Below are 144,179 nucleotides of genomic sequence, written 5' to 3'. Positions count from 1 at the left end.
TGTTCATATCTGTTTTTTGCTAAGAAATTATAAAAGCAGTCAATGTTCATCGCAGGGCTTTCTCCCTTTTGCAATACTGAGTTACTATTCAAACCGTAATAGCTAATGATAATTTACAAATTGACAAAAGAAACAGAGGCTGGATCAAAAAAATATTCACATATCAGATGGGCCGGATCGTCTCGTCAGGCTGTCTGTGATTGGTCAATTTTCTATGCGTCCCCATTCGACCAACATTGCAGAGAATTTGTATCACAGGAGCGTAAATCTTTGAACCCGTGACATCACATCTTTTAACGCGCTGCAGATCAGCATAGTCCAATCTTAGAGGAAAGATTGTCATATACGTGCAAGTGAAAATTTTTGTCTTGAAAACGAGAATGTTAACATAGATTGATTCAGGTACTGCCTCTTCATCAAAGACAGGTGCGTTTCTGGACATCTTGATTCATGTGAGACAGTACACAACGATTGAAATGCGTGAGAACTGAAAAAAAAATGAACGTATCTTGAAAGTTTTGGCCAAATATTATCCTATCCAACATTAGAAATACTAACTAATCGATGAACAATTCCGGTCGCTCGATTTGACGGGCAACTTTTTGCATTCAGTGTCTAAAATTATTGAATTGTTTCCGAATAGCGAATCGGGTACAGAATAGCCCAAGTTCCAGACTTCCTAAGTTGACAATCAACAACAGATAACCTTCCGAGCCACTGCACGTTGCCTATTAAAAGGTCAGCTGGGGCGGTAAGTCTTATTTGGCTGTCTGTGATTGGTCAAATTACCATTCCGGTCCATACATACATTAAAAATGCACCTTACTGGCTACGAATTGTATCAAGATGCAATTTTCGGCGCCCCTTCGGCCGCCTAATTTTAATAGCAGATAGTAGATAGCAGAGAGAGAGAGAGAGAGAGAGAGAGAGAGAGAGAGAGAGAGAGAGAGAGAGAGAGAGAGAGAGAGAGTGTGTGTGTGTGTGTGTGTGTGTGTGTGTGTGCTCCCCAGGGCTAAGGCTGCGTTCACAAATAACAGGGGGGGGGGTGCTGGAGGAATCAGGATTGAAATCTTTTTTTTCAGATCCTTCTAAGTGGCCTCAAAAATTTTCAAGTCCCCCTAAAAAATTATCATATAGCCGCATATTTATTAGGGATGCACGCAAAGAAAAAGTAAATGTGTATTGGGCAATTCTGCTAGCAGATGTCCTACAGGAGCTGTTATTAGCAGTTTGTAGAATCATATTCCTCATTTTTAAACGCATCCGTAGACTTTTTGGATTTATCAGTCAAAGCCGACTTGAGTTAATCCAACTCTAGCCGGGTCAGTGGCACCTACTGAAGAGCACATAAAATGACGATCATGACAGAGTATGCAAATTGTGAATTCATGGCTACATTTTGCCAAAATTGTGAGAAAGTGAGCATAGTGACCTACCAAAAATATCATTCCAAAAGTACAACACATATATGACTTAGATATGCTACTTATATGCTCTCTGAAATTTTGAGTGTAATAATGGCAAATTTGGTAAAATTAAAATATTCCACTTAGTCGCACATTTTTTCCCCTTTAAATTAGAGTCTCTACAGTTCTAAATTTTACTATTGTGTTATTTTACAATGAGAATGTGAAAATCAAGCATTGTGACCCCATCTTTTTTATTATAATTCTCATATACCAGGATTCAAAAATCCCTGATAACTGTCAATTTTCCTGGTCTTCCTTGTGTTGTTCTCTGGCCTGATCTTGTGTACAAGTATGTTTCACTCTCATGAGCGTCACATGACCCGAACTCTTCTCCAGCTTCTTCATAGTCAGAGCTATCTCTGTTATTGCCGGTGTGCAGTGACAGTAACCTGCGTAGCAGAGCATAATGATAGTGACACTACCATAGGCAGTAGCAGGGCAGTACCTGTATCAACTTTGATGATTTTGACAATGTTTTTGTTCGATTTTATACAACTGCATTGTTGTTCTAGCATGTTGAAATGTCCAGTATTCAGTTTGCCAAGACAGCCAGTGTATGTGTACCGTGCATTTGTGTCATTGACAAATGACTGTCAGTCTGGACTCTTATTCAATTATCATATAAGCAGGCTTTTGTCGACAAACTGAGTATTGTGTGTTTCAGCGTGCTGTCGGGAGACGGCAAGAAACTCTATTTGATATATTGCATAGAAACATTGAAAAAAAATTATCAACAGTTGCAGCTTCTGCCCCCTTACCAGGTTATACGCAAATCCATACATTTCTAGATTTTTTTGAGATGAAAGTTGTAAAATATGACAAAATGTATCCAGATCTTCTTTAGTTATTACTAAATTAGAACAATTAGATGACATTAGAATGTTATTCAATTTCATTGAATTACCCACCAAACCTTGGAATCGTGAAAAGTAAAAGGGAACCGACAAATTTCAGGTACCCCATAGACAGAGCAAAACTTTCAAGTCCCCCCTCTACTACCCCCAACATTTTCGAATCCCCCTGAATTCCTCCAGCCCCCCAAACCTACCGCTATTTGTGAACGCAGTCAAAAGACGACAAGCTAAAAAACACCCCAAAAATTTTCTTGGTTTCTTTCCGAGTTTGTTGTAAGCGCAGGATTTCTCGGCTCACTTTCGAAAGTATGTTGGATTTACATCTGGTAAATTGCCTTGTCAACATACTGTATACATTCTTGCGAGGTGTGTCGTTATTGTAATTTGACAGAGTGTCATCGAATTCAAATTCGAACAGAGAAACTACTGTCTAAAACAATGAATCAATGAAGTGCACGCAGCGATTCAAGAAACTTTTGTCATCATATAGAACAAAAAATTTGGAGAATGGGAAATATTGACCAAGAAGCATAACATATATTCTTCCACAAAACTTCCATTCCAGAGGCAAGCACGAGTTACGGGAGGGACATGATTTCCAATTATATCAAAGACAAGCAAGTGCATCGAATGGTCAAGTATGGAGCGCTGTGCACTATCATGTTCGGAATAATCGTTATCCATATGTACACGTCCAGCACTTCTCTTGCGCATCTGGGAAAGCCGATTATCCGATCCCTGGCGACTTCAAAATACGAAGAGCCAAGAACGCCGTCCGGCGCCCCCTCAGGTGAACCAACTGACCTCCTGAAAGCGCTCGATCGCGCACGATTTGGGAAGATAGTGGACAGGATCAAATATTTCAGACAGCAATCCCAGATAGAGGACATCGAATGGAAAGACTTTGGTTTAATGGAAGATACCTATTCTAAAGCCGTTTCTCAAAATGTGTCGTTTGAGAGGCTGAGACAGACGTTCAGAGAGGTGCTTTTGACTGGACGCAAGTTAAAAATTGGTCTGTCTGGAGGGTCTATCTCAACAGGGCTCTGCGTTGGACCTGAAAACTTGTATATAGAGAGACTGAAAAACAACCTCCAGTTTATACTTGGTAGCCCAGTCGTTGTAGAAAACGGTGCACTAGGCTCAACAGGTAGTTTGATCCATGTTTATTGCATGGGTTCGTTCTTGAACTTGGAGGACATCGACCTGCTTTTCTGGGAGTTCGCCGCCAACGACCACGCCCTCAATCAAACTTGCTTCGCGCAGGAACTCTTCACAACTAAAGTCTTGAAGTTTCCGAGTAAGCCTCAGCTTGTTTTCATAAATTTACTGTTAATCCATCCGTGGCTTCCGAAGCGGTGCGGCAATAATGGGTGGTACGCAGATATCTGCAGTAAACCGCTGATGCGCCACTATCGCGTCCCGTCGATGGACTTCCGAAGCGTGGCGTGCAGTATCGCCAGAAAGGGCAGGATAGAAGAATTCATGTGCCCAATGGGTCCAAATGCCCACCCGGACATAAAATTCCACACCATTGTCGGTTCGTATCTCTCGCGGCTCATTGTGAACGTCTTGGATGAAGTTGTCGCCACAATCCAAAGAGAGATGGAAACGACATCTTTGAGAGTTGCCAAGACAACCGGCGTGCGAGATCTTCCTAGCCCGCTGTTCACAACCAAGCGAATCGAGCATTGCCAATGTTGGTCAGCTTCAGTACCACCGTCTGGAAATAACTCTCCTCTGCTTCCGACGGCACGTGGAACCTGGGAGCCTCTGCTGCCAGAAATGGGCCGGGGGCGCATGGACAAGAAGAATAAGTGGATTTCTACCGAAGCCAACAGCACAATAGAGTTTTCACTTACCATCGACCGTTTCAGAAAAGGAACGCTGAAAGTATACCTCGTCACCGTGTTATGCAGAGACTGTGGCCACGGAAAGCTTTGGATAGATAACCTTCAGCCAGTTGAATTTGATCCCAGTGGAAAGTATGCCATAGGTACCACATTCCAAGTTCAGGGAAAAGTTTCGCCAGGACATCACTTTGTATACGTGCAGGCGTCGACGCCCGGGGTGTCTGTGATGGCGCTATTGAGTGGATATGAAAGAGACGAGTAAGTCGAATTCAATCCAGCATCACCTGGCAGAGTGCCTATGTGACATCGGTCACACGTGACGTTGCTGGAGCCACCGTGACTTTTAGTCCAACAAAAATTGCCAGTCACGAACTTCAGCGAAGTGACGTGAAATTTTCACTTTCAAATATCCCCGGGTATATGATGAACTCAGTGAACTTTCAAGCAGTTAGTAGACGAGTTGTCCAAACTGAGTATGGTTTACGTGATGGAATTTGTAATTTACCCTCGCCATCCAACAACAAGTGCAACACGAGTCTAGTCGAAACTGCTGTACGGTCACTGAATTTGGCAGATTATTAAATTTTGACGGATAATCATTTATATATTTATATAAATATATAAAAAGAAAAATATGTATTTTATATAATACATTCTAGATCAAATTAATTGGTCAAAATAGACTATATATGATCTTATGAAAGGTATAAAAGTAAGTTTATATTTGGTCATAACATTTTATATACTCCTCATATATAAAACATTTCCTCCATCCTAGATATGAAGATTTAGTGTGCACTGTAAACATTTGCACCCATATTGAAATGTCAAATTGGTGAATATTATTTGTTTTAAATCGAGGGTAGGGGTTTCTGAGAAAGGGTCTCTGAACCCTTTCACTACCATGGTTTGGCCCCAGCCCACCGTTTTTCAATGGCGATCATGGGCCCGTTCACAAGATGCTGGGGTGAACAGGTTCAAGGATGGACAATCAGAGCATGCAATAGCAAGAATGAGAACGTATTTCAAATTATGAGATATATTCTGCAGATTTAACGGAACATGCCTATTTCTTCATCCCGTCACATAAAACCCACATTATTTTCTCTTTCAAGTTTTATGAATATATTTTGAGGCAGATGCAGATCTTGTACTTCCCTGTTTTTGAACACTCCTCCCAAGATCTTATGGACGGTCAATAAAATGTACATAGCATTGCCCTCTTTCAAGGTTTTAGTTGGATTTTTTGACAATATATTATGCCACTTGTTCCAGTACAGTCACTGTTTGGTCATTTAACAATTGGTTATTCAGTGACCCCCTAACCTTATCCTTAAGCCTAGCCCAAACTGACGAGTTGGCGGGGGGGGGGGGGGGTGCCTGGATGGTATAAGACAGTGACGTTTCCGTCTTTTCTTTTCCTTTGCTGTTCTCGTTAGCTCCTGGTTGCCTCACAATTGCCTCAGAAGACTACGTTCAAATCTTGCACTTTTAGGGAGCCAATCAGGTTGTGCTTCTGAGAGCAATGCTCCAATCCATACCAAATGGTGGTTGTCGATCTTTTTCCCGTTGGTCGGCTGTTCGTGCCGATGTGCGAGATTTTGAACGTGGGTTTCTGTTTTAAACAGATTGAGTGCGCTGGTAGGAAATACTCACAAGTCTTGTTGATAAGACAGACATCGACATATATTTATAACATTATTATACACTTTGAATGCCAATACAATGGTTAAATTTTCTTCTGCAGTTTTTTTTTTTGCATTCTAACTCCTGAAGCGAATTGGCGTTATTTTAGATCCCTCAAATTTACTAACAATGACGTAACTGAAGTGATGATCCAGAGAGGGGCAAGAGTACTTATTTAATTTTCATCAATTCTTCTCATCGTAGTGTACGTTTTTATCAATGTAACCCTGCTACCCACGCACATTGTTACGTTATTTCGTCGTATTGTGTTCAATAAATTCTCTTCAATATCCAAATGCATTTCGTATCATGTTTTCTCTATTGCGTGCAGTTTTTTTTTAGTTTTTTTCAAGAATGAGACTAATGCTGGCTCGTCTTTACAATTGCGACGTGACCCACTGACCTACTGTGACCATTCCCGTTCGGGTTTGTTTGTTCGTTGTATCCTAATCTCGACCTTGACCAGGTGTGACAGTTGCCCTAGGATTCGTTTCCGTCAGCTTCTTGTAAAGATTGCGAAATCGGATGATAAGAAATATTTCTCTATGGACAAGACTGACAGATGCAAACTAAAGAAATAAAATGTTCCCTAGCTGTGGAGAGAAGTTGGTTTAATTTGTCATCAGCGTATGATATACGAGAAGTGTTTGAATTTGACTTTCTCTCATATGTTAGATTCACAAATCAAACAAAAAAGTGCACTGTCTGTGATAACGATGGTCGTGTTTGCCATGCTGCCACCCCCGGTTATTCTAACGATGGTAGGGCCATGAAATAGTCGTTCCTTTATCACACATACAAACATGCCTGCAAGGTTGAAATCAATCTGTTTTCTTATTGAATCCATAGTAGAAAAAAATCACATGCGTGATGCACCACGCTGTGTATTCCCATGGCATTCAAAGTTCCAGTTTCTAGCCTGCGAGAATTATACCGTTATATGTTCAGTCAAATGCGCCCTAGCTTTGTATGATCATTGGCTCCTTCATCGTCTGCAAGGGTTTAAATACAAGAGTGACAGCAGCGCTTGAGAAAGTATGAAACTTCATTCTGGAGTCGGGCGACTCTTTTAACGAAGATTTCCAACTTCATTCCGCTGCTAAGGGAGCCGTCATTATTTATGGCCTGGGGGTCGGAGGAATCTGAGGGGGGTCACTCAAAAAATCGAAAGCTACAAGGGGGGTTGCTCAAAAGTGGAGAACAAGAAGGGGGCTACTCAATTTTGTTGATATGTACTGAAGCATTTAGTGAAGTTATGAATTAATACAACAATAATAGTAAAGAACAGCAATATGTATGCTTGAGATATGTATGTTCATACCCGGTATATGTGCACACACACACACACACACACACACACACACACACACACACACACATAATATATATATATATATATATATATATATATATATATATATATATAAACACACACACACACACACATATATATATATATATATATATATATATATATATATATATATATATATATATATCATAATACAGGTGGTTTCAAGTAGAAACTAAAATCTCATTACACTATGTGTTTCACGTTATTGTGATCTTCAGACGAGAATGATCAGCTATTCGACATTGCAAGCCTTTAATGTTAGAGGCTAGTACTGACCACATTTTTCAGTATTTCCTGATTAAAGATTGATATACTTGCCTGATCATTCATGAGAAACGTCTGCTTTCTATATTCTACATTGTGTAGGTTACCGATAGGGGAAAATGTGTAAAGCAAGCTAATTCTGATTCTATAAAGTTTAAAACCAGTGGAATGCCTTGACAACAAACCCATCTTTTATTGCAGGAAAATAATAATAAATAATAAATGTGAATAAATGTATGTCTGTCGCTATTTTTTTCGTTTTCAAAAAATGTAATCTTCATTGAAATCAGTGAACTGGAATATAAGTTTTGGAATACTGTCTCAGATTTCTGTTCCTTTGAGTTTTTTATACGAAAAAAATCTGAAAAAATACTCCCCAAGTGCCACCAAATAACACCATTTTAATCTCTATTTTTCAAAAGCTCCAACGGCAGGAGGGGGGACACCCCCTCCTGACCTCCCCCCGCGACCGCTTGCGCGGTCGCTTGTGGTGCTTTCGCACCATATCTTCGCCCTCTTGTAAAAAAATCCTACGGAGAACACTGCATGCCATCTTAGCACTAGATTCAGACCTGTACATCAGCCCCTGTCACAGCAATGGAACATTTTTCCGACACAGACCTGTACCACAACGTTTAATCAGCGTACGTGCAGGGCCTGTCGCAGCAGCAATCCATTTTACTGTATAGATATTTAACTTTCCCAATTTTTTTTTTTTTGGGGGGGGGGGAGGTCACTCAAAATTTCTGTAGCAGAGAGGGGGGGTTTAACTCAAACATGTCATTGTTGGCAGGTAGGGTTACTCGAAATTTGGAGTTTCTAAAGCAATTCCTCCGACCCAACCAGGCCGTAAATAATGACGGCTCCCTAATGGTCCACCGTGCGAGTTTGAATTCATATTGAAACTCCTATAGTGATCGTGTTTTCCAGTGTTCGCGAAAGGTCGTGAAGAAACGTCCTTTTTTTTCTTTTCCATACTATTTCATAACCAAAAGATATCCAAGTTTATCAAGTTCGTCATAGATTAATTGCATTCGGTCGCATTTTATAGGGCTCATGAAATGGTATATACACTTGCACATGCGCTATGGAATCACTCCTATTGGCCTCGGACACGGTATCTTCATTTCTGCGGCCATTTATTGCGCGCACTTACAATAAAAGTGTGAAATTGGCATATATATTCTAGATTTTCAACCGAAGATTGTCCGATCTTTGTCTTTTTAGCAAGCATCCCCTTCTAGCTAATTCAGTCAAATTAGTCCAATCATCGCTAATTTAAAGTACCGCTAATTACTGTAACACTTACTGTGGTTCAGACCTCTTTTTAGCTAAATCAAAAGCCCACTGATTGTAATGAAAACCCCAAAATGCTGAAAAAAGCATGCAGCTACATCAATGAGTTTTACAGTATTTCTAAAATGTTTACATACAAATAATGAATTTCACCCCCTAGAGTTACGATGAAACAGGGCTTCCGTTTATGATACTGGGCTGAACCATTTCAGTTTTGTTCACAGCCCGTTATTCCTGCTTTCAATATTAACAGTGTATGCTGTGTGGTCAACTACGGTTCATTGTCACTTATTTTCAATCCTCATTTTCACAAAGAAGACGTGGTCACACACCCGACATGTGGTACTTTTTCTATCTGCTCGGTCACCGAAGAGTTCAGAAAATTTGTTAGTTTTTTTAAAAACAGTGCGCATACGGCTACGTTTTACTCAAAAACACGTGTTTTTTAGTTTTTTTACTCAAAAAAGTGTAAGTACAAATCTCCAATCGGCCTTGGTGATCTGTTTACGGCAATCGACGGCTGGGTATACTGGGCAAAAAACCGTGTCCCGGATTTTTGAAATTCGCTTTTGTTTTCGCACAATGCACCTTCAAAGTGTCAACTTGACGTTTTTTGCATAAATTATCGGCCTTTGTTCACGTTTGTCAGGACATCTTCAGTTCCAGGCCCTTTATCGGAAATCTGAGACACGGTCTTTCAGATATATTCACTCACTGTATACAGGTGAAAAATCAGGCTAGTCTGTCCAGGCGCCGCCGACTTATACTTATTTGAATAATGTACGCACTGCCAAAAACGGAACTGAGGAAATCGACGATTTGTGTAAACGACCTATGCGTCACACATTGTGACCAAGAAGTCCGACTCGCGCACTATTTTCTGCGAATTTTCTTACACCAGGACTAAGTTGAAATATTTAGAGTCAGTTTTGGGAATTTTGAATATGTTTAGGATTGCAGATCGTGTAAAAATAGAAAGAAATTATACACTGAACTGGCAAATGCTTAGTGCCAGCAGTGGGTGGTATTTACACAACAAACACAGAGGGGTAATTAGCGATTTAATCCATTTTGGAACGTTTAACTAGCATATTAACTGTATACTGTTGTCTCAACGGTTACAATCTGGTTACCAGAGTTCACAATCAAGACGAAGACGTCGAAACTTGCCAAAAAAGTCTATCCGATCGAGACTTATGTGCTGTCGTCGCGCGATCGCGTCGGGCATTCACTTGTTCTTGACTCAAGTTGTCTACTTCCTGTCTCGCGATCGGCAATTTATGCATGTTCTTTGTGAAAAGTGATTGTCAAGTTCGTGTTAGCGCCGACACTGTGCGAACGGGACGTCACTTGCTAGTTTTCCTACCTCAAGATGAGACGAACACACGTAACTCTTGACAACATAAAATGTCTGTCGTATTTTCTTAGCTTTTGCACCGCACTGCAAACTTGTCGCCCTTCGTTACGACGGGAGAGATTGACTCGTGTTATTTTTTCAAACTTTATTTATATGTGTTCTTGTACCGATTTTATCAAACTAATAATAATCACGCCGTAGCGTAGAACAGTGCAGGCTGTCATCGACAGCGTGTTCCGAGAGACAGAGTATCGACTAGTCTACAGTGGAGTCACTCGACTTGCGCAATACCAGCGCACACATAATTACAAGTATTTCGAAGATTTTTACTTGTAGTCAAACTTTCGATGACTGACCTCATATAGCAAAAATTGCTAGTTTCAGCACTTCTAGAAGTTGAGCGGGGTTTGTTTTACGTTCAGTGTTGAGGTCCAGCTAGCAGCTGTGGAGTCTGCGGGTAGTTGATAAGTTTAGACAACACGCACACAAGAATCATTTGTGACCCTCGCAATTCACGTTTGACGTAATTTAATTTTTGGGTTATATTTAAAGAAAGAAAAGGCATGAAATAAAAAAATATTTGCATTTCGTTTCGAAAAATTAGCAGATCGGTGAACTTGCTCTTGTGAATCTACATTATGTGTGTATGAACTCCTGCACTGGCTTGGGAAACTCCTTGACATAAATGTCGCGTGTTGTCGGGTACGGTGTTGTTCAAGGTTTCTCAGCAGACACGAAAAGACTGCACGATAGAAAACTCGAGTTTAAAAATATAAAAGAACACGATACTAACACCAAGCATGTACAGCAAGCGTGATAAAATTATCGCAACTAACAGAAGTTTCATCTCGCTCAGGCTAATTTTTGGACTCGGGTATGTAATCAGCATAGCCTAATATGTTCGAAAAGCAGCGTGTCAAATACTTTCAAAGTTGTTGAACTGAGCACGTCTCCGTTATCGTCTGCGTCCTCGGCCAAATCTGACTCTTCACTGCATTCTTGATCGTTATTGCAGGGAGTATGAGCCAAAGTCGGACTGTTTTACATTTAAATCGACCTTTGTGCAAGTTGCCGTCTTTTTCAGGTCCGCTTTTGTGGACCTCGCTTGCTATTTCGACGGTACGGAGCGCGAGCGCCGGCTTTGGTCAGCTCGACGTACCGATACATGCGGAGTTCAAAACGCTGAGCCTAACGTTGAAGCTAGCGCATGCGCATTATACCGCAAAGCCTATACATAATCTCTGCGTGTTTATCAAAGATATCGTGGTCGGTAATCCGCGACCGTTAAGACAAAAGGGAAATAATGGCACGCAGTGTAGCTGATAGTTTGCCATTTTAGTGATATTTCAGGAATTTCCCGGTACGATGTGACCCAACACCTTTCCCCAAAAGAAAGACCACGTTTCAGTGGTTCGAAATTTGAAATAAAAAAAAATTGCTAAAATTGACCTTTGAACCTGAGTCGCATCGTTAACAGTATGTCTAGAATGTTTACATACAAATAATGAATTTTACGCCCTATAGAGTTACGATGAAACAGGGCTTCCGTTTATGATACTGAGCTGAACCATTTCAGTTTTGTTCACAGCCCGTTATTCCTGCTTTAAATATTAACAGTGTATGCTGTGTGGTCAACTCGGGTTCATTGTCACTTATTTTCAATCCTCATTTTCACAAAGAAGACGTGGTCACACACCCGACATGTGGTACTTTTTCTATCTGCTCGGTCACCGAAGAGTTCAGAAAATTTGTTAGTTTTTTAAAAACAGTGCGCATACGGCTACGTTTTACTCAAAAACACGTGTTTTTTAGTTTTTTTACTAAAAAAAGTGTAAGTACAAATCTCCAATCGGCCTTGGTGATCTGTTTACGGCAATCGACGGCTGGGTATACTGGGCAAAAAACCGTGTCCCGGATTTTTGAAATTCGCTTTTGTTTTCGCACAATGCACCTTCAAAGTGTCAACTTGACGTTTTTTGCATAAATTATCGGCCTTTGTTCACGTTTGTCAGGACATCTTCAGTTCCAGGCCCTTTATCGGAAATCTGAGACACGGTCTTTCAGATATATTCACTCACTGTATACAGGTGAAAAATCAGGCTAGTCTGTCCAGGCGCCGCCGACTTATACTTATTTGAATAATGTACGCACTGCCAAAAACGGAACTGAGGAAATCGACGATTTGTGTAAACGACCTATGCGTCACACATTGTGACCAAGAAGTCCGACTCGCGCACTATTTTCTGCGAATTTTCTTACACCAGGACTAAGTTGAAATATTTAGAGTCAGTTTTGGGAATTTTGAATATGTTTAGGATTGCAGATCGTGTAAAAATAGAAAGAAATTATACACTGAACTGGCAAATGCTTAGTGCCAGCAGTGGGTGGTATTTACACAACAAACACAGAGGGGTAATTAGCGATTTAATCCATTTTGGAACGTTTAACTAGCATATTAACTGTATACTGTTGTCTCAACGGTTACAATCTGGTTACCAGAGTTCACAGTCAAGACGAAGACGTCGAAACTTGCCAAAAAAGTCTATCCGACCGGATATTCGTGTCTTACCTATAGTACTAGCTAGACTGGATGTCCAAAACACTCGATCCGAAGTGTCATCGAGAAATAGCGGATTTTGCCAGCCACGTCAACTTTTTGATCAAAATACCATGCTGATAAAGCAGCTCATTAGGTAGTAGACGTCTTCTACCTTATGAGCCGCAAACGAGTTATTTGGTCGGGGGGGGGAGCCCCCGCGTTGGTGATCGGCAGGGGATTAGGCACATACTAGACACAGGTAAGGCTAGTCATTGAGCTAGAAACGTTTCTAGCTCCATGGGCTAGTATAATGAGAAAAGTTTAATACATGACATCTATTGATCATATTCATAACTTCTAGACGAATATTGCTTGCAATCCCCTGTGGTGTAACACATTCATATATCAGGGATCTACTCACAAGTGCATTGCATTGCCCTTTCTGTTCAAGGTCAAACCACGGAGGTGCATGCGCAATTGCAGCGAAGGAGTACAGTTCCACCCACAAACATAAATTTCTTATAACTACCTTTTCAGTTTCCCTAGGGTTCTGCCTGACATTTCTAAAGCTTTCAAGCATGATTGTAAGAAATTCGCAAAGAAATTGCGTCTAAATGTTTATTGCATGCTTAGGGATGGACCATTAGACCTTGGGAGGGGGGGGGTGGTCACAATGAAATTGTAAAAATTTTTTTTTTACTATTGTAAATTTCTGAAATTTTTTTTTTCCAATTGAGATTAGCTGTGCAAATTTTTTTTTTCAGAGTAAATTTTCAGATTTATAATTTTTTTTTCGTTCGTCGCTGTCTGAAGATAAAGAGGGCAAACGTGGTGCCAAGCACCACAAGCGGCCACGCAAGCGGTCACTGGGAAGAGGTCAGGAGAGGGGTGTCCCCCTGCTGCTGTTGGAGCTTTTGAAAAATAGAGATTAAATGGTGTTATTTGGTGGCACTTGGGGAGTATTTTTGCGGGGGGGGGGGGGTGAGGAGGGGTGTCCCCCTCCTACCGTTGGAGCTTTTGAAAAATAGAGATTAAAATGGTGTTATTTGGTGGCACTTGGGGAGTATTTTTGTGGGGTGGTCAGGAGGGGGTGTCCCCCTCCTGCTGTTGGAGCTTTTGAAAAATAGAGATTAAAATGGTGTTATTTGGTGGCACTTGGGGAGTATTTTTGTGGGGGTGGTCAGGAGGGGGTGTCCCCCTCCTGCCATTGGAGCTTTTGAAAAATAGAGATTAAAATGGTGTTATTTGGTGGCACTTGGGGAGTATTTTTGCGGGGGGGAGGTCAGGAGGGGGTGTCCCCCCTCCTGCTGTTGGAGCTTTTGAAAAATAGAGATTAAAATGGTGTTATTTGGTGGCACTTGGGAGTATTTTTGCGGGGGATGGTCAGGATTTACAATTGATTTTGACAAGCTGAGAAGCTAAAATAAGCTAAATAATATAGTGAAATTTGCATATTTGTGTTTTTAGAGCAATTTTGTTGCCCTTTTTTGATCAAAACATCTATTTCTCTGTAGCAGCATGTCCAAATTGATTGGATGTGTATAGATGTGGTGAAATTTCAATATTTGTCTTTTTGGGCAATTTATGACATTCATGGTCAAAAAATCTGTATTCTCTGAAAGGGCTTGTCCAATTTCTTTGAAATTTGCTACACAAAAACGATTAACCATGCAGATTTATTCAGTATTTCTATCGAGAAACTTTCAAAGTTCAACCCTTTTATGTGTTTTTGTGTTGGGATTTGTTGGATAGATGGCATTCTACGTAGTGTATTGTTGAATGTTAAAACATGTGTTGCTGTTGTTATTTGAGGCTGTTTTTTGAGAAAAAAGAATTGAAAATGCCTTTTTAAAAGCAAAATATGCATAATGACTTGATATGTTGTTTTATCATTATTGACGTGTTTCTACTTGTTCACCCATTCTTGCATTCATCATTGTAATAAAATGCTGTGAAAAAAATGAAACTGATGTGGCCTGCATCTGTTTACCTTGATCTTAAAAGGCAAATACAACTTTCTGTCTTGACAACCATACCATAGTTTCAATGTTTTACCTAGTGTACCTGCTTGGTTTGTACGCAGGAAACAAGTAGAAAACAGGCTCTATAATTTCATAATTTTCAAGTGATCGGAATACAAAAGTCCTGAAAAGATAAGATAATCACAACTTCCAGTATAAGGGATACAGTCACTCGAAATGTATAAATTAAAATTAAAAATGTGGAGGATGTTTTAAAAATACAGAAAAATGCTTACTGTCGGTAAAATCTAAAAAAAATTCAACATTTTAAAGACTTTTGCAGATTTTTTTTTTACGCCTTTGTCTTCTTATTTATTTTTTTTTTATTTTGCAAACTAGTTTGAAGATTTTTTTTTTTCCTAACTTTCTGCTCTGAAAATTTTTTTTTTCTGTTTTTGACCACCCCCCTCCCAAGATCTAATGGTCCGTCCCTTACAGAGCTTAAGTGTTAATTTCGCCCCCGTTTTACACGGCTTATGCCGGGAATATACAAAAACACTATATCACCTCCGCGTTCGCAGATATTTTGTGCAGATTTTGCACGGCTGATTCTGAATGCTCATACCTGCATACAATACTGAGTCCGATTTCCGCTGAAGGTGCTAAAACCTGAGAAATATTCTTAAGGGTCATCAAAGACCTTACTAATTTATTCATGAATTCCAGTTGTCACTTTTCGAGTCACTGTATTGAACTACCGATTGTTATCAATTGCCATTTGTATAATCACTTAGAAATGCGCGGTTTTTTTACAAAGTCGCGCGTAAGCCGAAATTTTCAGACACAAATTTAACGCGTTTTCTGTAATTTTCAAATATAGACTTTACGGAAAAGTATACAGGGTGTGTAACCTCATTTTAGGTGTTAAAAAGTAGTCAATCGGAGATAAAGTTTATAAGGTTGAGCTGGGGACTTTAGTTCAAAGGGTTAGCCCAACCGCGCACTTAAAGGGAGGCGGTCGTCGGAACTGCGTTCTAAGGTCGCTACAGACCCGTACGACCGATGTAAACACTGTGTCCAAGGTACGTCGGCGATTGATGAAAGTTAAAACATGTTTGTCATAACGTACATCGAAAAAATTATATGTTGCGGCTTTTATGACATGGTGCATCAGATAGTGCATGAAATCCATTCTTTGTATACAAGAAAATCACACATGTGCAGTTCCGACGACCGCTTCCCTTTAAGGTACCGGTTATGTTGGACAATATTAAGGAAAAGTTAAGCCGTGAAAGGTAAAGGTGGGTGGAAAATTGAAAGGCTGCATCATGCCGACAGGAGAAAAGGTAAAAACATGACAACTTGTACGTCATGATAGTAGTCGGCACAAGACCAGTTGAGACTAAAACAACGGACGGTGAAGAAGGGCGGTATTTCTGAATATGGAAAGGGCAAGAACATTAAGTGAAGGACCGGGTTTTTGTCAAATGTGGGGGTGATGGACTGTGTTATCAGGACAAATGGGCTGAAGGCCAACATTTTCACTACATAGTTGGGTGAAGGACATATTTTCACTGCAAATATATATATATATATATATGATATGTGTGTGTGTGTGTGTGTGTGTGTGTGTGTGTGTGTGTGTGTGTGTGTGTATAATATATCAGTATCAACGCAGCTTGAACATGGGAAGGAGACGGTTTGCTTCTGACAGTGACGAATGTCTTTGAGTCTTTGAAGCGCCATGGCAATCGGTTCTGGCACATGATTATTTTCCACATGTCTAGGAACTTTGATATTTTCTTAAACCTGGTTGTCTGTCTTCTTTCCTTTTCGCAGCATTTTGCTTGTCATGCGTGATTCCTCTTCTTCATAGCTCTGCATGGCAAGGCTGTGTGTTACCGGCGTTACACGGCCTCCCATCACCGTATAACGCCGCGATAACACACAGCCCTGCCATAGAGGGCTATCTTTTCCCCTGCTCTCAAGTTTTCACAACAAACTATCACATTCTCGTTGCTTACTTCTTACGCGATTCAGATGCCCGAGGTTTTTTCGCCGTCGAACACATAGTGCCGACATCTTTGTTAGGTAGAGAATGTACAACTTTATAATCCCCGTATCATATTTAAACAAGTTGCATTTGATTGTTTGATGCTCCTGTACACAAATAATCCATCACATTATCTTAGTGTCTGAAATAACTTGTCTGTATCAACATCGACATATTTTTCAAGACAATAGTAAAATTGAGCACAAGAGGAGAGCCTGTTCAACGAGTTTTTATGGGTCGGGAGAGGGTCATATCCCTGATAAAGGAACTGGGGGGGGGGCAAGATTTCAAACTGTGGACATGCTCCGATTTCCTCCGGCCCACCTTTCATAATAAATGAAAGCTCCCTTAAGTTGAATTGTCTTTTTCTGTCGTCCGTTACGTCCATTTCTTTTTGTCATGAATTTCAGAAGCACCCGGCGGAAGATGAAGCTTGAATCACAGCGACCCATGAAGTATTACTGAGTTTTTCACACAGTTTTCTCTATCATTTTCTCTCCTTTCTTCGTGCTCTGACTGAGCGGAGTAAATAAAATAAATGGTTAATATAACCTAACCTAGCCTCTGTGACTCTTTATTTATTTTACACTCCATTACAAGGACGTATATCTCTCATACACACATGCTGTAATTAATTAGTCAACACAACTAATTATGCTAATCCGTGAACTTATCAGGGATTATACGGGTTGGTCAACATCGCGAAAGATAGGAATGGTTACTAAAACATCACTATCTTTCCGATGTTGACCAACTTCTGATAAGTCCACGGATTAGCATGATTAGTTGTGTTGACTAATTAATTACAGCATGTGTGTATGAGAGATATACGTACCTGTAATGGAGTGTAAAATAAATAAAGAGTCACAGAGGCTAGGTTAGGTTATATTAACCATTTATTTTATTTACTCCGCTCAGTCAGAGCTGAAGAAAGGAGAGAAAATGATAGAGAAAACTGTGTGAAAAACTCGGTAATACTTCATGGGTCGCCTGTGCTCGAATCCACGCCCTTCCTTCATTAATACGTTGTGACGTAAGGCGACGTAATTCTTCTCGGCCTGAACTCTTTTACAGTCAAATGAATGGTTTCATCGTTCTATTGACCGTCCACACTTGCATATTTTGGAAGCAGCGCAGCGAACACTGTAAGAACGGTCGTGGAGGGACCGTGCCGTAAACGAGGAGTCCTGGACTACGTTTTGTACTAATCGCAGTTGGGGTTCCCTTCAGTTTCAATCGGTAAGTTACTTGACGTTGGAATTTGTGACAATTTTGCGATTTATTATGTTTCTCCACGGCCGTTCCTCAAAGGGATGAACCACGCATTGTCTCTCGGTCGTTTACAGGGCGGGTCCGACGCTCCGACGCTCACAGCTATTCCACAACTTCGATCAAAAAGATGTGTTGAAGCACAGTGGGAAGGAGGGACTGTGGTTGAAGTCTCAATATGGTACCCTACGTGGATATCTACCTGTGCGAGGCGGGGCTGCACGTCCAGCTACAGCTCTGCTGACTCGGGTCCCATTGGCTGAACCGCAGTCGCTTTTTGTTACCCATGGAGGTACCCTGGTACCTCCATGGTTAAGCACTTGCGTACTACCGAAAGAAAAATTGACACATACCTATTAAAAAACGAAAGGAGGATGACTCAAGAGAACTAGCGCGTAATAATTTTGACTTTACCATATCTTTTGGTACGTCCATGGCCTATATGATACAACCAACTGAAATGAGAACACGTTCATGTTTCCATTGCAAAGAAAACTTGCATTATACTGATTATAACAGTATTTTGACGCTTGTGTTCATTCCCAACTAATTCTTGAAAGTTGACTGTGAATCAAAACTGTCACTCCGTACTACTATTCATAATTTGCATATAACTTTGACAGTTGGCATGTAGAGCTTGAAGGACTTGACCGAATGCGATTTCAATTTCACTTCCCATGTAAAGTGGTGATACAATGACAGCAGTCAAAGAAATTTAGTATTTTTATTTCAGCTACTTACATGTTTGCATACTAAATGATTTTGGAATCCATCTTTGCCGAATATTGTTCGTTATGTTGATCATAACAATTTCAGTGAGGTTCCAAACTTGTGGCTTCAAGTTTGAATTTACAGGCCACAGCAATATACTGTATACTTGAAACACAGGAGTATTTACACTTCATACTGTTGTGTGAAAGACAGAATCACTTTAACTATTGATCATGCATGCATAATTCCATTGTCATATTACAAGGTTGGCGTTGTACCAAGTCCAATGTTTCGTTTGGCACCCCATTCTGGTTGCCAGACATTTCGCACCGAAACATTACCATTTCGTCCCATACCACTTCGCACCAAATTCACCTCCCACCAAAAACTCTTCGCCAAAAGAGTCTATTGATAAAAAAGCGGTATGGCCTGTAGTTGGTGAAAATGCATGTTTTACATTTTTGAAGCTAACGTGCTATGGGCAATTGTATGTTCAAACGTGTAAGGCAAACGTGCATGATATGACTCTACACAGTAAAAGTGATCACGTTAGACATTTTAGACACGTTAGGGCCTGATAGAATTTGAGTAGGCACCCACAAATGATATACACGTCAGACATTTTAGACCCATTGGGTCTTTAAATGGTAGGTTGGCACATTACACGATAGGTTTGCACGATTGTCATGATAGATTTAGACTGATATTGCGAACCTAAAATTATATACACTTTAGACATTTTAGACACGTTAGGTCTTAATATAACAGGTTGGCTCGTTACACGATAGGTTTCCACGATTGTCATGATAGATTTAGACTCATGATGTTGAGAACCTAAAATGACATACAGGTTAGACATTTTAGAAACGATTGGTCCGTACACGTTATGTGTGCACGATACACGATAGGTTTGCACGTTTGGCATTTTAGGCACGTTTGTTCCGACCTAATATGTCAAACGTTCAAGACTAAAAATTCCAAGTGTGTAGCCATGGATGATAAAAAAACCGTTTCGCGCAAGCAAAAAACAAAAAACAAAAAAAAAACATTTCCCCTTCGTCCAAAACTCAGTGTCGCCAACCATTAAAGCTGAAATAACCAACAGCCGAGCAGTCGCCGTAGAAAAATTTATAGTTATAGACAGAAACAGACGAAGTTCTACGGGGAGAATGTCGATGCCTTTCTTCGAGGAACCGTCTGAAAACCAAAGACACGCCACAACAACGTCGTTAACGCCCACCATGGCCATAAACACATTATGAAGAAACAGGCTAAAATAGCAAAACAAAGACTTAACTTTGTCTATGTGGACACACTAGGACTCAAAATATTAATTCTCCTTGTCAGTATGGAGTTTCTATAACACAAGCAGGGCCAGCCCATGTTTTTCAGCATAATGAGCTTTCGATCTACCACGGACGATGCCTTTATCATCAGAATATATATATATTTTGACACTTGCTGGAGTTTCAATGGAAGTTTGCATTTATTAGACGGATAGTGATAACGTCATGGTTATTGCTGTTTCTCTCACTGTTCGCACAAAAGAAATTTCCTTCCGATGTCTACATTTTGAAACTAATTCATTTCTGTTATTTAGAGAGCCTGTACATGTTTCTGGATGGCAGATGAGTAAAAATTTCTCATGTAAGCACAGGCTGCATATTTTATATATGCAGTGGACCAAACATCCGGAGAAACGGGAAGATATTCAGAAATCAAACTACGAATGTGCCAAAACGAATGCATTAGAAACATGATATAAAAGCAAAAATAAATAAAAACTATCGGTGTTCATACGTATTTGTGAACGCTATACACAAACCTGATGCTTCTTATCAAGCTTATGTCTGATGTAAACAAAGGTAATTTATCAATGTTGTACCACGGTCCCTTTTATGGAGGGACCGTGGTTGTACTTGTTGCCAGTCAGAGCATTTACCGTTGATATTTGGCCTACATGCAGTGACTAATTGTAATATGTCACACTCAGCGAACTTCCAGCATAAAATATACCTTGTCAATCGAATCAAATCAACTGCAGTTACTGTTTTGTTCGTGGCCTAATTACCGAAAGTCATTGAATATCTGCAAATTGTCTCTTTATGATATGTCAGTCCTATCAACTTCCAGCATTACACAATGTAAGTACAACTGCTGTAGCTTAGAAGTCTGATCAAAATCAGGAGATTATCTTTTGACATATGGCCTAATTATTGAATTTCATTAAATATGTAAATAAGCTATTAATCAGTACGTCTTGGTCGTCAAATTTTCTGTATAAATACAAAGTAAGTGTGACACATGAAGTATGATGGAAATCAATGCTTTCTATTCTGATACTGTGACTAGAGCCGAGTCACAGAAAGTCATTAACCATAATAACCTATTATATTACCATGCCCTGTCCATCGCATTTTAATTGGTCGAGCTGATCCACGTGACTGCCCAAAAATACACAGTAATGGTTTATTTACATGCCTGTGAATATGAATAATATCTTAAACATAGTAACTTTGCAGCTAAAACGGAAATTGTGATTTTTACAAAGGTCATAATCAATCACAAAATAAAATGGAGCACTTGTGGGCCAAGTTTTAGACACTTTTTAAAAAATATCTTCGGATTTGCAAAATTTTTGAACCGCGCGCACTACTCACTGATAAGTGCTGGGGCTCCGTTGTCGTTCGCACGAGAAATTTTCGTAAATTTTGACGGTCTTTTGGGGTGGAGTTCGTTGATAATAAATGGAAATAACAGACTCCGCGCTGACCATTAACGTTTATTTATGGGCGCGGGCGAGAGGAAAGCCAAAATTAACGGGCTCAGCAAGCCTCGCCCATTAATGTTGGGCTTTCTCACGCCCTTGTCCATAAATAATAAACTATAATGGTCACCGCGTCGTATAATACTTAACCTGTCATACTTACCAAACTTTCAGTACACTTATAAAAATTGTGACCAATGTACACTAAAAGTGTGATCAATTTCAGTTCACTCAGCCCTGGTACATAACCTAATCAGACATATATATTAGCTACATTATGTCAATCATCAAACTTCGAGCAAAAAAAAATCTAAGTATAACATGTATTCGTCAGAAGTCCGATCAAATGCAGTACAACACCACATTCAACTTCGATGTATGGCCCAATTAAAGAATTTCATTAAATATGCAAATTAGTCATGCTCATCATGATTTCAACACTATAACTAAAACTATGTATGGCCAATTAATGGTAGGGGTGTAGTGAAATCGGAGCACTCAATATTGATATATAGCTGAGTTAATGAATTTTATTAAATATGTAAATGAGTCGGTGATGAGAATCTTTTGCATAAAGATATTTCACGATAGCGGAGGTCCGGTCAAACGTTTAACATAGTAAGACTATACAGTTTGAGTACGGTTACAACAGATTTGGTTGCGTAATTTTTGAGATATAGCCCAATGCACAAATTTATGCAAAATGTAAATGGCCGTTAATTATGCAGACCACACCCACCAAAATCTAATCAGATCTAGATCTTCCCATGAAGTTTGCCCCTCTCGCAGCACAAGGGAAGGGCTAATTGCATGACATTCTCATCGACAGACTGGAACAAAATCCGTCTACGGACGGGCGAATCCATACAGACAGACACACAGATGGACAGACATTGTGGCGACGAAAAAGCATAATATATTCTCCTACTATACTTCCATTCCAGAGTTTCCACGCAGATCATGAGTGGAGGAAAGCAGAACCATCGAATGGTAAAATATGGAGTGCTATGCGCGGTCATGTTCGGAATCGTTGTCTTGGTGTTCACATCCAGCAATGCCCTTGATCATCTCGGAACGCCAATGATCCGATTTGAAAAGCCAAGGCCGCTGTCCAGCGTGTCCTCATGTGAACCAACTGACCCGAAAACGCTGGATCGTGCGTGGTTATTGGAGCTCGTCGAAAGAATCAGGTACTTCAGGGAGCTATGGAAGATAGAGGACGTGGAATGGAAAGACTTTGGGATATCAACGGATGACTACTTTAAAGCAGTGGCTCAAAATGAGTCGTTTGAGAGTCTGATAAATACATTCAGAGAGGTGCTTTTGACTGGGCGCAAGCTAAACATTGGTCTGTCTGGGGGGTCTATTTCAACAGGGATGTGCGTTGGACCGGCGAACTTGTACATAGAGAGACTTAAAAACAACCTCCAGTTTATTCTTGGTAGTCCGGTCGTCGTAGAAAACGGCGCCGTCGGCTCAATAGGTAGCTTCGTCAACGTTTATTGCATGGATTCGTTCCTGAGCTTGGAAGGCATCGATTTGCTTTTCTGGGAGTTTGCCGTCAACGATTTTGCCATCAATCAGACTTCTTGCATGGAGCAGGAACTCTTCACGACTAAAGCCTTGAAGTTGCAGGGTAATCCTCAGTTGGTTTATATAAATCTCGCATTTATTCGACCGTGGCTGGAGAGGGAGTGCAACGGTAATAGGTCGTACGCCGGTATATGCAGTAGATCGCTGATGCGGCACTATCGCGTCCCGTCGATGGACTTCCGAAGCGTGGCGTGCAGTATCGCCAGAAAGGGCAGGATAGAAGAATTCATGTGCCCAATGGGTCCAAATGCCCACCCGGACATAAAATTCCACACCATTGTCGGTTCGTATCTCTCGCGGCTCATTGTGAACGTCTTGGATGAAGTTGTCTCCACAATCCAAAGAGAGATGGAAACGTCATCTTCGAGAGTTGCCGAGACGAGAGTTGCCGAGACAGCCGTACGAGATCTACCTAAGCCGCTGTTCACAACCAAGCGAATCGAGCATTGCCAGTGTTGGTCAGCTGCGTTGCCACCGTCTGGAAACAACTCTCCTCTAATTCCAAAGGAAAGTGGAACCTGGAAGCACCTGATTAGAGAAATGGGATGGGGGCGCATGGACAAGAAGCATAAGTGGATGTCTACCGAAGCCAACAGCACCATAGTGTTTTCAGTTACCATCGACCCTTTCAGGAAAGGAGCTCTGAAATTATACCTGGTCATCAATGCATGCAAGGACTGTGGCCACGGAAAGCTTTGGATAGATAACCTTCAGCCAGTTGAATTTGATCCCAGTGGAAAGTATGCCATAGGTACCACATTCCAAGTTCAGGGTAAAGTTTCTCCAGGGCATCACTTTGTCTACGTGCAGGCGTCGACGCCTGGGTTGTCAGTGATGGCGCTCTTGAGTGGATATGAAAGTGACCAGTGACAGTACCGTATAGTAGAAACAAAATGTCTCGCATTGTGAGTCCGGGGTCAAATGTCGATCCGTGTTTTGAATGGAGATTTTTTGCCAACTTGGCTTATGTAATGCATGATGGTCAAATTTTCTACAAAAAACCTTGTTGACATTTTTTGACAACTTTGAAGACCATTTCCGTAAAACGGCAAAAATGCATCTACAAAGCTATAGACGAACTTTTTAACGTTTGCAACAATATCGATGTTTAAAACATAACATGGCTTGGAACATTTCTTCCAATTATTTTTAAAAAGTGCTTATCTCATAAAAAAGAACTTTTTAAAGGTCAGTTGGCGGTAATTATGCAAGTTATCGATAAGTTCGGTGAAAATATATTTTAAATTATAAAAACATATGACAAAGATAATCTTGCCTGCACTTTCATGTAAACTATCCTTTACTCTAAAGGGCCTTCAATAATGTTAGATGTATACGAGGCAAATGACTTTCAATGCGTTATCTGTAATCTCAAGGAAGTTTAGCTCAGAGTACAAGTCATACGATCAACAGAAATAAAACGAAAATTCTAGGAGGATGTCTTCTAAACAGGAAGCTTTTCATGTCTTTCTACCTTAATGATAACGGGTTCTATTTGTAACGTTTTGATATCAGAGTCGTCAACAAATATTCCGCTCAAGGGAGGTGAACGATTCCGACAATTTTCATCACCTTACAGTAACACATTTCAGCACATGGCATTGTATTGTGTCTCAAGAGCAGATATTGGATGTACGCATATTTTGTTTACATGAGCATCCGATTAGGTGCCACTGTAGTCAACAAACCAACCTAAACCGTGCATGTGTTCAGTCAGACCACTGTTACGTCTAGTCTGGTGGAAGGAAGGGCCGACTGCCAGTTGCAAAGGCAACTTTTTTTAATCTAAAAACAGTTTTCCTCGCCTCAGGTTTGTTTGATACCTGTTATACAGATCTGAAAGACTGCACAATATGGCACCAGAAACATTTGCCGTGTACTCTAACATTGCACTACATCAAGCATAGTTCATTGAACTTTATGGCCCCCACTAAAAGCAACGAAAGAAAGTGGTGAGCCTCATAGACTTTCCTAAGAACGCTTGGGGCTTTGAACATTATTCTTACGATTTTCCATCACAATTTTCCTTGACAACTCCTTGTATTGCTGCATCTTTATTTGAATTTAGGAAAACCAACTCCGGCTCACTATGTCTAGCAGATTGTCCAAATCCCACATTTGTATGCGATCAATGACAATTTTGTTCAATTTCCTTAATTTCCGATTGATGGGCTAACAATGCCATATTGGTGTATTATGTCCTTCAGTTTTAAACTGAAACTTACCTAACGCATATGTATATATATATATATATATATATATATATATATATATATAGATAGATAGATAGATAGATAGATAGATATAGATATATATATGTATGTATGTATGTATGTATATATATATATATGTATGTATGTATGTATGTATGTATGTATGTATGTATGTATGTATGTATGTATGTATGTATGTATGTATGTATGTATGCAGCAATCATAGTGGCAATTGCATTATAAATAGTTGTAACCTTAGCCTCAGATGATGGCTGTAGTCTGTTTTTTACCCTTCAGTGTTGTGTTGCAAGACATTTGCGACATTGCTGTTCCAACGCCATTTGTGGTGTTTAATGTCAATAGCTCTCGCATCGTTTGGATATATCTCAGCGCTTAGTCAGACTTTTAATGTCTGATTTACTTTCGTTGACTGTTCTTAGTAGTTTTTTCCCTGCATGACGAAACTTAATGTAGAGGACCCCAAACAAAAAATGTAGTATTTACAGACTAAAACAAAACATGCTTTTGTCATACGTACTCGATGATGAAGGCAGCTACAGATTTAGATGAACTAGCATTTTCTATCATAGATGAGGGCAAAAGGTTGTACATAGTCGCCGGATCTAGTGCTTTAAGCAATTCAAAGGTGAAACAGTGGCGTGCTTTCGGTTGCCCAACCTATCCTAATTTTTACAAGCCAATCCTAAACTGTCCCGTAGACGCGGAAGTGAAAAAAACAAAACAGCGAAAATATACAAATTTTCATGTTCTTGCTCCAATACTGATGTACTGCTTCATAGCTAGGATGTGTACAGCGTACAACCTCGTTACCGTATAGTACTTTGGGGGAATCAAGGAATAAAGACAAACTTCAATGTTGCATTGATTTAACATTTTCACCAGTTTCTCCAGTCTGAAATGTAATTTACCAACTAATAGTATAATGAGTCATAATACCAACTCTTGCAAACACTTCTTACAAATATCCCCTTGGCAGGCATAGCTCTCATAAGCTGTACAAGTACATGTATCCATCGCCGCATCGTTCTTGTGTTATCGCATCGAAATACGACACTGGGAAGACATCTTCAAACCTAAAACAACATTTTGTCATTCGGCCACAACTTCATATATTCAATGGATTCAGTATATACTATTATCGACTAATCACATGTTAACCCGCTAAAGTGTGGCACCTCTTAAAGTTTCGTTGAAGGAGAGCATGGAGTAAGATGTGGAAAATCGCCGATTTTTATATTTCCACGGGATTACAGTATTATATTAAAGAGTGGATACAGTTAGAACCGGTAATGTTCTATTCAAACATCCCGTATTTGTTTTGTCACGCATGTTTTTGGTGTTTTTTGCTGGACTTGAAAATACGATGGTCGGACAAAATGGCAAACAGACATGCTTCCGTTGTGAGGTCATAGAACAGGTGAGTATTCAGAGAGAGTGGTTGACATACATTAACGCTTAATCCTTATGGTAAAGGAAGGATGTTTTCTTTCATATTCAACTTTTCACACAAAACATTAGCAGATAATGTCAGAAACTGGAGACTATTCCTAGTCTTTTCTGAAGGCTTCAAATCAAATGCTGCTCCGTACACTTGCCTTTCAACAAGCAAGCAATGTTTGATGTGAAAAGACAATAAAGTTTTAGTATGATTTGTATGATTTTATTGTGTGTATTCACTTATTGTGTTGCTTAAGGTATACTGTCACCTGCCACAGTTACCATGGAAAGAGAAAATCTAACCAATCACAGATTTTAAGCGGGTGGCCGCTTTTTAAAACAGCGCCCTCACTTGGGCATTTTGAATACCAAGGAATGCCCCTTTGACCATATATTGGGCATATTTAGATTACAGGTGACTGTATACCTTTAACACACTATCGCAAGAACTCTTCTCTATGCCTTCAAAAATACAGGAACGTCTTCAATTCAAATCTGGTCTTTCAAAGATTTTCATGCAGATTCATTCAGAGGTCAGAGTATCATTAAATTTGTTGTATACCAGTCACAAAGAAACGCACTCAATACTCGACTTGCAAAACAAAACTTGTCAAACGTTTAGTTTATTTCACTCATTTTGACATGTCGCAAGGTCGTTAACTGCAGTACCGTTCTATATAGTGTAGGAGTTCAAAATAAAGGCCATTTGCCTCGTTCTTCTTCGTTGTTGACACCTGCTTCTGCAGTTTAATTCCATTGAGTAGCTGTACAAACTCGTCACTACAGCCACACAGTGGAGGTATTCTGAATACTAGTCAGTCAGTCTTTTTTTTTCGGCGTTGATTCCACAGTCACCAGTATTGTATGCTAGAAAATACAATGTAGGTAAGAAATACAATATATCTGGTTTGCCTGTCATATTTCGTGCATTTCTTTTGTTTGTAACAAAAGGTGAATTCCATCTGATAACAATATTATGAAACTATTACCAAGTTTGCCATATAATAAACAGAATAGCAGACACTCCACTGTGACTTTTCGCAGGGTAGTTCAGTATACCTATTCACCCTCTGACCATATTTAAAATTAACCTTTTCCACGTGACTCTGTATCTAATGTACTTCCACTGCCTTGTATTTCACCTGTATGGTAGCAATATATCTCTTCTTGTACAAAACAAATCAGCATGTTTTCGCTGTTTTGAGCTTATATACGGTGTTTGATAAAGTCACTGCAATGCATTGTGGGATAACCGGGAAATGTCTATTAGGGGTCAAATGAGGACAATTCGACCTCAGTCAAGACTCTGTACGGTACGTTGATTCGCACCGTCAGAATCCCCCTTAAAACGTCAGTAGAGATATATCATACATGAGCAATTTCCTAAACTATTATGAGGTACGTATTTCAAAGATAAATGATTGAGAACTATTTCTACTCTTGCGTTACTTTATTCTCTGGTTTGGTAAAGGCTGATGGTAATGAGGGCGCAATTCTAAAGCAAGCAAAAAACCAACAAAACATCAACGCCATCATACAAGGGCTGCACCTCGTCAAGCAGCGGTTTACTATATTAGCGGCATCTTGTTCTGACTATTCACATTTTAAGGGATAGTTTTCAGCCGAAAGATGGTGTGTAAGTTGCCCATAATACCGAAGAACTGTTGTCTGTAGGTACTTCGACTGACAAGCAGGACCAAGGCTTTTGTGGAACAAGAAGTCGACCTACGGAATTCGTTTCGAAAACTGGCTACTGTTTGAGTTGTCTCAGAAGACTTTTGACTGTTCTTGCTTCACATAAACTACGTTGGTGAGTAGAGTGCGCTGACATCATCAGCGTTATACACAAAAATGTGCACTATTCTTTCGGTTTGGACTTCTTTCAAGAGCGAATGAAACGACCGAGTGTCGCAAACATCGTTAGATGGAACACACAGGCACTCGTTGCTGGGTACAGTGGGTATTCTGCTATAGATCGATCGATTTTCTGCTCTATCTATCGTCCCGTTGTCGATGTGCCTGCCATTGCAACCAGTGGCTGGTATATCGATTGCGGGATCGATAGATCGAGAAGAAAATCGATTGACGTACTGTATATAGCAAACTACATGTACCCAGCAAACGAGCGCATGTGAAAGAACGTCACTGCCCGTCCTTGGTGCAGTGCTATACCGTAGCTCGAGGGTTTGCCGTCCCGGGCCAAATACCCTGGCAAAACCTCGAGCTACAGTACTGCAGATATGCCCGTCGACTGCCCGTAGGGAAATTAACTTTACTTGTGTAGTCTAGGTTGTGTACTAATAATGAATTTTCGTGGAGTTGTACTGTAATAACAGACTCTCCTGCAGATAACAATACAATAGTTCTAATTCTTTATGTACACATATTACCTGTCAACAGCCCTTCGTGCCCTCCTTAAAGGTGGGTTTACACATGTATTTTTTTAAACCTGAGGGAATCTGATTAGTCGCTCTGTAAATATTCCTTATCAGCAATCTAAGCGATCTCACGTTTACACATCATACACAAGGTATGAATTTATTTCGGGTCAAGCGTCCTCAGCGATATCTGGGCCAGAGAACAATCGCTTGCTTGCAATGGCGGACCCACACATCGTGCAGCTGCTGTCTACGCTCTTTTTGTGTTCTGTAAACCAATCGAGACGCCTTCGGCGAAGGAATTTACCAGGAGAGAATATTGATGGCCTCGCCCCGTCTGATTTCGGTATCTATTTCATTTTAAGATCAGACTCTTATACGGAAAATTGAGACAATCAAAGTTCCGGCCAATGCGACACTAGTAACACTGGATGTAATTTCCATGTACACGAATACACCACATAATGAGGCAATTGAATTTAACAACAAAACCGATTTTACACAGAAAGCCACTTAATTTAGTGAAAAATTACAAGACCGACAATATAAAAAAATGAAATAGAACGCATTATCAGAGAGACAGATCATAAAAGCAGAAAAAGACTGCTTAAACAAAAAGAAAGAAATAACGCCACTAACAATTAATACTGTAGTCTTCATAACAACATATAGCCCGTACATCAACATGACAAAAATCAAGCAAGCCCTGACAGAAAACTGGAATGAACTTGAAAAAGACGAAACACTAAAAAAAACTGTTCCAAAACCACCCAATAAACGCAAGTAGAAGGAACAGAAATATAGGCGACACACTTATAAGCGCCAAACTTCACAAAAACTACAATAGCTCAAACTCAGGTTCACACGAACCTGCACAAACACAACAAGATCAAACAAACAGTAGACATTCTAGCTTCCCTACTTGAACAACAAACGTAAGTGGAACAACATATTACCAAATAAAAACAATCAACCAATCTGTTGCCGCAATCGCGAGGGTTTCTTACGTGAACACCGTCCAAGCCTGAAGACAGGATATAGTTCGGCGTTTAGTTCAGTGTTCTGGTCACACGTGTAAAGAGGCCATTGTTTAGTACCGAGCACTGAACCTGGACAAGCTGTCCGACACCGAATTAATTCAGTTCTTTGTTAGTTCGGTGTTGTCTGTTCACACGTCCAACTGACACAGGTTTAAATTTATTCCGGTGTCAACTCCGGACTTAACTCACACGTGTAACCCCCCTTAACTAGACTAACATGTAGCAATAGGGATTTTATGTCACGTGACATTCGTGTTGAACGTACGCGTTCGATGGCAGGTCTTGTCCGAACTTTCGTGTTAATTCTTAAATAGACCAAATTATCAGAGAAAATGAAACTGTAGTGTTGAAGATTATTATTTTAACTTCATTTTGGGAAATTTTCACTTTTATACTACGATAAATGGCAAAGCAGCACGACTACAAACTCACGCGTACCGGCGATTTTGGCGTCCATTATGAGTGTTGTGCCGGCATGCCCTGATCTCAAATGTCCCGCGAAGGAGATCGAATATATACCTCTTTGATAAGCTCTCCGCATGACTTTTTCCGATCACATCACTATTTTTTAGGGGTGGTTCGAAAGTAGAGATCATGGGCTTCATTTTGAGGGGCAAACGTTAAAATTGGCCGAGAAAAACTCAATCTGTGATCAAACTTTGTGTTTCGTTTGTATTTTTTTGATAGAAAATCTTGATTTCCTTAAACGTTCGGCCCCAAAATTAATTTTATGATAAATATTAATTGTAATTCTGCAATAATTACGAGTCTGACGATGCAAAAAATGATGCTTAAGGCCCTTTTTAGCGAGTATGGTTTCACACCCCAACTTTACATCGGGCACTCCCAGGATCACACGTACACACGAGCAATCCAGTGCTTCACCGCATGTCTGTGTCAGGAGTCCATGTAAGCTGAGTTCTGACGTTCACGATTTGCAGCTAGATTTGTCTTATTTCTTATCCAGTGTTCTCCCTGAATAAGGTAACAGGGGCGTGGCGCCCTCTTGTGAATTCCGAGCGCCCCCTTGCCAGAAATGAAAAATATTTATTTTTTGAAAAATAAAACAATAAAATGTACGGGGAAAAAAGTTGACAGTGATTTACAAGCAAAATGCAAGCGTGAGCGTAAGATCCTGCAGGCTGCAAACGTAATTCTCATCGATCTTGCAAATCTCGCAAGTTTGTGATGTCATCCGAGATCATAAGCCCATGTGCAACTCATCGATGGCAGCCATATTTGCATGGCTCAGGCCGTAACGTTAGCCATGGTCCCTCCATAGGGACCGTGCATTAGGTAACCGACTTTGCTGAGTAAACATGCCAAGTAGCTTGAGGGTTACCAAGGACAGCAGAGTACACTGAAGTTTTTTAGGAGGTTAGAATTTCGCTTGTGTATTCCTTCCCAAAGCAAAACGACCTATTTTTAGGCTCGGCCGGACGTGTATCAGGATGAGAACACGTGAGTGTTATGGTGATAATTTTGACATCGATTAATAAATGTATGTCTGTCGCTATGTTTTCGTTTTCAAAAAATGTAATCTTCATTGAAATCAGTGAACTGGAATAAAAGTTATCGAACACTGTCTCAGATCTCTTTTCCTTTGAGTTTTTTATACGAAAAAAATCGGAAAAAATACTCCCAAGTGCCACCAAATAACACCATTTTAATCTCTGTTTTTCAAAAGCTCCAACGGCAGGAGGGGGACACCCCCCTCCTGCCCTCCCCCCGCGACCGCTTACGCGGTCGCTTGTGGTGCTTCGCACCACGTCTTCGCCCTCTTGTCAAATATCCTGGGGAGAACACTGCTTATCAAACGCAAGGGTCTAGAGATATATATTTATATACTTTACCCTTTCAAACGTTATCTTGTTCGAAGTAGTTTGATTTCCGGGTCATATTTTTCGATAGAAACTGAGAAGTTGTCGAGCCAGCACTGCAGTGTAGGCATACGCACGTGCACCGCACTTTGCCGATACTATACTGAACTGCTCACGTGCACCGCACTTTGCCGAAACTATACTGAAATTTTAGTTTCGATCTTTAGTTCTCGAGAAGGGGACTAATTTATTTCTCTCTGAAGAACAAGGCCGTAGATTATTAATTTGTTCTTTCTTCATTGATGGTGTTCCGGACTTTGGAAAAGTTGTTTTTTTATACTGGTTTGTACTTCGGACCGCTGACTTCGAGGCTGTATGGTATTTCCGGGGCAGCGTAAATTTTCATCCAGTCTAATTAAGCAGTTGTTCATTCCACAGTCGCCTGTTGGCTATTCAGCTCTGGGACTATTTGCCCCATAGATGAGTGTACAGAAGCGAGAAACACCTCGCTTCTATACACTCGTCTATGGGGCGAATAGTCCCAGAGCTGAATAGTCCACGGCGACTGTGTTCATTCTATAAATGCGTGTTGCTGTTTTAACGGCATAGACAAAGGGTTGAGAACAAAGTTGTTTTGACTTTTTGGAAAAGTTCGCTGTAATTGTTAAACTTAAAATCTACATTAATCAGACATATTTCATAATCATTTAATAAAAGTTGTAATCACATAAAAATTTAAAAAGAAATTTCTGAAGTTCAAAAAAATATTTTGTTAAATTTAAATCAAGTTCTAAAATGTCAAAGGTATCATTTGATTGTTTACAGGTATTGTTGTTTATTTGTTTACCTTGTAAACAAATCTAAATAACTTTTTTCATATATGCAAAGTAATATATGATGGAATATGATTATCATATTTCTGTTGATGTTCACAATACATAATGCATACAGTGATCAATGTCACAGGTATCATTTGATTGTTTACAGGTATTGTTTATTTGTTTACCTTGTAAACAGCATTCTAAATAATATTTTTCATTTATAAAAATTAAAAACCATTGAACATTTCATCAGCAATATCCACAAAAAATTTCATCAATTTTCAATAAGAAATGCTTGAGTTATTGCAAAAAGCACTAGACATTGCAATTCTAGTTTCCTCAAACAATGTTCAAAATGGGGTCACCTGGTTGTAATGATAACTACAGGTGTCTACCATGGCATAATTTCTAAATAGGAAGCTGATTTTTTCAAATTCAACAGGACATATCTCTGCACGTAGTGAACCAATTTTCATCAAACAAAATGCAATCAATTGGTCTTGAAGAGAACTTTCTTTTGATATACAATTTATCATTATTGTAACTGTCTGTCAATTTCATGTAAAATCCCTAGTAGCAAGTGTGCTCTGTCACACTTGCTTGTGTTTGGCATTCTGGTGTAGACCAGAATTCACATGTCAACAATAACACTGCAGTCTACACATATTGAACTTGTGTTGACAAGTTAAATAATGGATGCTTCAACATGCTTTGGGGAGTAGAGCGTGACATAAAAACATAAATAGTGGAAAAGGTCAGCTAAGTTGCAGCTACCTGCACATTTCATTTGCATGAAAAACTGAGTAAGTTCAATCAATACAGTCAGATACATCATCACAGCAAATTTATATTAACAGGTGCAATTGGTATTCTGCAATTCCTGTTTTCCGAGATCTGAGACCACCAAAATAACCTCATTCAGTTGTCTGATTGACCAGCTTATGATAAGACAATAATGGAACTCTGATTTGGAATGAAAACACCATGACCACCAGAAGTAGATAAACTTGCAGGGCCCTTGGCTTATTTTGATATCTGTCTTTGACACTGCAGTTTCAAAATGGAGGTGTATTGTTTTTTAGAAATTCAGTAGGTAAACGTACTGATATAAAGACATACGGTACGTGCAACTCGTCATGCAGACATGTGAGTACTGATCCTAAGAGTTCCTCATGCTATACATGTATATACGCGTACAGGTACAGGATAACATCAATGAAATTCACCAGCTATTCTGACGGCACATGTACTGAATATCACAATGTGTCAAGTGTACTTCAAGAAATCTGTCTACTTTTCATTCCATTTAGATACTTTGTCAAAATGGCTGCACTGTTTGTTGCTGAGGAATGGGACAGGGTAGGTAACCCAATGGCTGCCCTTAACTGCCAACTTGCCAGCCAATCAGCTGAAGAGAGACAAACTCACTGCATGGTGCTTAGAGTGCATGATGAAAAAGAACAAGATGGACGCAATAAGGTCAACATTATGACTCCATGTTTTGATGAGATGCAAAGGTGAAGTTAAAGATAAGGAACCAGACTGTGATTGGCTGCTTTCCCCAGAAACTTATTTCATTCAGGTGTCTCAGGCTCTGAATGTGCAAACAATCGTTGGACATTTCCCAGTGTCCAGTGCTGCTGCTGTTGTCCTACGGAAGCGATTCTTCCAAAATGCCAAGTTATTCTCATTAATCATGGTATTCCAGCATCCCTGAACGAGAATTATCTGAATGCAGTGGCAAAAGCAGATGTGGTATTCTCTGTTGGACAAAAGGTCTTCAAATATTTTTCAGCCAAGTACTTGCCAGAAAAGCTCACAAGTTGTTACTTCCAAGACCAGACAAAGCCTTCTTTGACGTAAACATTAAAAAACCATCATCCATAAAACAAGTACTTACAACAACTGTTGGATCTCAGATTGATTGCAAGTTTAACAAAATGCTGGCAAAGGCAATTGGTAAAGTTGCTAAATTATTTCATGAGATGGAGGTAGAACAGCTCAGTTGGTATGTACAGACAACCATTCCACTGAACTGTGAATCAATTAAAGAGAAGTTGATCCATTATTCAGAATGTGAATATATAACCCCAAAGATAAACCCTCCATATGGCTGTCAAGATGAGTGTTGTACAGAGTTGCGTCAAAGCTATCTCTGTATAATACCACCTGATGAGTCATGTGGAATGCAGGGTTTGGAATCTATTGCTGCTGGCTTGCCAGTCCTGGCTCCAAAGAATCTTCTGTTGGTGATCTGATCACGGAACTTTGTCCACTGTCTGGAGCATCTCTACTGTATGAAAAACATGCACAGAAGACCTGTATGAAAAAATTAGAAAAGCGCTGTTGGATAAAAATGTTGCCACTAGAATAGCAAAGCAAAGGAACTGAAGCAGAAGTACCAAATAACGACCAAATCTCAAGAACACATGAACAGTTCTCACATTTCATGAAACCACCAGGTATGACTGAATCTAATAAATATGAATCAATTTTTTCAAATGAACAGAATGAATGTATAAAAATATATTATAAATACAATTTAACAACATGGTGTTTACCTATATTCGCAATAGCAACAAAGAGTATGGTACAATTTAGCACTCTCCATTAATCAGATATCTGATACATACCAGTATATTTCTAACACTACTAGGCAGAAGTGGTATACAGTTAGATTATTATCTTTGGACTTCAAACATACTCTTGTAAAACAGCCTACCTAGTACGCTGGCTGTACATGTTTAAGCATAAGTCATGGTTAATTGAGTAAAAATGTTTACAGTATTAGATAGAAAGTATAGCAGGTAGTATAACATGCATTAAAAGGTCTTAATACCATGACGCTGGATGCATTTTATCTCATGTCTATATCATATACTACAGGTACTACTACTGGCCCAGAGAGTCCCAAGTCAGATGAAGGCATATGTGTATCACCAGTAGAAGCCCAGAGCACTTGTCTCCACACACAGAAACGGATAAAGGTCAGTGCAAACAAGATGGAACTCATCTCAATTCTACCAGGAAAGCAATATTGGAAAGTTAATGGGCTGAGCTGCAGCATAAACGTTAAGGGTTGAGCACTGAATGAATTCACTTTTAGCTCCCATTTGCCATACATATATGTGTACTATATGGTTGGCAAAGTCTGTATATGAGATGTCTGTCTGTCTGTATGAATGGATGTCTGTCTGTCCATATAAAAAACTACTGAACTGCTGCACATGTTAAGCTGATTGTTAGCTCACATTTGGTAAACCGATGTGAGGTTATTGTATAAGCTGAAGTCACTGGTGTCTGTATGTATATATGTAAAGTAAAGTAAAATAAGCCTTTATTGAAATCGTATCCCAGTTGGGATCTTGATCATAAAGTGCATAAAGGTTTTGCAAAAACAGCAATGAGAGTGTATATATATATATATATATATATATATATATATATATATATAATATATATATATATATATATATATATATATATATATATATATATATATATATATATATATATATATCTATACATGAGGTCAACATATTAAAGGTTCTAAATAGTTTACTTTGTCTTTTTTCATTTTGTCTTGTCTGAGTTTAAAACATGTATGTATGTATGTATTTTCCCAATTCACATAGTGATGCTTTATCTGTCCTTGAAAAGATGCTTATAAGATCTTGTGTGCCTCTGAATGCGTTTTTACAAATGTTTAGTTTACTGAAAAAATCATGTCTAATATCCGTGTAGCCTTTGCAATGAAAAAGAAAATGGGCATGGTCTGTCTATAACATCAAGGTTTCTATATCTACCCTGTTTTCTATATGTAGTATGTATGTACTCTATGTCTGTGCATAACGTATATACCGTATTCCTCCGATTCTAAGACCCCGCCCGTTTATAAGACCCCCAGGATTATTTTATCGATTCGTAATTACCTGTTAGTTCGTTTATAAGACCCCCCAGGGGGGGTACACCCGAATTTTGACTGGAACAATAGAGCCATTGTCATGTAATGGGACCAGAATATCCACAACACCTACGCTGCTTATCAAAGTCACAAACAAGTGTCAAAGTGAAGTATCAAACCTCACACACACGCACACTATTGTTGGGGTTTGGAACATGTCAATCGGGAACAGTTCTATCATTTCCTGGCGATAAAACTACACTTGGATTTCACTACCTAAATGAACAATATAAAAGAGTTGGATTTTTTAGCGTCTCGATCTAGTACAATGTCGTCTTTTGTTACTGTCATTTTGCTACCATCAAAATAAGCAGATTTTTCAACATCTGATTATGTACGAATCGAACATTTCGATGCAATTTGGCTACCATGAAATGAACATTTAGGATCGTCGGGTTTTCGGACTTGTCGATCAAGTACGATTGGCTCATTTCATCACGATCAAACAAACACAATTTTCACTCATACAAACACAAAAAAGTTTGGGTATCAGTAGTTCTTTTTGGAGACTGTTGTGGCCCTTAAAAGGGCCGTTTCGTTTTTTTGGTCAGCGGCATGATTTGGTCTGTTTTAGTGAATATGTACGGTGAAAACAGTAACTCGGACTGATTGCTTTAGCAGAGGTACAGCCGCATTATTTGCCAAAACACCGACGTGACATTTCTCTGCCATGCCAACTCTTGGAGAATGGATGAATGCTTTCTTCTTTGCCTTCAAGTAGTATTTTTGTTGACTGACACGTCACGATCGATGATATTCGAAAGTAACCGTGCCCGGTATGAGTGCTGCATCTCGCTTCAAACTTTCAACTTTGCAACCATCTTGAACAACGGCTACAGCATTTCGATCGTGTATGTTGTTTGCATCTCGGCGAAGTTCATACGGCAAACGAAGTTCTAGCTGATTGCGACGGTATTAGGCATGCCGACAGCGAGAATGTTTTTAATAATTACTTTTTTTTCTTGCCCATGACGACCGTGCACTGTCTTATGACTTTTCGGAAAATAAAGTCTACGATAAATCGACGCATTTTTATAGGATCTTGTGACGATGTCGGGAAATCCTTTTGTTGCCGTTATCAATAGAAAATTTGGGACGTGTGAATGACACGAGCTTTGAACTTGCTTCGCTCAACTTTTACACTTTTGTTTTCATACTACTGAGGCAAAAGACTACGGCACATGAAAAAGTTGCTCTTTAAATGGTGTGCTTATAAAGATTTTTTCAACAGTTTTCTATCAGGTAAGGTATCTTTTGTGATCATTGTGAATAGCTGCAAGTTTTCTCTTACGTTCAAATTTACCATTAAGTATAAGAAGATTTTTAGTCCCCACGGACACCGTCCGGGGGGACTTATAGGTTTGGTCATGTCCGTGCGTGCGTCCGTGCGTGCGTGCGTGCGTCCGTCCGTGCGTCCGTCCGTTCACGCAGATATCTCAGAGATGCCTGGAGCGATTTCATTCAAACTTGGTACAAGGATTACTTCATATGTCATACAGATGCACGTCGATTTGTTTTGTGATGCGATCCAATATGGCTGCCAGGCGGCCATTTTATTATGATTTTTTCATGTATAGAGCCATAACTCAGGCATGTTTCAACTGATTTTATTCAAAGTTGGTACAAGGACATTGACCAATGTCATAGATACGCACGTCAATTTTTTTTGTGATACGATCCAATATGGCCGCCATGCAGCCATTTTGTTACGATTTTTTCATGTACAGAGCCATTACTCAGGCATGTTTCAACAGATTTTATTCAAAGTTGGTACAAGGACATTGACCAATGTCATAGCTATACACATCAATTTGTTTTGTGATACGATCCAATATGCCGCTCTGCGGCCATTTTGTTACGATTTTTTCATGTACAGAGCCATAACTCGGCATAACTCAACCAATTTTATTCAAACTTGGTACAAGGATATTGACCTATGTCATACACATGCACATTGATTTGTTTTGTGATACGATCCAATATGGCCGCCGTGCGGCCATTTATTATATTTTTTTCATGTCAAGAACCATAACTCAGGCATGTATCAAGTGAATTTATTCAAAGTTGGTACAAGGAGATTGACCAATGTCATACATATGCACATTAATTTGTTTTGTGATACGATCCAATATGGCTGCTGTGCGGCCATTTTGTTATGATTTTTTCATGTACAAGCCATAACTCAGGCATATCTCAACCAATTTTAATCAAATATGCTACAAGGACATTGACCTATGTCATACATATGCACATTTATTTGTTTTGTTAGATCCAATATGGCCACCGTGTGGCCATTTTATTACGATTTTTCCATGTCCTGAACTACAACTCACACATTTTTCAAGCGAATTTATTCAAAAGTATTTTTATCACAGACCTACTGAAGAGGACTCTATCCTCTCTGAGGACCTGTAATCAAAGTACCCATTAACAAGTGGGGACTGTGTCATCAACGATGACTTGTTTCAACAGATTTCTATCACGTAAAGTTTTCATTTGTGATCATTGTGAAGAGTTGAAAGTTTTTTCTTACGTTCAACTTTACCGTATAAGCAACCAGTGAAAATAGAAATATCATTGGCATCGTAAATCTTTCAAAAAGACTTAATGACGACGATATCGACTTCGACTGGTTTGACTTAGATGAAGAGGGCAATTATTGTGTTGACAAACGAAACGCGATATCCAAAGTTTCTTCTTCCGCGCATGAACTGAAAATTCTTTGAATTTCTTATGTTTCATCAATTTTGTAGTTTTTTCTCATGTAATGAAGGTATTTATTGTTTGAATGGCATTTGTGTGTGTCCTTTCCTGAACTAGTCCCAGCAATGAGTAGAACGATAGTGTAACAGATTTTCAAGATTACGGGTTAGAACAAAAACGTGCATGATCGTACCATATTTCGAACAGTTGATCATAGATGACTGAATACCACATCAGGAGACATTTCGGTCATCGATACAAGTAATAAAAAACTTCAGGGTGTATTGCCAAAAATTCAACACATCAAATATAAAGCAGATTGGCGCAGCAATCTTTCGTCTCGGCCAGCCGATGCCTCAACACTTTACCTGTTCGAGCCTGCCTGTTCGTAAGATCACATTTCGTTTCGAGATACGGATAGACTTTTTGAAACTAGGAGCAAAATAATAAAACTCACGACGTGTAATTGATCGTTTATTTTAAGGAGTACAGTAAATGAAAATCGTACATAGAAAACATCGGACGGACACCATCCCACTGAACAGAATTTTACCTTGACCTCATGCACTGACACCTTTGACCTATTGCGTAAATTGACCAATCACAGCCAGCGGAACTTCAGGGACTTTCCCTTCACTCATTGTCTGACCTTTGTGGCCATGCTATGGGGAGCTAGCTGCTGCTGAGGAACGTACTTGTTGTACAAAGTTTCGTGGTGATTATCTATTCACGAAATACAAAGATTTATTGCTATCGTATTGTTTAGTAAAAGAAGGTATGGCAAAAATACGTTATATTTCAAGACTTGTGGATCTCCATTAATTTATACTTGTACAGATTTGACTGCCAGTATCTACACAGCATGGTCATGAGTCGATATCACAAAGTATGAGTTGTCTGTAGCGTGAATCAAAAAATCATTGGCATAAAAATTTGCATAACATCGCATAAATTTGCATAAATTAACTTCAACGTTCGATTTTGCGGTGACATCCGTTTATTAGACCCCCCATATCTTTTTCGTCATCTTTGGTTCTGAAAAGGGTTCTTAGAATCGGAGGAATACGGTACATCAACGTCAAAAACTTGCAAATCACTGCACATTTTAGCATTGTATTTAACATATGGATGGATCCTTGGCTATAGATGGGATTTTGTTCAAATGAAGTTCGCATTACCCCAAAATTTTGCAAATAAGCTTACAAAATGTGAAAATGGTCAAAAATTAATAAGAACCGTTGTTTTGATTGCTTTGAAAATTAGTATGCAAGTACCTTAGGTGGACCTTATACAGTTCCATGTGTATCATGAAGATATCTTGAATTTTGTATTTTTGCTGAATTTTTGGTTGTTTTCCTCATTAGTCCCCACGGACACCGTCCGGGGGGACTTATAGGTTTGGTCATGTCCGTGCGTGCGTGCGTGCGTGTGTGCGTCCGTCCGTCCGTTCACGCAGATATCTCAGAGATGCAAGAAGCGATTTCATTCAAACTTGGTACAAGGATTACTACATATGTCATACAGATGCACGTCGATTTGTTTTGTGATACGATCCAATATGGCCGCCAGGCGGCCATTTTATTACGATTTTTTCATGTACAGAGCCATAACTCAGACAAGTTTCAACCGATTTTATTCAAAGTTGGTACAAGGACATTGACCAATGTCATAGATATGCACGTCAATTTGTTTTGTGATACGATCCAATATGGCTGCCAGGCGGCCATTTTATTACGATTTTTTCATGTATAGAGCCATAACTCAGACATGTTTCAACCGATTTTATTCAAAGTTGGTACAAGGACATTGACCAATGTCATAGATATGCACGTCAATTTGTTTTGTGATACGATCCAATATGGCCTCCAGACGGCCATTTTATTACGATTTTTTCATGTACAGAGCCATAACTCAGACATGTTTCAGCCGATTTTATTCAAAGTTGGTACAAGGACATTGACCAATGTCATAGATATGCACGTCAATTTGTTTTGTGATACGATCCAATATGGCCGCCAGACGGCCATTTTATTACAATTTTTTCATATACAGAGCCATAATTCAGACATGTTTTAACCGATTTTATTCAAAGTTGGTACAAGGACATTGACCAATGTCATAGATATGCACGACAATTTGTTTTGTGATACGATCCAATATGGCTGCTGTGTGGCCATTTTATTACAATTTGTTCATATACAGAGCCATAACTCAGACATGTTTCAACCGATTTTATTCAAACTTGCTACAAGGACATTGACCTATGTCATAGATATATACGTCAATTTGTTATGTGATACAATCCAATATGGCCGCTAGGCAGCCATTTTATTACGATGTTTTCATGTACAGAGCCATAACTCAGACATGTTTCAACCGATTTTATCAAAGTTGGTACAAGGAGATTGACTAATGTCATACATATGCATGTCAATTTGTTATGTGATACGATCCAATATGGCTGCCTTGCAGCCATTTTGTTACGATTTTTCATGTACAGAGCCATAATACTCTCAGGCATATCTCAACCAATTTTATTCAAAGTTGGTACAAGGACATTAACCTATGTCATACATATGTATGTCAATTTGTTTCATGATATGATCCAATATGGCTGCATGGCAGCCATTTTGTTACAATTTTTTCCTGTCCTTAGCCAAAACTTGGGCATGTCTCAAATATGGTACCAGTGATAATCTGTCAAGTGTTAGAATTGTATGCAAAAATGTTTTGCAACATCCTGTTGATTAATTCCTAGTTGACTCATTTTCTGAACTTTAGGATGGTGGCCTACATTGGTTTTATGTTTTCATCACCATGGAACTCATTCTTGGCCATTGAGCGCCATCTGTATCAAAGTATTTTTATCACAGACCTAATTAATGAAGAGGACTCTATCCTCTCTGAGGACATGTAATCAAAGTACCCATTAACAAGTGGGGACTGTGTCATCAACGATGACTTGTTTTAAATAAAATTATTCTTCTCTGAAACTGCTGCCCGATTGCTCTCAAATTTGGCTTAGATGTTTGCAAGGATGTTACCCTTCTAATTTGTTGAAATTATGACAAAATTGGCAAAATACCATTTCGGGGCATTTTTTGTCAGTTTGGTCAAAAAATCTTAAAAAGAATCTTTTTCTTTAAAACTGCTTGACAGACAAGTTTTATATTTGGTATACACATGCCCTGGGATGACAGTAGTTGACTATGAGGAAATTATCCTGAAATATGAAAATTTGTAATTTAAGACAATTTTGTCATTTTTGTTTAAGAACTGTTCTCAAACTACTTGTCTGATAGCTTTGTGATTTGGTGTAAAAAAGTCCTGTGGGATGTTATTAAGATAAATCTTCTGCTTAAAGTGTTAGGAAACCCCCCAAATTTGTATATTTTAGGTAATTTCTTAGTCTGTGACCTTAAATGACCTATACCAACCAAGGATATGTTGTGTGACAGTGTTGAAGGCTGTGAACATAATTTTGTCATATTTGGTATCAATTGTAGTGAAATTTGATTCAGAAAACAAAGCTGAGGTTAACTTTTTCATATTTACTTTACCTGTAGCCTTTGTAGGGTTTCTATTTTAATGGTTGTATGTTGTAATCTCTTAATGTATCTTGTGACATACTTGTGTATGAGCATGTTATGCGTTGAAACATTGGTTGCATGTTATGCATTTCAGTCAATGTCTTCTATTGTTCATGAAAATCAAGAAAAAGTAGCTAATTGCCTGTCAACACATAAACTGCCTTGCTAGTTGATTGTCTTAAAAATTATCACATAGGTAGAAAGAGGACAAGAGATTAGTCAAATTGATGGAAGATGTTCACAGTCAGTGCCTGTATATCTATTTGATGATTACATCCAGCTGTTTGTTGTATCTTTATCATTTCCGTGGGCCAAGGCATGGGGCCAATGTCATTACTCTGCCAGTCTGTGTATGTCAGTCTGTCTGTATGCACATCAATCTGCCAGTCTTTCTGTAAACCAAGGTGGTAGAGTTCATTATTGAATAATTTACACAAATGTGGCCAGCTGCAAAATTTGGAATGCTTAGACGGTTATTTATAATGGTATGGAATCTTGTAGGTGTTGATAAAAGAAACAAAATATGATTTTTCATAATAGCAATATTCCTATCAATCACGATGTGATTATTTGTTATTTGGTATAATGTTGGGAGGAACAATGTATGTGATATTGCATAAAATTGGTATATGTGTGTAATTTTGAGTTTTTTTTCCTGATTTTTGGTCAAAAGTCTTGAGTTCAAGAGTCATACCTGGTTTCAAATTTGGATTTTTAAGTTCTTGAGGATCATCTGATTACCATATATTCTAACCAAATTTCAAAGCATCAAACCAGGTATTTGTATAGAGGCCATTACTTGACTCACACAGACAAACAATTCCATAAGAATACAATATGACTATGGAAAGAAACAAAAACATTCATACCGAATTTCCAAGCAAATTTTTTTCATACAAAATTGTCATACATTTACATCAACAGATGTTAGAGTTTGTGTGATTAGTAACCTGACCTTGCTGGATTAAGGTTCCAAGACAAGAAATGTGACCTTTTTAATCTAGCAATTCTCTAACGGTTAATTAACTCAGAACCCCCATAAAGTATACATTTTCTGAAAGCCTACATATATGGGAACATTTTGGTAACCACAGTGTCACCATTATTTACATAACTATCACGTGACAAGATAATTTGCATAACCTTTCAAAAGTCGGTTTTCCCTATGTTTTTGTCTCAATACTTCAAAATATCTGACTCAAACTTGCTGGAATGCAAGCTGTCACAATGCTCTTTCAAAGTGTGTCTCAGATTTTTTATATCTTGCTTAGTTTTTTGGAGCACAATTTTAAAGAAATCAACTATTGTAAAATTCACTGCTCTGGAAGTTTTTCTGGCATAAAAACTGTTTAAGAAGGTTTAAAAAAATTCTGAGACACACTTTTGAAGACCTGTAGGATAGCTTGCACTCACATGAATTTCAGCCACATATCTCAAAGCATTGTGACAAAACATAGGGAAAACCGATTTTTGAAAGGTTATGCAAATTACCTGTCATGTGATAGTTATGTAAACAATGGTGACACTATGGTAACCAAAATGTTCCCCTATATCTAGGCTTCCCGAAAATATACATTTACAGGGGTTCTGAGCTTATTAAACACTAGAGAATTGTTAGTTTAAAATGGTCAATTTCTTGTCTTGGAACCTTAAGCAGGAAAGTTTATTGTCCATACAGATGACACTTTTTGTGAATATACTTATGTTATCCTGAATCTTGTAAATGAAAGGCTGGTTGTTTCCAAGGTCTGTATACCACAACTTTTAGATTCACCCCTTTACCACCCCCTAAAATTTCAAATCCCTTCTTGAATTCCTCCAGGCCCCCCCCCCCCCAGTATTTGTGAATGCAGTCTCATATCCACTTTTGAAATCTTAGCATAGAAGTCTTTTTTTTTCAACAGAGTCAAACGTATCAACAGCTTCTGATGATAAAGCTACTACTCCGCTACAACCAATATTGACAGCAGGAAAGCACAAGAGAAATAGAAAAAGAAAACACAGTAAGTTATACAATATTTGAACTGAAAATGCTCTTTGTGTTTCAGTAAAAGTTGCAGGTGTCTATATATTTATGCTTTCCTATGACATAATTTCCGTAAGTTTGCAATTGCACCAAAATTCTATATTAGTAACAAACTGATCATGACATGAAGCTGCAAAATGTCTTTCATTATGCCATTGGCTTCTTATAATCAACATCGCTCACAAAATTCATCATATTTTGCACAGCAATTCTAGAGATGAAAGCAAACTTAAAAGTTTCATCAAATATACAAATTTTAATTATTTGATGTTTCTTTGATTGATATCTGTAACACAATTCATAATATCTTATACTGTCATTCTGATATTTCTGAACAAGTAATTATGCTAATTAGCATTCATTGGCAACATACATAAAAAAACCATAATTTTATGGCAATGGCAAACAAAGTCTATGCACAGGGACCTTAGAAATCTGGTTGTTTTGTTTACGTCGTTATTGTGTATAAAATTGAAGAAGATTAATTTGTGACCATATATATATATATATATATATATATATATATATATATATAATATATATATATATATATATATATATATATATTGCAGTGCTTGATGCCGAAAGCAGAGCATCATAAATAATAACACAAATTACTTTAAGTACAAAGTAATGATATCTGTTACTTAATTTCATGCATCTTGCAATCTTCAGACAGATAGACAGTCAGAACAGTTCTGACTACTCTGTTTATCTGAAAATTGGTGTACAATTAAACCAAGGGATGGAGATGTAGATATGTAATTTTTTTTCATGTGAATAATAATGTAAAATTCTGTTGAAGAACTTGATACCAGTTTTACACATTAATATCTATAAATAAATTATTCTGTAAATGAAAAATAGTGACAACATAACTGTTCGCTCCCATATAGTTATCAAAACAAGTCAACAATTGTATGAAACATGGACATACATATACAGACAGACTGACATACACAGACTGGCACAGAGTGATGATATTGACCCCAAGTGTGCCTTGGCCCATGGAGAGTGATAAAGATATAACAAACAGCTGAATGTAATGATAAAATAGTTAAGTATAGGCCTATACAGGCACTGAGAGTGAATATGTTACAGCAATTTGATTAGTTTCTTTTCCTTTTCTACTTCTGTGATAATATTTAAGACAATCAATCTGCAAGGCAGTTTATGTATTGACAAATATGTTATCTTTTACAAGCACACAGTAAACTGTTCTTGATTTTTCATTTACAATATTTTACACAGACTGAAATACATAACATGCAACCAATGTATACACTTTGCCATACACCAGATACATGGAGAAATTTCAACATACAATCATCAACTCAGAAACCCTACAGGGAAAGTAAACATTGTTTTCTTCCAGAACAGCTGGTGCATCCACATCTGGAACAACTTACAAACTTAACCAATTACACAAGGATGATGACACAAGAGATAAAGTTAAACTGTGGTGAACTTGATTATTCCTTTCAAATCCTTACCTAACTTGACATCTTAAACTAAAATACACTGCATGGTTAATTGTGCACAAAATACATCGGGGTGGACCATTTGATAAGGGATGGTGTCTGGAAGATCAATGAGGTACATTATCTTTTTTATCCGATCCATTGTACATTCTTTTTTCCCCACTCTCCCACCTTTTCTTTTGTCAAACCTTCTCTGGCTGAATTTTTTATTTGTTTGGAATTTTTTCAAAATCTGCCAGGATTTTTTGCCACATTTCAACACCAAATACAGTTTACCATATCAAATGCTTACTAAATCACCACATTATATACTCTTAGTTCCAGTAGGTATAAAATTACCAAAAAAATCTTAAAAATACAAAATGAAAGATATCCCAGTAAAACTGAAAGTTTCGCAAAGTTGCCCCAAAATTCAAAATTCCGGATTTCAACTTATAGTCCAGTCAAAATATGAAATGACCCACCACAAATTGCAACAGAATTTATTTTTTTCACTACTCACCTCAGAAAAACCTGTAGAAAAACATATCAAAAGTCTTCCAAAATCCAAGGAGTGGAAAAGTGCCTAATTTGCATAAATCCAAAATGGCCGCCCCGGTATTATAGGTTCAATGCTTATGCTCACTTACTGCCAAATATTGGTCCGATTTTGGTAATTTTTTTTTTATTTCCATGTACGTTGTACATTTTCATCATATTTTAGATATGTTTACAAAAATTCCATTGTTTTTGTTTACAAAACAGGAACATATTTGTAAAACAATGGTATTCTCACACACTATGTCTTCTAATCAATATTTGTTTCATGATTTATAAGGTGCAAATGTCTGTAATGTTAAATAAATAAATAAATAAATAAGTAAATAAATAAATACACAAGGAATGGAACAATGCCTAATTAGCATAAATCCAAAATGGCTGCCACCCCCCCCCCCCCCCCCCCCCCCCCAGTATTATGGAATCAACACTTATGACACATATTGCACGATATCAGTCCGATTTGGACAATATTTTTTTTATTTTCTTATAAATTGTACATTCTCTTCTAATTTCCAACATTTTTAGGGCATTTCCAATTGTAGTTATTAATAAAACAGGCACACAAGTCTGAATTTCAGGGTAAAACAATGGTACACAAACACACTTCACCTTCCAATCAATACTGGTCTAATTTTGCAAGATGCTAACGTATATGGTGTGAAATATATGAATAAAATTGAAAGCAATCTCAGTATAACTAATACAGAATATGTATCCATTTTTTTTGGTTGTTAATTTGCCAATAACCTATTCCCTATTTCACATTAAAGCAAACGGCTGAACTTACGCATTTTTTAGAACATTCGTCCTATAAAAAGTGGGCAGTTTATTCATATCAAACACAGTCAACCTGGTTTGAAGTCTAGTTATATCTAGTGTGTTGATATTGTGTTACTAGGGTACACTGGTTGTCACCATAGTTGTGAAACTCAACATGAGGTTCAATACTAGCTGGTAATTGTAAAATTACCAGTTTCCCAAATGCTGTTTATTTCACCCAAGTTGTAGATAAACAGCCGCGCCTGAATTGACAGGGTGTGCCAGCGCGGGAGAGCCGAGCAAAGGGATAGGGGGTTTAAAGTCTCCTGGAAGGTGTACAGATCACATGGGAATTAAATAGTATTGGTAGTAAAGGGAAAGCAACTCCACACATCGTTCATATTTGGTTTGTTTGCGTTTTGTGAATGATATTGTGTATAATATAAGTGTATATCATGTTTGGCTGTTTTATGTAAAATGTTGCTTAGCCATGGCGAGACGTACCCGTAATCTACGTGTCTTGTGTTAATCCGCACTGGAGCGGAGATATTGCTGTGACACTACGATCCTTTGGCGTTATGTTTCGAAAACAGAGTTTTCTTCATCAGCCACTTAAAATTCATTTTTGATTGGTGAGACCAATTGATTGATTGTTAGATTTTTTAATTTGGTAATATGTTGTTCCACTTACGTTTGTTGTTCAAGTAGGTAAGCTAGAATGTCTACAGTTTGATCTCGTTGTGTTCTTGTAGGTTCGTGTGACCCTGAGTTTGAGCTATTGTAGTTTTTGTGAAGTCTGGCGCTTATAAGTGTGTCGCCTATATTTCTGTTCCTTCTAATAAATATATGCGATTATAGGTTGGTTTTGGAACAGTTTTTTTATTGTTTCGTCTTTTTTAAGTTCACTCCAGTTTTCTTTCAGACCTTGCTGGTTTTTGTCGTTTCTATGTACGGGCTATATGTTGGTATTGTTGGTGGCGTTATTTCTTTCTTTTTGTTGTTCAAGCAGTCTTTTTCTGCTTTTATGATCTGTCTGTCTGATAATGCTTTCTATTTCATTTTTTTGTATTGTCGGTCTTGTAATTTTTCACTAAATTGTGTGACTTTCTGTGTAAAATCGGTTTCGTTGTTACATGTTCTGATGTATCGTAATGATTCACCTTTGATCAGACCTTTGAATGTTGCTGCCGGATGGCATAAGTTTCTTTGTAAGAATTGAAATGTATCTGTTGGCTTTGTGTGTGTGTTGATGTCGAGAATATTCTCTTTGTTGTATCGACGACCTTTGTAGATAGGTCTAAATATGTGATTTCTTGAGAGGAGCTTTCAAACGAAAAATTGAAAGTAGGATGCATTTTGTTGATGTTTGATATGAATTCATTGAGTTCGTGTTGTGTTCCGAAGAAAATCAGAAAAACATCGTCCCTGAACCTCAGCCAGGTCGATATTTGTTGTTTGTGTTTCTGTATTATTCTCGTTTCTGTCTCATGAAATGTAATATCTGCTATTTCTGGAGAAGACAGGGACCCCATCGAGCATCCTAATATTTTCGGTAGAATTCATCTTTGAATTAAAATGTTTTGCTTTTTAAGATTATTTTTAGCAGAGCTCTCATGTGTTTCGTTGGTGGTTGCTTGATTATGTAATTGTTTGATGATCTTTCCCGATTTAATGCTCTGCCGACTGATTCAATTACCTCATCATGTGTGTACTCATCATGTGGTGTATTCGTGTACATGGAAATTACATCCAGTGTTACTATTGTCCTTTGGCCGGAACTTTGATTGTCTCAATTTTCCGTATAAAGTCTGTTGTCTTTGATGTATGTTGGTTCTTTCTTGACGATTTGTTTGAGAAAATGGTCTATGAATTCTGATATGTGAAATGTTGGACTGGAGCATCCACTTATGATCGGCCGTACTACGAACATAGCTCCTGGTGGCGGCACTTTGTGGATTTTTGGTAGAAGGTACCAAAGTGGTGTTCTTATTTTTCTATCGACTGGATTCAAAAATTCAATTGTGTGATGCAATGTGTTTTTCATTGTACATTTCTGTTATGAGATTGTGTACCGGTATGTCTTCTATTGTATTTTTTGTGTCATCTGTTGCCAATTTTGTGTAGTATTGTTGATCGTTAAGTTGACATTCTCTTATGTAATCATCAGTGTTTAAAATTGCTGTCCCCCGTCCTTTATCAAACGGTCTGATGTTTATCTGCTTTTTGCTAGCGTTTTGAACACTATTTGTTCTGCACGTGTCATGTTGTTTTTTTTGTCTTTCGAATAGATGTGTTAACAATAGCAAATTTTGATGCTTCCAAATAATTTTCTAGTTTTGTGTTCTCGGTTGTATGTGGGATCCATTTCGAGTTCATTTTGACTGAGTGTTGTACGGTATGTGTCTCATGATATATCGGAGTCTCATTTTCGGAATGTAAATTTTATTTCCCCTAACAGGTGGATTCTGTTAGGATGATTTGTTGTGGGAATGAATTTTAAGCCTTTGCTAAGTACGTTGATTTCAATTTTGGTGAGTTTATGTGTCGATAGGTTCTTAATGAATCTGAGTTGTTTGATGCAGTGCTCAATTTTGTTCTATTTTGACTTTTCGTTATTTTTGTCATTCTATGATTCTTGTTTATGTGTTTCCTTTTTTTATCTTTGAACTTGGTCATACTCAGACACAATACAAAGCTTCTCCGGCCATTCTGTCTCTCTAATCCGAATCTATCTCCAAGTGTGTACCCAGAAAACTCTGTTTTCGAAACGTAGCGCCAAAGTATCGTAGTGTCACAGCAATCTCTCCGCTCCAGTGCGGATAAACACAAGACACGTAGATTACGGGTACGTCTCGCCATGGCTGAGCAACATTTTACACAAAATAGCCAAACATGACATACACTTATATTATACACAATATCACACACAAAACGCAAAAAATCCAAATATGAAGTGGAGTTGCTTTCCCTTTATAGCAAAGACGAACAACTGATGAATAATTTTGTCTTTCTTGTCTCTCTTTCTTATTTATTTATTTATTTATTCATTTATTTATTTATTTATTTATTTATTTATCTAACTATTTATTTATCTAACTATTTATCTATCTATTTATCTATTTATTTATTTATTTATTTATTTATCTATTTCACATTACAGACATTTGTATCGTATAAATAAAAAAAGCATTGATTACAAGACATAGTGTGTGAGAATACTATTGTTTTACAGTAAAATTCGGACTCATGTTCCTGTTTTGTAAATAATAACGATGGAATTATTGTAAAAATGTCTACAATATGAAGGGAATGTACAAGGTATATGGAAATAAAAAAATTATTAAAATCGGACCAATATTGGGCAGTAAGTGGCCAAAAGCGTTGAAACTATAATACTGGGGCGGCCATTTTGGATTTATGCAAATTAGGCGGTTTTCCACTCCTCGGATTTTGGAAGACTTTTGATATGTTTTTATATGGGTTTTTCTGAGATGAATGGTGAAAAAATAAATTCTGTTGCAATTTGTGGTGGGTTACCCCCTTTTTTGGCCTAAAATGACTGGACTATTAATTTCAATATATTTTATTAACAAAAACCCTAAGAACCGGTTTACTAAATATCAAAGCAATCAGACTTGTAAATTTTGAGAAACAAATTTTTTGACCAAAATTGCCCCCCAAAATACAAAATTGCAGATTTCATCCTAATTTTAAATATATCTAATTAACATAAATCTAGGAACCTGTACACTAGATATCAAAGCTACCAGATCAGAAGTTTTAGGAGAAAAATTTTTTGACCAAAAAAGGCAAAAATTGTCCCAAAATAAAAAAATTGCCAGTTTCAACATACCTTCAATACATTATATTGAGATTAATCTTAGATACCTGTATACCAATATCAAAGCTATCAAATCAGTAGTTTTTTGGATTGAAAAAATTTTTATCAAAAATTGGGAAAATTGCCCCAAAATTACAAATATGACAATATCAATACAATTTGTACAAGCATGACTGAGGTCATTCTGAGGAACATGAATATTAAGTTTCATAGCAATCAGACGAGCGATTTCAGAGAACAAGATTTTTTGACTAAAAACGGAAAAAATACCCTAAAAATACAAACATGCAAATTTCATCCCAATTTTTGCACACATAATTTAAAATACCTAAAGAAATCTGCATACCAAGTTTCAACCAAATCTGACCAATGCTTACTGAGTTTTAGCCATTTGCAGGATTTTTCCTTTTTCCCCCCTCATTTGCATATTTTTGGCACTGACATGTTCATTTGAACAAATTCACATCTCCACCCCTAGGTGCACCTGTACACCAAATACTAAGACAGTAGGTGCTACGGTTTAGGAGTTTTTGATGTGGACGGACTAACAGACATACATACATACTTACATACATACACACAGACGCCATTTTGCCACCTTATATGAATACCTCCCATTTGCATATATACATATGCATATATGGGAGCGTAAAAATACTTGTAACAAATATAATCAGTAAAATCTATAGAATTGAAATATTTCTTTTATTGATTGCAGCTGTTTCAGCTGAACTCCGGTTAGAGATGAGGGCAAAGGAAATTAAACTGAAGGAGCAAGCCTTGAACTTCAGAGTAAAGAGTTTGAACTTCAGCGTAAAAAGGAGGAATGGCAACTGCAGAAGAAGAGAGAGGAAATTGAAGTGGAGAGAGAAAAAGTGAATCTTGAGAAAGAGAAAATGAGATTTGAGCAGGAGAAGAAACTGCATGAACTCATTGAAGAGAAACAAAAATGTATTGCCAGTGGGGCTGATACTATTACTATACAAAGGTTAAAGGAAGCCATTGAGGACTGTAGGGCTAATATTGAAATAATTCAGTCAAGATCATTATTGTTGATTCTAAGTTATCTTTCAGAGGAAGATATGGATTATTTCTTGGAGAGATACAAATCAGGTGAAGTCGAGAAGATTCTGACAGAAATTCTGATATCATCTGAGATACATGCCATAGCTGAAGAGGCAGGATTTACAGTCAGATATGTTCTGAAGATAGATGAGGCAGAGTTCAATGAAGTCAAGCAGATCATGAAAGGTGAGATCAGCTGTTGAACAAACTTAAGCAGACCTAAAAAATATGCAAATATCTTAAATATACAATTAAACTACGAATTATTCGATGGATGTATCAAAGTCAGGAGATCACTTTTTTGTCATTTTTGGTCAAATTTTTTTTACCAAAACCACTTGTCTGACAGCTTTGATATATGGTATACAGGTTCAGAGGGATGATCAAAATGTGATAGATTCAAATTGAATCTACAATTTTGCATTTTGAGGCCACTTTTGCTATTTTTAGTCAAAAAAATTTTTTTTTCCTCAAAAAATGCTTGTCTGATAGCTTTGATATTTGTATACAGGTTCCTACAGATTAAACTAAATGTGATATACTGAAATTATGATGAAATTTGCAATTGTGTATTTTTGGAGCAATTTTTGCCATTTTTGGTCAAAAATGTGTTTCTCAAAACTACTAATCTGATTGATAGCTTAGATATTTGTTATACAAGGACCTAGGGTTTATCTTCTTATGACAATGATATATTGAAATTATGATGAAATCTGCAATTTTGTAATTTGTTGGCAATTTTTGCCATTTTTGGTCACAAAATTTTTTTCTCAAAACTGCTTGTCTGATAACTTTGAAAAATAGTGGACATGTTCTTAGGATGCTTGTAATGCAATATGTTCAAATTATGATGTAATCTTCAATTATGTATTTTTGCAGCTATTTTTGACATTTTTGGTCAGCCATCCTGAAATGAGCTATCAAAGATTTCCACCTTCATCAACACATATGTCACATACAGTTTTTCTCTACATAATACTGCAGAGCTGTATCGGCATTTAGGTCTCTTGTCAAATTTCTGGACAAACTGTTTTATTATAATAGTACTGTTTTAATAGACAGCAGAAAAGCATACAAACAATGAAATGTTGTATGCTATGCATCACAGTTAGGAAGGCAGTGTAAAAGGTATTAATCTGTCATACTGTAGAAGCATCTTATTATGGTAATAGTATAGTAGAGAAAAAGGAACTGAATCCTGCAACATTGAAATTTGTTGAAGCAAAAAATTTGGCTGTGGGTAATATCAGTGATTAATGTGAAACAGAGAAAAGAAACACAAAAAATAAGGCCAATTGTACCAAATTAGATGATAACAGCTTTAGCCACGTTCAACTTTTGACAGTGTCTTCAAGCTAAAGTTCAAGGTCTGGTTCACAATAGCATCATCTTGAACTTTGTATCATCTTTTCACAACACATTTTGTAAATTGCATGAATCAATATGAACTTTCTCTCATGATGGAAACAGTGCAGATATATTTGACAGTACAATTTTGGATTGGATTCACTTTCTTTCAGATATGAATGTTCTTCCTGCATTGGACAACACTTGGCACAGATCCCCTATCTATGAAAACTGGAAAAGATATGTACTTGACAATGTACCAAACATCCACCATGCAAGGTATTTGATAGAACAATTCAGATTTGATCCAGTGTTCAACATGCTTAGACAGGAGGAATTTTTCTATCCTGCCTTTGTGTCTTACTGGCATCAGAAAGAGAACTTGTATTCTCTACCACCAACTGTAACCAAGGCAACTCAGTATACTATCATGTACCATTTTCAGATAAATTGTAAAGAACATGACCTTGATAAAGACAGGGCATGGTCTTCTCTACAGGAAAGATTTCAAGAATTTGGAAAGCTTCTGTATGACAATATCTCTGAGGAGAGTGTCGGTAAATTTTCCACATCATGGTTTGATTCTGGTATTATAGGTACTGAATTGCATGGTTTGGTGGAGAACTGTGGAGATTATTATTGTTTTAATAGTTTGTTTGTTTATGCCTATATCATTGCATGTTATGTATGTGCTGATATAAAGTCAGGTGGCAAATGTTTAGATCAGTTAATGGAAGAAGACGAGTTTAATTTCTATCAGGAAAAGTTGCCATTTTTATACTTTTACATATCAGGCATATTAGGAGGCCATGCAGAAATTGCATCATTGAGAGACTACACAGAGTCTCTTTTGAAGCAGGAAAATGATGTCCATGTGCGTCTGGAAAGACTTGGATATTGTCTTTTGGAATCAAACCGTGCATCAGAGCTTGCTGCCGATGATGGCACAGTAATCATGGGGCAACAAACTTTGGATTTGTCAAAATGTACAGCTGTTTCAAATCAAAGTTTGCATGCCTTTGCTGCTGTAATACAAAATACTTCCATCATTCAAGAAGTTGTCATACATTCAGAGAGGGAAAGAAATACTTTTTCCTCAGAGTTTAAAGAATGCGTTGATAGATTTTCATCGGATGACAAAACAACAAAAGAGCTGTCTATTGTTATTAGAGATCAACATGAATTTATTTCCTTTGTGAAGTTACTGAGAGCCTTGCCAATTTTGAAGTGTTTTCACAACAAATCAGAATCTGTTCACTGTTATATTCCTGACATGCAGTCAGTCAAAGTGACAGCGACATTCCAAATAGATCACGTTGATCAGGATTTGTAGAAATGTTAGTTCAAGCATTGGAATGGATGCCATTACTAGAAAGGCTGGATCTTGTAAAAGTTGGTGCAGTGTCCAGCAACATACTGAAGTGCATGGCAAATGTCAAGCCCAAACTCAGTATTGCCATTTTTGGTCTGGCTGAAAATGAATTATCGTTTCATGATTGTGAAATGATAGTCAAAGCTACATCATCAATGCCATATCTGAGACATCTGGATTTGAAAAACAATAAAATAGGAAGTGCAGGATGTGCTGCTTTGTTACCGATAAAAGATTACATGGAAGTGATCATAGATGGTAATGGTGTTGGAGAAGGTCTTACTGACATACTTAAAGTGGCTTGTGATCAGAGTGATGTACCAGATGTTAGCAATAATGAAATTCAAACACTTAGTGATTTCCACCAGCTTCAGAGATCTCTTGAAATTGTGACAAAGCTTGATACCAGTACTGTCCCTCAAGGTTGTTCTGAAAAGTTTTGTGACAGTCTTTGTATGTTTACTAAGACAAAAGACATGTGTTTGAGTAAGTATTCACCAACACTTAAAGAACTTCAACATTTAATTGCCAGTCTGAAGTACCTAACAAATTTAGTACATGTAGATCTAAGTCATAACAAACTAACAGGCAGTGATTTAAGTAAGTTTAGTGTGAATATTCCAGCCATGATAATTTCTGTAAATGTCAGTCATAATTCCATAGACAGGGTAGATGAAGTGTCATTCAAACACTGTGAAAAGCTGACAGATATTGACATGAGTTATAATGAAATACAGAGTTCATTGAAAGATGTATTGCTTACTTTGCCATCAACAGTCCAACGTTGTGATTTCAGCAACAATGATATTACAGATGTTTCAGGAGTGGGAGAGCTGATGGACAACTTCACAAGTATTGAGAATTTGAATTTAGGGTCAAATAGTTTTGGTGCCTTTGGAGTTCATACACTACGCGAAATTACAAAATTTGACATGTGGTCAAAAATTGATGTCAGTCATAATTTTTCTCATCTGTACAGACTTATCAAAAATTCATCCTCAAAAGAGTATGAACTACCTGATCTAAAAAAAGGTACAATTACCTTAAATCACAAAAAAATAAAGATTTTTTTGGAGATGATTTCCAAAATTACAACACTTCATATAAAGCTTCCTGCTGAATCTACCAAAGTGGAAGGACAAATTATGTCGCTTGATGTGAGACTTTTTCGATCGGCAAAACATTTTAGTATCAATAAAATAAGAGATGAAGATCTTGAAAGTACACTTGATAGCCTGAATTTTCTGGAAAATTTAGAATATGCTGACTTCAGCCTCACAGGTATTAGCATAAGAGGAATTTGCACGTTGTTTGAATTCCAGCATCAGCACAAAACAAAACCATACATCAATGTAGGACAAAACCTTACTGATCTATCGGCCATATTACCCTACATCAAAGATCAACTGAAGTCATATTCAGAAGATGTAAATCTTGATTCAGATGAGCTTCTAGTCAATAAGTTGAAATTCTGGAAGGAACTTTGTGAAATCACTGATGTCAATTTGAGTTATAGATATCTTGGAAGTTCACTGGGAGGGAGGATATGTATTGGAATGAGTAACCTTCCAAGCCTTCGTCATGTGGATCTTAGTTTCAATGACATTAAAGATTATGGGGCATTTGCTTTAAGTTTGGCATTTGAAAAAAAGCATTTGAAACTCCAGTATCTTGATCTCAGCCATAATAGCATAGGTGACAGTGGTACCAAAATGCTGAGTGCAGGTATAAGGGAAATGTATGAGCTTACTCAACTTAATCTCAGTTATAATAACATAACTGACCGTGGTGCTGGGTATTTAGGTCAAGCACAGATTTGGATGCAGAATGTAACCTACCTTGATCTGAGCCACAATTCAATAGGTGACAAAGGTGCACAGAGTCTAGGTGAAGGAATGGGGAAAATATCACAACTGAGGCATTTGGATCTTGGACATAATAGGATAGGTGATGATGGTGTTGTCAGTTTGAGTGAAGGCTTTAGGAGAATGACACCCTGTGTTCTTACATACCTTGATCTGAGTAACAATAAGATTAGTGAATCTGACATAAAGATTTTAATGATGGCAATGCACCGTATTTGTCACGTTGATCTCAGTAATAATCAGATAATTGCTTTTGGAGTGGAAAGTTTCAATATTGAAGATATGTCTTGGGAAGAGTTGAGACATCTTGACCTTAGCAAGAATAACATAGGTTACTTATATGCTGCCAGTTTACATTTGAGCTATGGAATTGAAAAGATGATGAAGTTACAGCACCTTAATCTTAGCAATAACTCTATAGCTGACTATGGTGCTGAGTGTTTGAGTGTTGGTATGGAGCGGATAGAGGAACTGACACATGTTAATCTCAGTCACAATCAGATAGGTCCAACAGGTGCAGGCCATTTAGGTGAAGGGATTAAGACAATGTACCAGCTGACACATTTAGATCTGAGTAAGAATGAGATCAGTGACACTGGGGCTACAAGGTTTTGTAAGAGTTTCCCAGAACATAGCGATCAGGTAATTTTATATGACCTGGTATACCTTAACCTTAGCAACAATAAAATTGGTGACTCTGGAGCAGAGAGTCTGTGTGAAGCAGTGAAGACAATGAATCAGTTGACACAACTTGACCTATCATATCAATATAGGTAACATGGGAGCTGAAAGTCTCAGTAAAATCATAGAGATACTGACCAATCTTACTCATCTTTTCCTCAGTCATAATAACATTGGTGTTTCTGGTGCAGACAGTCTGAACCGAGAAATAGAATGGAGCAAGAAAACCATACACATTGACCTTAGCTAATAATGATATTGAAACTTGACTGGTTGACAGGTTTTCAAAATGTCAAGGGTCATGAAAGAATCATATGTCCAAGTCACAGAGAACTGATGACTTTGTACAAAGTCGTCAGGAGAGACATGGAAACTTAGCACGGTATGTCTGCTGATTTCCATTACACAAATCCTAAGTTATATAATTGAGGGACTTGTTCATTGTAGGAGCAGCTGAACCAAAATAAGCTAAATCAATAGAAATCACAATAAACAGCCATTGCTCAATCGTTGTGTCAGTGACATATGTGCAGCGAATATGTAGAATGAACTATAACCCATTGCTTATATCAAATTTTGAGTATTTTATAATCTAGAATATCAAAATGAAGATTATGTTTTGTCTTATGCAGTTAACTGGTTAGTAAAACAAAGTGATTTTGTTTGGATTAATAACAACTATAACTTATTTTGTCTATGCTTGTATCTAGCCCTTATTTCAAACTTTAAACTATGTACTGTTCAGTACTGGTAGTTTTGAGTTCGAAAGATTGGCTAGGTACTACACTGGCACAGTGGCTACTTTTGATTCATCAATGAGACAATCAAGTCAGTGTCTTTGAAGTTGATGCTAGGATATAGAGCTGTACGTATTAGCTTTGATAAGTCTGAAATCAGATTTGAAGGCTGTCAAACTTTAATGCTTTACACATTGTATGTCAATTTGTATTCACTTTCTTCATAGAAGTGTAGGTCAAACAATAACAATACATGTATTTATAAATAATGCCGACATTTGAAGCATGTAGACATGTGTTAAGAAATGATAGAGAAGGCTTTTATTTTTATGAATGACAATTCTCTGTATATAAGTACTAGATGTAAGATTTACTTACCCAGTATCCTATAATTATCACTATCCTACCTTTTTGAATAGCTTATTGTCATGTGATTAGAATCTGTCAAAGTGTAGAGAATTTTATTATACAAAATTTTTATAACCTTCTTCTTATTGAGTTTTTGTCTTAATACTGGCAAGAGATTCCTTTTCCTTTGTCATTTCAGCTCATAATATTCTATGTACCGGGTAATAGTTTTTATCCTACTTTGTTATGAGTGCATGTGTTACAAAGGTCTCTTTCTATAGTAACTTTGTTATTGTCATGTATGAATAACCATACCCACATGCAAGGGTGAACAGAATCTGCAACTTTTTTGTACATTTTAAGAATGTATGCCATGTGAATTATTTTTTTTCTTTTGCTGCTTTCTAAACCAAAGTATTTTACTATAAAATCTGAAGTACAAACCAAGACAATGTCAGGGTAGATAGGTTTTTCTGCCCTTTTCACTGCTTAGCTTTGTGATGACAGCTTTTTGTTATTGAAAGCCAAATCAATATGCAAACTCTGTTCTTGTTTCTTTACTCCACTTGTAGGTAGATTGACCCAAAATCATTTCTTCATGTTGATTTGTTTATATTGTTGACCTGTTGATCACCAATATGAATGATAAATCTGTTGTCAGCATTGTCAATTACAAAGATTAAGTTGGTAGACTCAGAATATCCCATGTTTTTAAATGTGTAGATTTATAGATGTTAGTCATTTTTACCAGTTTTTGCTAGGAATATACGCCACTTGACTCAGCTGATGACCAAAGCGTGACATTTAGAAAATGTGACTGGTACTTTATAAAGAAGTTAAGTAAGCTATACTGCGTATACTTGTACTTACCCAAAGTTTCAAATACTTATCCCAAAATGTCCAAGTTGTAGCACTTAGAATAGTACCATTTTGTTTGAATATATCAAATTGGGTAGAATTTTTGAAACATTTCTTTTATGGTACTAGTTTTTTAATGTCTTCCCTTTCTTAAGTGTTATTTTGATAACAACAACAGATTCTATTTTCTTTATCATGTCAACACTTAATGATCCTATATAAGACAGTTGTGTTCTATTTGTATACATGTATATTTGTGAGAAACTCTTTTTCAAGTGCATTTTCAGTACTTTTCCATACTCCTGTGCATTAAAATCGTCTATGTTCATGCAAGGGTGAGCAGAAGCTGTACATATTTTGTAACTATTTAGTACTCTTACTCTATATATGAACTATTTTTGTAGTTCATTGCTCTGTTAACCAAGTGAACAACTTAATATTCAAGTTTTTGATATTAAAAAAATCTTTTCCATTAATATTGATATTTTAATTTCAGTTTTGATTTTAGTCACCCTGATGTTACAACAATGCTTGCGATACAAATTTCAAAACATGCATATTTCAACATTGTCTAGGATACTGGATGAGAGAGAGAGAGAGAGAGAGAGAGAGAGAGAGAGAGAGAGAGAGAGATTGTGTGCTTGTGTATAAGTGTGTGTGTGGCGTGGAAGATGAGTAAGAGAATATTGAAAAAAAATGTTTGATGTCATGAATTCTTAGCTTCCAATGTATTTTGTTCATAAGACGGTACATTCTACTGTTCATTTCTTGCATTTCCTTCTTGATATGTTCTCCAAACAGCCATCCTGCTATGTAATTTTCATAGTATTTTCCAAGTGTTTGGCCTGTCTGGAAATAACATTTCTGAATCTTCTGCAAAAATCCAACTGACAAGCTTAGTGTCCATCTTGGTAATGCGCCCATAATGTGTGCAGTGTCTGAATTTTTGTCCAGACCAGAATTCATCTGTCAACATGGCATACTATACGCACTGTGTTTAAAAGATTAATACTTTCCAGCTACACATACTTTAAGGAGAAGGATGAGAACACTTGTTTTGTAGGACAAAGAATATAATGAAAATATTTTCAAAGGTAACAGCCTTTCTCCATTCAATGGGACACTGAAGCAATTTTATGATGCAATATTTATTTGGATCAGACATGGATTGACTATAGGGAAAGTACTGTACTTGCTTTGATTGGAAGCTTAAATAACATTCTAAAAATCGACCACTCATAATACTTTATAACATCCATTTAGTTATTCTTTATTGCACATGAACAATAGAACTACATTCCAAAAAACACAAATGTATTAACATTGGAAGTTATTTTCACTGTATCAGTTAAATTCAAAGTAAACTTCCGTTTGACTTTCAGCCATTTTCTGTGGAAGGAATTTTCTCTCTCTGCTTTCAATGGCCGACCACGAATTACAGTCAACTTGCACCTTTTCCAACCCGCCCAGAACCAACTCGCCCAATATTGCAATGCCAACTCGCCCATTGTTTGAGATGTAGTTGTAGATTCCATGTACGCAAACCCGATGCTATTTTCACGTCGGGCCAGTAACTCGTGAAAGACGGTCCTGCTGTTCCTAAAGGCGTGAGCCAGTAACTACAGTAACTTTCCCTATACGTAAAGAAGCCGAACGAAATTTATTCTTTCAAGAGATTTGCAAAACGTGAAATTCGTAAATAAATACTTTCCGTGTTGGCACATATTTCAAGCCTGCAGAAATATTTGTTGTTGGAAATAAAAAGTTTTTACACGTACCAGGTACTCATAAAATTGTAAAATAGTATCGGGCGAGTTGGCACCGGGCGAGTTGGAATCGGGCGAGTTGGTTCTGGGCGGGTTTGAAAAGGTGCGAGTTGACTGGTACCTGCCGGTCACTGGACCCTTCCACCGTTAATCGCTAGTGAACTAACGGTTTGGGACGTCACGAGAGCAATTTTCTTTTGCGGTCTGTGAGCGGTTGACTTTACTGGTAGGCACACAGCGGACTCAAGCTGATTTCGGCCAAAAATAGTTAGAAAAGAGTAGTTTTCCGTGCTTAGTCCACATTAGGAAAAAAAAAATCAAAAATCAGATGTGGAATTACTTGAAAATGTTCAACGTAAATTTGTTGCCAGCTATTTTAACGGTTGAAGACTTCAGCTGGGAAATTAACTCGCTGAGAGGTAACACAAGATGCTACTACACAGAGGCGTCGTAAGTTGAAGTGGACGATGTTTATTGCAAACGCTGTCAGCTTGACCGACCAGAAAGTCATGCTCTTATTTCTCAAAACTTCACATTAATAGACAATTTTTCAGGGCGTAACCTGAACATGTAAAATACATTACAGGAAGTGACTGTACATTGGCTAAAAAGTATTAAAGAAACTTGATTGGGTAAAAGATAAAATACAAGTACTTGATTGGAAAGAAGTTTCTAAATATTCAGAATTATTCTGCTGAGTTGGCATCTCAACTAACGCTTTTTAATATTTATAATCTGATGCCATTCTTTTGACAAATGCCGACTTCTAAAAATAATAGTTACTACCGCTCCATGGTCAAGACTTGTGGAGCCAGAATTTGATTATGTATGTATGAGCCATTGTTTCATGCCGAAGTCAATTAAATGATGACCACCGCGATGTAGCCATATCGGTGTCATACTTCATTGTTTTAGCTTAATTGTCCATTCGAGTACCAGTATCAATGTCAATGTCAGTAAACATCTTTGTTCATGTTCATCTGACCGGTAGTGGCATTGTTCGTTAATTACACCTTGGCAATGATACTTGAGGTAATAAAAGAACTACCAGTAGTAATACTCCAGTAAACAAAAGAAAAGACCCTCCACGTTGTACCGTGTGACATTGTTTATCCCAGTGAACGTTCGTTATGAGTTCAACAAAATTGTACATATTCCCTGTTATACTTTTACTTTAAAATTACAATCGTAACAAATTCATAAAATATTTGTGTTTTCAAAACACATATTTCATATCATGCTAACCAGTATGAAGCTCTCTGTACCTTGTTTAACTTACCAACTTTGGAGAAACGTCGCTGTTATCTTGATATGATGTTTATACACAAGTGTGCAACTGGAGTTTATAATTTACTAGATGTTTTATCAAAGCTATGCTTTAATGCACCTGGCAAACTTTTGCGCACCTGTCCCACATTCAGACCACCTCGTAGCCGTATGAATGTTTTTAAATTTTCTCCTCTTAACAGATGTATGAGTAATTTTAATGAATTGTTTCGTAATAATCATGATTTTTAATGATTCATTTAAGTCTGACATTAGACATGTTATATTTTAATGGCTGTTCTTGTTGATTTGTTTGCTTTGTTTTTTGTCTGTGTGTATCCTACACTTGATTTTAGTTTTGTAAATACTTTTTGTTTGGTGCTGGCTTGTTCAGTGTTTTTTTTACCGTTTTCTTTTGAGCTTTTGAGTAACCTGTAAATGGGACTTGATCCCGTAGGATTTCCGAATAAATAAATAAATAAATAAATTAGGACCGCGCCCGCCGTTATTTCCTGTGAGAGTCAGCAGGGATGTGGTTAGCCCGTACAGGTCTGTGTGTTCCCGGCGTTATACGGCCGTATAACGCCGGGAACACACAGACCTGTACGCAGGGCTAGGCTGTGGTGGGAGGCCGTATAACGCCGGTGACAGCTCTGCCATGCAGAGCTAAGCTATAGCAAAGCCTAGCTCTGCATGGCAGGGCTCCGTGTTACGGCGTTATACCGCCTCCCACTACATGGAGGCCGTATAACGCCGGTAACACACAGTCCTGCCATTGCCATGGCATGGCCCTGCGTACCGTGCTGTGTTCCCGGCGTTATACCATATCGTGGGAGACTGTGTAACGCCGGGAACACACAGAACGGTTTGCAGGGCTATGACACGCAGAGCTAGTTGTCATGTGAATACCAGGAACACTGTATACAACAACAACCGAGTAAAATAGCTAGACCATGGCATTACCACAGTCGGGCGACCGGCCATTTTGTGTAAATATAAATATTGGGGTCAAGTGAGGACAAATTTGCGACCTCATTCGAGAGTTTCCGTACAGTGCGTTACTTCTCTCCATCGGAATCTATCTTACGAAATGTCAATTGACAAGTATCGTACATTATTGATGTATGTAAAGTTTTAAAAGATAAAGATTGCAAAGATACATAATTGAGAAGTGTTTCCACACATGCTATGCTGCACTCCGAGTAAATGGTTTGTAAAAGGCTATGATCTGTTGGTAAAGAGGGCGCAATTTTTCACCAAACTGCAAGAAATGAACGCTTGCGCTGAGTAACAAGCTCCCGGGAACAAGTTCTACTTCCTCGTGAAGCGGTAGGTACATGACATTATCCACCCCGTCGTTTTTTGTAGTTCACATTTTAGGGAAAGTTTTCAGCCCAAAAACTGTGTGCAATTTGCTCATAGTACTCATATGTAGTACTTCGAGTGACAAGGCTGTGGCGGAAGTGTTTTTGCAAACTGGCCCTGGCTATTTGTATTGAGGACTTTGGCCTATCCTTGTTGTTTCGCACAATGATTCAATAACAAGGAATATGATGCTACTGTTTACGCAGTTCCGATTTTAGAGCAGGATCGAATGGAAACAACTAATTGCCGCAAACAGGAAAGGGACGCTACCAGTACCACCTGTGTCTGTGTGTGTGTGGGGGGGGGGGGGGGGGGGGGGGGGTACTGCCAGGCCATAGCCTGCTGCATATTAGCTGCAGTACAGTAGTTCGAGGTTTGGCCTGGATATTTGGGTCGGACAGCAATCTGGTTTAAGGTTGACTATCCACTATGTGCTCAGATTTGTTGAACTGAAGTCTGATGATAAAATGTTTTGAGCCAATCATACCATTTTTGGCTGAGCAATATTCTTCTCTGAGACTGAAACCTCTTTTATGATATTTTCAAAATCAGAAGTGATTTTGATAATTTAATATTGTACACTTCTCTAGTTTTCCCAATAGCTTTTAAAATTTGTTAAAGGAGACTAGTGTCATTGATGATGTTGTTTGATGCCATTTATCTCAATGTAGTGATAGTTTGAGTGAACATTTATGCTCTTTAACATACAGACCTATATATAATCATAGAGACAGTACAAATTAGTCAAGAGAATTGAGCTAAACCTTTGCTAAGAATATCTAAGTGACCATTAGACATTTTTTTCCTTTTAGAACATCATGCCTACACATTGAAGCCATCACCAAGGAAACAACCCCAACATCCTGGTAAGATTTCTACACTTTCATAACTAGTTGATCATATTATACAACGGTGTTTGTCTCTCTCATTTTGAATATGACAATATGCCAAAATGTAAAACCACAGACATCCTGGGTGATATTTATAGCTTATTTAAGCAATAAATCACACCCAGCGACGTTATACAACGAGATTTTGACCAGTTCATGACATATATGCATGAGCGATAGCGAGTGCATATATGAAGTGAACTGGTCAAAATCGAGTGGTATACCGTCGCTGGGTGTGATTTTTGCTATTATATCATAACAGTATTGAAATTCTGGCGTGGAACATCAAAAAAGGATTTTTGCTCAAGCTGAGAGCTCATGCATATGCCAGCCATGGTATATCGCCAATATACCACCGTTCTTTTCGCGTCTTGACCAATCAGATCACTGTATTTGCACCATCAATATACTGGTAGGATATAATATCCAATATTGCCTGTTTCAGTGTCGTATCAGTATGAGTGTCATTTGTGCTGCATCAGACATGAGGCGAAGTCAAGTGTGATGCAGCACAAATGACATGATTGCTGATGCAATGCAAGGAACAGGCGATATTGGGTAATGCTAGTATAGTACCCATTGCCCAGAATATTACAAATGATAGGAAAAACCTTAAATTTTGAGGCTTTACTTTTATTCTGCCTTTAAGATAGATAAATGCATAATTATGGAAATATTTGTATAAACAGGCTTCATTCGGAAACAATATGAAGTCAACATGACGTGTGACAAATCCTCAATATCTCAATGAATACCAAGAGCAAAGATATCAGGATTTAAAGATAGTCATACGGGAAAAACGTTTTAGTTGAAATGCTAGTACTCCCGATACATGTATGTTAGTACAATCATTACCAATCAAAAACTGACCTCCATTTTGGTTGCACTCCATCGTCATAAGGAGCAGAGAGAGGCGGCCATTTTGTTTGTTTACACTGAGAGTTGCCGTGTCAACAGGTGTTGTGTGCGTGACATCACTCTCACGCCATGCACTCACTACCTGTTTTGAGGTTGACAATGCTGTGCGAAAAGAAAATATTCACTGGAGCTTGTCTAAAATATTACTAGAAATTTAACAGAATAAGTACAAGAGGACATTACATGATTCCACACGTAATTCCCGTATCTACCTGAAATATACTTGTTCCTAAAATTTTTATGTCGGCAACAATGCATCGTTGGTGGAGAGCAGCAGCTATCTTGTTTGTTTACTTTGTTTACTATCAGATTGCAAATGTAGTTTGGGAACAGGCCAAATCTGAGGATGTCTGTCGTGCATATCCTGACATTTACCATAAAATATCACGGCTGATATTTTATGGAACACATCACCAGGATGGAGCAATATCGGAATGGGTATATGATAATGACTAAGGGAATCCCACATCAAAAGGATTTGGGATAAGATTTCTCACACAAGTTGGGGATATTTTGTCTCAAAATGGCCCGTGGTTGGTGTGAGTTGTGAGCTTGATATTTTTATAGACACTAAAATATTTTCAATGATTTGTAATCTTGTCTGGTTGCAAGCAGAGTAGAGGTTGTGTAGAGTTAACCAGACTTTAAGCGTGTTTCAAGTTGTCAAACATAACAAATAACTTTTCATGTCAAGCAAAAAAATAAAGAGAAATGCTGAAAAGAACGCGACTTTGTCCCTTAAACTTGTTGGCTTATTTTTGTTAGTTGCATAGAGAGCTAAAATGTCATCTAATACAGTCAGATACATCACTCCACATTTCATGAAAACGGTGCAGGGGTAAGCAAATCTACCGATATGAAGTCTTTGAGCACCAGTTTTCACCAAGGACGTCAATTATTTTGATATTTATTTTTTTCCACATATTGTTCTCAAATTGACCAGTGCATACCGTGATTGGAAAAAATAGTGATTTCTGATCTAGAATGGAAAGTTGGACTACAAGACAAAGTTCCACGACCACTGTATTTACTTTGACTTTGACTTTGATCGTAAGACCACTATTTTCAAATGGAAATGCTCAGCCTAGGTTGCGTTGCTTACTGTAAGATATCCAAATATATGGACACCACGTCATATTGAAATACAGGCAGACATTTCCAGACTGATCCCAATAGCTCCCCATGTTATACATATCCTGATACATTCAACAAACAGGGGCTGAAACACGCCATCAGGTATATGACAAATTTATCGTCATTGAAATATCACTTTGTCAGATATACCAAACGTAATATCACAGTTTCAGCTGTACACCAAGAAATTCATCTACTTTCCATTTAATTTCAGATACTGCATCAAAATGGCTGCACTGTTTGTTGCTGAAGAGTGGGACAGGGTAGGTAACCCGATGGCTGCCCTCAACTGCCAACTTGCTTGCAGATTAGCAGAAGAGAGAAAAATTCCAACTAACTGCATGGTGCTAAGAGTGCATGATGCAAAAGAACTAGACGGACGTAACAAGGTCAACATAATAATTCCGCGTTTGGATAAACATGTTGAAAATACACTAAAGGATGAAAAAGCAGAACTCAAATGGCTACTTTCACCGGAGACTTATTTCACTCAAGTGTATCAGCTCCAGAATGTACAAACCATTGTTGGACATTTCCCAGTGACCAGTGCTGCTGCTTTCATCTTGAAGGATCGATTCTTCCCAAATGCCAAGGTTGTTCTCATAAATCATGGCATTCAAGCATCTCTGAGTGAAAATCATGTGGAAGAAGCCGCAAAAGCAGATGTGGTATTCTGTTGGCAAAAATGCCTTTAATCATTTTTCATTGCGATACAGACCAAAGGGAGATAGTATTAAACATGAACTGTATCTTCCAAGACCAGACAAATTTTTCTTTGACTTAAACATCAGTATTGATGAAGAGCCTATACCAATAAAACAAGTATTGTCAACTGTTGGATCTCGGATTGATTGTGAGTTCAACAAAACTTTGGCCTCTGCAATTGGTCAAGCTGTTACCTTAATCAATCAATTAAAACCAACAAATCTGCCATGTTGGCATGTCCGGACAAACATTCCGCAGAACTGTGAGCTAATAGACTCGAAGTTGACCAATTTTTCAAAATGTTCACATTTAATTCTAAACATAAACCCCCCATATGGCTCTCAAGAGGAGTTGAGCGAAGAATTACTGCAAAGTTATCTCTGTGTTATACCTCCTGATGAGCTGTATGGAATGCAGGGTTTGGAATGTATTGCTGCTGGTTTGCCAGTTTTAGCTCCAAGGAGATCTTCTGTGGGCGATCTGATCACAATCCTGTGTCCAGAGTATGAAGAATCTCTACTGTATGACAGCACTTGTGAAAATGACCTGTGTAAGAAGATTACAAATGTGTTATTGGATAAAAATGCTGAGGTTAAAATGAAAGTAGCAAAGAGGTTTGAAGCAAAGCTACCAAGATGACACAGAAATCTCAAGGACGTCTGGACTGTTCTTCTCATATTTTGTGACGATGCCAACATCACCACATGGGACATTGGAACCTGGTAAGATATATAGATAATCTTATTATACTATAATTTTGTACACTACTGTGCATGTATGAGGCTTTTTGTTGTTATCATAGGGTGAGATTGTGATATTTTGACTTCAACCTTGCACTAATGAATGATAGATAATTTGACACATATATCCCTTTTCCTGCAAGAAAGTATCACTTCCCCATCAGCCAAGTCAGTAAAAAGCACTATTGAGCCAAACCATGTATTGTCCACCGACTTGACTTGGTTTGTTATAGCAGCTTTAGTCTGTAAAAATCATGTTTACAGTATCTCTGTCTTCAGGGATCTTCAAATCTTCAAGTCTTTTTTAAAGTACACCATATGGGACAATGTTTTGCTTTACTATTTTTAACCAACTTGACCTGATGGGGAAATATTGACTTGGCAAGAAAAGGGTAAAAGCATTGATGCCATGTCTGTCTTTCACTAGACACATGTAGTGTACGCATTCAACACTTTTCAGGTGATGGAAAATTTTGTATTTTTAGCTCACATTTGGTATACCAATGTGAGGTTATCGTATAAACTGAATCAGTTCATTTGCATCCGATTTGCATGTCTGTATGTATGTATGTACGTATGTATGTATGAATGTATGTATGTCCGCCCACGTCAAAAACACTCAAACCGCAGAACCTACTGTCTTAGTATTTGGCGTACAGGTGCACATAGGAGTGGAGATGTGAATTTGTTCAAATGAACTTGTCAGTATCAAAAATATGCAAATGAGGGGAAAAAAGGAAAAACCCTGCAAATTGCTAAAACTCTGTAACCGTTGGTCAGATTGGGTTGAAACTTGGTGTGCAGGTTCCTTTAGGTATTCTAAATTAAAAAATTTTGGATGAAATTTGCATGTTTTCATTTTTGGGTAATTTTTTCAGTTTTTAGTCAAAAAATGTTTTTCTCTGAAACCACTCATCTGATTGCTTTGAAAGTTGGTATACATGTTCCTCAGGATGACCACATTCTAGTCAAGAGTGTATACAAATTGAATTGAAATTTTCATATTTGTAATTTTGGGGCAATTTTCCAAATTTTTGGTCAAAAATTTTTTTTATTCAAAAACTGCTGATCTGATAGCTTTATATTTGGTATAAAGGTTCCTCAGGTTGATCACAATCAGTTTTATGAATATTGTGAAGATATCTCGAATTTTGTATTTTTGCTGAATTTTTTGTGTTATTTTTCTCATTTTAAGTAAAATTTATTCTTTCCTGAAACGGCTAGCCCGATTGCTCTCAAATTTGGATTGGATGTTTGCAAGGGTGTTACCCTTCTAATTGTTGAAATTACGACAAAATTGGAAATATTGTCATTTTTTGGTCAAAAAATCTTAAAAAATATTTTCTTTTTAAAGCCCCTGGACAGACAGCTTTTATATTTGGTGTACAGATGTCCAGGGATGACAATAGTTAGATATGTGGAAATTGTCCTGAAATATACAAATTTGTATTTTTTAAGACAATTTTGTCATTTTTGGTCAAGAAAACTTGTTTTCAAAATTACTTGTCTGATAGCTTTGTAATTTGGTACAAAAGTCCCGAGGGATGTTATTAGATAAATTTTCAGCTCAAAGTGTTGGGAAACCCCCAAATTTTTATATTTTAGGTAATTTTCTCAGTTTGTGACCTTAAATGACCTACACCAACCCAGGATATGTTGTGAGAGAGTTTCGAAGGCTGTGAACATAATTTTGTCATATTTAATATCAATTTGTAGTAAAATTTGATCCAGAAAACAAAGTTGAGGTAAATTTTTTCATTGCGAACCAATTTTTGCAACTTTTGCATGTAAGACACACAAGAACTGATGAGAAATTTGGATCCAGGATAATTCCAGATGTCATAATCCCCACACAGTGGAAGGCATTTCACTATCTGTAACTGATTAAAGTGTTGTTTACACTCAATGGTAGCACTCATAGCATTAATTAAAACATCCCCAAGGTTGTAAATACATTTCCTGCCAGCTGGTCTTAAGGGGTGGAACATTTGATATTCAGGAGGGGGTAGGGGCTAGAAGATTGATGAGGTAGCATTACTTTTACCAGATCCCTTGTACATTTTTTCCCACTCTTTATTTTTTTCCCCACTCTCCCACCTTTTCTTTTTGTCAAGCTTCTCTGGCTAATTTTTTTGTTGACATTTGCTTTATGTATGTAGGATCTGCTTGTCCCATTGCTATAGAAGTTGATATGCATGTTCCTAAAGATACCTCCAGTACCTAAGTTGCAGACCTTATTTGCTTTTGTCATTCTTGTTTTTCTGGTTTAAATATTTCTTGAATTTACCAATTCAAACCGAATGTGAGCACACTGTCCTTGACGGTATTTTTTGGTGTAGTTATGCCATATGTGGTGTAGATGTGCCATTGTTAAAATGAACTTGTTAGTCTCATAAATATGCAAAGAGGTAGAAAAAGGCGGAAAGTGGTCGAAAATCAAGAACTGAGGAACTACTCATGTACTGACTTGAGACAATCTGAGAAAATTCATAACATAATCACAACCTGTCGCTCACATACTCAATTTCCATCAGAACTTGGGATGCTCTTTGATTTCAGAACTGTAATAAGAATAATTGGCTAATGCTGACCATAAATGTTTATTGATGGGCTTTCAGCAAGGACCAAACCAAATTTAAATGATTGACTCTTCCCTGGCACATTGATTGTTGACTTTATGCCTGACTCAATCTGATTAAAATCAGATGTAGAGTACGGCGACGTCTACTTATGCTTATACAGTATTCTCTTGCTGTCGCCTCTCACTACATCTGACCAACTCCCATAAAAGGTCGTGTTAAAATCTCGCGCTCTGGCCAAAACAGCCGACCTATCAAAAGGCGTCTTACAGATAACAATAGGTATGAATCGACTCGCAAGCATGTATATGCGCCAGAAGATGCGCGAAAAACAAGATTGCATCAAAGTGTGTAACCGAGCCATCCACCCCATTGTAAACACAGGCGTACGGCGAATTTTAAAATCACCTGTCTGTAATTTTAATGTTGAAATATTGCTTTTATTAGTAACTGTACAAGCGGAAAGCATGCAGACAGCCTTTGAGACTAGCCCTGTGTACGATGCTGTGTGTTCCTGGCGTATACGGCCTCCCACCACAGCTCTGCTGACTCTGTCATAGGTATACATGGCGACATCTGTTCCCCGATTTGGATGCGCACAAAAACTATCTTTTCTAACATCTTTTGGCCGAATAACTCATCAGATAATGTCACTAGATACGCTCTTGCAAGATATGGCTGGCCTCTGGACCCATGAACGTGAATCACTGGTAAACTATGGTTAGAACGTCATGAGAGCAAATTTTTTGCAGTCTGTGAGCGATTTAGTGATTCGGGTAGTGTTACGTGCAGAGAAAACGAACAAAAGGGTGAACTCAGCAGTTTCCGTTTAAAACAAAATTTATTACGAAAATAAAACTAATCGCTAAGTCAGGGATAGAGTACAAGCTTTAAAAGTGTACAGACTACTTATCTCAGCTGGGACGGCAAAGCTCCAGTCTCAGAGTTGTAACAGTCTGTCGGATGAATGAACAGTCCTTTGGCTTGCAGGCTTGAAGTTGCACAAAGTCCACAGTATAAATCCAGCGTTGGCAGTGAAGGTCTTGAAAAGTCTTGAGAATGACTACTGCTGGAGTTTAGTAACACACAAGAGACACGATCCCAAAAGTCTGACTGGAAGCTGTGCACGTCCCTTTTATACCCATGTGCTTACATAAAGGCATATAAGAACAATCTGGAACTTTTATTGACATGCTAATTACTGTTCTAAAATTATCTCTCTTACACAACTAATTAAATTTCTAGAACATTCCAAATATGACTAATTGAATTCAAGGTTGTGAGGTCATTAAGGGCAGTGACCTTGAGAATGTTCTAGACTACATGTAATTGAACTCAGGTCATGATGAGTGTGGGGGGAAATGACTTACATAACAGGTAGGCATACATTGGAATCGAGTTGATTTCAGCCGACAGTAGTTAGAAAAGGCAGTTTTTCGTGCGCGGTCAAAATCGGGACCGCAGTTGCTGTGTATTCCGCCTATGAGAGTCAGCATATAGGCCGTATATACATGTACGCGGGAACACACAACATCGTACGCAGGGCTACTTTTGAGACATACAGTGCAGTGAGCAGCGCCCAGTGCACAGCTTTGGCTGCTCAGCTCTACTGTACTTATACACTCCAGTATAATGTGTACAATACAGCCAAGCGGCCACAAATTTCTAGACTGAAATTTGAAAGTGCATCGTGTTGTTGTACTTGTCACATCGACAAACTCGTCCTCGCGATCGCGTAACATGCAAACCGATTGGTTGCTTCAGAGCGTGAGATTTGAACGAGACCTATGGGAGTTGGTCAGATGTAGTGAGAGGCGACAACAAGAGAATACCGCGTAAGTAAAGACGTCGCCGTACTCTACATCTGATTTTAATCAGATTGTACCTGACTTTGCCCAAAAGCTAATATTAATAGTCAGTATGTCACCCTTTCTTTCTTGAATATTATCAGTTAAACATGGACAGTATTGCCACATGATGGCCATTTTGTTATGGTATTTTTTATGTCGACAGCCATATCTCTTGCAAGTCTCAACCGATTTTATTCAAAGTTGGTACGTGGACATTGACTTATGTCATACATATGCATGTTGATTTTTTAGACAGTTAAATCAAATATGGCTGCATGGCGGCCATTTAGTTACGATTTTTTATGTATAGAGCCATAACTCACACATCTTTCCACCAGTATCATTCAAAGTTGGTATAAGGATATTGACCTATTTCATACATATGCATGTCAATTTGTTTCACGGCATGTAGCAGTATCATGTCAATTACTGAAGTTTCGTAATTAGGCTGATATGTCAAGAAATACTGCATCAAATTTCATGAAACTTGGTACAGATGTTAAACTCACATTGCTTTAACAATGAAAAAGACATTCATCAGTGTCATTTTAATTAATTTGTAATTGCATATGTAATGAACTTTCCTAACTAGAGTGATATATCCACAAATACTGCGTCAAATTTGATGAAACTTGATACAGATGTTGATCTCATAGTGTTGTAAATACTGCATCAAACTTTATGAAATATGGTACCGGTGATAATCTGTTAGTGTTAGTTGATTAATTCCTAGTTGACTCATTTAATGACCTTTTGTAATTAGGATGGCAGCCTACATTGGTTTTATGTTTTCATCACCATGGAACTCATTCTTGGCCATTGAGCGCCATCTGTATCAAGATATTTTTATGACGAGACCTAATTAATAAAGAGGTCTCTATCCTCTCTGAGGACTTGTTATTAAAGTACCTACTGTGCTCTCGCTGTCGCTCGTAAATTTCGTAAATTACGAACAAAAATGAAAATTTACGAAAAAAAATGAATGCCCGATCGGCCATTTACGAACGATTTTGTTATTTTTGAAGCCTGTTTTTCGGTCAAGATTGTTAATTCCGGGGGAATACTGTCATATATCGTCTTTCAAAACCTACGCTGCCCCTATCATCGGCGCATCGACACATGGTGATAGCTGGCTTTGGACTTTGACCTGTGATAACATGAGCATGCGCGAAAAGGTTTCAAGATCCCCGGGTCTTGTAATCTCATAGTGGTGTGTAAACCTTGTGGTGTGTCATGCATTACCACCCCATTACGGTAGTTTCGAGACACCCAAACACTCACATGCTGTCAACTTTCCGAATGGACTGTTGAAGCGGATCGAGGGAAGCGGGCAGTTACAAATACTTTGGATTGATAGTATCCAGTTGGGAAAGAAAGTTGGGCATAAAAACGGCAACTGATATGAAAAAAATACGAAACAATGAAACCGCCGAGCTAGAAGAGATCAAGAACAGTCAGCCTGAAAGACAGTCGAACTACAGCAGAACTGCAGTCCGGACCGCGCATGGTTGAATATGTACTGCAAAGTGTTTTTCTGTGCATGGAGGTGGAAGCGAGCCGGAAATCTTAGATGTCATAGATTTGTCATTTGACGATCTGCAAATTGAATTTTTCAGTCAGCTTGCCAATTTTAATAGGTTTCCTTCAAAATATTTTACAAAAAACTGTCTCAGCAAATGTTATGAATACTGATAGTTTTCTATGATCCGGAGAAAATGCTGTGCACAGTCCCATGACCAAAAAGTTTATCCAGACAAAAAAATAAATGACGATCATCTGCAACGTTTTAAAAATGTAACTGTCTCTAAGAAAACATTAGCAGGATCACCAGTCTCAGTTTGCGTACTTAAGTTTGATTGAGATGAGACAACATTTGTGCGAAACCACAGACTGCCAGATGTTCTGATCAGTGGTTGTTTAAAAAGAATTTTAGAGATGAACATGGCATAATGACTGCAGCAATAGTGGCAACACCTAGTACCTATGGATGACGTGCATACTTTCAAAGTAACAGAGCTTTCCAAATATGAAAAACAGGGGACAGATTTTCCAGCATCTAAAACTTGTGCAAACACTGATAATTTGATAATATTAATGACCGCTTCATAAATTAATATATATAATCATCAACCACTGACTACACACACAAAGGGAGTTATGATTTGTGTCTCAATATACTGGAACATGTTATGTTGTGTAATAAAGATAGAGTAATTGAATAACATTCATTGGCCATTGACCAAAATTACACACTTTATTGAGACAAGGAAGAAATTTCAATGTTACAAGCATCATGACCTATGATGTACTGTGTTATTCAATAAATCTTTTGAAACTATGATGCGTATCAAAATATGAGTGTTAATTGTCAAAAAAATTAAAGAGGGATTTTTCATTTTCTTTTGCCTATAATGAAATCATTCATAATTTCTATCCCCTTAAAATCATCTATTGAGTACCAGAAGTGCTTGGTGAAAGTTGGTGGGTTCAGAATAACATAATTTCTGCTTACTAATATTTTTTGAACCCAATTCGTAAATTTACTAACAATTTCGAAAGGCCAGGGAGAGCACAGACTATTAACAAGTGGGGACTGTTTATCAACGATGACTTGTTTTAGCATGTAATAATAATAATACCAAATAAGGATTTATAACCTCAGCATATCTAACTTACTGTCTAACAAGACTTAAATTGATCCATACAGGTGCAGGAGTCAGCCACTCAGTTCCTGGTGAAGCTATCACTCAGCAACAACCAGCCCCACAAGCAGAGGCAAAAGGGAATAAGCGACCATGTAAGTGAAATGAAAATCAAAGAAGTATCAGAGAGAATTGTATCTGAAGGAGACTGTGAAGTTGCATGTTCATACCAGTATGTATTATCAATATCTCTCCAATATAATCAGCGTTATTGTCAGGCTCACAATGTAGCAACCATGCAATTTCTCAAGAAATTTCAACACTAAATGCTAACATCATTATAGTTGAATTAATAAAAGGAATAATTCAGCAATGCATTTATTTGTTGACAATTATTCTTTTTTATAGATGTCAAGGCAGATGTGGGTGTCTTTATTGAGGAGAAAGAGGTGATGAATCTTGATGACATGAAAGAAGGAGACAAAGGGAGATAGAACGAAAGAGAAAGAGGATGAAGCCGGAAACACTGAAGAAGATACAAACGGCATCTGAAAAAGTATTTGATTCGACAGTAGAACTAATAATGTCGGGTGACCCTCAGGCGGAGATAAAGATCCAAATGCTGAATAGTGCTTTTAACAAACATAAGGCCAATTTGGAAGAATACGTTGATGAGTCATTGCGTTTCATTCTGAGTTACCTTTCAGTGGAAGATATGGAATATTTCTTGGAGAAATATAAATCTGGGAAAGTTGAGAAGACACTGACTAGAATTCTGATATCACCTGAAATACAAGCCAAGGCTGAAGAGGCAGGATTTACTGTCCGGATTGTTCTGAAGATAAGTGAGACAGAGTTCAATGAAGTCAAGCAGATCATGAAAGGTGAGAACAGCTGTTGTAATTGTGCAAGTACAATATTATAGTAATAGTGTACTTGAGGAAACCCATTTACGCTACATGAAGTGGGGATTTCATCTTTAGAACACCATTGAATGGATTAATATTTCCCTCTAAAGATGGGACAACATTCTGTCAGTCACATCTAGTATGAATATATAACAGACAAACTAAGGCCAATTGTACGGAATAATAGATAATCACTGCTTTAGCACCTTGTAATGTTTCTTCAACATTCTGTTCATTTGTTTAAACTATTTAAACTAATGGTTGTACTCTGGAATAAAATGGACACATGGTGTTCTGCAGACTCAGTACGCTCAAGAGATCACGTGATGCTGGTGCAAACAAACCAAATGTGTATGAACGCGTATAGAAATACACATATTTCTTTTCGCATTTTGGGCACCTGGTTTTGTTTGTACCATGGTCAATTCAAATTCTTACTTTAACCTATTGCCTTGAATATATACATTTGCAATGGTATCACTTTGAACTTTGTCTTTACATTTTCACAATTTGCATTTTCAGAAACAATATGTGATTCAGGATGGATTCATCAACACAGAGGTATTTTAACAGCAGTATCTTGGGTTGCATTTTCTTTCTTTCAGGAATGAGCGTTCCTTCTCCATCAGAGAAAACCAAGCACCCACTACAAGTCTTTGATATCTGGAAAAGATTGGTACTTGCCGATTTCCAAACATCCACTATGCAAGGTATTTGATAGAACAATGTAGATTTAATCCAGTGTTCAACACATTCAGACAGGAGGAATTTTTCTACCCAGCTTTTATGTCTTATTGGCAACACAAAGAGAACAGGTTTTCTTATCACGTATTGTGGGCAAAACCAACTCCAAAATCTGTCATGTACCGATGCCCTGTCTACAATAACTGGGAAAGATATGTACTTGACAATGTACCAAACATCCACCATGCAATGTATTTGATAGAACAACTGAGATTTCATCCAGTGTTCAACATGCTTAGACAGGAGAAATTTTTCTATCCTGCCTTTGTGTCTTACTGGCATCAGAAAGAGAACCTGTATTCTCTACCTCCAACTGTAACCAAGGCAACTCAGTATGCTATCATGTACCAGTACCAGATAAAATGTAAAGAACATGACCTTGATAAAGACAGGGCATGGTCTTCTTTACAGGAAAGATTTCAAGAAATTGGAAAGCTTCTGTATGACAATATTTCTGAGGAGAGTATAGGTAAATTATCCACATCATGGTTTGACTCTGGTATTATAGGTACTGAATTGCATGGTATGGTGGAGAACTGTGGAGATTATTATTGTTTTAATAGTTTGTTTGTTTATGCCTATATCATTGCATGTTATGTATGTGCTGATATAAAGTCAGGTGGCAAATGTTTAGATCAGTTAATGGAAGATAAGATGTTTAATTTCCTCCAGAAAATGTTGCCATATTTGTACTTTTACATACCAGGCATATTAAGAGACCATGCAGAAATTGCATTGTTGAAAGAATACACACAGCGTCTTTTGATGAAGAAAGATGATGTCAATGTATGTCTGGAAAGACTTGGATATTGTCTGTTAGAGTCAAATTGTGCATCTGAGCTTGTGAATGATGTAGAAGTCATGGTTGGGCAACAAATTTTGGATTTGTCAAATTGTACGACTGTTTCAAATCAAAGTTTGCATGCCTTTGCTGCTGTTATACAAAATACTTCCATCATTCAAGAAGTTGTCATACATTCAGAGAAGGAAATAAGTACTTTTTCCTCAGAGTTTAAAGAATGCATTGACAAATTTTTATCAGAGGCCAAAACAACAGATGAGCTGTCTATTGTTGTCAGAGATCAACATGAATTTATTTCCTTTGTGAAATTACTGAGAGCCTTGCCAATTTTGAAGTGTTTTCACAACAAATCAGAATCTGCTCACTGTTATATTCCTGACATACAGTCAGTAAAAGTGACAGCAATATCTACAATTGATCATGTTGATCAGTGTTTTGTAGAAATGTTAGTTCAAGCATTGGAGTGGATGCCACTGTTAGAAAGATTGGATCTTGTAAAGATTGGTCCAGTGTCCAGCAAAATACTGGAGTGCATGGCAAATGTTAAGCCCAAACTCAGCATTTCCATGTTTGGTCTAGCTGAAAATGAATTATCATTTCATGATTGTGAAATGATAGTCAAAGCTACATCATCAATGCCATATCTGAGACATCTGGATTTGAAAAACAATAATATTGGAAGTGTAGGATGTGCTGCTTTGTTACCGATAAAAGATTACATGGAAGTGATCATAGATGGCAATGGTGTTGGAGAAGGTCTTAGTGACATACTTAAAGTGGCTTGTGATCAGGGTGATGTACCAGATGTTAGCAGTAATGAAATTAAAACACTTGTTGATTTCCACCAGCTTCAGAGATCTCTAGACACTGTTACAAAGCTTGATACCAGTAAGGTCCCTCATAGTCGTTTTGAAAAGTTTTGTGACAGTCTATGTCTGTTTACAAAGACAAAACACTTAATATGTCATTGTAACAAATCAATGACACTTAATGAACTTGAACTTTTAATAGCCAGTTTACATCATCTGAAGAACATGACACATTTTGATATCAGGGAAATCCAGGTAGATACAAAGTTTCTTGAAGACTTCTCCATCAGTGATGACCCTTCACTTTCAGGACAGACTTTAGCCATGCCTTTCATAAACAAGATTTTCCTCAGTATCCAACCGTCACTTACAAATCTGAGTATTTGTAGAAGTAATATTTGTAAAGCATTTAGAGGAGAAAGCATAAAACATCTCACATATTTAGAAAAGCTAGATTTAAGTTACAACAAACTGTCTGGTAGTGATCTGGAAAACATTAGTATAAATATTCCAGATTCAGTAGTGTCTGTAAATGTCAGTCATAATTCCATAGAAAGGATAAATGATGTGTCATTCAAACATTGTCAAAAGCTTACAGACATTAACATGAGCCATAATGAAATGCAGAGTCCCTTGAAAGATATATTACAAACATTGCCACCAACAATCCAATATTGTGATTTCAGCAACAATAACATAACAGATGTTTCAGATGTAGGGAAGCTACTTGATAATTTCCAAAACATCAAACATTTGAATTTAGGGTCAAATAGGTTTGGTACCTTCGGTGTACATACACTACTTAATGATATTACAAAATATGACATGCAGTCAAAAATTGATGTCAGTCATAATTTTTCATGTCTGTATAAATATGTAAGAGATCAGTTATCAGACATGTTAGAATTCCCTGATGTTGAAAAGAGTAATATACCGGTAATGTTGAACAGCAAAGATCTGATGTTTGTTATAGAGATAATTTCCAGAGTGACGACACTCAATATTGAGGTTCCTGCCACGCTTACCAAAGTGGATAAACAAATAATGTTTTCTGACCTGAGACTTCTCCAAGCTGTAAGCAATATTTGAAATTTAATGAAATAGGAGATAAGGATCTTAAAGAAATAGTTGTTAGCCTTAAGTCGCTTAAAAATTTAGAGTCAGCTGACTTCAGTGACACAGGTATTAGCATACGAGGAATTTGCATACTGTATAAATTTAAATGTCAGCACGAAAGAGAACTAGACATAAATGTAGCACACAATCTTACTGATCTATCAGATGTTTTACCCCACATCAAAGATCAAGTGCCATCTTATTCAGAAGATGTAGATCTTGATTCAGATTGGCTTCTAGTAGATCAATTGAAATTCTGTGAGGAAGTTTGCGAAATCACTAAGATCAAACTTAGTACAACAGGTCTTCGAAATCCACAAGTACAGAAGTTATTTAGTGGGATAAAGCATCTTCCAGAACTTTGTCATGTGGATCTCAGTTTTAATGACATGGAACAGTATGTTGTACGTACCTTGAGCACAGAATTGCAAACAGGGACCTTAAACATTGAGTCCCTTGATCTCAGCCACAACAGAATAGATGACAGAGGTACCAAAAGTTTAAGTCTGGGTCTACAGGAGATGTCTAATCTTGAACAGCTTGATCTCAGTTATAATAACATAACTGACCGTGGCGCTGGATATTTAGGTCAAGCAAAGATGTGGATGCAGAATGTAACATACCTTGATCTCAGTCACAATGAAATAGGTAACAAAGGTGCAAAGAGTTTAAATGAAGGAATGGGCACAATATCAAAACTGGAGCATTTTAATCTTGGACATAATAAGATAGGTGATGATGGTTTAGTCAGTTTGAGTGAAGGTTTTAGGAGAATGTTGCCCTGTGTACTCACATACCTTGATCTGAGTCACAATAGTATTAATGAATCTGGCAAGGAAAGTTTGATGATAGCAATGCACAGTATGAACCACCTTGATCTCAGTCATAATCAGATCAGTAATTTTGGAGTTGAAAGATTTAATATCGAAGGTGTGAATTGGGAAGAGTTGAGACACCTTGACCTTAGCAACAATAACATAGATGACTTAGGTGCTGCCAGTTTGACCTATGGAATTGAAAAAATGGTGAAGTTACAGCACCTTAATCTCAGCAATAACTCTATAGCCGACTATGGTGCTGAGTGTTTGAGTGTTGGGATGGAGCGGATAGGGGAACTAACACATGTTAATCTCAGTCATAATCAAATAGGTCCGACAGGTGCAGGTCATTTGGGTGAAGGGATTAAGAGAATGTACAAGTGCAAGCTAACAGATCTTGATCTTAGCAATAATGAGATCAGTGACACTGGAGCAGTGGTTTTCAGTGAGAGTTTCACAGCAGGTTGGTATTGCCTGTCGCGTCTGAACCTCAGCAACAATGGGATTGGGGATTCGGAGCAGAAGCTGAGTAAAGCAGTGAGCAGAATGAATGAATTGACAAAACTTGACCTCAGTCACAACAATATAGTAACAAGGGAGCTGAAAGTCTCAGTAAAATCATAGAGATACTGACCAATCTTACTCATCTTTTCCTCAGTCATAATAAAATTGGTGTTTCTGGTGCAGACAGTTTGAACCGAGAAATAGAATGGAGCAAAAGATCAATAAACCTTGATCTTAGCCATAATGATATAGAGACTTGACTTGTTCAGAGGTTGATTAGGTCAAAGAATCTTGACCGAGTAAGAGAAGAGATTGATTTTAGAGAAAGTCGTAACGGAAATTAAGAGATAGAAATTATATTTGCTGATCAACTATCATAACTCTCATATGAGTGATAAAGGTGATGGTTGGTAATCAAGGCCATTCACCATTATACGCATAAGGGAGAACCCTGATTGTTGTAGGTGTTTGTTTTGAGTAGCAAAAACAAAATCTATTCGTGTTTCTGTACTCATTCTGTAGGTAAGTCATTGTTATCTAGAACACACTATTTGTTTATGTTTTACATTTTTTACTGTTGCTTACCATTGTGAATGATAAATTTGTTGTCAGCATTGTTGATTACAAAGGTTAATTGACTCTGAACATTCCATGTTTTGAAATATTTAAATTTATTGAATGTAATCATCGAAACCTGTAGAGCTAAGAATCCAGGTCAACTGATTCAGCCGACAAAGGCTTAGAGATTTACTGGAGATATGCTGGAAGTTGTGGTTCTAAGACTAAGTACTCTATGTAGAGAATTTATATTTAATATAGTGTATGTACTTATCCCAACTTGTCACAGATGTAGGACTAACAATGTGATATCATTGCAGTATCAAGTTTTGGAAGAATTTTAGAAACTTATTCATACTGTTTTGTTTTTCGTAATATTTTCATGTTTTAATTGCATTTTGATAGCAACAGATTTCTATATTCTCAACTCTGATATCAAAAATTTATATCATACCAGTATATTGATGGTGCTAATACAGCGATCTGATTGGTCGAGATGCAAAAAGAACCTGCTGGTGTATATTGATTCCGCTATACCCATTGCTGGCACACGCATGAGCCCTCAGCTTGAGCAAAAATCCGTTTTTGATGTTCCATACCAGAATTTCACTATACAGTTATGATATAATAGCAGTGAATCACATCCAGCAACAGCATATCACTCGATTTGGTCAAAATTAAGTGGTATATAACGTTGATGGGTGTGCTTTATTGGTGAAATATTATGATATTGAAAGATATATGTGAGAGACCGTTGTTATCACCAGTGCCTGTCTTGTGTTTTTCACACTAGAGTGCATGAAATTTCCATGTTCATGCAAGGGTAAAGAGAAGATGTAAACTTGGTAACTTTTCAGTACCCTTGTCCTTTGTATTACTTTTTCATTAATTAAGGAAGTATGTGCCTTGAAAGTGAAGACTTCAAATTTGCTCAAACTTCTCCTTTTTTTAACATTCCCAATAAAAAAATAGGGTCACCTTGCAAAGTTTTGAACTAGCAAAACAAATTACACATCATTTTGCAATATTTGTAATTCAAAATGGCTGCCATTCCTGTTTTAACTCAGGGGGGGGGGGGGGGAATTAAATTTTTGATTTTTCGAAAAAACTAAGACAGAGTAAGTTTTTGTTTCTCCAAGAGCTTAAAATGCTCTCCACAAGTGGTAGATCAAAAAAGAATTGTAGAAATTTGAGTCTATCTGTCCTGCGAGTGTGTCCTACCTTAATATAGACATTTCAATTTCTGTTTGGATTTTAGTCACCACAATGTAACATGAGTGTTTCAGCATGGTCCAGGGTACTGTACACAAGATACATATGTTATATGCTTGAGAAATGATCAAAGAATACAGCCATCTTTTTCAGCTTTTTATGGGTATAATGGCATAAAATGAAATTCATTTTTTGTGGTAGAAATTTCTCATTTTTATCATTAAAATAATGATACCACAAAATCTTAAAGTTCACAACCCATTTAAGACAAAGGACTGTAAATAGTTGTATCTTGATATTACACAGACATGTGATATATGCTTTTGGTTTTCTCACTTAAAATATATACTGTATTATTTTATTTTTGTACTATTCAATATAGGTCTCAGACCAAGTTAAATACAGTGCCAATTGTCTGTGTGTTTCTTATGTGACCCCAAATACAGCAGCTTTCAAGTTGTTTGCATTGGCTTGAAACCGGCATTCAATATTGTAGTGTGTGTAAAATAGTGTGTATCCACATACATACATACATGTGTTAACATATCTAGAGAGAGTCTGGGTGTGTAGTATGTGGAAGGATAAAGAAAATTGAAAATATATCATGATGTGGTATGGTGCTTCATGAATTGTATTCATAAGATGGTACATTCTCTGTTGATTTCTTGCATTCTGTTCTTGATATGCTTGCTCCTAACAATCACACTGCTTGAATGCCTTAAAACAGATCTTGAACGTTTGTAGTGATCGATGTCATTCATACTCCCATGACTTATTTCAAATTTAAAGACAGCAGTTTGGAATCTTGTGGAAGGAAATCTTACGCACAATCACACTCTTGGTTGGCCCTTTGAACTCAGAGTCCTTGTAATCTTGTAAATGATGTGGAGATTTACATCTGAACATGGAGCAAAGGGCAAGCTATAACTTTCAGTGCATTTGTTTGTTCTGTAAAAAAAATTATTAATCTTCTGCAAAAATCAAAATCAACTTGTCAAACCCAGAATGTGGAGTCTGTTATTGTAATGACTGAATTTTTGTCCAGACCAGAATTCATCTGTCAACATGGCAAACTATACACACTGCATTTTGTTCACAAGATTAATGCTTTCCAGCTACACATACTTCAAGGAGAAGGATGAGAAAATGCATTTCTTTTGTAGGACAGAATGCAATAGAAATATTTTAAAACGTAACAGCATTTTCCCTTCAATGGGACTCTGAAACAATGAAGATGCAATATTCATTTGGATCAGACATAGACTGACTATACTACTGTACTTGCTTTGATCGGAAACTTAAATAACATCATTCTAAAAATCGACCACTCATAATCCTCTATAACATCAATTTTATAGTTATTCTTTATTACACATGAACAGTAGAACTACAATCTAAAAAAGCACAAATGTAGTGACATTTGAGGTTATTTTCACTGTATCAGTTACATTCAAAATAGAGCTGTCATTTGACTTTCAGCCATTTTCTTTGGAATAAAATTTTCTCTCTCTGCTTCTGTTGAACATTAACCATTTCATGATATTAAGGAAGAACACATTACAATTATATCTGGCAGGAAACAACTTATAGACAATATGTTCGTAAACACAGAGATGGTTACTCATTTACTCGTGAAGTCTATGTTTTACATAGATGCTACATTGATGCTTGGAGCTTTAATATTGGTTGGAATCTGATTGCTGAAGCTATACCTCTAGAATTTCATCATTAGTTTGACAATCACAGCTTTAGTGAGTCACTAAAATGCTCTGATATAGTTTACAGCAAAGTGAGCTGTATACATCATTTCAATGTGGGAGTTTTATGGTCAAATGTAGAAAGTAGTCCTTGGAATGGAGGCTCACTCTGGAAAACTGTTGGACAATTGTTGTCTGTGACTGCATTTGGAGCCCCACCTTGGTTTCCAAATGCATTAGACAGTTCTATTCCCACTACCTGAAATAGCTTTTGTCTTGTGCTAAGGGGTCAAACTGTATGATGTTGAAATGCACTGTGGGTAGAAAGTTGACTTCTCACCACAGCAAGAGTTTGAGATAGTGATCTCATAAATACTTTTAGCACAAATAAAAACATCATGGCAAAAAGTTCTCTTGTAATGCAATTCATCTTCTAATCTTTTGGGGCATTTTCTGGCATCAAATTCTTGTATACCTAAAACTTAACTTTGTTCTGTAATCGCACGTGTTTTACAAGTAGAAGTCCACCACATTGAAAATATGGTTGACTGAATGAGACTTTTATGACTCACTTAGGTGGCAAAATTGTATTTAAGGTACCAAGAATTGTATCACCATTTCATAAACTTGATATGGATGACTATCTTTCAGAAAACTCTTGAAGGCTGAGCAAGGTGGTTTCTCCTTTATTTTAGAAACAAAGAAGAACCAATCAGATGGCTTCTTTTGAAGATGCTTTGAAAGTTTACAATTGTAACATGATCAGTGATTGGTGTACTTTGCTGCATACATACATAAACTATTCACTGAAAGCGAGTTATTTATACTTTGACAAATTCTATTCTGTATATACACTGCTGAGCATTTACAGACTACAGAAAGCAAGACGTCTACATGACATTGTACAGCATTTCTAGAGTACATGTAACCCTGTCAACCCACTGTATTTTGATTCAAGCCTTGTTCTTAAATGGTCTGTGCAGATCATCTTGCCACAATCAATTTTATGACCTAATGAACTGATTCTGTTCAGTTAGTTTTAAAATTCTTGTATATATTGATAATTTGATTGCAGTTACTGAGTAAATCTTCAGAATAGGTATGTTGGAAGAGGTAACATATACCTGTGGTGGGCATTATTGTGGAAATGTTTATACCAAATCGGATCTGCCCACGGGAAATCGCTCATAGCTTTTTAAACATATCTGCTGGACAATTATGGTGATGGGAGGACTTCCTTCAAGTCAAGTTCAAAGAAAATGCATTGCCTGATCTGAAGTCAGACTGTTTGTTGTGTTTACTCTGATCTGCGTGGTTTGCTTTCTTTGACAGGTCTGAGATGATACACAAATGAGGTTATAGGATGTACGAGGACATTAGCACAGCGTATCATCTGATGCAAAGTGGAGGGTGATTCAAAGTGCCAATGTCAGGGTGCTTCTTTTGTAGAATTTTCGTAATAAACATTATTATTATACACTTTACATTTGTGACTGAGGCATCAAATAGCAGAGTTGTGATAAGTTTTGTACAGTTTCACGATAATATTTCTTCTAACTTATAGCGCAAGTATGGAATGCTATTCTGGATGTCAGTGCAACTTCACCTAAAGAGTGTGAGACACGTTGTGACGATCTTCCCATTGGTGCTTTGAAACTCTCAAAATGTGAACATGCACAGGCACCCACTGAATGCATTGCACTCGGGGCACCTGGAAACAGTCAATGTTATTGAATGCTTGATTCCATACAGTTCTTATAATGCAGACATAATTCTATTGTTCTGCATGAGAGAGAAGAAAATTTGACAATTGTTCAATTTCTACACACTGCTACCATGGAAGGCGTACATAGGGTTGGCTGGATCTGCACAGACACTTTAACAATAGGGTTTCACTTTATGGGAAAACTGAGTTTAAATTATTAAGAATTAATGCTGTATATTAATAACGGTGGCAGTGACCCTAAACCCTGATATTAATAAAATTATACTTCTAAAAAAAGTCAAAATGTACGATTGATATGATTTTCATCCCGTTCAGAAGGTTGGTTTTGGTGTGGTAGGAACATGATCCGCCAACACAGACAGCATTACAGCCTGTTACAGAAAAAAGGAGAAAATATCTTTAGACTAAAAGTCAAGAAGAAATTGAAAACAAATTTTCATGTAAGTTAGCTGACGTGATTTGCTGTTAGAAAATTAAACCATTGCTAATTAAAGTTTTTTCACTGGGTAAATGTGTCAGGAACTTTGACACAAATCGGTGAGGATACCTAATAGAAGTATGCTATGGTTTGAAATTAATATTAATCTGAATATGGCAAAGGTTGGCCAATCAAACTCTAAACAGTGATGGTGCTTTAAGTGAGGCTTACATCACTGCCACTGTTCGCCAAATTTGGCAATTTACACATTTTTCAAAACTACAAGGACTCAGAAGGAATGACAATTTAAATTATCAGTGCTTGTATCTAAAATTATAGAATGATACAAATAAATATGGCTTAGCTTGTTATATATCATGAGGCTGAGCTGGTAAAAGTTGTGAACCTAAGTTTTCTGTCGTTAAAGCATCGCATTGTGAAATGGGATGGAAACATTTGTATGTACCTTTGTTTAATATCCTATCAAAGCTATGATATCTCAGGGTATTTGTGTGGTCCTTGTGGTGACAGTGTTTTGTTAAAGATGGTACATAGTTAAATTTTACAAGAGTTAATTCCCAAGTCATGTTATTTGTATTAACTGAACCTGAAGAGCATGAAAACAACTTCATTCATCATCCAAGGGAACAGTAGACATATTTACTCTCATTACGTCTACTGGGAAGTTCATAAACTGTTTATAGAAAGAAGCATGGTGGGATTCACTGTGAATAAATTCACCCACTTAGCGGGCTGAACAGTTGTAACTATGCAGGTATATGTCGCTCAAAGGGATTACAAATGAAGTTGAAGGTCCTTTGATTTTGACCAAACAGGTCATTTGTATACCGGTATGTGGAGGCACTGTAGTCAAGGTCACCAGCAGACATGTTGCATGCCTTTTGTAGACTTCCACCATTGTTTTTGGAGAGAAAGACTTACCATGACAGTCCATTTCCTGTTTTCGGCCTCCTGCCAGACTAGTGACCTATCACTATAGAACACCTCATCATCAACTTCTTCTGGTTTCCGAGGTAAACAATGCAAGAAACACCAGTCAGGGTTGGCCACCTCCCCCATCTATAAACAGAAAAGATATTGAACTTTAGATTTTCTCAAAATTGAAAGAAATTCTCACTTCAGCATAAATTTGTTTGATCATGCTCTGAGGAGAACACAGTGTAATTGATATCAGTAGGAAAGAAAGGCTGCAAAAAAGGTGACGATTAAAGATAAGCTGACGTTCAAAAATATTTCCAACCATAAGCAACACAGCAGGCGTATGTAATTCCTAGTTCTGACAGATTTGATGGAACTAATTCCTACATAATGTTCATCACATAAAATTGCAGTTCCTATTTGTACATTCTTGGTTGAAATACATTGCATGTCAGTCCAAATTGGACACTGAACTCATTTCACATTTTCATAATTATGAATAGCATTGAATCTCATCTGCCTTAGCTTTTTTCACTTTTTCTTCCTTCAGCACACTCAAATGAACATTTTTTTTGTTACACACTAGAGCTGAATTTCACCAGCAAAGTAAAAGTGCTTTGGCAAGGTGCAAAATACCTCAAATTTATACTTTTTATTAAATTTACAGTATTTTGGGGGATGAAGTCTGGAACAAAATGGTTCATGAACATGCGATATTTTCCTCCTTGTCCTTCACATTCATTCTCCATAGCCCGATTGCTACACAAGATGAGACTTGGGAAAACTAATGCCAATTTTAATTTCCATGTGCTTTCCTGTATCATGACCTGCCTCACCTTTTTGTTGACCTGGTAACCAGCAAATGCTTTGAGTCTGGCCACTTTCTCCTCCTCTTGACCCATGCTGATCCATGTGTCTGTTACTATGGCATCGACCTTTTCACAGGCCTCCATGGGGTCACGGGTCAAATAGAGTTGAGTTCCATGCTAGTATTTCCAAAAATGAAAAGACTTAGCTGAACAAATTGACATTCTTTTAAATCTTGTTTTAGATTGATGAGGCTGTAAACTTAACAATTTAAAAATTTATATTTTAAAATCAGATTCAGATCATTACAGGGATATCCTTCTTCGAAAAAGCATTCATAGTTTGCATATTGCCAACCTCTAGCTCGTCAGATTTGTGTTCTGCACATAATCATTGAAAAGGGCAAACAAATATACAAAACTTGTTTATCTGGCTACACTTAATGCAATTCTATAATGTTACCAAGGACAGTAAATTGCTTGTCTAAGACGTTTTCATATTAGACCAAGCTAGATCGTGTGAGGGCGCTATTTAGCCTGATGGCTAAATAGCGCTCATCTTATCTTGCTTTGTTCTTTCACGCATGTTACCTCAGTGAACAGATTATTTTAGCTGGATTAATATTCTGACAAGTAAGAACAGAATATTTCTTTTACTGGAGGTCATTCAAAAGTCAGCTTTACTCAGAATTTGTAATGGTCATTGCATGTTGAATAAAATGGCGGTTTTGAGATCATCTTTAAAGAATTCACTTACTTCACTTGTTAACTTCTTTGCATCTTCAATTACCTGAGCATCTGGTTCATAGCCCTGTCATGAAACATAAACAAATGAGAAAGCGGTTGAACAAGGGAGGGAGCCAATCCTCCACGAACCTCACAGCACTTTTTCCACAGAAATTTTCGAGCAACATGACCTGACTTTTTGGCAGATCGTCCATGTAGCCGACACCAACACGAAGTGTCTGTTACCGCTACCAAAAACTATGAAAAAATAGTAAAGAATGAGCTACAAAATCACTATCAGTTTTAAGTTGCAGGTAGAATAAGTCTGTGATTTTGTATAAAATACTATAAAATTGTAGACAGGTGAGCAACCAGCTGAAGTCGAGGAGACCTTAACCGCATATCATTTGCATCTCATTGTCAGCTACACGGACTGTGTGCCGACTTTCTGGTGTTCTCATTAGGACATAGGTGTCTTACATACCGATATAAAAACCTGACATACATTTGTGACAGGTGGCGTGTAAACCTGGATGTTACACCAATAAGATCATCACCAGTGAATCTCCCTGCAGACAGGCTAACTTGGATAATGACTTATTGAGAACAGCCAAATCTGTCCAGTCTAACCCTTTCAGGCCTAAACCCCTATTTATAGGGGTAGTTCTAGACTTGGTTCAAGTCTGTGATTTGTGAATGTTTGAGTGGAGTGAACGCAATGATTTGTATTTTGCTTTCATGTGAAACACGCGCGTGAGTGGAGTGGATGCGATGAGTGGGGTGAACGCTATACAGGGGAGTTTCACCCGGAATCACAGACTTGGCTTTCTTGCAGGGTTTGCGTTGCTATAAATTATTCATGAGATGACGTTTTTATTTACTTATATATTATCATAAGATGATATCACTAAAGTTTACATATTGGGAGGAGTTACCTAATATGACCGCAAGCGAGACATGCATAAAACTCACATGGCATTGTTGACAAAATGTCGGGTGCGATCACTCTCACAAAAGTCAGCATGACCTTTGTTGCATCACCGAAAAACGAGAAAATATCTGTGTTGTTTGTGGGGCCCATGTTGTGTTGCAAAATACGATAATCGTCGCCGGTTATTCAGGATGGAAAGAGAAGAATCAAGCAGCTTGTTCCGTGCGAAAATCGGAGGCCTAGCAAAAGGGTCGTATTACATGCCACTAACATTAAGTCATGTGTTCTCCTTATTGGCCAGAATAATAGCTGGAGCTGTCAATCATTTTGTATTTGCTTGACATCACTGTGTACACAGTCCGTTTGGCCCGCCTGTACTTTGCAAGAAGTCCAAGTCGGTGAATCCGGTAGAAACTAACACTATACTGCGCAGACTCAAATGTATCGCATTCAATCGCTGGGAAAACCTGACCTGGGGTGCCAAATTCCGAAAAGGTTTGTACGAAATAGGGAGACACAAGAGAAACTATTATAAATGATTTTTTTTTTTAAATTCACCGACTTGAACCAAGTGTAGGGTACATGTAGTTCTGGTAAGTTACAAGAAAGTCTGGCCTGAAAGGGCTAAGCGGCCACACTTACAGAGAAGTCACCTCTTTATAGTGGTCACCTTCTGACATTTCAATAACATTTTACATGTTTAAGGCCCTCTACAGAACAACCATCACTCTTATGTGGTCAATGACTGCATGTTATTGCTCCAATTTGGTACAAAACTTGTGCATAATTCTCAGTACGGTATATCTGACTCTCAATGACCTCTGTCAAAAATGCTCACACTGGAAAGCAAGAAATGAGTTTATTTTGACTGATTATGTATCTGCATTACAATTCTTTCAGATATTAAATGCATGTACCTTGTTTTTAAGACACTTATGGCATTAAATGTTTATTACTGCTGTTGTCTGTTCCTAAATTCAATGCTCAGCACACCACCTACACCCACAGTAATGCCATACCATCACCAATATAGTGCCCACTGTACACATTTGACCTATACATTTTGGTCATGTTCCCTGACAAAATACATTTTGATCTAACAGAATCACATCAAAGAACCGGCTGTGAATATCCATCCAAGGGCACGTATTACATTACAGCTCCTCAATTTCTCAAACCATGTCAACAGCTGAAAAATCCAACGACCATGATCAATGTGACTAGAATAAAATGACATGGTGATTGAGCAAATGTTTGTCTGATGAATGGACAAGAAATACAAAATCAAGTCCAACATTACCTTAGGCGTTGCAGCCTTGACGTGCATACCTAGCTTTGGTGCTCCCATCATGATAGAGTGAAGTATATTATTGCCATCTCCTACCCATCCGATGGTACGACCAGCAAGGCTGTGGAAGTGTCCCTAAAAAGATATGCATGGAAAATTTAATCATGTGTTATACATTGTCATTTATGGATGCAACAATAAACCTTGAAAAGGGTTGGACAGAATTCAAACATGTGACTCGTCCAAAATAAAATAAATTGATTTTTTTGGATTTTGCATGGCATAGGTACATACATTTTCACTAAAACAGGAAATATGTGTCCAGCAAATAGGTAAGTGGAATTTTTAGCACGTGCATAACGTCCAATGTTATTGAAGACGACAGAATTGTTGTCTAGACAAGAATGCTTTCATCAACAGTAAAATGCGTCCACAATTTATTTCATCAGCAAGGGTAGATACCTGGCTCGTTGTGTTTCATGAAACATAAGGACAAAGATTTGGAAATTTGTTTGTTTTGCACAACAAAAATTATTCAAATATCGAAATTTACAGCTTATATTGATGAAACTACACATCCCTTTTCAGTCTCTACCGACTAATCCTAAATATCCCTTACCTGTAAAGTTTGCAAGTCTGCTAGAATTTGAAGTGGATGATATTGATCTGATAGCCCACTAACAATAGGTACTGATGAAAATTCAGCCAGTGTGTCCAAATCTGACTGACCATACACCCTGGCTAGGATCAGGTCAGTGAACCTGGAAAGTACTCTGAATGGGAAAATGATGAAAACATACGATGAAGTGAACTACATGAGTTGGCTATTTTTTTATCAAAAAGGACATTGATCTTGATTTTCTTTTCAATAAATGTAGAAATTTCTTCTCCAGCATAACTGTAGGGGTTACCATAGTCTTTAAGAAGTGATTGATGAAACAACTGATGATGTAACTCCATGCTCAACGATGACAGTGTTTCTGCTTTCTAACTACTGTTGAACTTATTTCCAGATTTCAAAAAGAATTTTTTCAAATTTTCTCTGTTACCAATCTTGTGCATTCCTGAGCTATGCAACTTTTTATCCACTGCAAAACCAGTTAAAGACTCTGTATATGAATGTTGAGTTCTTGGAGCATTACCCAATACAATTATTAATTTTATTTCTTAGGGCTTTTATTTCTTTTCATGGCATTCTTTTAATGTAGAAGAGCCTTTGGTGGGCTTTTCACATCTTGGGTCAAAGGTCACGTGTACCTTGCAGAGTCTCCTATAGTTTCGTTAGTTCCAAGGTGAATGTCATCAGTTGAGAGGAAACAACCATGTCCTCCCAGAGCATGGATACCTGAAAACAGACCAAGAAATAACAGTCAACATTGGAAGACGTTTGACTGTCAGACTGTGAGTATGACTATTCTTCCATAATATGATATCCTGTATGATATGAATCTACTGACATGAAGAACAAAATTTTCCTTACCTTCTTTTAAAACTAAACCATTCATTAAGCAAACAAAGAGTGACATAGGCAAAGAAAGTTAGACTTTTCCCTGGATAATAGTTTGTTTTAGTGAAATGTGCATCTTTTGGCAATAGGTGCATTTTGCTGACAACAGTATTTGTATCCTGTGGCCCATACAATGGTTTTTGTAGCTGGGAAAACTGTTAGTCACAGTATCTATACAAATCGACATAAGTCAGTCACAAGATCAACAATTTCTACAGCAAACATTTTTCCAGCTATTTACCTGTATAAAGCATGGTTACATCTGTAAAATAATAATTAGCATATCCCACGTGACCTACTCTTTGTGGTAATAACAGTTTAACTGTAAATTATCGTGAGTGAATCAGTGATATTGTAAGGGAATGTATGGACATAATGTTTGAGCAATCTGACATGACACTTTGATTTACCTTTGAACTTAATATAAACAGTTCATTATGGCACCAAATTATATTCATGCATATTTTTTAGTTCATTAAAAGCAACCAATCAGGACCCATTTGACAAATGTGCCAATCAGAGACATGTAAATTAAAATCACACTTTCTTAGAGCAAAGTTGTATCATCATTATCATCATATACCTGTTTCTGTAGATAACCTCGTTCGTGTGCTGCGTTTCTGAAATATCATGGCGATGGATTTCCCAAGAAGGGGCTGATAGATCTCTTTCTCCTCCTTCATTCTCTTCTTCAAGTCAGCGGCAACCCACAACAGATGTTGGATTTCGTTGGCCGTGAAATCCTTCAAGGTTAAGAAGTGTCTGCCTTTCAGAGACGGAAGGTCAAGTGAACCCCTGCGGATAAAACAAATCCAGGTTTATCTTGCCAACAATTTCATTTAGTGCTAATTCTTATGAATTAAGGAACAAAAGATATCTTTTCTGTACATATTATAGTGAAGTTTTAGAGTTTGTTGCAAAGGACAGATTTATATATTTTATCCATATTCAAAGTTCTATTATAGAAAAAAATAACCAGTTCAAACAGTCTTATACAGATATACCACTCCTACCATTTTTTGGTACATTTAATTGCAAAAAGCAGAATTGACAATTGTATGTTGTAATGTCAATTTTTTTTTCATATATAAACAAAACACACTGGATGATGTTCTGAGATCTACAAATGCCAAAGGCTTAGTATAGTAATATGCCATGGACTAAAATGTGAAAAACCCCTTTGAGGTATATCAATAAAGCCACCAAAACGGCCATCTATATAGATCTTTGGAGGACAATGGTCTGAATGAGATGAGAAAATTATGATTAACCACCAACCAATCACCTTTCTTGTGGTTGAAGGAAATACAATATTTTGCTCTGCTGATATTTCCCACATTATTAACAACCCCTCCTGAGCTCTAATGGTCCGTCCCTTAGAGGGCCAGTAGCTCTAACTTTGGGCTAATGAGCAGCGCTGAATAAGATCTGACCCAATTGGGTAGCTGAATCTTACCAATATAATGAAAACAATACAAATAGACTCCCTAAGAGGCTGTGAATAGTGAAAATGGACCAATCAGAGAAAGAGCTTATTCAAGCTGCACATCAGCAGCTAACTTTTGATAATTTTCTTTCTACTATTTTTGTTTTGTACGGCAATTGCAAGTTCTTGTTCTACTCCCCAAATCACTTTGAAACACACCAACATTTCAGCTTGCCAACACAGCATATACACCTGTAGAAATGCAGTGTTATGGTTTTCACGACTCTAGTCCGGACAAGAATTCCACTTGTCAATAATAATGATGCAGCTGAGTTGGCAAGTTGAGTACTGTGTCTTGACATGCGCTTTGGGGAGCTGAACAAGATCCTATAGAAAACTGAAAGAAATTATAAAAAAATTACAGCTGCACTTTTGCTCGTTTACATGTAACTAAATATTGAAAGTAGCCTTGCACATGCAAAGACACATCTTTCATGTAAATAAATACAATATTCCTTTGGGTATTTACTAACTTTGCAAGAACCTGTGATTTGAACATGGCTGTCAGTGGTACGGGAAGAGGAAAGAATCGTTCATTTTTAAGTTTAGAAATGCTCTGACTGAGGGAGATCTGGTGGTACGTTGACAAATGTAAATAACATCATATTACAATGATGCTGCATCACTTCCCACGCGTGACTGCCATATGTTGTCAGTATTCTGCGTTTGTGTGCCCTGTAAATTGGCATAACAAGGCAAAACTGCTGAAGAAATGCAATATAAAACGGCCATTGCACATATTGGACGAAATGACCTCCACCATGACATATATTGTTTTGAAAGTTGCAATTATGATAACTTTGCTAAAACCGTGAACAAACAATACACATATTACGGTATTGATGCAATACTACTGTAGCCTGAAGACTTAACCCAACTTGTGGATATTGTCATCTGAATTCGGATCTCATTATGTTCCACAAACAGTTGGAATGATCAAATGGTGGATAATTTACATGGGATTCGGATGCAATGAAATCTGTGGAAACAACTTCGCGACCAAATGAAATAATAGTAGAAATTGACATATTTCCCGCGCCCGTTGACTAATGTACACTCCCTGAATCGGCATACACACAGATCTGTTTGCTCTTCAACCAAAGAATATACTTAAACTGCTTCTGAAACTTACTGTCCGGCTAGGTCTCCGTGATAATACGTGCATCCGATGTGTTTCCGTAGGCATCCCCTCGAAGAAGATGACAGAGACAAGATGGTACGAGCACCTTGACATAGAAGTCTGGGCGACGAAACAAATTTAGACATTGCTTGAAGGTAAATATTGTTAAATTTCTTAGAAACGTTCGTACAGAAGAAAATACATGTACTGGGAAGTAGTGCGATTTGGAGATCTTTGTGTCCAGAGGTTTCACAAGCATGTACCGCTATACCAAGCACTGTCCAATCAATGAACGGCTCTCCCTTTCAGCATGCTCACTATGCGTTGACCTCGATGAGGTCAAAGGCTACTGTTTGGTGTCAGCCTTTCGACGTTCGCGGTGGTGGTGTCTCTGCTGCATATGCCTTGTCGAAAGTCTAGGTACGTACAATACGGCCTTACTTGAATCCTGTTACGAGCTTGATCAGATATAAACGCTTTCAAATTACCATATTGAAGATCTACACCGTTTTTTTCCAAAGTATCGCGATTTCACGCAGGCAAAATCGCGTGAGAAGACGCGGGGGAATTACATCCGGGAACCTCGCATGCTTCAGGTGTTGTATACATCCCGAACATGGCGACCGACGACGATGATATACCAGGTAAGAAATTGAGGAAATGGCAGGAATTTTTCAAAAATTTCGCAAATTATGCTGCCACTGAGTAAAGATAATCTGTTTACAGCTAACTCCACTTTCCTAGGTATTTATGTTGCTCTCGACAAGGAGGAAATCGAAATACTTTGTAGTAGGTCACGTTCGGGTTAGCGTCCCTTGCAACAGCAGTGATGAGCCGCTGTTCCCTGTCAGCCAGTCACCAACGGAGCTAAACACTTACGCATTAAGTATGAGCTGTTTTATTGCTTAACCAGAGAAGCGGTTTTGGGGACTATATATATACGATAGCAAATGCCCCCGCCATTACGAATAAACCACACAGCATAATACATACAAGTCACACGAATAGTAAGGGACTACAGATGAGTTCTTCAGTACAAACTTATTACAAGTCAAGATCAGGTAAAGGGATGGGTCAACAAATTTGCATGACATTGCAGGTAATTTATGTATCTCGTATTCCGCTATAAATGCGAGCTACGGATAAAAAACTCGGGACAAGGTACAACAATGGAGATACTAGTACGTCCACTACTGGAACAACCATGGAGGTCATAGTGGTCTGCTTTTGGCACAAGTACTACCTCCATGGTACTACATCGTTGCCAAAGTTTCCCCTCCCACAATTTACACAGGCATGCATCATAACCATTACCACCAAGATCTAGATTGCAAATCTTTTGTAATAATAGTTATCTAAATTAATGAAAAGGCTTTTGAATTTTAAGCTTTATCTCTTTCTAGTAGTTCTGCATTGATCAGAGATTTGTGACATAGGTCAGATACTTTAAAGGTTATCTGTGTAATGGATATGATTTCCGCTCGCTCAAAAGTGTACCAAGCTTGATAATCTAGATACCTGCCTTTACTATTAACTATTATTTGAGGTCAGTGATTTCTTGTGACCTTACCGGTCAAGGAAAATTTGCAGGCATCCGATTTGACTAGTCTCAAACATGCAAGCATGATCACAATACAGTAGTACTAGCAAATAGATTAATCACAAGGAATTGTATGTAAATAAGTTGACTGAAGTTCATATAGTTGAGATACTTTTGAAGTTGAAGCCCTTGCATGTAGAGTGCATATGTTTAAAATCTGATAAAATAACTTAAATGTACAGTGACAACACATCAAATTTCTGAACTTCTAATCAACTTTCAGAGTAGAGGTACTGTAATCAACATATGGAAATCAGCTTCATTGAATTACCTGTGACCTCTGTACACATATCGACATGTTGGATAAAAAATGACAGCCAGCCCATTGTAGTGCAGTAAACACCTCATTGGAAATCATTTCTGTGAAGTGGCTGTACGTGGTATATAGTTGTCATAGTTACTAAGTTCAACCATAACTAATTATTATAGGGAGTTGTGTGGTCTTAGGTTTCTAGTTCTTTAACTGTTCAAACACCAATCATTATGTTTGGTCAGTTTGTAATGCCTACGTTGCATTAATTAATTTTTCCCATGGTTTTTGTTGATGACAATAGTTGGAAAGTGTATTCACATGTAAATTTTCACTAAATGTACGGACATTTCTAAACACATTTTACCAAATCATTATCTGCATGTTGATTACAAATATACACTAACTTGTACACATGCATGATACACACTATGTAAAAACAGCACATCTGTACCTGATCTTCCAGTTTACCGTATGATTTGTCGAAAATGAAGATAACGGTGTTTGTGAGACAGACAGATTTACCAAAACTTCTTTTCTCCAATTGGCAGATGTTCTCTTGGTACTAGTACTGGTATTTGTTGATCAGTTACGAGGCAAATCTTGTTTGTTTTCAGTTTACATTATAAATGATGATCAAATTTTTGAACTTCCAAAATCATTGAATCTGAAGAAACTGTGTCTCAAGATACCTTTTCAAAAACATAATCGACAGGTGTGACAAGAACCGGTATATTGTGAGAACTGACTGTTACTAGTGCCACAGCACTCATTTTCTTCCAATTCATCACCATTGGAGACCTGCTTATGGTGATCATATGCATGGATGTAGTGCTTCCACGTTCAAATATTTGTAGTCTCCATCTGAAGTGAGTTGTGTGCTCTTTTGTAATCAGTGTTTGCAATGAAAAACCTTGAAAACCTGACAGCAAACAACTCCACTTTTTCAGCTTTGCTTTACCTTGCCAAAGAAATCAAATAGTTTACTGTGCATAATTATCTGTGCGCCATAGGACGTATATTTTTCTTGATTTTGATTCCTTGACTTTTTGAACATCACTGAATGTTGGCTAGTCTTTGATACTTTGACATTTTCATTCTCAGATGTCATGTACATGTAAGGTTGTGTGGATTTTTAAATGATAAATAGCTTTATGTTGAAAATGTAATGACAGATATCAGTGATCCAATACTAAACAGCTGATGTCACCTTGTAAGTTCAAAAGGAACAAACTTAAGTGAGTGAAAAGTTAGGGAAATAATAGAAACTCATGACTTTAAAAACTTTGTGCAAAAATAGTAAAATGGAAGTGCGTATAGTGGGGTTGTAGAGAACTATCACCACATACAATGGTTACCAGTAAAAGTCTCTGATCTACATTTTGTCCTCAAGTTTAACCCACTATTGAATCAATTCATAGACAGTAAGTGAGATAGTGATTGTGTTTACATTATTATGGAATATTTGAAATAACATTCCCTATGCATTATTATGGAGTATTTTGCAAGTAACATCTCTTATAAAATTCGTAGGTTATTCAATGTGCAGCTCAAATGCTGCACCATACATGTAGTTTAGAAACATGGTAACTTCAAGTTCTTGGTGCATGTATACCCATGAAACTGGCCCGTGCCGTGTATTTCAGTTTTCCAAATAAGCAAAGCACTAGGAAACAGAAAGAAAATCAATGCCAAATCAGTTACAGGGATATGCGAGGACTTAAGTTCTCATTACCATTATATCCTGCATACAGTGAAATACAGTAGGACACAATGTCACCAAGGTAGCGTCAGAATGACAATACCCATCGTATATCATGTCAGTATACCCTATTCATCCACAATTGCTATCTCTCAAAAGCAACCAATATACTATCCTTAACAGTTGCTTCCTTTCATTAAGTGAGGTCATATACATGTAAACTATAATGGATGCAAAAACTTTGGAAGGCTGGTCTCTGGTATAATAATTTAGTCCGTAGTTACCTTTTGTCAACCAAAACCACAAATAAAACTTTCAAGTGCCTGTTTAGTTTACTGCCTGGTTCAAGTGGCGGAAAACCTAGGCAGGGTATGACCTTTGTCCCAAAGTGCACAATGCAGGATATCTTAGGGGCAACATCAAAAGTTCAATATAATAAATCTAACTTAATTGCTTAAGTTTGGCCTCAGACCCCCCCACTCCCCCTTCTAACTTAACTGACCTAAAATTGGAAAACATTGCGGACTCATACCCTGTACTAATTCTTTCAAACGACGTACTAATGTACCATTGAATTAAATAAAATTTGACAACCATTATAAAGTAACAAAAATACAGGTGACTGAATCGGTTTTAGCGTACAAAAATCAGCCTTGAAATCGTAAAATTTGCCATAAAGACGTTAAATTGTTTTTGACTGCACAGAAATTAATTTGGCCAAAAACCCCCCACCCCCAAACTTAAGCAATTAAGTTTTTTTTCAAACATCGATCTTTTGACGTCGCCCCTTAAATGTCACAGTTGTCCTTTTTGATATCACAGTTGTATCATATATATATATATATATATATATATATATATATATATATTATATATATATATATATATATATATATATATATATATATATATACGTATGTACATACATGATATGAATAATCTATGATATCGATATGAGTATTTTGCATTTTCTCACACAAACAAAATTTTTTACCAAAGATATTTTTAATGATCATATACATGTACCTAATTGAAAGCATGTTAACGTAGTAATCTGAACCTATGCTCTAGAAGAAGTCAAAAATATCTTTGATTGGCCGCTCATTCATATGCAAAATATTTTATGATACCCATATTCACATACTTTCCTGTATATATGTCCCAGCTGGTAAAATAATATTTCTTCGTAAATAAAATTGTTCATGTGACTTTTCAGTCATGACTTCATTCACACATGGTAAAGATAATAATTCCCATAAATAATATACAAGATACTGTAGTCAATGTTATGATTTTGGAAATTTGCATCATACTCATACTAATAAATGTAATATGAATTCATTGTGTCTCATGACAATTAATCTTCAACGGCTGTATTCCGTGGTTAGATCAGAGGGCCAATACATGTACATGTGTGTAATTTTCTTATAGAAGTACTACAAGTTAGATGACAATTTGTACATGTATAAGAACATTGCCAGATGTCAGCAGACTTTGTACCCAATCAAATTTTTCTATTGTACATGTACTTCCAGAATTCCTACTGTCATCACTGTCTCACCATCACCAGATTGTGCGACAATTGTTATTGACATTGTGATCTCTTTCAATGAGGGTGTATCGGGTACTATTGTGTCAGCTTTGTTGTCATGTTACTGTCCGCAAAGAAGGAAGTTGGCTGGTCTAAAATAGACATGCTCTTAATATTACAATGGGACTGATTTATGCTTTATTATTCCGTAGGGCAAACACTCGGTGCGTTAGGGTTGAAAAAGAGAAACAAAACTCCTTGTTGAAAACTACAGGTAGTTTATGAGGAATTACGAATTAAGTATATTCCAAGATATTACTATGTAATGCCAAGCTATGATAAATTTTACCTCCTCATGCAATCATGTAACTCAACTATTTTGTGTAATCTTTCAAAATTTGTATTTTTTGCTATGAAAAAACGCTCTGAAGCATTAACGGATAATGTGCTCTAAACTTGAGTAATTTTATGATATTTTGTTTGCTTCCTCCGGAGATCTTAAGTAACATATTACTCTATACACAGAGGCCGGCGGCCTATATTGTATATGAATAAAAGTATTATTATTATTATAAAAAAAAAACTACAGGTATGGGCTTCTGGTATCCAGACTTAGTCATTAGTCTGTGAAATGAAACTTGGGTATTTCTCATCAGTATTTCAATAAGTGATGTTTGTGTTATTTGACCTGCTTACAATCTATATGCCAAATGAAAACTTTCATCAACAGAATTTTATAATCTCTCAGTTTTAGGGCTTTACTAATTGTATCATTGTCGCTGATGTGATTATTTCATTGAGCCATGGAGAAGAGAGACGGGAAAGTACATGTAAACAGACTGGTCTAAGCCCATAGTCTTCCATATATTTGAACAACCCTATTATTTTCTGCGGCAAAGTTGGACTTATATAAAGTGAAATGTGGTTGAAAGTTTTAAAAATATGTGAAGGCAGTGTAGAGGGATAGTAAAAGAACACTAGTGACCAAGATCATGAAAAGTTTCTATACTCAAAATGGATTTTCATTAGAAAGTATTGACTTTCCCCTTTTCCCAAAAACCTCTCTACTTGTACCAGTATATGTAATGCCAGTTTAAGAAGAAATACGCTTTTCACAATAGTCATAGAGTGGATTTCAGAATTTCACATCAGGAGACAGCAATTTTCTTGACTGCGTACAGTAATCCATTTTCTCATTGATAGTGTATTGAGTAACTCCACACTAATGCAGTTGTTCCATTGACGTCAGCCACAATTGTATTATGTACATGTATGCAATTATGGAAGTGTAACACTTCTAATAATTTGTGGTGACATTAATTGACAACAATTAATTTGCTAGCGATGGGTGTAGAAACTCGTAAATTGCAGCAATTAGGTAAAATCAACTGGACACGCAACGTGTAATTCCATGATGCATATACAATGTGCCTTGATTAACACAATGATAATGAAAATGAAAATTAATAGCGGATTTCACTATGGCTGGGAATTAATCCTTTGAGTGCCAACATCAATTGTTCTCCCTTCACAAAATTCAATTTTTCTCACATTATTGCCAAAGTTTTGATAAAAAACTGTAGCCACTGAACTATGATGTCCATTTGGTTCAAAATTATCAGAAAAATTCACCAACAATTGGTAAAATGTCGCAGTAAAATTTTATTTGGAAAAATTACAGCACTCAATGGGTTAAAATTAATGCTTGTCTCCAAATACTGGGTGTGTTAATATCTTTTGTATTGATGAAGAAAGTTCCCACTTACCGGTAATAAATTGCGGAAAATTACACTCATTTGTGACTAATCTTGGGATTTGAAACAAAATTGCTGTTCTGGACTCAGGTTGTAGTGTGTGGAGGAATCTTCTTTGCAAAGGCCTATTACTTGTACAGTTGTACCACAGAGTTTCTCAAAAACCTTGTACATGTATCAGTATCTAAGTCCAAGGCTGCATCTGATGTCTTGAAGTTCTACACATTTTATTAACCAGCAGAAGAGGACTTTCTTTAGAAAATATCACATTGGAGCACGAACAGTTCTGATCCATCTGATTAAAAAGTATCGCAGATAAGAAAGCTGCATAACCTCACATGTTGGCAACAAGTTCTACCAAGAGAGTTACAATCTCAATTTATTTATTCATGTAGTCATACTGTTTGTGGTGTACCGGTATGTAAGATGTAGTGATTTCATATTTTTATCAGTAAATTTAACATGACCATTCCATTTGTTCTTTTCTTTTCTCAGAAACTGGAGCCATATTTACATATGGCAAGAGTCGGTTCGCAGACAATTTACCGAGCAAGTTTTGGATTCGAAATGACAAGGCAGTTGGTATAGCTTGTGGAGATGAACACTCAGCCATTGTCACAGGTATCTGCAGATTCATGCCTTTCAACCATGTAAAGTGCTGTATTTCCTTTAATGTTATTGCTGAAGAATTACTTAACGTGCTGAAAAATCACACATGCCATTTATTTCCGAGTGGAATTATTATGGGTGAATTCCGCTTTTGATTGTTTGTATATTGCAACTAACTCCTGAGAGTTTCTCACAGCCCCCAGTGTGGCCCTCTCCTGCCCTGAGTTTGAGCTTTGTGTAGCATGGCTAGCTTGTGTACCCTGGTGTCTCTACAAATTTGGCTAAGAACTGGGCCTAGCAAATGATTTTAAGGTACATCAGTGTAAGTAAGAGAGTAGATGCTGATGTTGTAGCAAACCAGGGGCTGTGAGAGTGTCTACCTGCTTCTGTTAGAAATTTATACACATATATGAAAAGTTGAGCAATCTATTATTTCATTGACAAGTATGTAATACATATGGACAAAAAAGGGTACATGATCTAATTTGATCACAATCACACAAAAGTTGAACAATCAATTATTTCACTGTACACACATGTAATGTGGATAAAAATAGGTATATGATCTAAATTGATCACAATCTAAAATGCTTCAGTATTTGTCATTCTCATTCCATGTTCTCTCACTTTTTGAAATTCAGAATCTGGCCGTCTTTACACATTCGGAGCCAATGACTGGGGACAGCTTGGGCTGGGTCACATGAAACCTACCAATAAACCAGGATGTGTCAAATGTGAGTATCTTGTGCATGATGAACAGCCCAGTGATATTTGTAAAAATCAATAATAGTACTGATGTGACGTAAAAATATTTATTGGATGTCAAGATAGTCAAAAACAATGGCTGTTGAGTGTTTGTTGATAAAACAGTTACCCTTTGGAAGTAACCTGGTTGCTGGATAATAAGCAATTTATCACTTGATACTAAGGTTATAATTGTCTTTATGACGCTTCGATTTTGAAAAGTGCTATTCTTAGCTCAGTATCAGTCATTATATTACCATGCACTGCCGTGTCGCATTTTGATTGGTCGAGCTGAACCACGTGACTGACCACAAATACACAGTAATGGTCTGTTTATATGCCCGTGAATATGAATAATAAGATTAACAACTCAAAGTATCGTAACTTTACAGCTCAAACGTAAATCATAATCAATCACAAAATAAAATGGAGCACTTGTAGGTCAAGTTGAGATACTTTTTTCTGAAAACATCTCCGGATTTGCCAATATTTTACAGCGCGCATGACAGTGCGTCGCGTAATGCTCAGTTTCTGGGGCCCAGTTGTCGTTCGCATCCTGAAATTTTCGGATATTTGACGGTTTTCTTGGTTCGCTGATAATATAATGGAAATAACAGACTCCGCGCTGACCATTAACGTTTATTTGTGGGCGCGGGCTCGAGGAAAGCCAAATTAACGGGCTCGGCAAGCCTCGCCCGTTAATTTTTGGCTTTCCTCCGCCCTTGCCCACAAATAAACGTTAATGGTCAGCGCGTCGTCCGTTATTTCTATAGTATCCAAAGAAGGAAGTATACCAAGTAATTTAATGTTCAGATTACAGACATTTGTGAATGTAGAATGTGACAGGGCAGACTTTTCAATGCTTAAATTTGTACGTCACTTATGGTTTTGCTGTGTGTGTAGACTTATTTTGAAGCCTGTGGAGTAAATTAAATTTTCACTGGCGCAGTTTTTAAAGTAATGTATTGGTCATACAATGTAAGTCCCTTCTTGCTTTTAAGTATCATCATCTTTGGGTAGCCCTAATAGGCGAGCGGCAGACACACCCATTTTTCACACTTAATGTACCCACCTTACATACGGCCACATCATACATCATTTGAAAGCTTATTATCTCTACTTCAAGAAAATTGACGATGTGGAGCTGCCAAGTAGGGCCATAACCCCCTAATTTGCATAATTCACATGGGTACCCAATTTGCATAAATGTGATATAAAATTAGGAAATTCATTGTTAACTACTCTAAACATGCTTTTAAACTATTGAGTGATATATCAAATGAAAGGTATTTGCATGTAGAATACAAAATGGATATCCAAAAAGATATTTAAAATGGTTTTACTGAAATATTTTCATATTAATACTGAAAAAATATTGAACCCTTTGAATAACAATATCTTAAATATTTGAACACATTCAGCCACATCATACAGTCACATTATACATCATTTGAAAGCTTACTATCTCTACTTTAAGAAAATAGACAACATTTAGTTGTCAAGTACGGCCGTAACCCTAATTTGCATAAGTCCCACGGGTACCCAATTTGCATAAATGCGATTAATATTAGATATTTATTATTCACTACTCGAAAAATACTTTTAAACTATCGAGTGATATATCAAATGAAAGGTATTTGCATGTAGAATACTAAAAAGACATCCAAAAATATATTTAAATTCATTTTACTGAAATATTGTCATATTTATATTGAAAAGATATTTTCCCCTTTTCAATAACAATATTAAAAAAAAATTTAATACAAAAAGCCAAATCTTACAGCATCATCATACGTTATTTAAAAGCTTACTATCTCTACTTCAAGAAAATTGACAATGTGGAGCTGTCAGGTACGGACGTGGCCCTTAATTTGCATAAATTACATGGGTACCCTATTTGCATAAATGCGATATTAAATTAGAAATTTATTAACTACTATAAACATACTTTAAACTATCGAGTGATATATCAAATGAAAGGTATTTGCACGGAGAATACAAAATGGATATCCAAAGAGATATTAAAATGATTTTACTAAAATTTTTTCGTACTAATGTAGAACAATATACTTTCCCCTTTTTAATAACGATATTATAATAATTTTAACACATAGAACCGCATCACACAACCACATCAAACGTTATTTGAAAGCCTATTATCTTTGCCTCATGAAAAAAGACGATATGCAGCTGACAAATAGGGCTGTAATGATTTAATTTGCATAATGCAAACGGGTACCTAATTTTCATGAATACAATATAAAATTACAAAAATCAATTGTAAAGTACTCTAAACTTACTTTTCAACTATCAAGTGATATATCAAATGATAGGTATTTGCATGTAGAATAGAATCATGAACTCCAAACGTGTATTCAAAATATTCTTATTGAATATTTTCAATTAAATCGTAAACGTTTTGACTAGTTTATAATATTCAAAATATTGTGTACTAATAACGAATAATGCTAAAGTTTTGGGGATAAATATCTGAATTTGTTTTGCAATTGATTTTTTGTTTATTAAGGATACGAAAACTGGAACATTTTCCTGTCTAATTCCCATATAGCTGAACAACAAGAATACATAAAACCAATTGGAACTATTTTGGGATAATTGGGTCTTCATATTTTGCAAATTTTCTAAAGCGTGTTTTGTGCTCTATAGTTGAGTGTTGAAATATAACAAGTTACTCTTAAAAACATTACAAGTAAAAAAGAAAAGCAGATGAGCTTAAATTTGCAAATTAAACCGACATTACTTCACCATCCAATTATCCCAAATTAGTTCCAATCTTGTTATAAATAGCTGTGTGTTGAATGACCCTTTTGTATTATTGATGTCATTTTTGTTTCAATTTCTCTAGAAATCTTGTTTGATGGAGACATCATTGGTTACTACATCTGTGTTGCATCTCTATTTTCAGTTCAGTTCTGTGGAATATGTAGACGGAAGGCACCATATTTCATTTATCGTATTTATTGTCATATAATGAAGGAAAAGCAACTCAACACACCGTTCATATCTTCGTTGTTTGCATTTTGTGTATGATATTGTGTATATTGTCAGTGTATATTATGTTTGGCTGTTTTATATAAAGTGTTAATTAGCCATGGCGATTATTCTAGTCGAGAGTAAAACACTAGCACCACTTACAAGTTGGTACCTTATGCTAAAAATACAAGTGAACAAAATGACGCCCACGAGGAAAGTTTGTCGGCCGCCCAATTATAAGTGGATGATGCAGTCCAACCTTTCACAGATCAAAATTCATTGACTATTTTCTCAAATAAATCGTGAAGAAATAAACAACATACATCAAGATACGACTGATTTTACACGAAAATTGAGACAATAAAAGTTCCGGCCAATGCGACATTGGTAACACTAGACATTGTTTCAATGTACACTAATACAACGCACAATGAACCAATGGAATCAGTCGACAGAGCATTAAATCAGGAAAGATCATCAATGATTGCATAATCAAACAACCAACAACAAAATACATGATAGCTATGCTGAAAATAATCTTGAAAAACAACACTTTCAAGTCAACAGTGAATTTTACCGTCATGTATTTGGGTGCGGTACGAGATCTCCAGTTTTACCAGAAATTCCCGACATTACATTTCACAAGACAAAATGAGAATAATTCAGCAACACACTGAACAAATATCGCTCTGACTGAGATTCAGAAACGATGTATGATTCTCATTGGAACTCAACACGAGCTTAATGAATTCATATCAAACATGAAAAAATGCATCATACTTTCAAATTTTCGAAAGCTCTTCTCAAGAAATCATATCGTTAGACCTCATTATCTATAAAGGTCATCGGTGGAACAAAGAGGACATTCTCGACTGCAAAACACACACAAAACCAACAGATACATTGCGGTTCACGAAACCAAACGGCAACATTCAAGGGCCTTGTTAAACGCGAAACATTACGATACATTAGAACAATCATGCAACAACAAGGCAATAGAGAATACAAGATATTTTCGAGATAAAAGTAATGAAATGCGACCAAACGATTCTAAATCTTGTTAAATTATTACTTACTTTGGACAATGGATGACATTTAAATGTTATTAAATTTTCATTAAATTAATTTCAAATTTCCTTGGAATCGTAAATAGTAAAAGGGAACCAAAACATTTTCAGGTCCCCTATATGCTGATCAAAATCTCCAAGTACCCCTCTACAATCTCCCAAAATTTTCGATTCCAACCGAATTCCTCTGCCTCTCACCGTTATTTGTGAGCGTAGCCTAATTACATACATAAGAAACGGTAATATAAGCGTTACGATGATGCCAAACTTCAAAAACCTACAACAGTCCGATCTCCGATTCAAATGAGCTTACACAAATACAGCCTGAACGAACAGTAGACATCCTAGCTTCCGTACTTGAACAAACTGAACTTTCAGTGGAACAACTCGATTGGTAACACCTACAATCATTCAACAAAAGAAAATGAAGGACTGATGAAGACAACTCAGTACTCTCGAAAGGTAGCATCAAAGGATATCGCAGTGTCACATTAGTCATGCTATCCCATAGGGCAGAACACGTAGATTAGGGTTGCGTCTCGCCATGGCAAATCAACACTATACATAAAACGGCCAAACATAACATAATATACACTTACAATATACACATGTACCGTACACAAAATTCAAACAACTAAGATATGAACGATTTGCGGAGCTGCTTTCTCTTATTACATGTCACCAATTGTGTCTGCTGTCGAATTAATCTTCCCTGCACAGACCTTTGTTCCTGCCAAGGCAGCGATAACTGTGGCAACCCTTTTACTCATGACAATGCTGGTGAAGAAGAGGATGATGAATTCCTACAATTACTAGATTTACTGGAAATGACATGAATGATTTGGATCATAAATCATGCCATTACTTTGACTGTAGCTTACTCTGACACATTGTTTCAGCTACAAAGCTACATTTCAACAACTACAATAGTGTCTTTCGTGTGGATCTTTTTGTTGCATTGATACTTAAATTAATTTTTTAAATACCATTATTAAAAAGAGGAAATATTTATTTCGACAGAAATATGAAAATATTTCCGTAAATTAATTCAAATATCACTTTTGATATAAATTTTGTGTTTTACATGCAATTACCATCACCACAGACCATATATCACTCGATAGTGTAAAAGTGTGTTTAGAATAGTTACAATGAATTTTCTAATTTCATATCTCATTTCTTCACATTGCTTACCAGTGTAATTTATGGACATAAAGGGGTACGGCCTTCCTTGATAGCTCCACATTGTCAATTTTCTTCAAGTAGAGATAATAAGCTTTCAAATGACTTATGATGTGGCTGTATGATAGGACTCTATGTGTTAACATTTTTAAAATATTGTTATTCTAAAGGGGAAAATATTTTTTCCATATAAATATGAAAATATTTCAGTGAAATCCATTTCAATATCTCTTTGAATATTCATTTTGTATTCTACATGTAACTACCTTTCATTTGATATATCACTCGATAGTTTAAACGTATGTTTAGAAAAGTTAACTATAAATTTATAATACTATATCGCATTTATGCAAATTGGGTATGCGTGTTTATTATGCAAATTAGGGGTTATGGCCCGATTTGGTAGCTCCAAATTGTCAATTTTCGTGAAGTAGAGATAATAAGCTTTCAAATGACGTATGGTGTGGCTGTGTGTTGTTGCTGTATGTGTTCAAATTTTTAAAATATTGTTATTCAATACGGGAAAATATTGTTTTCCATATAAACATGAAAATATTTCAGTATAATCAATTTCAATATCTCTTTGAATATCCATTTTGTATTCTACATGGAAAGACCTTTCATATGATATATCACTCGATAGTTTAAACGTATCGTTAGAGAAGTTAACAATAAATTTCAAATATTATATCGCATTTATGCAATTGGGTACCCTTGTTAATTATGCAAATTAGGAGGTTATGGCCCTACTTGGCAGCTCCACATCGTCAATTTTCTTAAAGTAGAGATAATAAGCTTTCAAATGATGTATGATGTGGCCGTATGTAAGGTGGGTACATTAAACTCCTAAAATAAGGCCCTTTTTGTGGATTCGCCGCTCGCCTATAATAAGGTAATGTTATGTTGTCATCAGTCAATACAGAGTGTTTGTGAAATAGAAAAGCTTTATTTAGTCTACTCCCATGTATAAAAAAATTATAAAATCCTTTCAGAAATGTCGAATTTATCAGATTGTCCATGTAGAAATCGTTTGATCGACAATTCATAGATTGTGGCATTACATTGTCTGAAATTGGTTTTAAAGTTTTGTGTTTTACTGGATTCAACATAGTATAGCAACACAATGAATGCTTCAACACAATGAATGCTTGTTTTCAATTCAATGTTACAATCTTATTATAAAAAAATGACAGTGCAAAAGCCAGGAATTTCTTCTGATTCTTGAACTTTCACAAAACCACAGACATTCAGTTTCATATACTTGCTTGAAACTGCTTACTGAAAACATCTTTTTACAGTTTGTACATACATATATGTCAGGTACTTCCTCAAATTTATGTGTCCTGTATTGTGTGATCAAAATTCATTTCAACGAAAAGAAATGATTATAGATTTGAAAAACACAAGAAACTCTATTGTGTGGCAGTAACTGTTCATTTGCCTGATATGCACAGTGTTGTTTTATGAACTGAGAAAATTTCAAAAAGTATCCGTAGGCCAAATTTGCTTACAGCATGGCTGAGGGTTTCTGTTTCTCTTCTGCCCTACCTCAGTTGATTTCTTGGAACTCTGCCAACTAATTTGCATATTCTTTGATATATAACAACAATAAAAGGTGAAAAGAGGACAACCATTAGAGGAATGCAAAATGAAAGTACTTCTGTAACTCCTCAGTGACTAGGGCTTTTGAGTAGCTTATAGATTACCGTGTGTGGTGAAGTTGTGGCATGCGCCAAGCAAGTTCGTAGAGACTGTTTCCATAGCAAGTAGAAATGTTATGACTACCGAGAGCTGTCACTGATGTCAATGACCCCAAACAATATGAGTATACATGTACGCTAATGCTGCTATAATTTCTTCTGTGTCACGGAATAGATTATCCCAAAACTCAATGTTGTGTTTGTAATTGATTCTGTATTCCCAGTGTGAAAAGCATACTAGAATGAATAATGAGATGTGTGAGTCGTAATAGTGACACTGGTGTAGTAGTATTTAAACTTCATTGAGCTTGGGGGCTGTGCATTTTAAAAATATTGAAATTTGAAAGAAGAATGTTGAATATTAAAATTAGAAATTGTAAAATTAAATTCTCTTTTAGCATCTCTTTCTGCGGCATTGTAAATTGCTGCCTTTTAAGCAACTTTTCAAGTGTTATAGTACTAGGAAGCCAATTTTTCAAACCCTTTTATATCAATATTACCGTACTGTGCTGTTATATTCAAACAATAGGAAAAATATGGGCAATAAAGTGCATAGTAAAATTTTAATAATGGCGACACCGTTGAGCTAGTTTTAAGGTAATTCTGTTTGACAGTGTTAAAATTCCAAAGAAACCAATTTGAGGCCTGTGGATTTGAAAGCAAATTTCAAATATTTGATGTTGTTCTCAAGTGGAACTTTCCATCATGTATGTACAGATACATAACCAAGAAAGGCTTATTGTAAATTGAGGCATATGATATAATAATATTGTAAAAAGATCATTGTACATGTACCTAGTATATTAAAATGAGAAATAGATCTAAATAAGTACATGTACTCTTTTTTTACACTGCCTTTGATCATCAGTTGCTGTTACTTTTCTTTTTGTGTTCACAAACAAAATAATATATTTCACACACCGTTTGTGATATATTTATTGTGACACTGTATTTAGGTATCAGCCAAAAGGCAATTGTGTTTCTATAATCTGATAAACTTAAGAATGGAAAAAAGGATGGCTAACATGGCATGTCTAGAATTCATCCTGAATCTCAAAACTTGATGGTATTACTTGAGTATGTTGTTCTTTAACCTGTCCACCCCAATTCCCTATGATCCAGTCCACACTTGCCATGAATAGCTATAGGTTTGAGCCAAACCATGGTGATGAAAAGGTTGCCGAGGGAAATTCATGATAATGGCATCATGTGCAATTGAGGGCAATTCATGAGAATGACATCATGCCGATTTTGCTTCTCTTTGAAATTTGAAATCCTCGCATTCAGTGTGTGTTCCCCTCTGTAATCATACCATCAAAGGAATTCAATTACCTGTATTCGTGAGTTTGAATTCTAATGTTTTCCAATTTTCCTGTGTTTGCCAGGAGACACACGCTATTACATTCAAATGTTCCACTTTGAAAGTGTTGTCACGGTAATGCCATTCTGTACCATGTTTGTCTGGAATGGCTCATTTCATTAATCAGGTGAAGATTTATTTCACCAGATTCAGAAAATTGATTTTTCACAGCAGGTGCAAAATGCGTGCTCTTTCCTTTGTTTTGCGTAAATTTCTGAGCTTGTCCTATTGTGGAAAATGATAATATCCATAGGAAGTTATAACAAAAATACATATATGGGACAAATTTAATTATTTATAGTACATTTGTAATCAGAATTTATAAAAAGCTGGTGTGTGCGTGTTGAATGTACATTTTCATATCAAAATTTCTCAATGAAAATGTGGGTATACTCTAAACAGAATGTCGATTCAGAATTTACAGGTAGCACTGAGATACACTGACTGGATGCTGGATGTATGCACATGTATTTACGTATCAAAATTTCTCCATTAAAGCATTGTAACATCACCAGAAAAGGCATTTTTTATGTGTGATAATTAACACTACTAATCTGCTTTCTTTTCACGGTAAAAGCTAGAATACATGTATTTCAGTTACTGTGGAAAAGATAACATTCATAGGAAGAATGAAAATCATGCTGTGCCGTTTTTGCATAACATTATACTATCATTCAATATTCCTCATCAGCTTTAAAACAAGAAGGGGTCAAACTAGTGGCATGTGGGCGATCACACACCATAGTGAGTACTAAGGCTGGTAGACTCTACGCCTTTGGTGCCGGCTCGGATGGACAGCTTGGTACCGGTGAGGGACAAGGCGGCAACTCACCACAACTCATCGAATCACTACCAGAACAAGAATATAAAGTATTGTCAGCTGGAACTGACCATTCAGCAGCTCTTACAAGTAAGTGGTACATCTTATGCTCAATTTCCCAAATAAAGATATTTATTTATGCAAAGTGTATTAATGAGCACTATTTGAATATGCTAATCAAGTGATAATGATAACTCACTTTTTAATGGCAAATGTGCATAAACCACAAAAAAATCACTATTAACGTGGAATGTACCTGGGGACAGATAGTCAGATTCTTAAACTTTACAATTTCTGTTGGCCTACCACTTGTTGGGGTTCATTTTGAAGCTTATGGGGTGAATAAAAGTGATGCTTGTCACTCGTGAGCAAAGTGAGGATGGTTTCAGGTATTAATGTGAGAGAAGGTCGATAGCAGCATTGAAAACAGTGGTGTAGCTTACTTCAAAAGTCGATCTGAATGTTTTCAAAAGTGGGTAGTTTCTTGTATGAGGTAGTAAAGTGATCAAGTCAGGATGGGTGTTTGAGGAGGGGTGGTTCAAGTTACAATTGTAGCACATATTCTCAGTAGCTTGTCAGAAAAGGCAAGGTAGGCAGTAGAGATGTACACATAATTGTAGATTTATGGCAACATTGTCATGATTGATGTGCTGGGGTAAGAAAGATATGTGCATTGTTTTGACATACAACTTTGACAAAGGTATAAAGACAAAAGTGAAATTAAAGCTAACACAATTTACTTCTATTTTTTAGCTGAAGGAAAGTTGTATGTGTGGGGCAGTGGTGGTGAGGGTCAGCTAGGGTTAGGAAATGCAGAAAGTGTAGAAACCCCCACAGAACTAAAAATGGACTCACCTGTGAGGTGGGTGTCCTGTGGCTACTACCATACGGCAATAGTTACAGGTAGGTTAATGTTTTGATGTTCTTCTACTAAATTTCCTTTATTCAGTTTATTATTAATTATTTTATAATATGTGGTGACAACAATGTGTTTTTTTGACACCCTTTAACACAGATGAACGTAACCATTAAATGTGATGAATTGTGTATTTCATTTTTTCCTGTGACAGAGGATGGCAAACTTTATACATTTGGTGAAAAAGAATTTGGTAAACTTGGTTTAAAGGAGGATCAGCTGGATGAGACCAGCACACCAACTCATGTCAGCTCAATAAAAGAGCCTGTTAAAATGGTAGCCTGTGGTGGTGGCCACACTGCTGTCATTACAGGTGAGTGGAGATCCGATCTGATTGATTGATTGATTGATTGATTGATTGATTGATTGATTGATTAATTGATTGTTTGACCTTCTTTCCAAGAAACAAAGGAGGGAGAGACTCTTGCATTGCTCTAACTTCTGGTTATACATGTAATCTATTAGCAAAGGAAAAATACTGGTTCAGACTTTTTATTAGTTTATCGGCAAAAAGAAAATAATTGGTTCTGACTATCAGTGTATCGGCAAAAGGAAAATATTGGTAAATCTCTTTAACGTCTTTCATACGACCAATACCCCCATCAAAATATGTGAAATTCAAGTAAATCATGTAAATTTTAATATTTCAAAAATGAACATTCATATTAAGACTATCGATTGACCTTGAAGGGATGACCTATCAAATCAATGGGACATTGTGACATACATTTTGGATGCATGTTCACTGAAAATTGAGCCTATTTTCAACCAAAGTCAATCTTGTATGTGTAAAGTCTAACCCCCAGGCAACAAAATAGAATTCAAATTATGCCAGTGATTTCTAAATTAAACACATGTATGTCATGAGTACAGTTATTTCAACACATCCTTACTGTATATAATTTATTTATTCAGAGAAGGGTAATCTCTACACATTTGGTGACGGAAACCATGGGCAGCTCGGTCATGGTCCCTCACAGTTGCAGCTGAACACCCCTGAAAAAGTAGTTCGACTCAGTGAACACAAGTGTAAATTTGTGTCATGTGGGGACAACCACACGGCAGTCATTACAGGTGAGATGTTTTGGCAGATTGTGTTGTGAAGAATGCAAGCAAGGTGTGTGGATGGGTATTGGAAATGAAAACAATGTTTCTTCACTGCAGTTATATTGCATAGGAATGTTTGATTTCATTGTATTATTGCGATCTGATTTATCTGGAAAATGTCTGAAATAATTTAGACATACAAAATACAAAGAAAGTACCAATTTTGAATCCAACCCTAATGCTGGCAGACAGAATCACTTCCCCAATCTATAAGAAGCAGTATTGAGCAAAATTTATATGTACATGTATGTTCACCTTCTTGGCAGGGTATGTCATAGCAGGTTTGGTCACTGAAAATCATATTTACAGTATCTAGGTATTCGGGGGTCTTCAGATATTCAAAATGGAACATACAGGACCTGTTATGCATCACTTGTTGTCACCAACTTGACCTGAGGTTGACATATGAACTTGCCAGGGTAGGGGTTGAAGGGCATAATTTATAGTTAGTTGCAGGAGAAGAACACATGCCTATCATTGATTTATTTCAGAAAAAGGTGCTATGTATTCGTTTGGTGATGGACGGCATGGCAAACTAGGACTCAGTGAAGAAGATTTTTGTAATATATTTAAACCTTGTAAAGTTTCCAGATTTAGTCATTTTGAAGTCCAAAAGGTAAGAATGCAGAGTACATTGAACTCATTACCCTGTGAGTACTTTAGTGCTTTTATTTATAAAGCTTGTGTGTTCCTCTGGTTAATATGTCTATTTTTGTGATCATCGTAAATGGAAGTTGTTACAGATATCTAGATACTTTGGTATATGGATGAAGATTTTATTGATGCTTGCTTTCTCGATGTGTGATACTATAGCAGTTATCATTTGACCATATTCAAACCAAGGAGTGTATTATTGTGACCTGTACATTATTTGATTTTTGCTGCACATTAAAGACTTTATCAATTTCTGATTACAAAAGCTGTCTCAAAGTATAAAAAATTGCCGTGGAGTATGTGGATGTTATATCAGTATATGTTTGAACCCTTTGCACTATAGAATCATTAATATGTATAAGTTTATTGTTAAACTGGAGAATTAATTTTAAATAGTTTAGTCCTAATTATCTCATTGAATATTTTGTCATCTGAAGGTACCTATTTCTACATGCGTATGTATGTCCTTCGCGCTATAGGGTCATTAATATCTATGTTTATTATCAAACTAGAGATTTTATTTTAAATATATTTACTAATTATCTTATAGAATATTTTGTCATCTTAAAGTATCTGTTATTCAGGTATGTATCTGAAGTCAATATTTTCATGATAATGTTTCAGGTGTCATGTGGTGGTTGTCACATGCTTGTCATGTCAATAAAGAGGGACCAAGCCAATGGTGAGCTGTCAAGTGAGGCAGACAGCGAGGAGGAGGACCCTCTCACCAAACTCAACAGATTGTCCATTTCAGCCAATGACACCAGAATAGAAACTGCAGCAGCTACCATAGCTGCATCATCACTCGATGACTCAGGCACTCCAGCCAGTGAAAAGGAAAAGTTAGCTCACACCTTTGATGGTACAGCCAGGGGGAGGAGACGGCAAAAAGAAGTAAGATATTTATCTTTTAATTAGTATTTGACAGTGAGTGGATGAACTTGCAGACAAAGTTGTTAATTGATTTTAAAGTATTCACATTACATCATGAAAATTAACAATTGTGTAGCAATGATAACACCTGCCAAGATGTAGTTTGTTGTGAAATCATGCACAAGTGAACCTCTTTGCCATGTTTTTCCTCAGAAAATGGAATAATAAGCAGCACCTCACTTCCATGTTATGATGAACTCCATCTTTTCAAAGGTTGGGTTTACACTATTGACAAGTACGTGGGTTTCAGGAGTCTGTTGATGTATGTGTAAACCCTTAATGTGTAAGGCTTTATTCCAAATTTGGCTATACACAAAATCGATCTTCCATCATTAGTTCATGGCCTCTTTCAATATACTAGTTATAGTGATCTGGGCTTGTTCATAGTGTGTTTTCAAAAAGGAACAATTCATGAAACATACAGTGCTGAAGACATATGGGCAATGTGAGATTATGAATCCCCATCTCTATGCTTAGAAATGGTTCACAGTCACTTTATGGAATATAAAATTGATAGAATGTTGTTGAAGTGGTGAAAGAGTTTAATATGTAACAACTGTACATTGTACCTCCATAATGGCAACTCTTTCATTTTTCATAAATACAGGTTGAATTACCTCCTCCGTTGGCAAGGACATTACCGCCTCTCAGTACTTCTGGTTCTAATAGCCCAAGACCAGCCCCCAGACCTCTGCCCAGGCAGACTGTAGCCCTGGCCGGTGCCAACAGGCTAGACCCTGGTAAACTACCTGAAATCAAGAATGACATGACAATGAAACAGCAAGGTATGGCAACACTATCTGGACATGAAATGAATGGCTTTGTTATAGAGCATCAAATCTAGATATATGCAAGAAAACTTTCCTGTTTTAGCCCCACGGTGGCGCTGTTGGAAAATGTCACATTTAGGATAGCAGTAGTCTCTGTTGGCAGTATTGATACGTTTGGGCCATCTATAAATTGTATGTGTGTTCCAAAATGTCCTTTTCAAAAGTGAAAATGGATATACATACATGTCACACGGATATATGTAATTCAAGAAAAGTTTAAATGTGTCTCTGTTGCAATCCAGATATCTTTGTAAGAGGTTTGCTTAAGAATTCTTAACTGTTCAAGTCAAATAAGGAATTTCTTAAGGTTTGTAGTTGCCTCGAAAATGAAAGATTTAAACTTTTGCTCAAACTTTCCTCAAGCAGGCTTCAACCATTCTCCCTCAAACATCAAGAATAGAAATTTGGGGGTTGGCCATGCAAATTTGGTACTAGAGAAACAAATTACCCAATATTTATCAATATTTGAAATTCAAAATGGCCGCCATCCATGTGCTATCTTCATGGAGAAAATCAAATTCCTGATTTTCATAAGAGTAAGCCATTGAAAACTTTATTTACTCCATAAGTTTCCAAATGAGCCCCCACAAGTGGTTGACCAAAAGAATATTGTAAAAATTTTGAGAGTCTGATTATCTGTCCCCATGGTGCATTAAAGCTTAAACTGTCCTTTGGTTAAACCCCATCTCGAAACATGTTTTAACTTTTTGGAGTCAGAGAGAGAGCTCTCTTGAATTAATGATACGCGTAATAGGCTAAGAAGTTCTATGTATGACATACCAATTGTCAGAAAAGCAATATCGCACAATCAAGAAAAATATTTTCGCTTTTGAAACTAAATGTGAGCATCGTAGGATGAACTCACAGCTATAGTTTTGTTCGGCAGCATAACTGCACTGCATCAAGTTGGTTTTTCACAGTATACCCGGGACGGCGGAGTAGAAATATGGCTAAATACCCTGCAGTGCTTTCCTGATTAAAGCTCAATATTTTTGTTCCCTGCAGTGAAAGCAAACGATGCAAGTGAAGATGACTCTGATGATGACAGTGATTCAGAGCCAAAACAGACAATACATCCATTAGACAAGGTAGGACAATTTATGAAATGTCTCTGCCCTAGACATAGCTGAGATGAATTTGTCCTGCATCTCACCAGGGGAAACCATCTATTCCCTGCCTCTTCCCCTGCTAAGCAGAGAGCATGGTTGCTGCTTCTTGTAAAACTCAAAATATGCTAATAGAGACTAGTAATACATTTAAACATGTTTGTAAAAGGCATTTGTTACAGTTATTGCACCGTTGTTTCTGCAGTACAATTGAGAAAATAATTTGAGCATTTGAAAAACAGAGATTTAAAATGGTGTTATTTGGTGACACTTAGGGAGTATTTTTTCGGATTTTTTTCATATGAAAAATTCAAAGGGAAAGAAATCTGAGACTGCATTCCAAAACTTTTTTTCCAGTTCACTGATTTCAATGAAGACTACATTTTTTGAAGATGAAAAAATAGCAACAGACATATTCATCGATGTCCAAATACTGTACATATCATCATAACACTCACTTGTTCTCAGCCTGATACACGGCTGTGCCTAAAAATAGGTCGTTAGTTTTGGGAAGGAATATACTATCACTAGCAAAATTCTACATAACCTCTAAGAAAAATTTCAGTATACTCTGCTTTCCTGGGTTACCCTCACGCTTTTTGGCATGTTTACTCATCTAAGTACTCAAAGTAGGTTTATATAATAGCTAATTACAGCCTGTGTCATGCAAATATGGCTGCCATCGATAAGTTGCACATGGGCTTATGATCTCGGATGACATCACAAACTCGCGAGATTTGCAAGATCGATGAGAATTACCATTACAGCCTGCATGATTGAGTCACACACTTGCATTCGGCTTGTAAATCACTGTCAACTTTTTCGAAAATTTTATTTGTTCTAATTAAAAAAAATAAATCTCTTTCATTTGTGGCAAGGGGTGCTCGGAATTTACAAGAGGGCGCTATGCCCCTGTCACCTTATTCAGGGAGAACACTGATATATGTATTCACTTTTTCTGACAATTCTTGACATGGTCAGTATACCACCCCATTATTTCTGAACCACTGACTTTATTGTGGCAACAGCTTGAGGCATTGCTGAAGAGTATTGAGAGGCGTAAATGGATGGAAATAAAGTTCACTGAAGGATTCTGGACCCATGCTGCGCAGTGTTGCAAATCAACACAGCCCTAGGAGGTTCGGTGCAATACAAAGCTATCGAGGTCCCCTAAGGAAATCTTTTTCGCACCATAAGAAACCTTAGGCCTGGAATATTTCAGAAGTCCCAACATTGAGGATGAAACAGTGCTCCAAGTGCATTGTAGGTGAAAGGTACAATTGCACTTGCCTTGGAAATCACATTTGTTTTGATATTGAACTTTCAGTCGCATCATTTTGCAAGGAAAGTAATACACTACATTCATTTATTGTATTTATATGAATATTATTCTGTTATACAATATAGTTTGGCCGTGGCTCCTTCCGATACCGTGGTAGTTTACTAAGGGTAAGATCTTAACTGATCTTGAAAGGTACCCCGCATTGTGTGCATCTGTTGACAGAACCATCACTAGCTTGTTTGAAATACACACCAGGAGATTCACGCTTTGGTTTGCACAGCCATGGCCATTTGATTGCCAGCAATTTCCAAGCCATGCTTCTCTTTACATAAGTCTTGTATCAAAAGTAACTCTCTGACATGACAGATTCCAAAAGTAGCAGTCTCCTCAATTGTCAAGATATATTTTTGTGTTGATCAATGCAATTTTTGAATCCAAAACAACTTTAAAAGTTTGGATTTCTCCCACTGCCCCTTTTTTATCCAGCCCAGGCTTTTTATAGGAGCACCCAATCAACTGACAAAATTTTGAAGTTTGGCTGTGAAAGGTCTTTCCTGTAATTGCTAGAGTAGAATCTGATGAGAGAGGTGTGTTTTGAGACTTCTCACTATAGTGCGCCCTCTAAGTTATGTTGACATACTGTTGACGAAAAGACTATTGTATTGGTTGAAAGAAATTTTACATGTAGCAATTGTATTTGCATAGTGCTGACTTACAATGATATAAAAAAATTCAAAGATTGACGTCTAGTAATCAGTAGTCTCAAAAGTTGGAGGGTACACTGTTTCACCAAAAGGCATCTCATGAACTTTTTAAGTGCACTTTTCCTTGCTTGAGTCCACGTATTCACCAAACACTACCACAGGCTTGTTGCTGTTTGGCTTTGTTGGACACACATTGCAGCATACCAGTACACTGCATGAACGCTGGCTGCAATCAGTTTGCACTGAATCAAACACATATCAGATAGCTGTGGTGCAGCAGTTGTTTTCATCTTTGTGCAAGAAGTGAGTCATACAGGAGCAGATAGTTATATAAGCAAAATATTACTTCTGTACATGTATGATATGAGAGAGAGAGAGAGAGAGAGAGAGAGAGAGAGAGAGAGAGAGAGAGAGAGAGAGAGAGAGATGGGCAGACACAGACAGAGCTGTGTGTGTGTGTGTGAACATGTGCAGATGTAAAAAGCACAATAAACAGAAAAGGTGTTGAGGAGTGAAACTATGTAAGAGAACTAATCAGATCAGGCAAATATACAAGTTGAGAAAAAAGAAAACGAAAACAGGGAAGGGTTAATTTGGACAAGAAGTAATAAAAACAGAGACAAAAAATAAGGTAAATTAAGGCATATAGGAAGGTTAGGACTGACTACCCTACTAACAGACACATAGAAAAGTTGCTGAACACTAAAAAAACAAATGCAAGCCACAGTGAAAATAAACACAGCACCCATAAGTTATGATTGTTTGAAGTCTGTATTCAGGGTTTGAATTTTTCTCTCTCATATAGACACACTATTCTATGAGTGGTCACAGGGAAGACATTGAACCCTTGGTGTCTACTATGAAAAGACGCCAGAGAAGGGAGAGAAAGGTAGAAGTTCATGGGTGTGTTGAGTTTCGTTGGCTGAAGCATGTTTTGAAAATTAATGCAGTTGTTTGGTTTGATTAACAAAAGTCAACAATCATCATAAAAAAGTGACAGGCACCATCCATCTATGCACAAAAGTATACCCATAAAAGCTGAAAAAAAAAATGCGGTAGATTTTCATGGAATGCATGCTGTAGCTGCATTGTGCAAAAAAAGCTCATGCATGTACGGCTGAAAAACCCTTCTTTGACACATCCATAGATATTAAGTTTAAGGTCAATAGCCCTGTAAAATATTTTGTTAATGCCTCTGTGCACATCTTCAATACTCTTGTACGTCATCAAACAAAGGCATTCTCATCAAGATTGCTATAGTGCTTTTACAAGTTCAAGGGTTTCATCATATTCATGCCCTATACTCACTCATTTTATAGCAATTTTGTATATCCATTGAATCATGCATATCATTCCATGCATGGCTTTCTGGAAATCAAAAGTGGTTTTCCTTGTGGTTTCATGACAACTCTGTTTAGAAAAATCAGTAAGTTAAATATTTAATTTGGGGAAAGATTTTGCCTTGGTAGTAATTGCATACATGTAACAAGTGCCCTTGATTTTAAAGTTGATCACGTGGTGGGTATAGATAGTTGATTGGCTTGTCTTTGCAATACCTGATTAATGGCATGTTTTAGGTAGTATGCATCTCCAATTGCTTAAACTTTCCTCAAGGAAACTTCAAACCATTATCTTTCAAAATCAAGAATAAAAAATGTGCAAATTTTAGTACTATGGAACAAATTACCTTAACTCAACTGGTATTTGAAAATCAAAATGGCTGCCATCCCTGTGTTAACTTTATGGGGAAAAACTACATTTTTTTTTTCCAGAAAAATAAGCCAGTGAAAATTTTGTTTATTCCTGACCTTCAAAATGAGTCCCCACAAATGGCAGAACAAATATTAAGTAATACAAAGTTGTTTTAGAGTCTGAATATCTATCCCTGAGGCGCATTCTACCGTAACTATCCCACAACTTATAACAGTGATTGCAAACTAATAAGTATGATCCATTTGAAGATAATCTCCCTCCAGTCCCAGCCGCACTAGTCCCTTTAACAACCCCCTCCCCATTCATCTCCCTGTGTTGTTGCCAACTGACTGTTTTTAACCCTTCTTCTGCAGCGTCATATTTACCAGAAAGGAAGACTAGAAAAATAACAAAGTTTCTTGTATCGCTTCTTGTTTCAGAAAGAAGAAGAAATCAAAGCACAGAAGATATCAACTCAAAAGGTAAAAACTTGTAAAGCAAATAGAATAACTGGTACAGAGAAATACAAAAGGTTTATCATGAATGCATCCCTTTACATGTACGGTACGTAATTGTATGTTCTGTGACTACCGTACTTAAGGACATTATGTGAAGAGGAGGTACTCGTGTGCAAATTCAAGAGTGGTCATGAAGCGATCTTGCCATGTGCTAAGTAAATAACATTCTTTTTTCAGCTCACTGAATGCATAGAAAGGAAATCTCTTTTCTTTTTCACTGTCTGAAAACTAAGACACATATATACTATTTAATAACTGCTACTGTAATGTTTGGATGAATAAGTCCAAGTAGGTATTGTGTTGAGATTGTCCAATACTCCTGAGGACAGTGATATGGCATACGCTGAGTCCACCCATTCTGTACTTACATTCCATCTCACATTTACCAGGATATGTGTCTTTTGCTTCTACCTCGCTGAGTGTGGTCAAACAGCTGACGTATTCAAGATCGCGTACCCATGATTCTTGTGAAAAATAATAGCGAGACACTGAGTGATAGTGGGGCTAACATCACTATCTACAGCAATTTTCGACATACAAATCACTGTTGGGTATAACATCTTGCTTGAGTACAAGACAATGTTCAAGAATTGCGTATTGTCCAGTATACAAAAGTATCAAATACAAAATGTAAATGCACCAATGTTGGCAATTATTCTACAAATCTATAAACTTCAATGTGTATAATACTTGTGTTTTGATGGAAGCCCATCAGATCACAATACAAACAAGGTTGTATTGTCTGTAATCTTTTTCTCCCAAAGAAAAACTTACCAAGGTAACAGGTGTATGAAACAATGACTGATTCTTCAATGTTGTATATTTTGCCACTCTTGAAGACGGAGGGCCCTAGGAAGGAGTTGTTTGAGAGCTGGGACTCAGATGAGAGTGATGAGGATGGTGGTGGGTCGCCTGTTAAGTCAAAAGAGGAGGAGGAAGAGGTAGAATAGAGGAATACAGTTTACCCTTGACAATGTGAACAAAATGATTATATAATCAGAAAAACTTCCCATGCTATCAACAGAAACCAAAGATGATTTGCTGTCATACTAGATGTGAACAAAACTAATATTATTTTTACTGTGAACTAAAAGCAACCAATCATGTGATGAATGCAACTATCCTAAATTTGATAATGAACTTAATCTGGGTTCTGAAAAGTGAACAGGTGGAATGGGACACCACATAGCCTCACTGGAATATGTATGGGATAATATTCTATCCACTTTTCCATCAATGTTGCCTCATATTTTTAAATATATTTTATCTAATCTATTTTTGGATATGATAAATTTGATAAATTTTGTTTTAAATAAATTTTAAATTTAAACGGTAAAGATTTATTACAGATTATGACGAAAAGAAAGTATTCATATACAGACAAACTTCATCTATACCTACATGTTATTGTCACAATTTTTATGAACACATTTGATGCTTTGATATTTTCAAATGATGTTGATAATATGTTGGTGCAAGGGTAAACTGTATTTCAGCTGCTTTTGGCTTGTGTATTATTTTGTTGCATGGTTTTGGCTGTCCACTTCTATTTTGTTTATGCTAAGCATGGAGTTTGCTGTACACATTGTTGTTGTTATCTATCTTCTGTGTCACAGTGTCTGCTTTCTGTCTGTGGAGATCAGATATTGATGTATTGATTTTCCCGGACACTTTTTCTGGGCAATTGCATGGAAGTGAGCCTTCAAAGACAATGGAATAAAATAGGTTTTTAGAGAGCGTCAAAGAAGAAAATGTTGCATATTTATTTTGGAAAACTGCCTCTACTCAATGTCCATTGTGTTTCTGCTAGTCAAACGTTTGCTTCTTCAGTGAAGGTGAAGCAGATGTCAATTAGTACACATATTCAATCAGTCATAAATGAGCAAATAATTTACAGCCATCAACCCCCGTTTACTCTCTGCATGTTATTTTGATTATTGGAATTTTACCAAATTGGAAAACCAAAAGACAATTTGTTTCTCAGGGTCTGCCAAATCTGAGTGCATATCTGTAATACCTTGATCAAAATAAAAATACAGGCGTAGGTTGTAGTGTGACCTCAATTTGCCAATTTGGTTTTTATCAGATCTTCCATGGAAGGTATGATTTTTCCAATAGAAAAGAATTTGCCGGTACATAGTTCCTCACACTCCAGAAATATATATTTATGACCAAATAAGAGAAGCAGAGATTTAGGATTTGGTCTCAAACACCACCAGTTGGTTTTGTAATGGTGTACATAGGATTAGTACTTATGGATCAGTGTATGAAATACTGATTTAAAAATGCAGGGGCAATACCCCCGATTTCTTGTGAATGTTATTGTCAACTGTCTTTGTGGATTATGTCATTTCCTTGGTGTGTCTCGAGTGTAAATTTTCTGATTCCTGTACCTTGTAGAGCAACTTGACTTTAATCATTGCTCCTATGCTTGCTTCTCACTATTCTTTGCTGTTTTCATCAATAATATTTTTTCTACTGGTATGAACTGTGACAACAAGTGTAGCTGGTAACTGTCAACCATATCAACAAAAAGACTGACAAGCCAATCAAATTTTTGTACTCCTATCATGCTAACGATGCATATATCAAACTTTCAGGGAGAAAAAATTAACAAAAATGTGGACAAATAAATATCAGTGTTTTATTGCTTTCATAAAATTTAGAACTCATATCACTGAAGACAACATGCATGTACAAATAATTACTATGTACATGTAGATTATATTATTATATTTATGTTTGTAATTCAGTTTGATACATGATGTTATGTTTTCATTTGTGATTTGCTAGGAGAAGATGTAGCGTCCTCACACAATGTAATATAATGAACCAAGTTATCTTCTCCATAACTTTGTTTTTGCAAAATTTTAAGCTGACTCTACTGCAGTGAAAAAAATCTATAAAATCTTGCTGCACTTTGTTGTCATAGTTTGTATTAGTAGCTGGAAATAATTCATGCGAGGTTTCATTTCATCCTGTGAATTTCTTGCTTCATCAACGCTGCTTTCATGAAAGGTCAAACAACTTCAAGAGGAGTTAAGACTGAAACATGAGTGGACTAAAGCTGAATTAGATGAATCCCTAGGGGAAGAGGTACAATGCATGCCGCTCTGCTTTGCTTTATACTCTAGATTTTTACTAACCAACTGTGTACTGATTTTTGCAAGGTATTCCTAATATGTTTAAATTCTCACTGATACAATTCATTTTTTACCATTTTATTTCCTTGATAGTTAAGCATTGCTCAACACTTTTAGCTTTCAGATACCATAGTGCGTGTAAAGTTACAAATATTTGCAGAAAAGTGAATTTTGTACAGGTTGTGGTAGCTAGGATACTGCAGTGTTAGGGTCTTTCGTTCTGAATATTGCAGGATGTGTATACATGTATTTTCATCAAGTTAATGATTGACATTTGTATGAAGTACTACATACCAACTCTCAGAGTGGGTGCATGAACATAAATTTCAATGAAAGATGGAATGTAGTAGATCTGAGTGATAAATTCATCTTTATTTTCAGCATAAGTTTGAATGAGACCATCTCAATTGAAAAAAGTGTTGACTTTTGCTGTCTTTATGTGTGATAATGTATATACTTTCCAAAGTGTAAACACAACTCAACAGTTGACACAATGTCATCCAATCATGGACAGTAGAAGTGAGATGCCTATGGTCAAATGCATGAGAAATGACACTGGTGTTGGGTCAAAAAAACTCTGATGTCCAATTTAATTCCATCCTTCATGTTTCAGCCAGAACAACATCAAGGTCTAAGTTTTGATAATATTCAGCTATACCTGGCCTTAAAAACTTGAGATACCTTATCATTTATAAAAACTTTCTTGTGAAGTCTGGTTCTATAGTATGTGTTTTTCAAGGAGGTGACCATTTTCCCCTCAATCAAATGACATGATCCTCTGCCAGTGCCAGCCAGCTCAGTACCGAGGTATGTAAGACCCAAAAAATTGACAAAGTGAGCGTCAAAGTGCTCGATCGAGCACTTTGTGGAAAATGGCAAAACTGAGCGTCAAACTGAGCGTCAAAATGAGCGATCGAGCACTTTGTGGAAAATGTTAAACTGAGCGTCAAAGTGAGCGTCAAACTGAGCGTGATGGCGCCTCCAACGATAGGATGTGGTATAATTAATTTTGCCATCAGCTGTGAGATCGCGTCCCGCCAGGTCGATGTTTACATTCACTATGGCGTTACCCAATGAGTCGTCAATCCCGCCTGATGATTTGGTATGAGTTGACATTCCCTGTTACTGTTGCCCGTTTCAGGTAGATAATCTTTCCGAACAGATTTCGCTTCAAGGCCATGACAATTATCATTTTTATACCTCTGCCTCGCTTACCGCCAGGATTACCGCTGCTCAGAGACTGAATATTCATGAAAAGTCATTTACCACAGACTGGAAGTGAATCATTCACACCTCTTCTACTCCTAATGATCGCGGAAATACCGCAGGCACAGCGGTAAATGGCATGAACGGCTACAGTTTGCTGTATTTTTTTTTTTTTGAGAGAGAGAGAGAGAGAGAGAGAGAGAGCGTGTACATCTACGTCTTGGTCAAATAAACTAGTACGTTGTCACTGTTGCGTATGTTCAGTTCTCTTCCGTCTGTAAAATATTGCAAACTAAATACCGAACAAAAGGTGCATTTCACGAACACCCCCTAACATGTCTTAGGTGTAATCGATGTCAAAAAAATAGTTGACAATTTATCAGATGTAAAGTTCAAGTTAATTACGACATCCAAATTTTGTTCAATTTGTGCGAGATCGGGAAGTAAAACTCTGGTCATACATCGGTAGAGCCATTCCATGATAGCAAATATCGACATCGCGTCTGGGGACAATTTGTCGTGTCTATTTTTATCTATATTGATAGCAGCATGAATGTCCCTTGTACTCAATAAAGAAGGCACTGAAATTACAAGTTAGAATTGGCTAACTACTACGATGGGTTGCGACGTTTTAGCCACATCGTTCACCCCACAACTACGTAACAGCCTATCACCAACCCGACATGCGAACAACCGGGTAGGCGAAGTTTATTCCTTAAATTTATGCCATTTTGATATTTATACGCCTACAGACTTGGAGCAAGTTTACGATCAAGTTTATCATCACTTCATAAACACGTTCAATAAAGAAAGCATTCTGCTATAAAGTTCGTGTCAATAAAATACGCTGCTGGTATAATTGTTTTGAAGTCCGAAGCTCTGCATTCAAGATTACAGTATGGTAGGTATTCTTTGAACTTTGAGCAAACAGAACGATGAATGTAAGCAAGGAATAAACTAGAAATATTTATGTGTTTATCACACGACACCAATGTTATGTCTTGTGTTGATAGCATTGTAGTTTTTTACAGAGTGATAGAGATATTGCAAATCTAGTTGGCGCGATCACTATGAATAATCAAAGGAAAAATATAAATTGACCGACATATCGACGTAGTTTACGGCTCTGCACGCATCAATATTACCATAGTCGCGACGGGGCCCGGGATATGTGCCGCTACGGACCACGCTTCTCTAGATAAAAATCACTCTGCATTTTGATGATTTTGAATGAATGTGTCTGTGGACTATTGTAGCTGCACAGTAAAATTTCTCAGATAATTTCTGCGCTGATCGCCATAAAATGCCGACGTTTTGTCAAGCGACGCCGCTCACCGGCACCATTTTTGATATATCCATGACGGCGATTTTTCCCAACAAAATTTTTGAGGGACATTTTACCAATTTTCATGAATTTCCTGTCATTTTTATAATTACACATGTTTAAGTGTATGAAGAGAGTGTACGCGTTAGCAGATGGCCGGCAGTTGTATCGGGCCAAGTGTCCTTGTAGCGTTTCTTATGACATCTACGTTACGCTTGAAACATTAACAACAACACAACAGTTATGTTCGTTGAATTTTATTGGTCAACAACAACAACACGACTAATAAACATAAACAACAATACAAACAACAACAACAACAACAACAACCAGACTTCTTGGTTCCCTATGCTCAGAGGGTTGAGCCCACTGCAGCACTGAAAATTCCATGAACTTGATTTGTTTGAAGTCCTGTCAGCGTGGCTAAACTTGACTGACATACAGTTCGCGTACGTTCAATAATGATTCTACATAAATCAGACTTGTTATCCAAAGACTCTTGATGTTGAAAGGTCAATTTAGACTTTGCCTGAATAAACACATTGTCTGGAAATCGTTTGCTGAACGTGACACTCTATGCGATGATCGTTTTTTGGACGTGGGATTCTGTGCATGTGATGACCGTGATTTTCTATCCATTTGACATCACGATTGCCGAACAATGTCTTATCATGACAAATGTTTCAGAATTAAAGCAATGTGAAAGAACATCTTTCATCCGAAAAAGTGAAAGTTACAGTAATTTTTTCGGCTTCAGGCGTAAGCTTATGATCGGCTCAAAACTTTTCAGTCTCGGTCAACCCATAGAGAATGACGTATATTTGACCTCGCTCTGCCTGCCATTTGTCAACTCACATACATGCACACTATAGTGATTGACATTGCTCCATCGAGGTCCGTCGACTGCAGGACCTTGACTCCTATCTCTTATTCTTTTTGACTACGAAGAGTAAACTGTAATTAACTGTAATTATGACACCAATATTGGGCGCATCATTGTAAACACGTTTTTATTAGCCAACTGGCAAATCGTGTACTATCCAGTACGCGCTAACTGAGCACCCATGCAAGCTATATTTCGCATATTCGCTACATTTTAGCACTCAGTTCTTCTTTTTTTCGCCCAGTTTGACGCTTACTTTGTATCAAACGCTGTTTGACACTCACTTTGTCAGTTTCCAACGCTCAGTTCGACGCTCAGTTCGACGCTCACTTTGCCATTTCCAACGCTCAGTTCGATGCTCACTTTGTCATTTTCCACGCTCAGTTCGACGCTCACTTTGTCGAATTTGGGACCCTTACATACCTGGAGTACCGGTAGAGTTAATTGGGTCAATCCATAGACAGTCAAGGGGAAGATAGATCCTCAAGAAAATGTGTCTCAGTGGATTTTACCAACAGCTTGTCCAAACTGTTCGTAACTTTAACCGCATAACATTAATGTTTCTCTGATCTAAATATATTTTGTATTAGTATGTTGGTGAACAAACATACCTAAATATGAAATCCCTCATTGAAGTGTATTTTTATACATTTCTGTTTACAACAAATTTGATTAACAACAAAATATGGAATAAATGCTTTTAGGCAAGGGTTTTCGTAAGTTTTCAGTTTCAGTTTTTCCAAAGGTCTTATTTTGTCATGTAACATGAAAAACATGGAGAGAATTTGTATTCACTAAATTAACTGCAACTTTCACTCTGATTGTAGTGTGATTTATACTTTTCGAACCTTTGCAAGATTTTTTTTCTACACAATTCCCATCAGCTTGGATTATGTAGTGAGTGCAATGATATCATCAAGACACATAGCAAGCACATCACAAAACACAGTTTATTGCAATATGAACACAGCTTCATTTTACACACTTGATGTGTATATACAGTAAAACCTGCCAATATTGATCCCCTTTCGAGGCCAGATAGTCGATGAACCCCCACACCCCTTGTATTTGGAACATTCCTTGGAATGAAATTGTGCAGTGATGTTCACTTTAAACCAATCACCCCATTTCCTCATAAATGGATCCATCCATCCGATTGAAAACAATGGGCATGTACCACAGTCTGCTGTTGAAAAGGGTAAAACAGGTATTACTGTATTGTGCACACGCCCTACCACTCTCCACCCTAAACTAACCCAACTCTAACCCAGACTTTCCCAATTCTTCTCAGTCGCACGACACGCTCTCACCCCAAAAGGAAAAAACACCCGAAAGTTCTGAGGACTCTTCGTCTTCAGACGACGAGGCACAAGCACAGCCAGCCCCGCTCTCTGCGCAAAAACTTGAAGCGGTGGAATCAAAAGAAGACAGCAATAAGAAATCAAAATCCTCCAAGGAGAGCAAAGTGGAGAGTCTCTCTGTAAAGAGCACAGGGGAGACAAAATTAGATAAAGAGGGGAAAAAAGAGGTAGTTCATGTTTTGATGTTTGTGTGTTCACGGGTTTCAAAGGGTTTGTGTGAGTCTTTGCTGTGACACTGCCATCTAACCCATAACTGTCAATGCAGTGGTTTTCCTCACTAATTCATGGCATGTTAACATGTGTGCAATACTTCCAAAAAATACTGTCCTTACCTGCGCTATGATCCAACCTGACATACTCATTGTCCCAGCACCCAAGAATCATGTGTTTCTACTCAGAAACACAAACAGTTATTAACTTATAAGTTCACAATGCTAACAGAAATTTCAAACAAAATGCTCAGAGAAATATTATTGACAAGGTACATCACATGTCAGTCACTGTATTTTCTTGACATACCCAGGATATGCCTAGTACGAGAAAATCATAATATTTTTTATAGAAATGTCAGTTTGAGATCTAAAACTTGCATTGATATAAAGTTGGTATTGGGACTTTTATGTCTGCTATAACTTTCAAAATCTTTCTCTTCATTTGGAGTTGTGCATCTTTGCAGTGATTTTTATCTAAAGTGACTCTTTAATATGAGAATTTTCTATTTCTAAATTTGGACCTCTTTTTAGACGGTTGTGTGGTAAACATTTCTCTGTAAAACAGTCCTTATATGTTCACTATTCTCTGTGTGCTGCAAGTGTGCTGTGTTCATGTTGACACAACTAAATCCAAGTACCCTGTTAATGAATCAGTGATATGAGATATCCTTTCATATCAAGATTTCAAAGTAGTTCCACAGCCTTCAGCTGGTCTTTATGTGGGATATTCCTCTGACTGAATCTCTACTCCATGCCAAGACCAAGAATGTTGGTGTTTGTGTTGCAGTGCCAAAGATAAACTTTGTCATTCTAAGTTTATTAGCAATGGGATTGTAATATTTTGTCAAAGCTTCCATTCCAAGCTCAGAGTTAAAAGTTTTAATTTCTGTGTAGTTTACCATATTGCTCAACCATGTAATGAAGCTTCAACCATGAAAGGTACCATTCCAGTGGATATTCACCTCTGGCAGTTCAGTTGCACCATGGCTCCATGCATGCTCAAGAACTGTCAGCTCAAAATCATGAGTATTGCAGGCATACAGAGCCTTCACATCTCCAAATGTTCACCTTTGAGGTATCAAACCTCAAACCATGCAAACATTTGTGACGGTTTCTTTCATAGATACAGTGAAACCTGTCTATGCAGGACACCATGGTAAATATACCTTAATAGAGAGGGTCCATAATAGACTGGTAATTTACAAATCACTTTCACCTTGAAAAATTTGTCCTGGAAGTGTCCAGATGACAGTGTGTGTCCATAAGTATGAGGTTTCACTGTATACACAAACACAGCCATGTTCTCACTACAGTACCACATCTGTCACATAGAAGATCCATGCTTAAACTAAGCATGCATATGTACAAACTCAACACTTCATATTTCAGAGTGTGTGCCTAGCAACAGATATCTGGTTCAAATTCATCTCACGCCACAGAGTTTTTTATCTCTTGCATGTATTTTTTCGATGACAGGAGGTTGAAGAGACACAGATAACATCCATTTCTGAATCTTCAGCTGCCGCCACGCCAACAATTACCATGGTAACACCTGCCAACGATGCTGGTGATGCTGCATCTACAAGTGATAAATCGTCAGAGGTATAACGGACATGTATTGCTAATGATTGTCAACATGTTATGTACTGGTAGTGCTGTTCATGATTCATGTCAACATTTAAAACTCATCTGTATTTTTCATCTGCCCCTTTCTAGTGTATTCGTATCACACAGGTTGGATCCAGATGTTAATTGTCAATGGATCACATTGCATACGAGTTGTTATTCAGATAAAAAAAGCATATTTTTCTCCTATACTGTAACTGCACATGCATAATTCCATTCAACATGACTGTAACTTTACAAATAACGCTCTAAATAATCATAAATAATGTAAAGCAAAAATTCTCTTATCACCAATACAGTTAAAGTTACAATATTATGCACCGTTGTTCTGTACTCATGAAAGCTATAAGTGTAACGTTAATGATAATGTAATATAAATATAACTTAAATGATTTAACTCTGTTCCTCCTTAGGTTTATATAATATAATCTGATAATAAAGCACTATTTATTCATTGCTGACACATTCTTTCAAGTTAATTTGACTCAAGAATTTTGTCCTCCTCTACCATCTTTTCATCATACTTTCTGATATATTTTGAACAGTTACACAATATTCTGTGTTGAGTCTATTTAAATCAGCATTTATTGTCCAAAATCGCTCTAGTTTCTTCTCTGCTAGTCTAGGAGATCTGTTTCTCAAGAGTGTGCCTCTCATGCCTCTCGTCCCCTTAAGAGCGCCCTCATGGGACGATACCAGATCTCCTAGTGTGATGGAGGCCTTGGCTTGATCCAGTCATAACATCTGCCAATACCTTGAAAGAATGTTTGCTAAAAATGCAGGCCATCTTGTAGAAACTGGGACAAAATATCTAGTAGACAGCTCGATTACAATTTCTGTGATGTGTTGATAGTTTTACAAAACTCATGTGCCAGTCACATCACAGACTTTACCTAAGAAGTTATTTTCAGTCTGTTTGTTTCACATGAAAACTTGTTAACTGTACACCAACATCAGCAAATATTGTATAGAATTCCTATACACTGCTACAGTGGTGGTAAAAGGGTAACATAAGAATCTAGTCAACTGCATTCTTACCATTTCTGTTTGCTCTTTCAGATCATCTCATCTGTTACTTGTTGTTTCAAGTCCTTTTTAAACTGTCTCAGTCAATTTATTAATCATGCACTTCCTTTTCTTCAGCCTTTGTGACATGCCCACAGTAAACTATCATCATTATGTGTTATTATGTAAAGTTTACTATCATAGCTGTGTACTAATCAAGCTGTATTACTCTCCAACTGTCCTGTTTATGTCTATAACTTGTTATGTGTACATTTGTAAATGCTGATGTAAGTTCAATCTTTGATCAAGTATTTTGTTGTGACATTGACTTTTTCCTAGGCTATAGCTCTCTAGTTTGTACCATTCATTTGCGTATCATGTTGTAAGTCCTTAAAAAGCATTGTTCAATTATTTTAATTGGAACACCTTCGTCATGGCAAAAAATAGGAGCTTGTGATAAATATACAATACCATGGTCAAAGACTGTTACTCTTTCATAGTCCTGTTACCATGGTTATTTATGGTTTGTAAGGCCACCGAATGAATTTGTAGATCCAAGGGAGCGTAAAGGAGAAAAGGGTTAATTTAAATAACCATATTAAAAGTGAATGACCTGACTGGCGTCATGTTAATTTCATATATCAATGGCCATGTTTCTGTTCAGAATGATATCGTATCTTCTACAATGATAGTGCTGATGGCTGCTGGCTTACAGTTTATAGTTGCTTACACTTGGGACACTGTTTGACACTGATATAAGAAAATATGTGAGGTGTTTACTGCTAAGTCATATAACAAAAATCATGCCAACTTGCAACCTGCCTGAATCTAGATGGTTTTGTAAACAAAGCTGATAGAAAAAGTATATGCCACTACCTTTCATTTTGGTTCAAATGCTAAAAATTGAAAAAAACTGGATACATAGTCGGCATTTGTTGTGAAATTACCTTGCTGTGTGACTTTTGTTATTTTTAGTATGATCATGGATTTCATGACAGCTTGAAGACTCTTATGACATTTATCTTTACGTTACCAACATTTTCAAATGATGTTATCTTTCAGCAGAAGGCAGCACAGAAAAAAGAAGATGAAAAGGAAGACGATGAGGATGAGGATGAAGATGAGGATGAGAGTAGTGATACAGATCTTGAAGAACTAGATCCTAAAGAGAGGAAAAAGAGAGAGAAAGAAAGGGCCAAGAAAGAGAAAGAAAAACGTAAATATTTGATTTGAAAAAAAGAGTATCCACAGGAAAAGGCAGAATAAGAATAAGAATCTTTCCAAAAACACAGAGGAAAATAAGTACAGAAAAAGATGACATCAAAGACAGTATCTAAGGAGTACAGAGTTAACTGATCACTTTCAAAATGGCAATATGACTGGTCCATTTCATAAAGATACTTCCAGTCAGTTATAATTTGCTGTATCATGTTATGATTTAAACGTTTTGGGGAATTTTACAAAATTGGGTGTCTTGTCATTAGTTTAGGGCAGTAAGCCAGAATTCAGAAGATAGAGAGTTTTCATGTATATTTGCTGAAGAATTAGAAATACATGGTCTGATGCATAGAGCAAATCTCCTATTCATATCGTCAAAGATCCGATGATGATAACGAGGATGGTAATGATGATGATGATGATCTGAAAATGGGAGAGAATGCATGAATGTAAACTTGAACAAAGTCGGGGAATTGAGCAGAAACTTGAAATTGTTGTCGATGTTGTGTAAATGTATACTAAGATTTCACTTCTCAACTTAGTGGACTTTTAAAAGAATGCTTCACTTTTGGAAATTGCAGAAAAGCAGCTGGAGAAAGAGAGGAAGGAGAAAGAAAAAGCAGAGAAGGAGAGACTCAAACAGGAGAAGGAAGAGGAGAAGAAGAGGAAAAAAGAAGAGGAGGCACGGAAGAAAGAGGAGGAGAAGAAGAGGAAAGAGGAAGAAAAGAAACGAAAAGAGGAAGAAAAGAAAGCCAAGTCTAAGAAGAAAGTTGAATCAGAAGATGAGGATGAAGATGATGAGGATGATGAAGACGATGATGAGGATGATGACGAAGATGAGGATGAGGAGTCAGAGGAGTCAGAGGAGGAGAAACCGTTGACGAAGAAGGAGAAGGAGAGGAGAGCTAAGGAAGAGGCCAAGAAAGCCAAGGCTAGGGAAGAAGCTAAGAAGAAAGAGGCGGCAAAGAAGAAGAAAAAGGTAGTGGAATCTGAGGAGGAAGATAGTGAAGAGGAAAGTGAGGAAGAAGGTAATGTATCTTCAGTGATGATAGCAACTATGTTTTTTTGTGTGTCCTGGTTTTATCCAAATACAATGAATTTTAGGGGAAAATGATCCTGTTTGATTCAATTTTATGAGGGTTGTCTACAAAGAAAATATTTACCATAACATTAAGGGTATCATGTTTGAACGTTAGGTTTGTCCATTTATTTGATAATAATAGTGAGTAATGCTGTATTTTAAATTTAGACTTCATGATTATTAAAAAATGTGAAATAAATAATGAGGTAGATATGTATAGTTATTCTCTCACTATTATTAAACCCCCTTTGTCTTCCAATTTCAAAAAAGTCCAGCTGCTACATCTGTACGATAAATGTGAAAATCCCATGGAAGGTCATTTGTTTTGCTAACGTGAAACTGCATACAAAGAATAGTATGGCAGTTATCAAGTGAGACAGATTTATGGAATGCTATCTGATTCAAAAATCAACAGAAATCAAACCAAAGGGCAAAGCTAAAGTGGACATATTCGGCAAGAGCCAAACCAAGAAGTCTTCCAAACTAGTTGAAGATGATGATGATGAAGATGATGATGAGTCGGAGGATGAGGAAGAAATGAAGAACAAACAGAAGGATAAAGAGAAAGCTAAAGCAGCTGAGACATCGGCCAAGGTGAGTTATCCTTGTCTAGAACAATACATGTATGTTTTGGTTTGTACTGTGAGAGTAAAGAAAACTGTAGTAAATGAGAGTTCATACAACATCACTGTGAAGTAGAGCATTTTCATATATCTGTGTTTCATGCTGGTTATTCTCTGATGAGTTTATACTGAGCATTTTGTGTAGTTGCAAATTTTTCTGTAGTTTTTCATGATCAATTAAGTACTGCAAAATAGAATACAGTTGAATATGTCTTGTCATATATGCCTGTATACAGTATAAAATTTCTTATAATGAAATTATGAGTAACCTATGAAGATGTAATTGCAAAAGAAATCACTTTCCTTAAATCTTTATCATAGAGGTCATTCACGTGAACTATTCGTCATATATTTCTGGTATATATGTGTCATTTTACATATTTCTTTGTGATGTAGATTTAGTTTTCCTTACAGAGTTTGCAAGACTTTAGCTGGCATCTATGAGACAGAATGACTAGCAAAACAAGACCATGTCATGTGTGTGTAATGTCATGTACATGTATGCTAACAGAACCACACTATAACAATGCTTGTGTCTTTTCAGCAGGATACAGTTACAACATCAGTACACATGAAAAGCATACATGTATATGCAAATATACTCAAATATACATGATTCTTGTCTTCCCACACTGACAAACAGTCTTGCAATAACATGCAGCATTGCACAGTTTATCTCAAACCATTGCATTACATGATACACCGAGTTGACTTTCAACATGACACGTGTACACACAGAAACACATCAACAGAAATGTCAACTCTACAGAGACAAGCAATTCAAAGTATGTGTATGTTCACAGGAAATACCTCCATTTAAATGAAGACTTTAGTCATGGGACATCTTCTCGTAACACTTGCCTATATACAGACATATCCACAGTTACATCAATAAAAGAATCATTACTGTCACTTGTAACATGTAACAAAAAACTTAACAGCCATCTCAACCATGTACACATACATTTTCAGTAATAATCAATAACAATATGTTAATTGTTTTATTCTTTTTTTGTATTTACCCATTGTTCATTATGATATCATCATCATGTCCAAATCGCCGCTGCTGTTTATGAGTAAGTCTTTCAAGTTGTTTTTGTCACATTTGTGTTGTTTTGTGTGTGTGTGTGTGTTACAAAAAAAATGGAAATCGAAATTATGTTGTGCAGATTGTCGTGGTCTGTGTTTGATATGTGTTTTCAAATTCCATTAGCTGAGAGGCATTTTCTGAAAGCTTCTGTTACTGCCAGTAACAAGCATTTTTTTTTCTTCCCCCAAAATCATGTTAGCTTGCCAAATGTTCAATTTGTCAACCCAGTTTGTAAATGTGTTGATGTCAAGTGATGTTCAGGCTGAATTTTAGTCTAGACTAGATTTCATTTCTCAAGATAAATGTTGCATATTTGGTGTGCAGTGTAATGTATCAGCAAGACTAATGCATAAAAGACCAGTAACTGTAAAGTTTTTGTTTCGTATGTCACTTGCAAGTTCTTGTTCTACTCCACAAAGCATGTTTAAACACCTATTTGACTTGTCAATACAGCACATAAAATGGACAGTTTTGTTGAAAAATTTGAATTTTTGTCTAGATTATAATTCACATGTCAACAATAGCAACGCAGTCTACACATGTACTGGCTGAGTTATCAAGCTTAATACTGTTGTATCACACAATGCTTTGGTTAGTAGAACAAGAAACTGTAATTGACATGTAAAACAAAAATAGTGACAAGAATTTATCATAGGTTACAGCTACTGGTCCTTATAATGTACTTGTTTCAGTGAACAAAAATAATGAAAATGTAATCCAAAGTTACAGCAATTGATTGTCCCTTTCAGAGTGATTTCACCGATTTGTTGATTGTTTAGAGTTTGTATTTGCACAAAAGTATATCTTGTTTGTTTGCAATTCTACCAGGTGTTGTTCATACCATCAGCACTGTTCACTCACCAGGGATAGATTATTAAACTATTTATTAAACTAATACATTTTGTTACCCTGGATTAACAATTTCATGCGCACATGTAGCACACGGTTGATAAGTACCACTAAAATTTTCACTCTGTACTCACACCATACCTGTGTATCTTTCATTGCAACCTTATCACTAACATGCAGCTACTGTGATGATATTGCCTTATACATGCGAAGAATTACTCTTTTCTCCTATAGGTTTCTATAGCTTTGCACATCCTGAGTGAATATTCTGTACCTGTTCTGCTGGTTCTGTCAATTTCCTTTTGTAGCAAAGAAATGAAATGGTTGTACGTCAACTGCATTTCTTGCAGACTGGAATATCTTATCCTGAAGAGCATTCCTTGCAATCCCTTCAGCATCCTTGAGTGATGAATATTCCAGTCTTCAATTTCATATCCTTAACTCTTTCACTTTTGGTATTGGTCCAACTAACCTATGAAATCAGACAGGTTGGATTAGTCCGACTGTTGAAACTAAATATTTTACTTTAGCTAGGGGTGAGCAATCTCATTCTCACATAGTTTCCCCAAGACAAATATATGCAGAGGCAATATCAGTTTGCTTAGTATGGCTACACTAAGCCTAAATTAACAGACACAATGCATATGGCCAATGAAGGGTTGTAGTCTCCCTCATTATGACTGCACCTGTACTCTAAGGGAAACTCAAGTAAAATGACAGGGGGGGGGGGGGCAAGTCACATATACATGCTTTCAGTGAAATACTGTAGTAAAATGCAAATTGACCAGTGTGGGCAAAAAAATTATATTTTTGGATGTTGGACCAATTGCCTCACCCCTGTGCACTTTGATTGATATACCTGCAATTTCATAATACTGTGTACCTAGTTACTTGGCACTATACATCTTTCAACTACTTTTCTTCTGTTTTTTCTGTCTGCTTGGTGTAGAATTGTTGCTTTAGTTGAAATTTCTGTCTGCAGTTCCTACTGACATTTTGAAAGCATGATTAGTGGACTGAATGTGATATTTTTGCGAAGTTTTTTGAAGTACAAACCACTGCAGACAAGTTCCACGTTAATGCTGGTTGACTACGGAACATCAGAAAACACGGTGTGCCATAGTGATTGATCAGTTTGCTCAGAGCCAAACAACTAGCACCCATCAGGACTTTGTATTCATACATGAGAAAAGGGAAGCAGAAGTTGTGTGTCTTTCTCTCCCTGTAACACAGCTATTGAAGGAAGATTTGTAACATGGAATATTCGCTTGCTTTTGCTTTGCAGTGGAAATTTTGGCAAAAGAACAAAGAAGCCGAGGAGAAGAAGAAACAGGAGGAGCAAGCCAAACAGCAAGCCCAGCAAGAACAGAAGAGCAAGACCTGTTCAATTCTCTAGCTGTCACTCAAAGAGATGGACCAATCATATTGGTGTACCTTATTCATATGCAAATAGTTATGTCTGAAATGACCAATAACGATACAGAATGTTGCAATATCCTAACAAAGCCATAATTGTTCTCTCCAGTGAAAAGTGAGAGTGTTGTATGTTAACCCCTTCACTACCATACTCTTGGTTTCTCCTTGTTGTTTTAAACAGGGTGAGTGGATCTCTGCATTGGAACATGGGGGTGACAGGGTTAACATGACAGCTCTTCCTCTCACAACCAATCAGAAGTCGTGTCATTTCAGCAAGGAAGTGTCAATCATCTTAGTTGCAGCCAATCACAGCATAGAAAGTAGATCTGAATGTATCAAAATGCATCATATCATAGAAGCAAAAGATAGGGATCTATATGAATTATTCCTCACAGTAATTTCAGCTGTGCTTGTAAAGACCTGTAAATATAAAAATCTAATTTTCCTGTTCTTCCTGTATAAATTTTGTAACTCCAAAGTCTTATCAAATCTTAAAAAAGAGGAGAAGCTACCTTTTATATATGAAATGAAGTGTACAACTTGATAATAATTTTATCCTTGATTTTTGAAATTCTGAAACAATATTTACTTCCTGTAAAATGTGTAGAAATCTGCTTGGAGCAACATTGAAAATTTGAAATCTTAATATTACAGAATGATTGTCACTCTCTGGACAAAAGATGATCTCAATGTAATATAAAACCAATTATTATACATCTACCATCGAGAACAATAGAATTTAGCGTGCGCTAAAAAAGCCGTACGGAACTCGCGCCCGTTCCGTACGGCACGGTTTCAAGGCGCCCCATTCCTGCGGCTGTATCTGCGCGTTCACTGTAGAACGGTTTCAAGGACCCCTTGGACGAGTGCCAGAACAAGTCTCGCGAGCGCTCTGTGCGTAGTAGTGCACACACTCCAAAACTTGCAGAAGCGCGTCCGAGGTAGCGTTCCACACTGGCGCGATAAAATCGGAAGAAAAATTGTTGACACTGCACGAAAACGGTCACTACTCCGACATTTTGATGCCCGATCAGGAATGTAAGATGTATAATAATAAGGTTATTACGAAAATACCGCAAAGGATGCACTCGGACATTGGCGCCACGCATCGCCCTCCGCTTCGCGTCGGGCGATACGCTGCGCCAATGTCCTCGTGCATCCTTTGCGGTATTTTCGTAATAACCTCATAAGATTGAAAGAAAAGAATAAATCTTCTTGCTGATTTCCTGTTTACTGTATTGGAGGTCCAGTTCTTCAGATAAATGGTCAAGCTTGTCCCTAGTGTTAAATTGGTGTCAGGGTGATATGTGGGGTTTGTCTGACCTTGAACTTGCTGATGTTGAACTTCAGTCCTCCTGACTTTTGACTTTTGAAATGTATTTTACGTTTGAATAAAATTGTGGACAGTGCAAAATTTGGTTTCTTGAAAATTGACCTAGTCAGTGGTTTTTAAACGCTAAACACGCAAACCTGTGTCTGTTGCCCATCCAGCGTCGGTATTTAGTGCAGTGTATTTGATTTACTGTAGAACTAAACCTTGTTATAGAATAGATTACTGTTGATACTGAATTTTAGGGAAAAATTGTACATGTAGCAGTTCCAAATGGCAGGATGACCTTTAACCTAATCAGTGCCAAAATCCATTTATGATGCTCACATAGAATGTAACACCAAATTTTTCATATCTAGACAGTTTTTTTTAGATTTTCCCAAAAATTTTGGTCAACAACTGAAGTTAATGAAAATTTTTGCCCATTTGATCCAAAACTATAAAAAAATTACAGAAAAATTCATAAAAATTTGGAAAATGTTGCGCTGATATATCGGTTGGAAAAATTGCAGTGCTTTAAGGGTCAAGTTTACTCTACATATAGACTAACACTCCAAGTGACCAGTCAAAAGAAAATCGCATCTGGTACCTTAATGTAGGTGTTTCTCCATTTAGTCTCAGTCACAGTCTAATGCCAAAAGTTTGTCATAAGGATAGTTCATTTTCCCAGAAAGTCCATTTTAATTTGATCATTGTAGGAGCAATTCAAAACATGTGTAGGAATTCCACTATATTCTGTAATTCTTATGTCTTTCAATACCCCATGATTATGATCAGATTCCAATATTCCCATGAAGTAGTGTACTTATGTATAAATCCAATGAATAGAATTTCTTTATAAGCATATCAGTATAGATTATCTCGTAAAGTTTGAGTAAGAATGTCACATTTGAATTAACGTCAAAGTTGTTCGTTTTTGTTAAGCGTATTGCATATGTTCACACAATGCTGCAAGGTGAGTTAACAAATTGTTCTGGTTTTGAAGCTATCTTCGGTGGTTTTCTGACAGCGTGTGACACAGCATCTGTGATTGGTGAACAAAGCATGTAACAGCGTGCCTGATTGGTTGATTGGTAGTTGCAGCATCACAGTCACAATATTATTTATCATACCAGCAGCTCCAAGACTAGGGAATAATATGTACTTGAGTGAGAGTTGTACTAGGAGGGCAAGCTTAATTGAAACAGAAAAATCTTATTTTACAACATTCCTGTATTATTTTAATCTGTTTTGTAAGTATTGTACTGTTATTTTATGGAATCAATATTCTAATGTTATTTACATGAAAAATGCTGTAGCAGTATGTCAATGTGATATTGCAAGCTCTTAGGAACACAGAATAGGGCTTCCCTTTGCATTCTTTCTGTCAACACACACCAATTATTTATGGAAATACAATGTATACTCATTTGGATTCTTTTTTTAAAAGTTATGCAAAAGCCATCTCATGTCTGCTGATTTTTTTTTCTGTGTACTCTTCTGAAGTGACAAAATATGTGTTGTCGTCTGTTGATAATTTTCTATACGTATGAAAGATGTGAACTTGCTTTCATATTGTTTAAGTTTGTACATTTTCTCATCAAGCATAAGGCAGAGAAACAAAGTTGTGCAAAAAACTAGAATGGTGATCATTCGTTCCATCTTACGTTGCAACCTTTTTCGAACAAAAGAACAATGCATAATATATTATCTAATTTCAAGCTATTTATCTTTGGTAAAATAAAAACGCAAAATGAGATTTAGGTGATAAATAATTCCAGAATTGGTCCCAAAGGAACAGGGTAATCAGTAGCAGCAAGTGTATAAGTACAAAGGAAATCTTTCTATAAATTTTTGATGATTCCGAAAGCTTTTTGAAAATCTTGTACTTTTCTCCGTATAAATTGGCCTGTAGGTCATCGACTTGTAAGTTTTTGTATGAAAAACTGGAATAAAATCTCTTTTTTATGTACATGCATTTTGATCAGTGTACAGGTTGACTTCAAATTGGATACTGTAAATATTCCTTCTTGAAAGCAAATGCTTGTAGATAGATTGTCACTGGAGAATGCTTTTCAGCTTTTTCATGTAGTGTGAAATATGATACTTTTTTATCACAGTAAAATTCCTTGTTAACAAAGATAATGCTGTACTTAGTGTCATGTTCCTTTTTTCCCTGAGCAGAAACTAATTATAATGGTGCAGAAAAGTTAATATGCAGCAATTAACTCCAACTTTGTAGGATTCATAAAGATAATGAAATTACCAGCTTAGATTGCGCCCTCACAGGTGAAGTATGTCTATGAACAGGTTGCATTATTTTCACTTGACAGAACAAGCGTTTGGCGATCCTAAAGTCTAAATGAAAGGAACACAAACAAAATTCGCTTTTTCAGAGAACTCCATCTTTCAAAAAAATTAATGAAAAATTGGCTATTTTAAACGATGTATGGACACACCTACAAAAGACATTGGTGAGATTTTAGGGAGTAGTGCATTGTCATTACACTCTGCACTTTTCTACATGATCGCTGATCATGCCAGTGGAACGGTCAAGTCGGGTTAAAACTAAACTCTGAAGGGGATTTTCTTTCAAAAAGAGAGAGAGCACTACATCGTTCATTTTATATTTCATCATAGGAACAGCACGAAAATGTATACTTTCAATGATCAAATAGTCCGGTGAATCTATGACATTTTGGCATCCAACCCAGCACAAATTGCAACAGATTTTTTTTTTTCAGAATGCATTTGAGAGAGGTAGCCAAATCAACATTCTAAAAGTTTTACTCAAATCTAATTTGGGAAGTATGTCCAGTTTGCATAAATCAAATATGGCTTCCAGCTGTCTGACAAAACATTATTGGCCATATAT

General features: G+C 37.0%; 7 protein-coding genes and 1 long non-coding RNA gene across 24 annotated transcripts; 7 read left to right on the top strand and 1 right to left on the bottom strand.

Annotated features, from left to right (window-relative positions):
* The first annotated feature begins 17,767 nt into the window (after positions 1-17,767).
* On the top strand, positions 17,768-26,130 carry LOC139142088 (uncharacterized). The gene is made up of 2 exons (XM_070711900.1): positions 17,768-17,925; positions 22,378-26,130. The coding sequence occupies exon 2, from the start codon at positions 22,394-22,396 to the stop codon at positions 23,894-23,896; it is 1,503 nt and encodes a 500-aa protein (XP_070568001.1). The 5' UTR covers positions 17,768-17,925; positions 22,378-22,393; the 3' UTR covers positions 23,897-26,130.
* Positions 26,131-27,934: 1,804 nt separating this feature from the next.
* Positions 27,935-55,405, top strand: LOC139141517 (uncharacterized). The gene is made up of 6 exons (XM_070711110.1): positions 27,935-28,507; positions 34,067-35,218; positions 35,643-35,743; positions 44,918-45,016; positions 52,379-52,911; positions 54,246-55,405. Exons 5-6 carry the CDS (start codon positions 52,557-52,559, stop codon positions 55,403-55,405), a joined length of 1,515 nt encoding a protein of 504 aa, XP_070567211.1. The 5' UTR covers positions 27,935-28,507; positions 34,067-35,218; positions 35,643-35,743; positions 44,918-45,016; positions 52,379-52,556.
* A 2-nt stretch (positions 55,406-55,407) lies between these two features.
* On the top strand, positions 55,408-59,656 carry LOC139141516 (protein NLRC3-like). Its single transcript, XM_070711109.1, has 3 exons — positions 55,408-55,770; positions 56,767-57,951; positions 59,648-59,656. The coding sequence occupies exons 1-3, from the start codon at positions 55,408-55,410 to the stop codon at positions 59,654-59,656; spliced, it is 1,557 nt and encodes a 518-aa protein (XP_070567210.1).
* A 4,186-nt stretch (positions 59,657-63,842) lies between these two features.
* Positions 63,843-76,563, top strand: LOC139142087 (uncharacterized). Its single transcript, XR_011554295.1, has 5 exons — positions 63,843-64,294; positions 65,143-65,196; positions 67,487-68,699; positions 75,854-75,943; positions 76,197-76,563. It is a non-coding gene; the product is annotated as an uncharacterized lncRNA (long non-coding RNA).
* A 2-nt stretch (positions 76,564-76,565) lies between these two features.
* On the top strand, positions 76,566-80,140 carry LOC139142085 (internalin I-like). Its single transcript, XM_070711899.1, has 2 exons — positions 76,566-76,672; positions 77,302-80,140. The coding sequence occupies exon 2, from the start codon at positions 77,483-77,485 to the stop codon at positions 80,138-80,140; it is 2,658 nt and encodes an 885-aa protein (XP_070568000.1). The 5' UTR covers positions 76,566-76,672; positions 77,302-77,482.
* A 416-nt stretch (positions 80,141-80,556) lies between these two features.
* LOC139141515 (NLR family CARD domain-containing protein 3-like) lies at positions 80,557-81,609 on the top strand. Its single transcript, XM_070711108.1, has one exon. It carries the CDS (start codon positions 80,557-80,559, stop codon positions 81,607-81,609), a length of 1,053 nt encoding a protein of 350 aa, XP_070567209.1.
* Positions 81,610-84,598: 2,989 nt separating this feature from the next.
* Positions 84,599-96,261, bottom strand: LOC139142084 (ornithine transcarbamylase, mitochondrial-like). The gene is made up of 9 exons (XM_070711898.1): positions 95,916-96,261; positions 93,881-94,092; positions 93,048-93,135; positions 92,410-92,563; positions 91,803-91,925; positions 89,603-89,656; positions 88,876-89,025; positions 88,043-88,180; positions 84,599-87,053 (listed from the first exon to the last, which is right to left on the bottom strand). Exons 1-9 carry the CDS (start codon positions 96,047-96,049, stop codon positions 86,994-86,996), a joined length of 1,113 nt encoding a protein of 370 aa, XP_070567999.1. The 5' UTR covers positions 96,050-96,261; the 3' UTR covers positions 84,599-86,993.
* A 149-nt stretch (positions 96,262-96,410) lies between these two features.
* On the top strand, positions 96,411-140,840 carry LOC139142082 (X-linked retinitis pigmentosa GTPase regulator-like). 17 transcript variants are annotated; one of them, XM_070711880.1, is made up of 21 exons: positions 96,411-96,547; positions 103,236-103,361; positions 103,991-104,083; positions 113,088-113,306; positions 113,970-114,119; positions 114,287-114,445; positions 115,048-115,206; positions 115,731-115,855; positions 116,518-116,787; positions 117,434-117,611; positions 118,662-118,744; positions 121,554-121,637; positions 122,881-122,922; positions 123,798-123,899; positions 125,977-126,054; positions 130,806-131,042; positions 132,564-132,689; positions 134,784-134,934; positions 135,518-135,964; positions 136,433-136,611; positions 139,865-140,839. In XM_070711880.1, exons 1-21 carry the CDS (start codon positions 96,520-96,522, stop codon positions 139,973-139,975), a joined length of 3,147 nt encoding a protein of 1,048 aa, XP_070567981.1. In that variant the 5' UTR covers positions 96,411-96,519; the 3' UTR covers positions 139,976-140,839. The 17 variants fall into 17 exon arrangements, with proteins under 17 accessions (XP_070567981.1, XP_070567982.1, XP_070567984.1 ...); XM_070711881.1 differs by having other exon boundaries at positions 134,781-134,934; positions 139,883-140,839; XM_070711892.1 differs by having other exon boundaries at positions 96,495-96,547; positions 134,781-134,934; positions 139,865-140,840.
* The last annotated feature ends 3,339 nt before the right edge of the window (positions 140,841-144,179 follow it).

This window comes from Ptychodera flava, chromosome 10, assembly GCF_041260155.1.
Source record: "Ptychodera flava strain L36383 chromosome 10, AS_Pfla_20210202, whole genome shotgun sequence".
In the NCBI taxonomy this organism is placed as follows: domain Eukaryota; kingdom Metazoa; phylum Hemichordata; class Enteropneusta; family Ptychoderidae; genus Ptychodera; species Ptychodera flava.
Note: the sequence above shows the minus strand (reverse complement) of the source record. Positions and strands in the feature narration are given on the sequence as shown.

Coding starts and splice junctions, on each gene's coding strand:
- LOC139142088 (XM_070711900.1), top strand. CDS start 22,394: ATGAGTGGAGGAAAGCAGAACCATCGAATGGTAAAATATGGAGTGCTA.
- LOC139141517 (XM_070711110.1), top strand. CDS start 52,557: ATGAGATTTGAGCAGGAGAAGAAACTGCATGAACTCATTGAAGAGAAA. Junction 52,912..54,245: donor AGTCAAGCAGATCATGAAAG/GTGAGATCAGCT, acceptor ACTTTCTTTCAG/ATATGAATGTTCTTCCTGCA.
- LOC139141516 (XM_070711109.1), top strand. CDS start 55,408: ATGTTAGTTCAAGCATTGGAATGGATGCCATTACTAGAAAGGCTGGAT. Junction 55,771..56,766: donor ATCAGAGTGATGTACCAGAT/GTTAGCAATAAT, acceptor TTTGAATTCCAG/CATCAGCACAAAACAAAACC.
- LOC139142085 (XM_070711899.1), top strand. CDS start 77,483: ATGTCTTATTGGCAACACAAAGAGAACAGGTTTTCTTATCACGTATTG.
- LOC139141515 (XM_070711108.1), top strand. CDS start 80,557: ATGGAACAGTATGTTGTACGTACCTTGAGCACAGAATTGCAAACAGGG.
- LOC139142084 (XM_070711898.1), bottom strand. CDS start 96,049: ATGTCTAAATTTGTTTCGTCGCCCAGACTTCTATGTCAAGGTGCTCGT. Junction 93,136..93,880: donor GAGGTTATCTACAGAAACAG/GTATATGATGAT, acceptor GTCTGTTTTCAG/GTATCCATGCTCTGGGAGGA. Junction 89,026..89,602: donor CAAAGAAGTTAACAAGTGAA/GTAAGTGAATTC, acceptor TGGAAATACTAG/CATGGAACTCAACTCTATTT.
- LOC139142082 (XM_070711892.1), top strand. CDS start 96,520: ATGGCGACCGACGACGATGATATACCAG. Junction 117,612..118,661: donor CATGACAATGAAACAGCAAG/GTATGGCAACAC, acceptor TGTTCCCTGCAG/TGAAAGCAAACGATGCAAGT. Junction 135,965..136,432: donor AGAGGAAAGTGAGGAAGAAG/GTAATGTATCTT, acceptor AAAAATCAACAG/AAATCAAACCAAAGGGCAAA.